This window comes from Nilaparvata lugens, chromosome X, assembly GCF_014356525.2.
Source record: "Nilaparvata lugens isolate BPH chromosome X, ASM1435652v1, whole genome shotgun sequence".
Lineage (NCBI taxonomy): Eukaryota > Metazoa > Arthropoda > Insecta > Hemiptera > Delphacidae > Nilaparvata > Nilaparvata lugens.
Window position 1 is genome coordinate 65,273,430 of NC_052518.1, and position 109,913 is coordinate 65,383,342.

At 35.9% G+C, this 109,913-nt stretch overlaps 4 protein-coding genes and 1 long non-coding RNA gene across 5 annotated transcripts; 4 read left to right on the forward strand and 1 right to left on the reverse strand.

Annotated features, from left to right (window-relative positions):
• Window positions 1-333: 333 nt before the first annotated feature.
• LOC120354639 lies at window positions 334-1,278 on the forward strand. The gene has a single exon (XM_039442008.1). It carries the CDS (start codon window positions 334-336, stop codon window positions 1,276-1,278), a length of 945 nt encoding a protein of 314 aa, XP_039297942.1.
• Window positions 1,279-3,235: 1,957 nt separating this feature from the next.
• LOC120354640 lies at window positions 3,236-5,791 on the forward strand. The gene has a single exon (XM_039442009.1). It carries the CDS (start codon window positions 3,236-3,238, stop codon window positions 5,789-5,791), a length of 2,556 nt encoding a protein of 851 aa, XP_039297943.1.
• An 812-nt stretch (window positions 5,792-6,603) lies between these two features.
• LOC120354641 lies at window positions 6,604-7,548 on the forward strand. Its single transcript, XM_039442010.1, has one exon. It carries the CDS (start codon window positions 6,604-6,606, stop codon window positions 7,546-7,548), a length of 945 nt encoding a protein of 314 aa, XP_039297944.1.
• A 13,851-nt stretch (window positions 7,549-21,399) lies between these two features.
• Window positions 21,400-69,831, forward strand: LOC120354349 (XK-related protein 6). The gene is made up of 6 exons (XM_039441376.1): window positions 21,400-21,969; window positions 23,630-23,731; window positions 41,014-41,228; window positions 43,548-43,703; window positions 47,885-48,143; window positions 65,077-69,831. The coding sequence occupies exons 1-6, from the start codon at window positions 21,650-21,652 to the stop codon at window positions 65,405-65,407; spliced, it is 1,383 nt and encodes a 460-aa protein (XP_039297310.1). The 5' UTR covers window positions 21,400-21,649; the 3' UTR covers window positions 65,408-69,831.
• Window positions 69,832-76,578: 6,747 nt separating this feature from the next.
• Window positions 76,579-79,860, reverse strand: LOC120354352. Its single transcript, XR_005572972.1, has 3 exons — window positions 79,320-79,860; window positions 78,138-78,237; window positions 76,579-76,744 (listed from the first exon to the last, which is right to left on the reverse strand). It is a non-coding gene; the product is annotated as an uncharacterized LOC120354352 (long non-coding RNA).
• Between the last annotated feature and the right edge of the window lie 30,053 nt (window positions 79,861-109,913).

The window sequence follows — 109,913 nt, forward strand, 5'->3', positions numbered from 1 at the left end:
ATAAATGAGTTAAACTCGGGAAAATGCCCCAAACATTTATTGACTCTGCAGCCTTATATTGATCATGAGAATTTGATCCGCCTATCTGGTCGTCTGGAGAATGCACCTATTTCCAGTGAAACTAAAAATCCGTTATTGTTACCAAAAAATGAACATGTTTCTACTCTCATTATTAGACAACAGCATCTCATGAGCTGTCATGCTGGTCCCCGCACCACCCAATCCGCAGTATGCCAACAATATTGGATATTATCAGCTTGTAATCAGGTACGTCGTGTCATACACCAATGCATCATCTGCAACCGATTTCGCCGCTCAAATTTGCAACAACGCATGGCCCCGCTACCTGCCGAACGGGTCACCATCAACAAACCATTCAATGTGACTGGCTTGGACTTTGCTGGACCCTTTATCTGCAAGACATCTCTGCTAAAACGTGCGCAAACTACAAAAGGATATTTGTGCATATTTGTGTGTTTTGCCACAAAAGCCACTCATCTCGAATTTCTGTCTTCTATGTCGGTCAACCACTTTATCGCCGCACTACAACGATTCATTGCCCGACGAGGTACGCCTCACACGCTATGCTCTGACAATGCCAAAACTTTTGTATCTGCCGCTAGAAAAATGCATGAATTGGCCAAGCTTTTGGAATCACTACCCTCTGCTGTCACTTGTTTTCTGTCCAACCATGGCATAAATTGGAAATTCATCCCTCCTTACGCACCCCACCATGGAGGCCTGTGGGAAGCTGCCGTCAAATCCGCTAAAACGCTGTTGTATCGCTGTATTGGAGACAAGGCTCTCACATATGAAGAATTTGACACAATATTCACCCGCATAGAAAGCATCTTGAACAGCCGACCGCTAACTGAACTGTCTTCACAGCCCGCAGAAGCCGCTTCTGTTCTAACACCTGGCCATTTCCTAGTAGGTGGACCCCTGACCGCACCACCGCAACCGATAGAGACTAAAGAAATACTATCAACTCGCCGTTGGAGACATTGCAACCAAATGATGCAATTCTTCTGGAGCCAATGGTCAAAAGAATATCTATGCACACTAATGAACCGCACAAAATGGAAGGTTACTGAAAGAAACTTACAGATTGACGATTTGGTTGTAGTCAAATCAATCAACACCTCGCCGCTAAGCTGGCCGCTAGGCAGAATTGTAGCGCTGCACCCTGGCAAAGATGGCCTTGTCAGGATAGCGACAATCAAATGCGCCTCTGGTAATATTGTGAGAGACCTAAGTAAAATTCACCGCCTCATTTAGAACAATCGCTAACTATGTTATTGTAAATAGTTTGGTTTTACCCGCACAACCTGTGATTGTCCGCGTCGCTTCGTTATCGCCGCCTTGTGTTATCCACTCTGCCGCAATGCAGATGCGCAGATGCGCTCTGCCGCAATGCACATCTGTGATGACCGCACCTCTGTTGACGCTTCGCTCCATTTCTATGACCGCACCACAGTTCATGTCTACGCGCATTCCACAACTTGTGCTGTGCCGCCCCGCTTGTCTTCACATCACGCTACCGTGTTCACACTACATCGCTCTGGACTTCTCCGCTCACTGTATTCAAGACCGCAGACCCACCGCCATCTAGTTATTGCCGACCGCCCTGCCGCAATGTACAGTGTTTGTTGCTGCTTCACCCGATTCAAAAACTGTTTGTTTTTGGGGGGGAGTATGTATGGGCCAAGCCATATCTTGCCATATTTGAATCGACCGCGCTCACCCATGGCCATCTAGCATGCTACTCCCATAGTTGGCACTGTTCTCCCTGTTTTCCCCCACCTTTCTTGCTCACAGTCCTCTTCCACTTTGTAACTGTTCGAGGAAGCTTGTGCTACGACGCTACACGATTGTTTCTCCCTTTAAAGAAGTTAATAAATGTGTTACCGCCTCGCTTGTTCGAATTTAAACTACTACCGCGACTAGTTAGGAAAAGTTATTGTTAGAGTACTCCGCTAAACATCTAGATTGGATCTTCTTTGTGTAATCTCTTCACCGCAACATGGGCCCATGTATTCCCCATGTATTAATCATCGCCAGTGCAAGTGAATTCCTGATTATCTGAACGTGTTACCGCCTACCAGAACGAGGAGACCGCTCTTACAGTCCACTGTGAACCCACCATACCCGAACGAGACGCTTTTAAAGGTAACAATTTTATTTTGGTCTGGATAAAAAATTTGATAAATTAATGAGTGAATATGAGGCAACAGATAAAGAGTCGCTATCTGAGGAAGTTATCTTGGAGTTTGCTGAACTGCAAATCCAATTCCAAACCAGATTTGATAGTATCAAGCTGGTTGATACCATTCCTAAACCTACTGTTACCGCTAATGAACTACCAATTAATAATTTTGTGAAACCTCAGTTGCAGATACCTACATTTTCAGGCGAACCTCATGAATGGAATATTTTCAAAAATGTTTTTGATGCTGCTGTTCACACCAGTAAAGACTATTCCAGTGAGGCCAAATACCATCTTCTAACTTCATATTTAAGTGGTGACGCTTTGACCTTGGTTCAAAATTACGCCAACACCGCTGAATGCTACAAAGCTGCCTATGACAGCTTGCACAAATGATACAACAATATCCGGTATCAAGCATATAGTTTATATAATAAATTCGATACCTTTGTTCCTTCTGCTACTCTAGCTGAAACTTTGAAAAAATTTTCTATCGAGCTCAACTCAGCCAAATGATCGCTATTTAACATGAACCTGAACCAAGCTGATTTTTTGATTACCATGATGTGCATCCGCAAATTACCGCTTTCTGTCCGCACGAAATTTGAAGAATCCATACCAGATGATCAAGTTCCCACCTTTGACCGTTTATTGAGTTTTGTGGCTAGTCAAGAAAAATCTCTGGAAGTGACCGCACTAACCCGCAAATACGAACAAGTAATTAGCGCCAGCATTGAATATGTAGATCCCATTTCTGTTAAAGCTGAACCTAGTACAAGTAATTATCAACAGAGAAAGCAGCCCTTTTCTTCAACTAAAACTGGGTATCCAATCAGTGGTGGCATTTGTGTTCTTTGTTCAGAACAACATCAATTGTATAGATGCGACATTTTCAAAAGAGAATCAGTATCCAAATGCAATCAAATTGTAAAGTAACACAAAAGGTGCTTTGTTTGCCTAGGATCTCACCTGAAAGCAAATTGCAACTCAACGATTTGCTGCAAGAACTGCCGCTCTAATCACCATCATATGCTTCTGTGCAACAACGCTAATAATCTTCAATCATTACTTTTTAAAGAACAATGCTCTGAACATCGGTTTGCTGAGCCGCACCAAGCACCAAATCAATATGGACGCCCGCATACCGGTACTAGCCGAAACGCTGCGCACCCTGCGCCTCCTCCTGGTTTCAGCCCGCTACCTGTGCCGACTTTTGCCGCTGCCCCACCGCAACCGCCAGTAAGCTCTTATCATGCACCTTCTAGCAGCGCACCAAACCTGGCTATCAGATCTAATCTGCCTACCAGTTCGCCGCCAGTCAACAGTTGTGCATCTCCGCCCGTAAGTTCAAGCCCTGCCTCCAGTGCACAATATGTAACAAACAGTTCTCTATCTTCTATACCACACACTTTTAGTGGCTGCACTCAGGTGAAGGCCGTACATGCTTCTGCTCTACTTGGAACCGCTGTCGTTACAGTTCTGAACCAATACAATCAACCCTTCTTGTTGCGTGCTGTGTTGGACTCTGGTTCCATGCGCTCCATTATCACCACCCGAGCTGCCACCGCAATGGGTTTAGTTGTTGTGCCCGCTCAAATCCAACTGAATGGAATCTCTGAAAAAAGGACATCTGTCAAAGGCATCGTGCAGTTAAGAATATTGTCCGAACCTCAATTTGATATTGCTCTTTCTACTGAAGCTCTTGTATTAGATCAAATTGCTGGCAATCTTCCTGTCTTTCCGCTTCACCCCGCACTAAAGAATTCGTTTGCGCATCTGGACCTCACTGATCCTAATTTTGATAAGCCTGCTGAAATCGACCTACTGATTGGTGCTGATTTATACTCCAACATCTTTATATCCGCAGAAAATTCCATTATTCCTGGTAACCCTGCCGCCTTTGCCACAATCTTTGGTTATGTTTTAAGTGGTAGATTGAATATTGAGGACTCGCCCGCACCGCTCAATGAAATGCAGCTCATTTGCACTATGTTTGCACAGGAAGCACAGCTCAACACCATCATGAACAAATTTTGGGAAACCGAAGAGGCCATCCCTGTTCGAAAAGAGTCATCACCTGAAGACGAGTTGTGTGAGAAACTGTACCGATCCACTACTTATCGCACCTCTGAAGGAAGGTATGTTGTGGCACTGCCTTTCAAACCTGGCGCTCCCGCTCTGTGCAATAACCGCAGCAAAGCATACCGCAATCAGTTAGGACTACTGAAAAAACTGAGTCAATCTGATGAACTCGAAACCAAATACTCTGACTTCATGCATGAGTATCGTGACTTAGGTCACTTGAAAATCGCTGATTCTGCTGTAGATTACATCATACCACATCACGCAATATTCAAGAAAAATGACAACACTCAAAAAATTCGAGTTGTTTTCAACGCATCTAGCAAAGACGCCAATGGGCTCTCACTTAACGATGTGCTGCTACCTGGAGCTAAACTTCAAACAAACATAGTCCAAGTGTTAACCCGCTTTCGTTCATACCGCTTTGTCATCCTTGCAGACTGCAAACAAATGTACAGACAAATCTTGCTGAGACCTGAAGACTGCCAGCATCAACATATATTTTGGAAACCCACCCACCAAGAAAAAATTCAAGAATTTGAACTGTTAACAGTGACTTATGGATTATTCTCTAGCGCGTATCTTGCTCAGCGTACTCTGCAACAATTAGTGGAGGACGAAGGTGAAGCTTTCCCACTCGCCAGTCAAGTACTGAAGTCGCAAACGTATGTCGACGACATACTTGGCGGAAGCAATGACCTGAATACCACACATTCACTTATCAAAGAACTCAATGAGTTATTGTCACTCGCCTCCTTCGAATTGAGGAAATGGAATTCCAACACACCTGAGTTGATTGAGCATATGTCGCCCGAATATTTGAGCAATCAGGAATGCCTGTTTGATGATACTGCAACCGCCAAAGTCCTTGGTATTGTGTATAGTCCGCTTGCCGATGATTTCCAATATTTCATCTCTGCCTTTTCTGAAAGAAGCACGAAAAGAACAATACTCGCCTTCATTGCACGAATTTATGACCCACTGGGTTGGCTATCACCGCTTATTCTACTGTTTAAGTTATTCATGCGCACTCTGTGGTCTGAACGCCTTGGATGGGATGATGAAATTTCTACACCACTATTAACTCATTGGAAATCCTTGGTTACCGCTATCAACCAGTTACACCAGATTCGCATACCAAGACTGTTAGCTTGCTCCCATTCCTCAATTAGACTGTTAGGATTCGCCGATGCCTCAGAGAAAGGATATGCCGCCTGCTTGTACCTTCATGAAGAAGTTGAAAACCGCTTTATTGATTGTCGTCTTATTGCCGCCAAGAGTCATGTTGCACCCCTCAAAACCCTAACAATCCCTCGATTGGAATTGAAAGGCTGTCTCTTGTTAGCACAACTTGTATCTGTCATTTACCAACTCTATCAGAATACAACCTGCTGGAAATTCGTCTCTACACTGATTCCAAAACCGCCTTGGACTGGATCAATACACCTACTTACAAACTGCAGATTTTTGTTGCTAATCGTGTACAGCAAATCACTCAATTAGTGAAACCCGAACTGTTCAATCATGTGTCCTCGCTCAACAACTGTGCTGATATTGCTTCTCGTGGACTACTGCCAACCGAACTTGTTTCCTGCCATACTTGGTGGCATGCTTCTGCCGCATTTCAATGCCTCGCTGTTGATTTTCCTGTGTCTAATCACGTTGTCAGTGAAACAATACCTGAGATGAAGTCAAACCCGCTGTATATTCTTGCAACTACCCAAGATGAACCGTTAGCAAACCCGCTATACGCCGCTTGTGAACGTGTATCCAAATTTGGAAAATTATGCCAAATTTTTGTGTATATACTACGCTTCATCAACAGAATCAAGATCACCCGCCATGACTATAGTAACAAATTAATTCAAAAATTTTGTGACTGTGAACCGCATCCTGCTACTATTGATGTTGTTGCCTCTGAAACAGAGATTGCTAGAAGGCTCATTATACAAGTCGTGCAAAAGGTCAAATTTCAGAAGGAAATAAATGAGTTAAACTCGGGAAAATGCCCCAAACATTTATTGACTCTGCAGCCTTATATTGATCATGAGAATTTGATCCGCCTATCTGGTCGTCTGGAGAATGCACCTATTTCCAGTGAAACTAAAAATCCGTTATTGTTACCAAAAAATGAACATGTTTCTACTCTCATTATTAGACAACAGCATCTCATGAGCTGTCATGCTGGTCCCCGCACCACCCAATCCGCAGTATGCCAACAATATTGGATATTATCAGCTTGTAATCAGGTACGTCGTGTCATACACCAATGCATCATCTGCAACCGATTTCGCCGCTCAAATTTGCAACAACGCATGGCCCCGCTACCTGCCGAACGGGTCACCATCAACAAACCATTCAATGTGACTGGCTTGGACTTTGCTGGACCCTTTATCTGCAAGACATCTCTGCTAAAACGTGCGCAAACTACAAAAGGATATTTGTGCATATTTGTGTGTTTTGCCACAAAAGCCACTCATCTCGAATTTCTGTCTTCTATGTCGGTCAACCACTTTATCGCCGCACTACAACGATTCATTGCCCGACGAGGTACGCCTCACACGCTATGCTCTGACAATGCCAAAACTTTTGTATCTGCCGCTAGAAAAATGCATGAATTGGCCAAGCTTTTGGAATCACTACCCTCTGCTGTCACTTGTTTTCTGTCCAACCATGGCATAAATTGGAAATTCATCCCTCCTTACGCACCCCACCATGGAGGCCTGTGGGAAGCTGCCGTCAAATCCGCTAAAACGCTGTTGTATCGCTGTATTGGAGACAAGGCTCTCACATATGAAGAATTTGACACAATATTCACCCGCATAGAAAGCATCTTGAACAGCCGACCGCTAACTGAACTGTCTTCACAGCCCGCAGAAGCCGCTTCTGTTCTAACACCTGGCCATTTCCTAGTAGGTGGACCCCTGACCGCACCACCGCAACCGATAGAGACTAAAGAAATACTATCAACTCGCCGTTGGAGACATTGCAACCAAATGATGCAATTCTTCTGGAGCCAATGGTCAAAAGAATATCTATGCACACTAATGAACCGCACAAAATGGAAGGTTACTGAAAGAAACTTACAGATTGACGATTTGGTTGTAGTCAAATCAATCAACACCTCGCCGCTAAGCTGGCCGCTAGGCAGAATTGTAGCGCTGCACCCTGGCAAAGATGGCCTTGTCAGGATAGCGACAATCAAATGCGCCTCTGGTAATATTGTGAGAGACCTAAGTAAAATTCACCGCCTCATTTAGAACAATCGCTAACTATGTTATTGTAAATAGTTTGGTTTTACCCGCACAACCTGTGATTGTCCGCGTCGCTTCGTTATCGCCGCCTTGTGTTATCCACTCTGCCGCAATGCAGATGCGCAGATGCGCTCTGCCGCAATGCACATCTGTGATGACCGCACCTCTGTTGACGCTTCGCTCCATTTCTATGACCGCACCACAGTTCATGTCTACGCGCATTCCACAACTTGTGCTGTGCCGCCCCGCTTGTCTTCACATCACGCTACCGTGTTCACACTACATCGCTCTGGACTTCTCCGCTCACTGTATTCAAGACCGCAGACCCACCGCCATCTAGTTATTGCCGACCGCCCTGCCGCAATGTACAGTGTTTGTTGCTGCTTCACCCGATTCAAAAACTGTTTGTTTTTGGGGGGGAGTATGTATGGGCCAAGCCATATCTTGCCATATTTGAATCGACCGCGCTCACCCATGGCCATCTAGCATGCTACTCCCATAGTTGGCACTGTTCTCCCTGTTTTCCCCCACCTTTCTTGCTCACAGTCCTCTTCCACTTTGTAACTGTTCGAGGAAGCTTGTGCTACGACGCTACACGATTGTTTCTCCCTTTAAAGAAGTTAATAAATGTGTTACCGCCTCGCTTGTTCGAATTTAAACTACTACCGCGACTAGTTAGGAAAAGTTATTGTTAGAGTACTCCGCTAAACATCTAGATTGGATCTTCTTTGTGTAATCTCTTCACCGCAACATGGGCCCATGTATTCCCCATGTATTAATCATCGCCAGTGCAAGTGAATTCCTGATTATCTGAACGTGTTACCGCCTACCAGAACGAGGAGACCGCTCTTACAGTCCACTGTGAACCCACCATACCCGAACGAGACGCTTTTAAAGGTAACAATTTTATTTTCTGAGCTACTAAGTAACGTGTTTAGAAGTCCACCTCATTGGCTCTAACAGTTGAGAAAGAAGCACAAGCCATTGTAGAAGCACTGCGAAAATGGCGTCACTACTTGGTTGGCAAACATTTCAAGCTAATTACTGATCAGAGGTCGGTAGCTTTTATGTTTGATAACAACCGTCATGGTAAAGTGGAAAATGAAAAGATAATGAGGTGGAAACTGGAACTGTCTTTTTTTCATTACAATATTGTATATAGACCTGGCAAAGATAATATGGCTGCTGATGCTCTGTCTAGAGTATGTTCTTCAATCCAAAATCAGGAAAATCTATTAGTTGATTTACATGAGTCTCTATGCCACCCAGGCATAACACGGTTGTACCACTGGGTTCGGAGTAAAAACTTACCCTACTCAATTGATGAAATCAGACGTATAACAAACTCCTGCAAAGTGTGTGCTGCTGTCAAGCCCAAATTCTTCAAACACAAAGGGACTCTGATTAAAGCCACTTCTGCATTTGAACGGCTAAATATCGATTTCAAAGGCCCTCTGCCTTCATAAAGTCGAAATCGTTATTTATTGGTAATAGTAGATGAGTTTTCACGGTTCCCTTTTGCTTTCCCATGTCCAGACATGTCATCATCTACAGTTAAATCAAAACTGAAACCCCTGTTTTCTACGTTTGGGGTTCCTAGTTACATACATTCAGACAGAGGAACATCATTCATGAGTCAAGACTTGAAAAATTACCTAAACTCGCATGGAATTGCAACTAGCAGAACCACTGCTTACAACCTAGCAGGTAATGGACAGGTTGAAAGATATAATGGTATTCTATGGAAAACGATCGAGCTAGCATTAAAATCACTTAATTTAGAAATAAATCAATGGGAGTCAGTTTTAGAGGATGCTCTTAGCTCAACAAGAACATTACTTTGCACAGCCACAAATCAAACTCCTCATGAGCGTATGTTCTTACACCCATGTAGATCTGGAAACAATGATGTTTCAGCTCCTTCTTGGCTTCTCAATTCCGGCCCTGTCTATTTAAAAAAAAATCAATTGAACATCTAAATATGTTGGACCACTTGTTGAAGAGGTCCAACTTCTACATGGAAATGCTGAGTATGCACATGTAAAGCTACCAGATGGAAGAGAAACCACAGTATCAACACGTCATCTTGCTCCAGTTGGAGAGTATGAAAACAGAGATCACGAAGAACAAACCAATTCTGAAAATGATGAAAATTCTCAATTACCAACTCCCAAACCTGAACTTGAATACTTCCATAATCCTCAACCCAAAACCAAGAAAACGAAACTAGTACTACTGCCGAGAGCTTACAACCTAGACAACAGACTACTGGACAAGAAAATCAAAATACATATCCAAGAAGAAGTTTTAGAAATAGAAGACCTCCTAATTATTTGAATGACTACATTCATTAACTCTTTGGGGAGGAAGAATGTAGTATAACAACATATGTTTTGAATTTGTTATTACTGTTACTAAGTCTCCAAACAAACTCATTCCAATTTGAAACCTGTATAGTTCAAGTTATTAAAAACCTTTCTTAAGGTATTAAATACTTATGTTGTGTTTACTCTCATTCCTATTACAGTGTGTTAACTATTTTTCCTACAGTTACCTTGAAAAGTGGCCATTGCTGCACTGATTACAGAACGCAAAGAATCACTTTTCTCCTCTAGTGCTGGAAAAATTTTTCTGCACTTCAGATTTGCAACATGGCAACGCAAAATACTTAGTAGGTTATATGGAGCAACAGTGCAGCAAAATCAAAATGAAGTTGGTAACAGTGACTGGGCTGCTATAGTGAGCAGAGGTGCACTGAGCACCTTATTAAGTATATATTATAACCAAGGACAACATTTTTATTCTATTTGACAAAAAAATTAAGGTTTTTATCAATAATAAAATTACACAGAAGAACATTTGATGCATTCCAGGCAATTTTACCCATAATTACCCACTTTTCATATTGAATGGTAACTGTGGGAAAAACTTAATGTGAAATATGTGCGCAAAGTTCCTCTGCTGCACTCAAGAAACCATTCCGCCCTCACCTACAGCTCGGGCGTAAACATTTCTTTCGGTGCAGCAAACTGTCACTTTGCACACTAGTTGCACAAATAACTATTGTGTTGCTATGTTGCAAATTTGGAGTGTGGCAAAGTACTTTGCCGCACTCAAATCTACATTCCTGCACTGGGTGTGGGAATAAGGTATTTTGCGTACTATAAATGATGCGGGAATGAGCACTTTTTCGGGTAACTGTAGGAAAAACAAATATACTGCTCTGCTACTCACATATTTCCAGTACCGTAGATAATCACCATAATAAAGAGAATTATAGTGAGGTCCACATTATAATGGCAGTGTATGATTGACAATACTGTTGCTGTCCTTTTCTATCATACAACAAAACAGATAGCACTATCTCTCTCTCGCTTTGCAATGTTGTCTATTTGCATCTGTTGTCTAATGTTGTTGTTGTTATTCCATCTGTTGTCTATTTGCCAGAATATTTTATAATTACTTTTGACAGTGACTGTACAAAACTAAAATAACCATATTCTCAGCCGCCATTTTCTTTCTTCATTCTATCAAAATACTTGAGTACAGAAGTTGTATAAAAATTGATTTAAAATGTATTTTCGAAACAATGAAATAATCTTTAAACATTACTGTATAAGAAACACAAATTAAAATACCTGAAATGACATTTTAAAAGTTAATAACTAACCAAACTAGACTTTATCCATGCTTTCAGTTAGCCTACCCATATAGGTTAGACCTACTCGTACCGGTATAAATAATATTAAAAAGTTATTTCAGAATTAATCCATTGAAATTACTTATTTTTAATCACGATTTCTATTTTTCTATCATTTTTAGAGGAGATTGGTATAGAATACCTACCAAATAACTCAATTTCTGTTCTTTTGAAATTCAGATTGTTGTATCACAGCTTTTTAAATTAGCCGCCATTTTAGGTTTTTATAAAAATAAAAATCTGATCTCAGTCATGAAAGCAAATTTTTTAATCAAATTATGAAAAATATATTTTCTTGATCAATTTGACATTAAATTGATTATTTTATCAAGGAATTGATAATACTATTATTAGATTAAATCTAATGGGATGAATTGGGTTACAGCTGTGTACAGTCAGTGGCAAAATAGAGAGAGTTGGCAACGTTTTTCTCCTATCTTTCTTCACTGTTATTATAACGTGGACCTCACTATAGTTTTGTATTATTAAATATTTGATAATAGTAAGTAACCTCTGATAAATACACAGTTATAGCTTGAAGCTTATAGGTTGCGTTATGATAATTAAACCGTACAACGTACATCTACATTCTACAAAAAAGGCATTGCAATCTGCAATAACAGTGACGTCACCGAAATATGTCATTTTCAAAGTGGTGGATTTAAGGAACTCTAAAGACTGGGTACACGCAGTCGCCATTTTGAGTCATAGCATAGCATTCGTTTCAACTGCTTGTATTGCTTTGTCAGTAAAGGGTACTATAATCCTATTTTATAAATACTCAGTTACTTTTTTTCACTAAAATGAGTCAAACCGTTTTCAAATTAGTTTACAACAAAGCTGCAACTTATACTATAGTAAATATTATCATAGTAATATTGAAGATTTACTCAAAGATAATGATATTTTTTTCAAACTTTGGGTTTCAATTTAGGAGAAGTGAGTGAGATAAATGTAGTTAACGCTTCCACCTTTCAAATATTTGAAGAATGATAGAAGTAGTGGTTCAGATGGTACACCCATTATTTCATCAAAGAATTGAAGAAATAACTAATTTTACCATTATTGTAAATATTTCATTTGTCAATTAGAAGCAATGAATTTCCTCTCATCTGGAAAGAAGCTAAAATCACTCTTATTTATAAATCAAGCAGAGAAAATGAGATAGTAATTCTAGGTCTCTAGCCATTGGTGGAGCTAAATTCATCAGTTTCAAACAACATTCAGTTCCAAGATTATTTGTTTTTTGAAAAGGTTCTTGAAAGTGTTTGAGCAATTAAAGTCTTGTACATGACAGTTTAATTATTTTTTTTAATAGAATATCACTGTTACTAGTACTAGGACTAACGATCAGTTTATTTCTATCCTAAATAGAAATCCAGTCGTCAAGAAATAGACGTCCAGTTGTCAGTTGGCTCTTGACAAAGTCAGACGTTTAGAGATTGTGCTCGTCTTATCATTTTTATTCAGCCTGTTTTATTTCGTCTATGAGTTGTAGAGTATAGTAGAACGAGTCATCTTCAGCCGTACTTAGAACTATTTCAAATTAATTTGCGGATTAATCAATACAGTTAATATCTATTTATTAATACAGTTAATATTTTCAAAATGAGTGCGTGCTCCGTATGTGATTTATTGGTGGAAAGGTCTGGGAAATCGAGTATTGCTTGTGCCGAATGCAAGTCTCTTTTCCACTCTAAATGCATTAGTGGTGAAGTGGGTAAAGATTTAAGTGATGCTGAAATCAGGATGTTGACTAGCAGCTCGTGGAAGTGCAAAACGTGCAAGGAAAACTTGCGTAAGCAACGATGCGATTCAACACCTGTGAAAAACACTGATCGGGTTTCCTCTGAGACTGTTACGGGTATGTCTATTGACTTGAAGACTTTCATTGATTTTAAAAATGAATTATTAGCCGGTCAAGCTGTTCTTCAAGAGTCACTCAATGCGTGTCGTGCTAAACTGGATGAAAATTCAGGTGTATTGGCCAAGCAGGAGGAACTGATCGCGAACCAGCAAACAATTATAGAACTTTTGCGTAGTGAAGTTGCAACACTCAAGAAGAGACTAAGTGATGTAGAAATGAGGAACGACAATTTAGAACAGTACGGTCGTAAGAATACGGTTGAGCTTCACGGTATTCCGTTGGTGAAGGGTGAGGTGACGAGTGAACTAGTGGTGAAAACATGCGAGGCCGTCGGCATGCATGTCACAGCTGAGGCGATTGACTGCTGTCACCGACTACCTGTGAGGGGAGACGCCTCCCATCATTGTCAAGTTCATAAGTCGTACACATACACACGCACTGTTGGATGGCCGAAAAAAGGTAAAGGACCTGTCTACTCGTCACATTGGACTGAAAGGTGAGCTGCGACAGATTTATATAAATTTGTCATTGACTGCAAAACGTAGAAAGCTTTTTGCTGAGGCTAGGAAACTGCAGAGACAATTTGGCTACAAATATGTTTGGGTGGACCGATCCGGAACAGTAAAAATAAGAGTGGTTCCTGAGGGCCAAATCTATGTGATCAATACTGAAGAAGACCTCAAAGCTGTTCCCGCTACGTCTAAATGTTAAATTATTTTGATCACCTTTTTCGTAGTTCAGGTTGACTTGTTTTTTTCTATCTATTATATAGTAGCTAACCGGTACTGATTTATTGCGTAGTTTAATTTTTCTCTTTAAAAAATTCTCATTAACTCTTTCAATTCTTTGTGAAGCTTGCAGATTGAATATTGACGAATACGGATTAACTAATGCTTATATAAAAATGTTTTTATAAATATTTTTTTTTTTATATTCAAACTTGTGGTCTAATGACTTAGGTAAATTAATTGTATTATTTTAAACGTGTTCTCTTTTGTGATCTATTGTGATTCTGAAGTTATGGGTTATTTTAATTTTTATCTTGAATTTTATTTTAATTTTGAAAGTAGTTTTATTTTTAATTTTGTTTTGATTTTGCTCGGCATATTGGGCTCTGTAATTAATTTGTGCCGTATGTTACATAATTGAATTTGAAATAGAACCTTTGAATTTTGAATTGATTATTTGAGTTCGATTGATCGATTTTTCGAGCTGAATTAACACGAAATATTTTTTTTATCTTTGTTTCTTAATTACTTACCACTGCTATAGATTTTTCAAATTCAATTTCAAGTTTTTTTTCTCTTTTGTTAACAACAGTAGTTTTTTCTAGTTTAAGACCAGTAATTGATAATCACATACGGAAGTATCGTTCAGCTGAAACCAGAATATTTCATTCAATATCATAACGGTACCAAACCTGTATCAGTTTGTGTGACAGATAAACCCATTTTATCGGTATCTTATCGTTAGGTATCCGTCTACCTGAAATACTTTTAATCCTTTTCATTTTTGTGCGGCTGAAGGTGACGCTAATATTTTTTTTTTTCTTTTTTCTTATCTCTTCACTTATTCATTTACTTTTTCTTTTTATCATAATATATGTCTTTCAATCACTCTTTGTCTGTATACTACCAAAATGTTCGGGGACTTCGTACAAAGGTCCTTAATTTCTATAATTCACTTTTAAATGCAGATTACGATTTGATAATATTGACTGAGACTTGGCTGCACAGTGGCATAATCAGCAGTGAAGTTTTCGACGATCGCTATGCTGTCTATCGGAGTGATAGGGGCGGGGGTGATGGCTGTCAGAGGGGAGGTGGAGTTCTTATTGCAGTAAGAAGGTCATTACAATCTGAGCTCTGTATTGAGCTTTGTCAGAATGATAATTTTTGTTTTGATACCGTAGGGATAAGACTAAAATTGAGCTCAACCTATTATCACATAAATGCTGTTTACATTCCACCGTCAACTCCATCGAATATTTTTCTTGGCTACTGTGAATATATTGAATCTTTAAATGGCATTCTCAGTGGGAATTTAATGATAGTTGGAGATTTCAATTTACCTGAAATTGACAATAATACTTATGATCTCTCTTCTGGTTCACCTAAAGTAAAATTTCTTTATCGTTTCATGTCATTCTATGATCTAGTATCATATAACACAGTGCAAAATGAGCTTGGTCGAACTCTGGATTTAGTGTTAAGTAACTTTCCAGTAAAAGTAATGAAGAGCGATGATCCACTTGTCCCTGAAGATGGTTATCACCCTGCGTTATGTGTGGATGCCTCATACTCAGTGACGACGTCAGGGCTAAATTCAAGCCACTCACCGGAATTTTATTATGAATATCATAAAGGAGATTTTCTCGGTCTCTATCTTAGTCTCCGTGATTGCAGTTGGGATTCCGTTTTTTGTAGTGGTGACGTTGACTCTGCAGTAGATAAATTTTATAAAATACTTTACCATCATTTCAATGAGTTCATTCCTAAGAAGAGGGTGATTTTTTCAAATAATAAGTATCCTCCCTGGTTCACACATGATATCATATCTGATTTGAAATTGAAGAATAAGTGTTCAAGAAAGAGAAGGACTTCACCCTATCATGATAATATATTTAAAACATTACGAGCATCTCTTAAAACTAGAATTTCAGCAGCCTATGAGGCATATTTAAGTAGAATTCAAAATAGTTTGCGAAATAATGTTAAAAATTTCTGGAAGTATGTGAATTCGAAAAGAAAAACTTCTTTTGTGGAGTCGACCATGACACTTGACGGAGAGTCCTACTGTGGGGCAAATATCGTCGATGGGTTTTCTAAATATTTTAAATCTGTTTATGAGGCTGATACACCTGATGCACAAGAGGGGGTTCCTGAGGTGTTTGAGTGCTGCTCATTGTTGAATGGGGGTGTTGGGTCAGTCTCTTTTGATGACATCCTGTCTGCGATTAATGAGCTTAAGTCTGGCTGCTCTGAGGGTCCTGATGCGATTCCAACTTTTATTGTTAAGGGCTGTGCCGCAGTCTTGATAAAGCCATTGAAATTTATTTTTAATTTATCTTTGAGGACGGGTAAATTTCCTTCAAAATGGAAGGTGGCAAGGGTTACTCCAGTTTTCAAATCTGGAAATAGAAATGATATAAAAAATTATAGGCCAATTTCTATTTTAAATTGTTTTTCTAAAGTTTTTGAAAAAGTTATTTATTCCATAATTTATGATCAGGGTCAGAGAATTATTTCACCCCAGCAGCATGGATTTTTACCTCGTCGCTCCACTGTTTCCAATCTTATGGTTTTTAGTAATGAAGTGTCACATGTTCTAGATGATGGAGGGCGTACTGATGTTATTTACACAGATTTATCAAAAGCCTTTGACACTATCAACCATAGACTTCTGATAAGAAAACTTAAAGTGTTGGGATTCTGCGAAACTCTGGTTCATCTTGTTCAGAGCTACCTTCAAGCAAGAAAACAATATGTAAAAATTCAACAATATAAATCAGAATTCTTTGAGTGCACATCGGGGGTACCTCAGGGCTCTAACCTTGGGCCACTCCTTTTTATTTTATTCATCAATGATCTCCCATCTGTTATCAATAAATCAAAATGTCTTTTGTATGCAGATGATGTCAAGTTGTTCAAAGAAGTCAATGATCTGAGAGATTGTTATGATTTACAGATTGACGTTGACAATTTGTCCAAGTGGTGTGTTACAAATGAACTAAAAATAAATGTAGGAAAATGTAAATTCATGAGTTTTACTCGACAGTCTTCTCCTTTCATACATGTTTACCATATAAATGGTATACCATTAGAAAAGGTGGAATCGTTCAAGGATCTTGGAGTGGTTTTCAGTTCTGATTTTTCTTTCAATGCACATGTAGATTACATATCTAACAGAGCTAATCAGCAGATGGGATTCATCTTGAGGACATGCTCACCCTTTGGAGACATAGTGCCTTTGGTACTGTTATACAAATCAATTGTAAGAAGCCTGATGGAATATGCTAGCGAAATTTGGAATCCATATTATAATGAACAGATTCAAATACTAGAACGAATGCAGAATAAATTCTTGAGATGTATTTATTATAAAAAGCACAATGTTTTCTGCCCGTTTGATTACCCTACCAATTCTTTAAGAAGTATGTTTGAAATTAAATCACTGAAAGTCAGACGTGACGTCAAATCTCTTCTTTTCCTTTATAATCTTTTAAATAACAAAATTGATTCTCCGTATCTGCTTTCCAAAATTAATATTTATATAAATACCATTGCTCGCCGTTCGACCTTTTCTTTTCATATCTCACGCTCCAGAACGGTGAGTCATTATAACTCTCCTCTGAATAGAGCACAGAGAATTTTCAATAGTTGTTCTCAGCACTTGGATATCTTTTGGTTCTCCCCGTACAAATTCCGTAGGATGGCGTGCGATCTAGTCGATAATATTATGTGATTTGTCATTTCGTGATTTGCATTTCTTTCTTTCATTAATTTTATGTGGTAGTGATTCACAGACATTCTATTTTTCTTTTCATTGTAGGCTAAACTTGAATCAACAGACTTTATTAAGTTTTAAAGTTCAGGGTTTAATTAATTACCTTTGCAATTTTCTCATTATAAATATTGATTTATTTGTTGTGATATATTGATAATTATTGATCAATTGAATAATTATTTTTCAGGCCTATTGATTAATTTATTGTAGTTTATTGATAATTGATTAATTGAATACAGTAATTATTGATTTCAAGTTTTCTAAAATTGTTAAAATCTTATATTTAATTTCATTCTCATTCATTTGACATACTTTTGTTAGTATTTTTGATTCATTCAATTTCCATTTCTTATTATTCCACTTACATTACATTTCTTGTTTTTCAACATTTCTTCATACTTAATTCTTAAAATACATTTTTGGATTGTATAGTGTATGATTGTAATGTGTGAAGGAGGCAAAATGGGTTTTTACCTGTTGCCTCCATGAATAAAATTATTTATTTATTTATTTAAATAATTACTTCAATTCATTTTACAAGAAGAGTTTTGTAATAGCTTCTTCTTGTTGTAAATTAGCTCATTCATAATAACTGCACTCAATAGATATGTTAATTTTTTCCACTTTCACTAAGCACTTCTGGTGGTTTACACCAGATCTGTTGGCTTCTTCCTTTTCAATCTCCTCATTAATGTTGAGTTGTCCAAAAGCTGGATTGCCTCAACATTTTGGTGGTCATTTAGAGCCTCTTCATAGGTCCTTGCTGTTTTTACAATCATCTCCTTGACTGTCTCCACCTGAAGGTCTCTATGAAGGTCGGCGTTCCTGATGAAATATGGAGCTTTGACAGCATTTCGAAGAAACTTGTTTTGGAATCGTTGGATGATGCCAATATTGCTCTCTGCTGTACAGCCCCACAGTTGTGCACCATACAACCAGACAGGCCTAGAATTTGTCTGTATTGTAGGGTGATAAGCTTGAATTCCTTCCTATGAGCCAATACATTCTATGATACTGTACTTGTAGTTGAGCTCATCCAACTTTTTCTTGACATGGTTTCTCCACCGAAGCTTGGCATCCAGAGTAATGACACATATTTTGCCTCGTTTGCATATGGTATCACGTGGTTGTTGATTCTGACTGGTATGCAATCATGCGGTCTGTTTGCAAAGGTCTTTTTTCTCATTTTTACTCTTACATGAGCTGTTTGTGAGCATTATTATATTGATTTGTTTTTCATGAGTCAAAGACACTGGGTACGGTACTGTCCAGGTACTTTCACAAAAATTTATTACTCGCTACGTTGAAAGCTTTTTCTATTTTACTAATTGATCATCTCAAAACAATATTACATGGATAATTGACAATATTGTAAAGTGAACTTACAAACTGTAGGCTACCATACCTATTATAGGGTACCTCATATAGGTAAGTGTTGAAGCTGAGCAGTAGCTTGGTTTACAATATTATCACTACCTACCTAGTTTATAGGCTTACTTACAAATTCTCCTTGATATCATGAACTCTCTATAATGAATATTGATATTGTCTTAAAAAAATACCGATCCTAGTGGCTTAGAAGACTCACTATTACAATACACTAGTAATGGCGAGTCTTCTAAGCTTGTGCAAGCTACAGTAGTATAGCCTAGGCCTATATCTTTTTCTAATCCAAAATCGGACTAATATGAATAATTTACTGGCCTACTCTGGTATTGATAATTTTCACATTCAATAATAATCCATGCAGTAGTGAGTAGACTATTAATTATGATTGATAGAAACTTTTTTCTGAAGACTGCACCTTTCCAAAACTAATAATGTCGAGGCACAGAGTTGAAGGACTGTAGCTGGACTAGTTTTGTACGGTACCAGGTTTTGTTTAATTTTATACAAATCATTTCATTTTGTTCTGAACAATACGTTCATTTTTTGAATTCATCCTTGTTAGAAAAATATTCTCATCAATTTTATAAGCCACTTCAGTCCTTCAGTGATGTCAATATAAATTCTGTCCAAAACCATAGAACATAGTGTACGGATGTAATTTGAATTTGGCTCCTTCTTCTGTGACTCAAAATGGCGACTGCGCGTACCTGGTATTTATAGTTCCCTAGTGGATTTCAGGGGGCCGCGGAATTGGAAATATCTGGAATGATAGACAAATAATATCTGTCGAATGATAGACAAGGATAGCAAAACCAAAGTTGATCTAATAGTCATTATAACGTAGACCTCACTATAGAACCCTTCATATTTGTTTTGCGATAAATTTGTTTCATCACACATTTACACAGTCTCGCTAATAACGATCGATACTGTGAGTTCGATATATTTCCAATTCCACATACTTTCAATTCCACCAGCTGACAAGATATTTTGAGTTCCGCCGGCCTGCACGATATTCGGAGTTCCGCCTGTCAACATATTCGGAGTTCCATATATTTCCAATTCCGGCCAGCTGCAAGATATTTTGAGTTCCAGATATTCCCAAATCAGGCGACCCGATTTCAGTCTGTTACTCCATGAACTAATCCACTAGAGTGCAACACAGTTTGGTCGATGAATTGGTCGTATAGGGCACAAAGTAGAAGAAATTCTTTCTTCTCTGTACATGGGGTGAGTTGGTGTTTGGGTATAAAGGCTATTAGATTAAGTGTTGGTTGGGTGAAGTGTTTTCACGTCTTTTTCACGATTCCAAAATATTGGGTGAAATTGTAGATTGGGTGAAAAATAAATTGGGTCTGTTGATTGGCCCCCAACCTTAGACCAGTATTCATACTGAAAGTCGATGAAGCCAACATCTACTGCCAAATCCACCCATTTCGACGTCACAACAGTGACGTCACGAATCTTATAGAAATTATAGAAAACTTTTTACTTTCCTTGCCCTACTACCATAGGTAAGGAAAGTATTGCTTTCCAAAAAAAAATTAAGGTACCCCAATTTCAAGTTTTCTATATGTTTCAAGGTCCCCTGAGTCCAAAAACATGATTTTTGGGTGTTGGTGTGTGTGTGTGTGTATGTGTGTATATGTGTCTGTGTGTGTGTATGTGTGTATGTCTGTGAACACGATAACTCCATTCCTAATTAACTGATTGACTTGAAATTTTAAACTTAAGGTCCTTATACCATGAGGACCCGACAATAAGGAATTCAATAAAATTCAATCCAAGATGGCGGAGAAAATGGTGGATAATTACTAAAAAACCATGTTTTTCACAGTTTTCTCGAAAACGGCTCCAACGATTTTCTTCAAATTTATACCATCACCATGGATAGCTATTCATAAGCCCTATCAACTGGCATGAGTCTCATTTCTGGGAAAATTTCAGAAGCTCCATAATATCCTTGAGAAAAATGGCAGATAATGACTAAAAAACCATGTTTTTCACGGTTTTCTCGAAAACGGCTCTAATGATTTTCTTCAAATTTATACCATGGATAGCTATTCATAAGCTCTATCAACTGACATAAGTTTCATTTCTGGGAAAATCTCAGGAGCTCCGTAATATTCTTGAGAAAAATGGCAGTTACTAAAAAACCGTGTTTTTCATGATTTTCTCAAAAACGGCACTAGAGATTTTTTTCAAATTCATACTCTGTATAGTTATTTATCAGCTCTATCAACTGGCATGATTCTTTTTCCTGGGAAACGTGATGCGTGGGATGCGTGACGTCACTGCTGTGACGTCAAGATGGGTGGAGTTGGCAGTAGATGTTGGCTTCAGAGGCTAGACTTCCCAGCGTGTCTATTCTATAACTGGTCTAAGCCCCCAACGATACAATCACCACGATCAGCTGTGATCGTGAATCGAACTGAACAGATTTGTAGTCTGCATTTGCAGAAATACGTTTTGTTTTAAGATTTAGTTTAGAATAGACTATTGTTAAAATTCTATTACGGAAAGTGCTGTGCTCTTTTTTAAGTATTTTAGGAGTATTCATAAGATATTAATAATGGATGCCGATAAATCTCTTCGTGTTTCGGCTTTCTTGAACAAGTTGAAATCGTGGGTGAAAATTTTCAGCAATGTTTGAAATGGACTCTGAATACAAGGATATGAAATCAGATTCGGGATGTGATCCAGAGAAAGAGAGTGTCATTCAGGAAGACATTGATGATTATGTGGATACTTCGGGAGATGAACCTGATAAACCTCCTGATTTGCGAGTTACCAACTGGGACGTTTGCGTTCTATTGGTCTCCATTTTCAGTTACATATTCGATGTAGCTCTTGACATTAACCTAGCTTACAGATATTTTATGCATCAACAACATGTTTACTTCTATCTGACTCTAGTGTTTATCTTGTTTCCCGCTTTTGTCAACACTGGTCTGAGCATAAAACTGTGAGTACAAGTTGCTATGCTGATGAATTGCCTTTAACGAAATGTATTCATTAGCTGTTTCATAAGTAGAATTAGAAAATTGTCTATAGGACAACTTGTTTTTCAATCAATTAACATTGATATTTAATTCATAATAAAGTTGTATTTGCAACAGCTGGTATGTTTTCAAAGTAGGCCCAAGTCCTGGTAGGCCCTATGTTTGGAATGTGTGAAATGGAAAAATGGTGGGGGCACTTCAGTATAGGTATCTATCAAAGTGCCCCGTAATATTATACTTGAGTGCCTCCAACATTTTTCCATTTTACACATTCTAAACATTCCATGACTTGGACCTACAATGCTGGATTCTGCGGCCCATATAGGCTACCAAGTTCAGCCAACATGTTTTTTCTACAACTACTGGTAAAACGCTTCTTTACGTACTGAAAAGTGAAAACTCATCATAGAATATCTTATTGTTGGGTAGGTAACCAAATATCCATTTTACGCTCGCTGCTCAAGGGCTCAATGGGTGGTCCAGTGCAGAATGTGACAATGGTGAGCCGAGACAAACAGTTGAGCACATAGCTTTCAACTGCAGCCGCCGAACTTATGCTGGTCAGACTCAGCATTTTATTTCTGCCTCACCAGAAATAGTGGATTGGCTGGATAAATTAGATTATAACCTTTGAATATACACAAATGTGTGTAATTTATATTTAATCTATGTACTTCTAACCGATTCTTAGAATAATTTTTTCAATATTTTCTATTACATACCGGTATTATATAAGAATATTTTTTTATAGCGTTGTTTTAGACTCCTCTTTGCTGAGATGCCATACACATAATGCTAATTGCTATTTCTAGCCATGATATAATCATCCAAGTTCTATTTTTTAAGATTACGTCTTCAAAAACCTATTATGACTAAGGTTCATAACCTACCAATGACAACAATATGTTATATATTATTGTATTTATTGTTTTGTAGTCCCTTACTGCAAGTGTAGAAAAATGTTGTATGTAATTCGAGCGTAAGATGTCTATTTTTTAGTAGAATTCACCGGTTTTATGAAATTAAGCTATAGTATTTATTACTTCCATTGACATCAATATTATTTTAAGAAATTTTGGATAGTATTCTCAATATTGGTGCCAAGAACATTTAAGTAGCAAATAGCCTCCTGAAAAACAATCTAGTTTCATCAAGTCAGTAGCATTGATACTGAGACCTGGTAGATTCTAAAATGCTCAAATAGCAATTATTAATATCATGGTTCACAACAGTCTCCATGTGTAGTACAGCCACAACACAGTTACATGAATTAGATAAAATTATACGAGTTGTTAAACTGGATCTAAAGATTTAAACTTTTTATGCCTTACAGGCATAAAACCTAGTCTGCAGGCCGGTCTTGACGCTGAAACTTATCTTTTTTATTTTATTGCCAGAAATAAATAATCATTCATCCATCGGCCCTTTACAACCTGAAATGAACTACTTTAGTCTTTGCATTTTAAATCCTTGTATTTCTTTCTTATAATTCCAAATTTTGAAATCACTCATAATATTCCATTCAAACAGTATTCAATACACCATTTTTATCAGCACCTTTTAAAACTAATTATGAAACATGCTGTGCAATATTGTAAACGTGAAAAATCGTTTTATTTCCAGAGCAATGCGAGATCCAGATGAAATTTCAAGTTCCAAGATGGCATTCAACAAATGGACATTCCGTGTGATTGTTCTGTGCTTTCAACTGGCACCAATCATGAGGTAAGTGTGCAATCATACGTGAAAAATAACTTTTCCACATTTTTTTACGTGTAAGGCCTTTTTTATCACAATAAGTTAGTAAATATCTAAAGGCTTGTTCTTCTAATTATTTTATTTTATTTTATTCATGGTCGTCAGATTTTTTTATGCATTTTACCTGACTAGTTATTTATTTGTGAAAACCTTCACCATATAACTCCGATTATTGAAATTTATACGGGACACACCTTGTTATAACCAAGCTTTTCACAAACCTCAGGAATCTGGTCAGCAAGCTCTCAAGGCGTAACACTTTGGTCCTTGAGGAGAAAGTAATCTACAACTCCGTCGAACACCAATTCCCAAGTTGTAGATTTAGTGCATTCTTCTCAAGGATCTAATAATAATAATAATATTCATCAAAGAGAATGCACTCAATACTTAATTTGGTCGAACAGCCATTGACAAGTTGTGGAACGAGTGTCTTCTTTAAGGAGAGGGAGAGTAACGCCTTGAGAGCTTGCTACTGCAGGCTCTTGAGGTTTGTGTAACAACAAGGTGTGTACCCAGTGGATCCAGTATAAAGTTCATTGGTGACATGTTGGCCGAGTTCTTTGCTGCACGTTTCCAGAAGTAAGTTTGATAACTTGTCAGGAAAAAAAGTGTTGGCGGCTATTCAGAAAAATAATTAAAAGCTCAAACTGTTAGATGTTATACTTGGTACACTAAGTATACGTGTGTTTCATTAAGTACAGGAGTAATTGATGACACCCCAGCTTGTAATAATAACCTTCTCAGCGAGTCTTCTTAGGTGACTCCATAAATGTTTGTTCGATAACTTCCGAGGTTAGCTTTTCTGGCATGCGAGTTGGCTTCTTACAATCTTGCACACTACAAATTTTTAGCCAGGTGTGGAACAGTACTTTGACTGCTCTTGACGAGGATAGTTGTGTCCCAATTATGACGAATGGTTGATGAACTATTTTATTTCATGCTGTTAGATAGAAATCTGTTATTAGAAATTAGTACAGCTTATTTCCTTTGTCCCCTAACTGAATTCGCTCACTCACTAACTCTATCAACATTCCTTCATCTTCCATTATGGCAAAAAGTTAAATACACAAACTCATGAACTGAATAGATAAGACCAGAGAAGAACTTAATAGACATGAACTTGATACACAAGATCTAGATGATAAATGATAGACGATAAACGTTGAATGTATAAATGATAGACTACACTGCACGGCCAATGTGGAAAGTGAAGAAATAGCCAGCCAATAAAGGCAAAAAACAGGGTTTCGCAAAAAAAAAGAGGGGAAAGCTGAATTTTTGCAGGTTAGCGATGACCCGCGGGGAAATCTAGTGCGAGGTAAACGTACATTGTGCAGATTAACTGTACAATCAAGATTATTGGAGATCGAAAACGTATGACTTATGATACATGATTTTAAAGGTCTTAAAACGAGACACATATTATTGAGAAACGGAAGCGTAAACTTTTATTAGACTTAATATAAAAATATGGAGTGGAAATTTTCTAATTTTTTGGCTTTGTATGGAAATAACGTATAACTATGAAGTGAAAATTTTATAATTTGTTGGCTTTGTATGGAAATAACGTTTAACTATGAAATGCTATGAGAAATTATTATAGATCTATTCATCAATGGAAGGATAAAATCAAATTCAGGGTCGATATCTTGATTTGAAACCGGGATATACTTGTTTTAAGAAACCATTGCAGTTTCGAACATCGAGGAGTCCTGGGGAGGAAGCAAGCGGGGGGAACTCTGTAGTTCCAGGCTATGTACTATGTATACCAACACCCTGCAGAAATTCAGCTTTTCCCCATTTGTTGCGAATCAATCATCAATTGACTGGCTAAAAAGCTTCCGTGCGACCTGAAAAAAACAAACCATTTCGAATGTCGTCAGCCCGGTTCAGTCCTCTCCAGGCCGAGCACTGGCTTTAGTGTAGGAGGGGCGTCTGTCTTTTTTCAATTTTCACAATAATAATGCAAGAAAAAATTGGAAATATTACATTCCATATTACCTGGTGATAGTAAAAGTGGCACACTTTACGAACTGAACGAGAGTGACACACTAATTAATGATAACAGGAGATTTGCAGACATATTCAATAAATACTTTGTTGACCTGCCTAAAAAACTCTCCCCAGTCTTGTCCAGAAATAACAAATAATTTTAATAAATACTCTAATAAATTCAAAACTGACCAAAATTACAGAACAATTTTTATTGAACGGATTAGTGATCAGAAACTTATTAAGATAGTTAAAAGACTTGATATAAATAAAAGCTCAGATAGTGATAAAATAATAGCAAGAATCTTGAAGCAAAATATCACACATTTATCTCAGGTAATAACCGACCATTTCAATTTGGCAATAGTTTAGGGGCAATTTCCGTCTTTTTTGAATACAGCAACATTTACTGTTATTCCAATTTCTAAAAAAGGGGATAGAAAGTCAATATCGTCTCATTTCACTACTACCCACATTATCACAAGTATTTAAGAAAATAATAAAAAAGAAAACTATGGATTTCTTAGATGGTGACAACTTCTCGGGTCATCAGTTTGGTTTCAGAGAAAACTTGAATACAGAGCTTGCACTGCAACATTTTCCGCAGAATATATACTTGGGTCTGAACAAAAAACATGGCAATAGCGCAGCAGGATTGTTTATAGATAGATAAATAAATATAATTTTACTGCCATAACATCCATAGAATAAAAGACAACGTCAATACCTCACCAAACATAACACACTAATAAAAATGTTACATACTGCTTACAGCATTAGTTGTGACTCGTGACCACAAAATAATAATATCTATTTGTTGCTTTTTGTATTCATGCACTTCTAGTTATTATTATTTTGTGGTCACGACTCATGCTGTAAGCAGTATGAGCTGTATGTAACATTTTTATTAGTGTGTTATGTTTTTGTTTTTAACATTTTTTGACAACTCACTGCTCGGTTGAGGAAGGGAACTCAGTTCCCGGAAATTTCCGTTTCCAATGTAAGTTTTTGAGTGTTTTCAATTTATTAATGTCTTGTGTCTCCTGTTTATATATATATATATATATATATATAATATATATATATTATATATATATATATATATAATAATATATATATATATTATATATATTATATATATATATATATATATATATAGCACATAACAGAAGACGCTTTAAAGTTTGTTATATAAATTAATACAGGAGACACGATATAAATAGATTGAAAACACTTAAAAACTTTCATTAGAAGTGGGGGAAATTTTCGGAGACTCCTTTCTCTCCTTTCTCAACCGGGCACAGACCGGTTGAGTCTGTGCCCGGTTGAGAAAGGAGACTCAGTCTGAAAATTTCCCCCATTTCTAATGTAAGTTTTTAAGTGTTTTCAATCTAGTTATGTCTTGTGTCTCCTGTTTTAATTTATATTACAAACTTTAAAGTGTCAATATATATATATAAATTAAAACAGGAGACACAAGATATAAATAGATTGAAAACACTTAAAAACTTACCACTTTGCTAGCCTACATTTAGATTTTTTCTCTGTCTCCAATATTAAGTCCGAAGGTAGGTTATTGTACATTTTGATACCGATAGTGCCATAACTGATGTTACTGTTTTGGTGCCGATGTTTGCTGTTTTGGGTAGTCGATGGTAGGGAGTGTCAATTCTATTACAATTCCTTGTGTTGTTAGAATGTCAATCAAGTCTTAATTTCAAATTTGCTCAATTTTTCTTTACATGTAATATGACTGTATATATATATATTATATTATATATATTATAAATATTATATATATATATATATATATATATACAGTCATATTACATGTAAAGAATGAAAAAAAATTTTCTTTACATGCAATATGACTGTATATATATATATATATATATAATATATATATATATATATATATATATATTGACACTTTAAAGTTTGTAATATAAATTAAAACAGGAGACACAAGACATAACTAGATTGAAAACACTTAAAAACTTACATTAGAAATGGGGGAAATTTTCGGAAACTGAGTTTCCTTCCTCAACCGAGCAGACTGCAGTTTGAAATCCAACGGTCGTGTGACCACAGAGTGCACACGGAGAGTCAATTGTAGCAGCAGAGACCACAGATTACGCGGTGCAGACGGATGGAGAGAAAAAGGGTACAGATTCAGGGGATATTATGGGGTATTTAGGGGGCGGTTACAAACGGGATATTTAAGATTTGAGTGGGTTATGAATAAGGAAAGGTGTAGCTTATGAATTGATAGAAAAGAGGAGATTTAAAATTAGAAATCAAAAAAAGAACTAAAATTGGAGAAAGGAATTGTAGAATTGAACTTGAATGAAATTTATTATTCATTTTTATTGAACATTCAATATATATTTGATAGCTGTGAAATTTATTATGATATGATGAAATTTATTTCAATTTAATTAAACAGTTGGTGTAGAGTTGACAGCTATGGTACTATTGCTGTCTGTTGAGACCAGGACAGGAAGCAGCTCCAAGCACCCAAATAAAAGCTAATTCTTTCGTCTTGACATCTATGGAGGGGGCTGTGGGAGGGAGGGTGGCAAGGACTTTGACTTTGAAGCATTGGTCAAAGTTCTTGTTGTGCTCAGAGCCATGGGTAGGGATGGGTAGGGAAGAATTATTTTTAAAGGAAGCCCTGTCATTGTTGATCCGGAGGTTTAGGGCATTGGTGGTTTCACCTATGTAGAAGGCAGGACAGAAGTTGCAGGAAAGGAGGTAGATCAGGGTGTCCACGCGGCGGGAAATCCGGGAATTGTACGTGAATTTCATTTGGGCGGGAAATGTACGGGTTATTGTACGGGAATTTTGTCAAGATACGGGAATTTTTTGAACTTCCGTCAACTAGCTAATTATTAATTAAGGACAGAGTTGAATTTTAGCCAGTGGATGAGTGGTGTATTTGTGATTGATGATGCTGGTTGGTGTATCGATTTGGCGTTTTATAAATATCATGTATCGATACGGCGTTTATCGGTGCCGTGTATCGATAGGTTCTATCAGAATGATTGGTTTTATTTCGATATACATTATTAAGGTATCTCCACACATACCGAACCAAACCAGGAACAGCGCAGCTACCGTGCAATTCGCTGCGCAGCGCGCCGTGCAGCGAACCACTCAGCGAATTCAAACAATAAAATTCTGTCAAGTGGTGAATCTTTTTCAATTTTAATAATGAAACATCTTTTCTGTTGATTCATTTTACTAATTTCGGCTTCAAATCATAAATTTTCGTAGTGTCAATGATATCTGAAATAATTTCAAGACTAATATGTTCCAATCACTGATTTATTTCTAAACATGATTAGAATACTATTCGATTTGGATTCTCTTATTGTTTTTTCTTGTGAATCAATAATTGATCATCCATTTTTAATCGATAGGTACTAAATAAATTAAAACCAATTGGAGAATTCAATCAATAGGCTTTAGGATATTATAATATATTTGGTAACAAAAGTAGTTAGAGTAGTTATAATAACCTATCACGAAAAATTAATATTATCCACCTTGTTTATCCTGTTTTGATCAGGGTCATTTCAAATAAGCAACATATTGGATAAACTTTTATCATCTGCTTAATGTTTTTGTTTTTAATTATGTACCCAGAATGCAAAAATGCATTCTTTGATGTGTTTATATTTACATCAATAAATTGTAAATCTCTATGATATTTTTATTCAATTATAATTTTTTCAGTCTCTTTCTCATTTAAATCATTAAGTCAAGTCACTGATAGACTGACTGACGGCCGTACAGTCGGCCGAAATCGCTGTGGAGTGTCGTGCTGAGTACAGTTCAGTACTGTTCTGGGTTAGTTGGTGAAATTAATTATTAGTTCAAAAATAACAAAATTATTATATTTTTTATTATATTAAATTAATTAAAAGGAAATAATTGTCATGATACTGAGTTCTTGGTCAACATTATTTTTATATTGAACTTTATCCTATCATTATTTTTCAGAAGTTATTTTACTTGCATTAAACATTATTTATCGATTCCTATAAATTTACTATTCAAACTATAGATTAAATAACATGAGAAGAGGCCTGTACTGTATTATAGCCGGGACACACATAACCGCACCGAGCCCGCGCCGACGTACGACCGAGTGTCGGACGTACTACGGCGAGTGAGAAGACAAAGGCTTTCAAACGTATTGGGACACATACTACCGCACAGCGCTGTGTTTGTTACCCGTGCTGTCATCGACTAGTTCAGTTTACTTTTTGACGGTGACGGTGCGGCCTCGTCTAACATAGAGAGGGAAAAAACTTATTGAAGAGATGCGAAATTTTCCAGTTTTGTACGATCAAAGTGATGAGAAATATGGTTGAACGGAAAATGAGTTAAACCAAAAGTAAAAGTAGAACCAAATAAGTTGAGCCAAAGGTATAATAGACATAATATAATAAATAAAATAAATAACAAAAAGAAGAAACCCGTGACTGTATCTTAAATTTTAAATTTATAACTAATAATTAAGTTCTTCTGCAGAAGGCAGAAGATATATAAATTTAAATAGGATGTAACAAGCTTTTAATAGTGTTATATTATAACAATAGTCAATACATTCAGTAATCAGACGACAGTAGCTCTACAGAAGTGAGACACTGCTGCCGCCCGGCTGTCGCACGGATATATGTGTTCTCCTACCACCATCACCGTGTCGCGGGCTTAGCTCGGCCGTAAGTCGGCGCAGGCTCGATGCGGTTATATGTGTTCCGGCCTTCAATGCTCGCGAAAGTATTCATATGTTTTCCACTTGTGATGGATAGCCAAAATTGTACCGCAAGCTGCACGGCGAATTTTAATCAAGGGCTCTGATTGGCTTAAAAGTTCAGCGTTCGGCGAACGGCGTAGTGAAGAACGGTTAAAAGAGCGGCTAGTAGGGACGTTATGAGAAAATATGGCTAATGTTCGCTGCAAGGCTCGATGCACGGCGGATTGTACGATTAGCTTCGCTGTTCGAGGTTCAGTTCGGCATGTGTGGAAATACCTTTATATCCATTTGATGTATAGTTCCATATCTGGTGTAGGTATTATCGGTGTTGTAATTATTGATAGTAAATCAAATCACACCTATGTTTTTCAGAACCTAAAATGTTCTGTTTTATATTACTCCAGTCAATATAGACATGAAAAAGGGGGTGTTCTTTCAATATAATATTGTAGTTCTGATTTTTCATTATGTTGTTTGGATACATAAGAGAAGTCCAGAATCAATTTTTGCATGCAAAATTTCCTTTTGCTAGATACAGAATGGCCCAAACACCTCGTATTTTCAGTTCATTTTCTAGTTTTCAGCTTATTTCCGCCAAATCCAGTCGTCGGAAAGTTAAATTTGCTCTCGCCTTTTTTCAGATTATAAACTTCTGAATAAAATGAAATCATCCGGAGCTTTCTATAACCCATCTAATGTGTTCTGAGTTACAAAAACGAGTAAAATTTCAACAAAATAATAAATTTTAGTTTTTAATCAACAATATCTTCTGATTGCCACAATTCAAATGTATAATTCAAAATCCCTCGGGGCGTAATTTTGTGTGCTCTTTGGTCTCAGGTTGAAAAGCACAAAATTACGCCCAGGGGGATTTTGTTATTTAAATTGTGGCAATCGGAAGATATTGGAAATTTTACATGCAAAATTGGTTCTAGTCTTATCTAATGTATCCAAACAATATATTGAAAAATCAGAACTACCTACAATATACAGGGTGTTTCAGAAGTAGTGTCGAGAATTTTAGGGTATTGTACCTGGATGCTAGGAGACTACAAATGTCATATTTGAAGTGTCCAAAACTCAGCGGTTATCCTTATAGCTGCCATTTTGTTTTTTTCACTTAAAAATTTTTATCTCAAGAACGAAATGTTGTATTGATCTGAAATTTGGCATGAATATTTATGCTATAAAGACTCAACTATAAAAAAATAAAAAAAAATTTTTCGTTGAAATTTTTCAAAATGGCGGCCATTTTAAATTTTTGATGGCGAATATCTCGAAAACCGTCCATTTTACAGAAACTTTAAAAGAGACAAAAAAGTTAGCAAATTTTTTCACGATTCCAATGATACCTAATTTATTAAGATTGGTCGAAGAATAACAGAGAAATTAATTTTTTTCGTACTGCATGCATGACCACTTTTCATTTAAAGATCAATATTAATTTTTTAATTCCAGATGTATTTAAGATGAAGCTTTGAAACTCGGTATGGCTCCATATGGGCAAACAGATGATTTTACAATGGTTTTCAGATGATAATGTTTGTCTTGTAAAAGTATTGTTGTTTCATTAAAAGTAAAGAACCAGATGTAGTGCTTCCTATTTCTTAGTCTCACGTTTCCTAGGTCTTATTTCTATCTTAAATTTCCAGTTTCAATATTTTCTTACGTTGCTTCTACACAAATATTTAATTATTGTAATGGAATTTAGTTCGATGGAGTCTTCAACTCTCGCAACAGTCACGTCTGGGCCTTAGACAATCCTCATGAGGTCAAATTGCGTGGTTATCAGCATAGATTTTCGCTGAATGTTTGGACGGGTATCTTAGGTAATCGCGTGATTGGACCATACATTCTTCCTAATCGTCTGAATTCTCCCACGTACATTACTTTTTTAAGAGACATACTACCAGAACTTTTGGAAGATGTGCCTCTTGCAAACAGATATAATATTTGGTTTCAACATGATGGTGCCCCTGCTCATTTCGGAAATGTTGTTACGGACTTTCTGAACATGACCTATCGTCAGCGGTGGATTGGGCGGGGTGGACCAGTACCGTGGCCCGCACGTTCACCTGACCTCAACCCTTTAGATTTTTTTTTCTGGGGCCATATGAAAGACCTTGTTTACAGCACGCCAGTAGAAAACGAAGAAGACCTTGTGGCAAGAGTGGTTGCTGCAGCAGGTGCCATTCAAGATGATGAAAATGCTTTTATAGCAGTTCGACGGTCCATGATTGAAAGGTGCAGACTGTGTAATCAAGTTGAAGGACGGCATTTTGAGCAATTGCTGCATTAGTATCAGTAAACCGATTTGAGTGAAATTAATATTTTTCAATGTAAAATAAAATTTGGAGGAAAGTTATTCTTGTATATTTCTGTAATAAGAACGGTTTTCATGAAATTATAAAAAAAATTAATATTGATCTTTAAATGGTGAAAAGTGGTCATGCATGCAGTACGAAAAAAATTAATTTCTCTGTTATTCTTTGACCAATCTTAATAAATTAGGTATCATTGGAATCGTGATAAAATTTGCTAACTTTTTTGTCTCTTGTAAATTTTCTGTAAAATGGACGGTTTTCGAGATATTCGCCATCAAAAATTTAAAATGGCCGCCATTTTGAAAAATTTCAACGAAAAATTTTTTTTTTATTTTTTATAGTTGAGTCTTTATAGCATAAATATTCATGCCAAATTTCAGATCAATACAACATTTCGTTCTTGAGATAAAAATTTTTAAGTGAAAAAAACAAAATGGCAGCTATAAGGATAACCGCTGAGTTTTGGACACTTCAAATATGACATTTGTAGTCTCCTAGCATCCAGGTACAATACCCTAAAATTCTCGACACTACTTCTGAAACACTCTGTATATTGCAAACACCAATGTATATGCCGGTAATAACTGGAATATAATGTTTTAAAGGGTAAAGGGTAGGTTTTGAGTTTCGATTTTTCTTCAAGGCAAAAAATTGCCTTTTTTATATTATTCGAAATACAGTTATAATCGTATAATGGTGCTACAATTTGATGAAAACCATACCTGTGCACTTTTGAAATTGTTATTTAAGAATATTATATTTTTCCAAATTGAACCCCCCCCCCTTCTGAGTAACCCCATAACCCCCCCCACCAACCTAAATTTTTACATATTACTCATGTGTTTTAACCAGCGAGGAAAACCGGGAAAAACGTGAAATATACGGGAAATGTACGGGAATTGTACGGGAATTTTCTGAGCCTGATTCAGTGGACACCCTGTATGCAATTTTTGGAGATGCATTACTGGATTGATGGATTTGGTAGGTGTAGTTGGTGATAGGACTGGTAAAGGAGATGGAAGAATCAGTGATAGGACAGGTTTTACAGCGGGGGCGTTTGCAAGGTAGGGTACCAGGTGGAGTTGGGATTTCATCAGAGGTGAGTGATTTGTTTTTACTGAAAAATTTCTTGAGGTTGGGAGGTTGCTTAAAAATGAGGATGGGTGGTTGCTGGAAAAGGTGTTTGGTAGAGGGATTGGAGGAGACAACATGGAACAGATCTTTAAGGACAGGTTTGTTGAGGCTTTCAATTCCAGGGAAGTAGGTGGTACAGAGCTTTGGAGTTTGTGGGATTTGGGAATTTTTTGTGGTTGGATTAGTGCCAGTTTTGGAGGAGATTTGTTTCTGTAACAACCTTTCAGGATAGTTACACTTTAGGAGGGATTGGTGGAGTTTTTTGAGGTACTGGTCAAGATGGTGGGGATCACTGAAAATTTTTGGCCTCGGATTGAGAGGGAACGTGGGAGGGATCTTTTGATGTGGTAGGGATGGCAACTCTCAAAGTGCAGGAACTGTTGAGTGTGGGTGGATTTGGTGAAAGAATTGGTGGATAAGGTATTACATTGAAAAGGATTACATTGACATCTAGGAAGTTGATGAAGGATTGAGAAATATTCCAGGTGAAGGAGACAGAGTAGTTGAAGTTGAGTTGATTGAGGAAGTGGGAGAGGGTATCATGTCCATAAGGCCATATGAGGAATAAGTCGTCAATGAAACGGAGCCATATCAGGGGTTTGTTTGGAAAGGAAATCTTGTTCAAGGAGGCCCATGAATAGGTTTGCATAGGATGGTGCCATCCTGGTGCCCATCGCTGTACCCTGGGTTTGAAGATAATATTCATCTGGGTTTGAAGATAATATTCATCTGGGTTTGAAGATAATATTCATCTTCAAACCTGAAGGCATTGCTTGTGAGCACCAGTTTGGCAAGGTTTACTAGGAAGGAGGTTGAAGGGGTGGAGGGTGTGGGTTTCCTAACGACCCACACCCTCAACCCCTTCAACCTCCTTCCTAGTAATGGGATTTCCTTTCCAAACAAACCTTCTTCCATCTCCTTTACCAGTCCTATCACCAACTACACTCACCAAATCCATCAATCCAGTAATTGCATCTCCAAAAGTTGCATCTACCTCCTTTCCTGCAACTTCTGTCCTGCCTTCTACATAAGTGAAACCACCACTGCCCTAAACCTCCGGATCAACAATTACAGGGCTTCCTTTAAAAATAATACTTCCCCACCCATCCCTACCCATGGCTCTGAGCACAACAAGAACTTTGACCAATGCTTCAAAGTCAAAGTCCTTGCCACCCTCCCTCCCACAGCCCCCTCCATAGATGTCAAGACGAAAGAATTAGGTTTTATTTGGGTGCTTGGAGCTGCTTCCAGTCCTGGTCTCAACAGACAGCAATAGTACCATAGCTGTCAACTCTACACCAACTGTTTAATTAAATTGAAATAAATTTCATCATATCATAATAAATTTCACAGCTATCAAATATACATTGAATGTTCAATAAAAATGAATAATAAATTTCATTCAAGTTCAATTCTACAATTCCTTTCTCCAATTTTGGTTCTTTTTTTGATTTCTAATTTTAAATCTCCTCTTTTCTATCAATTCATAAGCTACACCTTTCCTTATTCATAACCCACTCAAATCTTAAATATCCCGTTTGTAACCGCCCCCTAAATACCCCATAATGTCCCCTGAATCTGTACCCTTTTTCTCTCCATCCGTCTGCACCGCGTAATCTGTGGTCTCTGCTGCTACAATTGACTCTCCGTGCGCACTCTGTGGTCACACGACCGTTTGATTTCAAACTGTACCCACTCACTGCTTGTTTGAGGAAGGAAGCTCAGTTTCCGAAAATTTCCGTTTCTAATGTGAGTTTTTAAGTGTTTTCAATCTATTTATGTCTTGTATCTCCTGTTTTAATTTATATATACTATATACTATATATATATATATATATAATTATTGACTACTGTCATTATATTTAGATTAATAAACAAGAGCTTTGAATATGCTAATCTATCAGAACCCGTAATTACCCTGACCACCCTTTTTTGTAACAGTGAAATTCTTTCAGCATGACAACTATTACCCCACATTAGTTTGTCATATTTAGCAATACTTTGGAAGAAGGCAAAGTAAGATGACCTCAAATAATATCCGGAACATGAGATTTGAGTTGTTTGATCAAATAAATAACTCTTGACAGCTTACTTGAGATGTAATCAAAGTAAGCCTCCCAAGTCAGGTTTCTGTCAATAAATATACCCAACAATTTCATAGATTTTGTCACATTCGAATTCTCTAGACCATCTCGGAGTGTCAAATACATTGTTTGAGTCTTTTTTTTTCAGCACAAAACCATTAGCTTTAAACCATGTTGCCGCTTGCAATGGAGTGGAATCAGTGAGAGCTTTGAGCTCTTGCAAGTCATTACAATTATTGAAAAATGTTGTGTCGTCGGCGTACAAAATTGAGTTACATTTTAGAAAAGCAGGGAGATCATTATTTATCATGAACACAAAAAGCAGTGGTCCCAGAATTGATACCTGTTGAACTCCAAATTTTACAGAAGTTACATTCGACCTCCTGTGTTCCCCACAAATACCACTTCTTACGTCCCATCAGATATGTTTTAAATAAACTAATTTCTCCCCCACAAACACCATAGAATTGTAACTTATCAAGTAGCAAAGAGTGAACTACACAGTCACTTTGCTCAGGTCACAGAAGGTTGGTTGAGCAAATTCTCTATTTTCAAAAGTTCTCAAAATATTCTCGACAAGAGCATCCATAGCTCCTGTTGTTGATCTACCATTCACAAAGCCATGCTGAGCAATACTGATGATGTTGTGCGCAATAAGATATTTGTATAGTTGCTGATGTATTAATTATAATCTCAAGAACCTTTGAAAAGCATGGCACTAATGAGATGGGTCGATAGCTACCTGGATTGTCTTTAGGGCCCTTCTCATGAACAGGGACATCTCTAAGGCATCTTTTTATAGGCTTACAATGAGTGAAAAAAACAAGAATATTTCTCATAATTTAATTTAATATATTATTTGAGCAATTTTGTCGTGACCGTCTTGCACAGAATCCAAGAAAAAAGTGTTCAACTCATCAGGTGTTAATTGAATGGGTTTTTTTTATCGGCTTGCTCCTGAACTGATTTAATTATTTTCCAAGCGGATTTACACTTATTACCACTAGACTCAATTTCATTGATATTATATCTCTTTCTAGCCTCATTGAGTGACTGCTTATATGCCTTTCTAATGTTAATATAAATGCTGTCCTAGACTCCTCTGTTTCATCCCTTCTATAAATATTTAAATTCAATAGTACTCTATTTTTCATTTTTGCCAATTGCGGCGTGTACCAGCTTTTTGATTTTGCTCTTTTTGATTTAACTTTATGCTGACTGTTCAGAACAATCTTCCTCTCGGGGATGAACATATTAAAATAATATGAGATTATATTGAAAAAATTCTCAAATAACCAGTCAGAATTCAATGAATGGCTATCATGCATAAACTCGTTCCAGTCTACATTTGACAGTGAGTCAATCAACAGGTCGACATTTTCTTGAGTTACTGGCCTATAGTGAGGTCCACGTTATAATAGCAGTGTAGGAAGATAGGAGAAAAGGGTTGCCAGATCTCAGCCTTGCCACCCAAACAGCTGATACTGGTATATCTGACGAATTTAACTGTTCATTATTGTTGAAAATAGTTAATCATATTTTATTTGTCAAGAAAATATATTTTTTAAAGATGTAATAATAAATTTTCATGATTGAGATTAAATATATTGTCAATTAGTTGAATTTCTACATGTTGATGAACGATGTGGCAACATCGTAATGCGTGAAAGAGATAGCGCCATCTGCTTTGTTGAACAATTGACAAAGATAGCAGCATCATTGCAAATCACATACTGCCATTATAATCATATACTGCCGTGGACCTCACTATAGTAACTATCACTCTCTTGGGCATGAATTTGTCCACAACTGAACAATGAATATTCAAATCAGCCCAGACACAGTCATGATCTGAAAAGGGAAATATTTTATCAATATTTGTGAAAATATTATCTAAGCAAGCAACCCCTCTTGTAGCCTTTGCATTATGACACGCCAAGTTGAATTGCCTCAACATATTTTTAAATTCATGAACGGTAGCTTTATATCCTGCCCCACAAAGTCAGAGTTGAGGTCACCTCCATAGACAATGCTACAATTCCTCCACCTAGGTCTACTAAACAAATTCTAGACATTATCAAGTCCTTCCAAAAAAAGAGCAGGACTGCCCAGAGGTGATCTATATATAGAAACTAGTACCAATTTTAGTTTATCCATTAATATACCTATCACTTCAAAATGTTTTTGACCGCAAAAACCGCAAAAAATGTTTTTGAAGCAGCTAAGGTCGTGTCTATCCCTTTACTATCCAGTACCAGCTCCGGCCTCACATAAATTGATACACCTCCATGCTTATACTGTTCTCTACAAAAACTATCAACCAGCACATAGTCATCCATTTTATGAAAAGAAATATCATCCTTGTTACACCAATGCTCACATAGGCAAAGTGCATCAAACTTATTTTCATTTCCAAACTCATTCAATAGTAACTGCTTGTTATTAATACATAGAACATTCAAAAAGCCCACCTTGAATCCTGAGTACAATTTAGATTCCGCAGCTGACTTATCAGAATGAATTTTTGTTATGCCTAGAACAATTGAAATTTCTGTTGCGAAAAGCTTCATCACTATTAATATTGCAATAATTGTGAGAGTTTACATTGTTGTGTTCAAAAACAGCGATTGAAGAGAATTGTCTAAAAAAAATCTTCTCATTTAGTGACTTGTGGGCGTCTGATAGAGTTGTAGAATTCATTTCAGGGGAGGGAATGTGGGCAGGAGATATTGTTATAGTCACTGGACAATCTGAAGGCAGAGTTACCCGAGCGCGTGACTGGGAGGGGCAGGAAAAGGTTTTATAACCGGCGAAACTGCTGCTACGGGGCTATCAATGATAGCTTCACTCATATGAGCTCCCTTCATGTCAGTCACAGAATAATCATAATCAGGTCATCAGGTGATATCAGTAAAGCGTTTGAAACTGTTAATCACAGTTTTTTGTTGCATAAACTATGTCGAGCAGGTACAATCTTTAAAATTGATTATAACCTTCCTTCAAGGTAGAAGACAAGCTGTTAAAATCAATGACGAAATCAGCAATTCGTTGGATATTTGCCATGGTGTATCTTTGGAATCGGTATTGGGACCTACAATTATTTTTAATATTGTAATTTATGTAATATTATTCACTCCATGAAGAAATAATAATTGATGACGATGTTCAGATGTTTGAAAATCTAATGTCAATAATTATTTAAACATTTTAGAACATCTTGATATCTTGAACTCTCAAAATCCTATAAACTCTCATATACAGGGTGGGTGAAAAGTCCGAGAACGGCTTAATATCTCATGCACAAAGGTAATTTGACGGTGGGTGTGATTGGGGATCCTACTCAAATTGAAAATTACACTTTACTATGAGTTTAGAAATCTGGTCCGCCATCTTGAATCCGCCATATTGAATGCAACTTTATTTTTTTTTAATAGGAAGGTGGTCATGCAATACATGATTTCGATAGAAAATTTCAAGAAAAAAAGAATGGTGAAAACCGCATATCAATATATCAAACCGTTTCGAAGATATTCACATTATTAATCAGTACTATTCAACGCAGAAAGGAAAGAAAAAAGTCTGAGAACGGCTTAATATCTCATACACAAAGAAATCTGGTCCGCCATCTTGGATCCGCCATATTGAATGCAACTTTATTTTCTTAAATAGGAAGGTTGTTGTACAATACATGATTTCAATACAGAATTTCAAGTTAAAATGAATGGCGAAAACCGCTCATAGATATCTCAAACCGTTTAGAAGATATTCACATTATTAATCAATACCACTTATCTATTTTCATTTCTGATTTGCATGGTATTGATTAATAATGTGAATATCTTCTAAACGGTTTGAGATATCGATGTGCTGTTTTCGCCATTCATTTTCTCTTGTAATTCCGTATCGAAATCATGTATCGCATGACCACCTTCCTTTTTAAAAAATTAAGTTGCATTCAAAATGGCGGATACAAGATGGCGGACCAGATTTTTAAACTCATAGTAAAGTATAATTTTCAATTTGATTAGGATCCTCAATCACACCCACCGTCAAATTACCTTTGTGTATGAGATATTAAGCCGTTTTCGGCCTTTTCACCCACTCTGTATAATAAACAAAGTTGAAAAGTCTTTAGTAACGTTAAAACAACCTATTTTCTCTTAATCTTAATGAATATTTAAACGAATAAATTCCTTTACAAAATCTTCTAACCAGAATTTTGCACTTTGTTCACCTCTGCCAGAAAACTTTTCCAAAACAAACTTTTTATCTACATCAAATAATATTTCACTCTTACCTTTTTGGTACCACATTGAACAAACATTTGATTTGTAATATTATTCACTCCATGAAGAAATAATAATTGACGACGATGTTCAGATGTTTGAAAATCGAACTTTAATGTCAATTATTTATTCATTTTAAAACATCTTAACATCTTGAACTCTCATAATCCTCTTAACAACATAATATAATAAACAAAGTTAAAAAGTCTTTAGTAACGTATTAACGAAAAAAGAAACAGCATGGTAGCTTGATAAACAGCTGTTTACATTTATCAATGAGGAGTGACTCAAGAGGACAGATAATACCAAATACTTTTGCCGATGACACTGCCTTGTCATATAATCCAGATAATCAAAACCAACTTCTTCTTGACGAACAGCACGATTTGAATAAACTATCATTCTGGTTCACAGGCAATAAATTGTCAATGAATGTTCAAAAAACAAATTATATTCAGTTCAATTGGCAGGCAAAGTCTTGCAGCTACTCTTTTTCCCTATTCATTTGACTGTCGGCGTGACCAATGTGGTTGTCCCTTGGTGAAGATGGAATCCTCTAACTTTTAACTCTATTTGACCAATAATTGAAACTTGACGTTAGATTTTTGTATACTAGTCTACTACGCTTTACCTTATTTGACTGGTCTATTTAATTGTTTTGCAGGTATTGTGACTCTCTCGATTGCGCTTTGAAGTCTAGACGAGCCGAACAACTGAAGGATCGTACAAGTCAGCGAAAGTATTACGACCTAATGTTGAAAGAGGACTCTGATGTGGCTCTATTGCGGGTTTTCGAGTGCTTCCTTGAAGCAGCACCACAGCAGATACTTCAAGTGGCTATTGTATTAGTGGACCGTGGAAAAGGCTCCACTTTCCAATGTTAGATTTCATTTATATTGATTCGCCAATTTTTTAAAAATCAAATCATATTTTATTCATATAAAATCTACAAGAAAATTTACATTGAAGAAATGAAATATGAATAGACTCCCCGCTTGTATGACAGGTTCGTGTGCGGGAAGGAAATTTCAATTGGAACAGTCGAACATCAGTAAGAGAGCTTAATATAGATCTCGGCAATAAACCCTTCACATCAAATTAATCTATCATTCAATTCAACACAAGATACTCAAAAGAAATAAAAACAACGCAATCAAAAATTAAATTTCTAATAAAAAATAGGCTTCATGGTGGGGTGTGCTGAAAAGAAAGAAAGGATGGAAAATAACTAGCCAACTATGGTTTCCCATGTAATAGGCAGGTAATAAACTCGAATAAATTTCAATTTTAACAGTCGAACATCAGTAAGAGAGCATAATATAGAGCCCGGCAATAAAACATTCACCTAATTAAAAAAGTAGTTACAAAAATTTAAGATGCAAGTATATTTATTAAATATTATTCAAAACATATCATCATACTATATTATAAAATTAAGAATTTAAATTCAATTTGTAAGGGATAGAAAATAAATGTTTTACACATCATATCTGAACAACTAACTGTTTAATTTGAAATTTTGAATGAAGATTCCAAATTTACCGAGGATGGTTAGAGGCCTATTTCCATTTATTTATTAATTTCAATTCAGTAATTGAAATAAATTTATTCAATTTGTGATTCAGAGTTTGCTCAACGATAAAAGCTCTTTCAAACATACCCATAAACGGGTGCATTCGACTTTGGACTTATGAATGAAAGATTGCTGGATCTAATCCAATCCGAATATATATTTTATCCTGTGAATTTTCAACTTCATTGAAGATAATCCACATAATCGTAACAAAATAATAAATAATATTGCTCTATTTTTCAATATTTTTTCTGTTGTTGCGAAGTAATTTTGATAGGAACATACTTTAATTTTCAGCATGGAACTAAAACTATAATATTCAATCTATTTGTGTTTTTCTTAGACAATTTGCTAAGCGTGTGTTACACCTGCTGGTATTAACATAATAAAGCATTAGAAAGAATGTCATCAAGTATTTGTATATCTTTAACCAACTTGAGCATTCTTATACGGTCTTACATCATTGAGGATTGAAGCTTTATTTTTTGAACTCATAGAACGCTGTCATATTACGTCATTCATAACTTTATATGTTTGCCTGAATGCTCTGCTGATGTCATTACTATTTTTTATGATATGTAATCAAATGACATTAACTTATATAGCCTCTATTGTTCTCCCAAAAAATGTCCTTAGTTTTATGTGTAATTTCTCTAGGAATCTTTGCCGGTTCATGAGTGAAGGCCTTTTTGGGTTCTTGCAGATTTGTGAAGAGATGTTTTTGCAGAGTTGAAAGTTTTTTGAAAACAAAATCAGTAAATAAATCCGGTGACCCTTGGAACTTGATAAAGAAATAACTTTTGAAAATGGGTAGAACTTTTGGGATAGAATATCAATGTGTCAACAATGCAGAACAACATTCAATAGGTTTCAGTAGTTCTTGAAATAAAATTTGCAAATAGATTTTTTCTAAAAGATGGTGTAGGAAGTGAAAGAAATAAAGGAAACAAATGAGAAACAAGAAAGATAGTACGTCAGCTGATAATGTGGATAATTTACTATAAATGAGAACTATAAAGGTTGATTGATTGTACTTGAACTAAAACAAGTATGGATTTAACAAAACTCCATTAACCAGATATATGCTATTTTAAACCAATAGTACGATAATGGATTCGATATGAGTTAATCACAAAATTGATCAAAAAATGCCACAGCTGAAGAAAATTATCTATCCACATTATAAGTTTGTTATGTTGTGTGGTATTTGTCCATAACGAATAAAAACAGACTAAAAGTTTTCAACCACTGTTAAATTTGTTCAAGTTTTAGAAATTTTACTCAGCCATGTTTCTCTTTAGACAGCAGTGAAGAACACAACTGAAGATGTGGCTACACTACTGATTACGCCATAAAACATGGTTCTGTTTTGTAAAAATTAAGCAGTGGTTGGCAACCTTTGTTTTAATTAATTACGATTCAAGTGAGTAATTGGACTGCGATCTGTTTGTGTTTAACCCTTTTAAAATTAATCTGAATACAATCTAGATTAATCTTAACTACTTGAAATCGGGGAATACATTTAGGGAAACCTTGTATTTTGTGTCAACCACAAAATATTTTGTTTATTCTAACTTGAATTATTGTTGAATAATGCTTATTTTAGATTTGTTGTGTTTTGACAGTGGTGCATCAGTTTGGCTCGATTTGTTCGTCACTCCTGAGTATGGCCTGGTCAATGGCATCCTACCAGCGGTCTATTCGCTTTGCACAAGAAGAAAAACGTAATCTGACATGGCCGGGAACAGCCATGCAGTTTCTATGGCATTTCATGGTCACAGGTAATCAATTCCATCATAACTTAATATTCAATTTCTTTTTCCAATACAGTTTCATGTGTATGAAATTTGTATGAAGTCCAAAAAATGCAGATCTACTCATCTCTTATAATCTCGTTCATACTTTATTAATTCATTGCAAATATTCTATATTGTAGATTAGTGTATAAGCCAGCATATATATTGTAATCTGCATAGATAAGGATATCATCGTACCTTATCATCCATCCCATTGCCCATGCACAAACCTAAAAGGCTCATGTGGGCATTATCATTAGCGATAAGCAGGCTATTACATAACTAATCTGAAACAAATTTTCATCAAAATTGGTATAATAGTAATTTTGATTGTTTCTAGAACTAAGTCCTGCCTTCCAATGAAATTCTGCTCTACACATTCATTGGTTTACTCTAGTATACCGCAGACTCTTGGATTATCAAAGAATTGCTAATCTGCTGAGCAGACTATTGGTTTTTTGGAGTATTGGAACACGAGTTGTCTGCAAATCTGTGAACGGGAGAATATAAAAAAACTATTGGTATTCTTTTTCTGCTCAACGGAAAAAGCAGTGCCAAGTTGTTATCATTTTTGTCAATCGACAAAATCAAAAAACAATTATTATCGGGTTTTGTTGGGTTTAAGTCTGATTATAACGGGTGTTTTTCTAGAGGTATAGAACTTTAAATTGCAGTAAAACAACAATGGATTATTCGATTGACATAATTTTCTTTATCGAAAGATAATCTTGCGGTATTACATTTTGAATATGAGTTCTGGCATCAGACCGCCAATGCTGGCTCGGATGTAGTCCAATCTGGACGTCTAATTTACTATATTTTTTCCAACATTTGTGGTCGTTTATCGGCAATAACACGGCGAATGTTGTCTTCCAAATGGTCAACAGTTTTTGGCTTATCGGAATAGACCAATGACTTGACATAGCCCCACAGAAAGTAGTCTAGCGGTGTTAAACACATGATCTTGGAGGCTAATTCACAGATCCAAATGTGAAATTAGACGGTCACCAAACTTATTATTCAATAAAATTTTTCTGATTGAAAAAGTCCTAATTCTACACCTTTTAAAATGTACCCAATCAATAAATTTATTTCAATAGAATTGAATGTAACTGTAAATGCAACAGGTAGGAATAACAGTATCTATGATTTCAAGCTCACCTGGTTTGATAACAAGAAAGCGCATTTTAAATGTGCCTTGCAATCTAGGAATGTCCCGCAGATAACAAATCAATCAGCTGGTTTTCTGTTCCGTGAATTACAAACTGCTATCTACAATGGTGCTAAAGCGTCGGACATGATAATCAAGGATAGGAGAGATAGAGTGAATAATAATCAGCCGTGGTTTGACAGAGAATGTAAAAATGAGAAAAGATAAATTCGAAGACTGTTTAGAGTGGCGAAGCGTGGAATGTTCAATGAGCAAGACTTACCACTATACCTATCTAAAAAGAAGTGTTACACGATTTTTGGAAAGCAGTTAATTTGTTTAAAAATAAAGAATACAGAACTGATAACATTTCTTTGGAGGCTTGGGAGGTATTTTTGAAAGATAAATACGATTGCGCAGAAAATGACCGAATTCATATTGAGACTAGATTTGCAGATGCTCGCCACCCATACTAAATACTTGGATCAACAGTTCAGTTCAGATCAATTGTCACTCATGTACTTTCACTTATGAAAAAGAAAAAGGCACCGGGTATTGACGCAATTGGAAATTAGTTTTATAAAGCACTACCAGGAAGGTGGAAAGACTATTTACTGGGTATTTTCAATAAACTATTGCTTGGTTAATAACAAAGATGTTTTTCATATTCAAAAAAGGTGATAGATTGGATCCAAAAAACTATCGCGGAATCGCCCTGATCAATAATATTGTTAAAAATTTTACTCGACTACTCGAGATCAGACTCTCAAACTGGGCAGATCTCTGCAACCTACTCCCCGAGTGGTTTTAGAAGAGGACGCAGTTGTATTGATAACATTTTTGTTCTACAAACTTTGATCTTCAATCAGATCTCAGTAAGAAAACGCAAATTATTTGGTTTGTTCGTGGACTATGAATCCGCGTTCGACTCAGTGCCGCATGAACTTCTATGGCATGAGCTAGGTATGTGCGGAGTAAGCAGCAGAGTGATAAGGACGTTGAGAGCGCTGTATGGCTTTGCCACACTCATAGTCGATAAGGGTCGTCAGGATTTCACAGCCTATAAAGGTGTCAAAAGGCGTTTTACAGGGAGATTCGTTGAGTCCTTTACTTTTTACATGCTATTTAAGGGAAATAGAACATCATTTTAGAGAGAGAGGTCTACATGGTATCCCTTTAAATAGAAACGTGGACGTCATGATGCTAATGTTCGCGGATGACATTGTTATTCTGGCAGACAGTGACTCAGATCTAAGAAACAAGTTGAAGTGCCTAGCCGAGTATTGTGATAAATTGAAGTTGTCAGTAAACATAGATAAAACAAAGGTAGTTGCATTTCATAAAAAAGGCCTTAGACGTAATGCAGCTTTCTATTACAGAGATAAGAAACTGGATATTGTAAATAGTTATAAGTACCTTGGAGTTGAGTTCCGCTCATCGGGAAAATTCAATAAATTTGCGGAGTTTCAAGTTAGTAGATCTAAATACATTGGAGAGACAACCATAAATATTCTAAGAAAGGCGAAGTCGGATGTTTGGGCGAGCAAAATGTAGCTCTATGATTCAATTCTCATGCCCACAGTGCTATATGGATCGGAGATATGGGGTCTAAGCTGTATGAATATAGTGGAGAAGGCACAGCTATATATTTTCTAAAGCGTATATATTTTCTAAACTCCTGTTGAATAGAAGCACTCCCAGCTGGTCATTGAAATTGGAGACTGGAAGACTACGGTTGAGTAGTTTTATATTCGTCAAGTCAATTAAATACCTTTGTAGAGTTATGTCAATGGCTAACGGGAGATACCCCAGAGAATGCATTGATAGATTATACGAGTTGGCGCAGCAAGATCAAGATAACCAAGGTAACTGGGTGTGTCTGCTGAAGAATCAGTTGCATCTGGCGGGTTGCAATCTGGTTGGAGATTGGCAGGACATAGAAAAGTTTTCTAAAGTCTTAAAAGTTGAAAAAGGAAAACTAGTACAAAACTATTTTGACAGACTCTACGGACAGGACATGGAAGCAGCTCTGAACTCAACAAGCAGCCCACATTATAAAAGATTAAACCCTCTTTTCATGATTGGTGAACAGCTACTGTATAAAATGTCTTTCGCGAAAACGCGCTGCGTCGCCTAACTGCGCTTAGCCACTAGAATCTCTTTCTATTTATATAATAATAGAGACCTGGGAATATGGATTAACAGCTCATTAGAATGTCCTATTTGTAATATGAAAGAAAAGGAATATGTGGAGCATTTTCTGTTGAGGTGCCCGATGTATGGTGGAATAAGAAGACACTATTTAGAAAAATTCACTACAAATGTGGTTTCTGACGATGACAAACTCATGGTATTACTTTCGAACTTTACGGAGCAGAAAATCAACCGTTTTTATGTGTATACAATGAAAGCAATCGAAATCAGATCTATGATAATAAACACTTGAATAATGTCCGATAATTATAGTCAGGGAACAGAGGTTATCATTGAAAATATTAAAAGTACTCGATGCTCATTTTAGACGGTTAAGTGGGGAATGCATTGAGCTGAATAAAGTAAGTTTGATGGGGATAGATTGAGCTCTGAAAATAAGATAGTTGGAAGAGATTATTGCATGTGTGATGGATTATTATATAAAAATGTATTATTTGATATATTTGTCTGGAATTTATTATTGTTGAAGTTAATACTGTTGTTACTCGTTTCGTTTATAAAATACGAATAGGTAAATATTTAAAACTAGAATGTTATTATTGTTGATTACTATAAATTTTTTTTCTCGACAAGCCAAAACAGCTGGACGGTCGGCACTGGTGCCAACAAGCCTGCTATTGGCAGAACTGTAGTCTGGGATTTTGGCGCTACAGTTCGAATTCTCTGGCCGGACCAGACTCTTTGATACAGTTGGCATTAAAACTATATACGTCCTTCCTCAACGGGTTCTAACGCAATATTAAAATAAGTATGGTTGTTATTTTGTAAAACATGTTGTAATATATGTGTGATGTGTTGCCAGTATCACGTATCCTGTCTATCAGTGCCGTTGCGTCGGCGTTCCCCGTGTACACGGGTTGCGCATGCGCAGTGCACTGGATGCTGATGACCATGTGGCTGAGCATCTGGGATCGATCGCAAATCTCGCTGTTCACCACTTACTCCCCCTCAGACCGCATCTCGCTGTCACAGCGCCTAAGCCAGCTTACCCTCTGTGCGGTACTGGGACTCGTCTACATATTCACCTATCTCTGCATGAGTGATGGCAGCACCAGAAACAGGTTAGATCCATGGATAACACTTATCTGCACATCTACGAATAAAAGTAATACTTTTTCTCTGTGAGGGGAAAGTTTGTCGCCCAATGTTATTATAGCCCAGTTAATGAAGACTAAAAATAAAAACAGGATTTTGCACAACAAGGATAAACTGAATTTATGCAGGTTGTTGGTAAAAATAGTGCCATAGAGGAAGGATAGCATAACATGTTTCTTATGCAATATTTTATCTATGATATTACAAGGCCTGGCACCACAAAGTTCCACCACTTCTTCTTGCTTCCTTCTCTGAAAATTGCTTCCCAAAGTTTGAAACTGCAAGGATTTCGTAAATCAAATATATTTGGCTCCAAATCAAGTTAAGAAGCCGAATTTGATTTCACCCTTTCAAGGATGAATAGATTTACAATATATATTTTTCCAATCAATTCATTTATTTCACAAACAAACATAATACAAAATAACACAAACAATATAAAAATGTGAAATAAAAGTGGACAACCCTAGGCATAAGCGCGATTGGAGTGTACTACTCCTAATAAAATGTGATCTAGGAAGATCTTGCTGAGAGTGAATTTGATCTCTAATTGTGAACTAGGATTCCCTCCTCCACTTGAATTATACTAACTGTACAAACGCCACTCTACACAATGATTTAGTAGCTTCAACTGTCACGATTAGTACATTTTATAAAAACAGCTTACATTAAATAAGTCCAGTCAGTCGCAATCAGTCTCTCGAGGCGAACGGACGGTATAATATTTCAGATAACAAGTGTTTTTCAACTCCGCTACTTTCTGTTACTTGTTGAGTTTTCATTTTATTTCAGATAATTATATAATAGTTCAAGTATAATGGCGCGGTGTAATTACTGTGATAGCAATCTACCAGCATCAGGATTTGTGACATGTGATGGTTGCAAGAATAGCTACCACTTTGGATGCAGTTTGAAGGAAGCGGCCTACAATAGAATGTCTTCCGACGAAAAGAAGAAATGGCGTTGTATGCATGTGTGTAAGAGTGCAAAAACTGGACAGGGATCCGCAAGAAATAGAATAAACTCTTTATTTAATACAGAGGTATCATCTAATACTGAACTTTCCGAAATTAAATCAATTCTAGCTTTACTGAATGATAAAATAGCCAACATTGAATCTGTTTGTACCACGATACAAGGAAGTCAGGAGTTTATTTCCGAAAAGTATGATAGCCTACTTGAAGAAATTAAATCAATTAGGGAAGAAAATAACAAACTCTCCAAAGAGATTCATGAAGTTAAAAAGCAATTACGTTCCAAGGACTGTCTAATCGAAGATTTGAGGCTACAATTAAACGATCTCGATCAATATCCAGTTGCAGTCTAGATGTCGAAGTGAAAGGGTGTTGTTGAGGCTGGGTTATTTTGTTCAATTGTTTTACGAAGTATTAGTCAGTTTTCGTGAAGTGAAGTGTGTAATTGTGATCAATGAAGTAGCAAGCTGTCCATTTTTCATCTTCAGTAGGTCTGAAATAGTTTTATTATTGTAATATTCGTTGATATATTCAGACTGAAAAGATTTCTTCAACAAAATTTGCTGCCATGAATGATTATCGGTTACGGTCGAAGGCTGGGCCAGATGGTGGGGATGAGAAGGTTGTGGGTGGTGGGGAGCTGAGTGGTGGCGATAACAGTGAGAGTTCGATTGACAACGCAGGTGAACCGGTTGACCAAGTCACTTCTATTGATGAAAAGTTCAATATTCTTATCAGTAAAATGGATACAATGCAAACAGACATCACTGCGATTAAAAACGAGCAGAAAGACATTATCAAAAGCATTGAACATCTGTTCAAAATTAATGAGGAGAATAGTGCAAAGATTGAGGAACACTCAGCAGACATAGGTAAATGTTTTAGTGATATTGAATCAATTGTAAAAGACAACAAAAAAATGAATAATAACTTCGATAGACTTACAAGCGAAAACAATCACACTCAACAGTATTTGAGGAAAAATTGTATTGATATTCTTGGCGTTCCGTTTGTAAAAGGAGAAAACTTGGCCGAAATTTTGAACAAAATCTTTGTAGCTGTAGGTTTCAAACTTGAAAACTTTATGTTAGATAACTATCACAGGCTCCCCACAGGCACGAATTCAAGTGAACAGGATGGTAGATATCCCCCTATCATAGTGAAATTTTGCGGATACTCATACAAAAACATGCTTCTTAATTGCAAAAAAACTAAAGGTAGACTGACTCTTTCTGAGATAGGCTGGACAGGCAGGGACTCAGAGGTTTATATTAACGAAACAATGTCTCCCCTGAATCGCTCAATTTTTAAGACATCCAAATCCATGCAAAAGGACGGCAAATTCAAATTTGTGTGGTTCAAAAATGGTCGTATCTGGGTGAAAAGGGATGTGAACTTTAAAGCACAAATGATAAACTCAATTCAGGATTTGGTACATCAAATTTGAACTGTTTGACAAATTTCAGAGAATTACATAGTTGTTCGGGATAAGAGTCAAGAACAGCCGTATCATCTATTTCTTCCTACATCTATCTATGTAGATGTAACAAAAGTTTCATTTCATTTCAAGAACTATTATAAAGTTTTATTCAAAAACAGAACTCAATTTATCATAGTCTACCGGCTTATCTTTCTACGTTAACCACATTCAAGAGCTATTCGTATTACCAGTTATCTACATGGACTCTAAGCTTATCGTTTTATCGGCAGTACGGCTGTTTGCGTTACTTTTATCCTGATGGTATTTTACAAATATAAACAGAGATATATATTTTTTTCTCTTTCATGGAGGACTTTATTATTTCACGCTGTATTGTTTCTTTTCCGACAGACTATTTATTTTGTTTTATTTATAATCATGAAGGACTTTACCCGTAATTTTTTCCCTAACAAACTTTTCTACTGTTTTTGTTTTTATTCCGTGTGAAGGATTCTACACGTATTTTTTTTTTGTTCATTACAGACTATTTTCACTGTTCTTATTATTGTGAAGGACTCTACTCCGATATGATTTTATCTTTAAGGCCTCATGACACATTCACAGTTTTTGCATTATGACTTCATTGTTCTCATATTCACTTTCTATGAAATATGATTTCTTCTTTATTTGTTCTTGTTTCAATAATCTTCTATCATGTCATTCCAATCACCACATCTCATCTTCATCCTTTCCTTTTCGTGTAAATATAACTATAGAAATAATGTCAACGATAATGTTGGTCGCAGTCATGTTATCATTCCTGATAAATCGTTCAGTTTGTGAGTTGCATTAGCGTCCCAACTAGGGTTACCAGTACTTCAAAGAGTTGTATTGATCATATCTTTACTGACTATGGTGACACAGATATTGTTCGCTCTGGTGTCATTATGTCTGAACTCACTGATCATTATTTCATTGTAGCGGGCATAGATCCTCTGTCGCGTGTTGAAGTTTCTAATGGGATACCTCAGAATTTTACTATTATAGACAAGGCCAAAGTAAGTTCCCTTATTTCAGAGCATGACTGGACCTCAATTAAACAATTTAATAATGTCAATTCAGCTTCAGTTACATTTATAGAAACCTTAAAAAAATTCATAAACATATCCAAAAAAGAAAAAATTGTTTCTGCTAAAACTAGAAAACTAAAACCGTGGATTACTAGTGGTCTCATTAAATCAATCAGACACAGAGATAAGTTGAGTAAACAGTTGAAGAGGCATCCCCAGGATTATCATTTGAAAAACATTTTTAGGACTTATAGGAATACCTTGTCTAATGCTATTAGAGAAGCAAAGATAAGTTATTATCGTAATAAAATCATGGAGGTGAAAAACGATAGCAGGAGGCTATGGAGTAGTATAGCGGAAATGACAGGAACTAAAAAGAATAGAGAAAAATTCCCTATTAGTAATTTTATACATGATGGAGCTGCAATTGACAGACACAATATAATTGATGTTGCCAATGATTTTAATGCCTATTATGTTAATGTTGGTGCCAGCCTTGCCAGTGCATTTCCCCGGTCAGCGAAGTTGTTGTAGATGATCGAGATCACCAATTGGACTCCAGACTTGACTTGCAACATGTTACTGAGGAAGATGTGGTTAGGGTTGTAAATAGCATTAGAGGAGGTTCATCTCCAGGAATCGATGGCATCTCCACAGATATTATAAAGGAAAATATTGAAATTTTGAAATATCCAATAACTTACATAGTCAACTTAAGTATCACAGAGGGTGTCTTTCCGGAAATCCTTAAACTTGGCAAAGTTATTCCAATATACAAAAACGGCCCAAAAAACCGTCATGTAAGTTATAGACCTATTACATTAACTTGTGTTCTTGCCAAAATACTAGAGAAAATTATTAGACAGCAATTAGTTGATTATTTAGCCTCACATAACATTCTGTATAGTAATCAGTTTGGCTTCAGGAGCGACAAAAACTTTAATAATATATTCAACTTGACTAAAGATATACACACCCTAATAGGGAAAAACAGGAAAATTCTTTTGCTATTTATAGACCTTGCAAAAGCGTTTGACACAGTTGACCGGGATATCCTCATGAATAAACTGTATTATATTGGTGTAAGGGACATGTCATTAAACTGGTTCAGGAGCTATCTCTCGGACCGTCGCCAGATTGTCACTATTCTCAATGAAAATAGTATAAGTAGAGAGTTGAATTATGGCGTTCTGCAGGGAAGCACCCTAGGACCAATTTTATTTTTAATTTTTATTAATAACTTGGGAAAGCTTAATCTACAGAACGGTGATTGCTTTTTATATGCTGATGACACAGCTTTACTTTTTGATGGTCACTCTTGGAATGAGGTATACAAACATGCAGAGTGTGGACTGAATAAAGTGAAAAGATGGTTCGATCAGAATCGTCTAACTGTCAATGTGAGTAAAACTAAGTGCATGCCAATTTGTCTGAGAGAAGATGCCGAACCTGTGGATGTGGAATTAAAATTGCACTCATGTGGAGCATTGGATGAATGTATGGCATGTGACACAGTTGAAGCTGTCTCAGAATATAAGTATCTAGGAGTATTATTCGATAAACGTTTGAAATGGAGCTCTCATATCATTTTCACTAGGAATAAATTAAGGAAATTATTATACATTTTCAATTTTCTAAGTAAAATCATGAGTATTGAAATGCTTAAGCAAGTATATTATGCATATGCCCAATCTATCTTACAGTATGGTATCTTAGCTTGGGGAGGCGCCACAAAGACTGTCTTGAATCCTTTGGAAGTGACTCAAAAATCTATTATTAAAACTGCGTTACAGAAAAATAGTAGGTACCCTACTGAAACCCTATTTAACGAGTTTAAAGTATTTAATATTAATCAGCTGTATGTTCGATCCCTACTTATGCACATCTACAAGAACAAACAAGACATATTCGCTCAAGTGCAACATGGCTACACAACCAGGAGCTCGGTGAACGGTGGCATTGTTATTCCTAGAGTACTCAAATCAATAAACACAACAAATTCCTTCTATAAAGCAAGTATACTTTACTCAAAACTCCCCCAACACATTAAAGACATTGAAACTCGGTCCATAGGCGTATACAAACGCCACATTAATAGATGGCTTTTGGAGGTTGGTAAGATAAGAATTTTAGATTTCCTTAAATCAAATTATACTTTTTGATAAGACTAGCCTCAATGCATGCTGAGTCGGTTGGCCATTGTTCTGATCCGTTTCTCTTGTTCTTGGCTTGACAGTGAGTTTTCTGCCCCTCATTCATTTTTCTCTCTCTTCTTCTTCTTCACAACATACTTCATTTTTCCATCACTCATTTCAATCTTTTCCATCTTTCACATATATTGTCATGTATTTCATTATGTTAACTTATTATGAACTATTGTCATTATGAACTATTCAGATTGTTACTCTTTCCTGCACACAGGCATTTTGCCCATGCATGGAAAAAAATGTGTATTATTTTTTATTTGAAATGTATTTTGTTGGTAAAATGAAATAAATAAATAATAAAATAAATAAAAATATGGTAGAGGTTGGAACTTGGAAATTCATGGGTTGGAAGATTCCTCGAAAAAAAAGCCTAGGGAGCTGCTGAAGAAAATTGCAGATAAAATTGAAATAGATTTAAAGGACGACCGACATAAGTGCTGTTCACCCTCTATCAGTGCGTGAAAAAATCGTCCGCCAGCGTTAATCGTGCAGTTCGTTTCCAGAGACGTTAGAAAAACCTGGTTGAAGAAAGGAAAGGCCGCAAGACTAACTGATGAATCGCTTGGTGGCCAAAGTGATAAGAAAGTGTATTTCAATGAAAACTTGACCTCATACAATAAAAAACTATTGTCGCTAGCGAAAAGTAGAGCCAAAACAATGAACTATAAGTTTGTGTGGACCAACAATGGTAGGATCCTAGCACAAAAAGCAGAAAACACTCCTATAATTTATATTAGAACTTCCGAGGACTTGGATAAATTAATTTACAGTTGAACCTCTGTATAACCAAGTTGATTATCCCGAGAAAAAATTTGCTGCAGAGAGGTATTCGTTATTAAGAGGTTGCTCTGTCAAGAAAACTGCCACAATCTTATGGATCTTATAATATATCAAGGGCGGTGATTAAATGATTTGGGCGGTAGTTAGTGTCTTATTGGGCAACAATTTAAAGAATATACCATTCTCATCAACATTGAAATCGTCTTTCGGTTCATAATATTTTCTGATAACTTTTTCTGAATTTTTCTAAGAACATTTTCATTCCAGATTTCACAAGAGGGTACATATCAACACTAGCACTTATATATCACACCGATATCACTTTATGGACGATGTCATGCCGTTTTTTGAATTTTTCTAACCAGCCTTTACTTGCCTTAAAGCTACTGTATCCCGATGATACTGCAAATTCTAAAGCCTTTTCATTGATTAAATTCCCTAACAATGGAAGATTTTTCTCATGCATTACAGTCACCCATTTTATCACCGGTTATCAGTATCATCAAATTTATAAATTTACAATGTTGCAAATCATTAGCAACACTTAGTTTTAGAATCTGATCACGATTTTTTAGAAACTTAATGAAACTGAGTACAATAACTTAACCAGCAAAATTGAAATGTGTAACAAAAGCAAATGGTGGGAGGATGGAAAAATCCAGCATTCCCGTTCCTTTATCTATGAATGGCGAGTTCTAACAATTGAAATGTGTGGCAGAAGCAAGGATAAGAAAGTCCAGTCGTTTACCTGCCTGGTCTACGAATGACAAGTTCTTGGAAGTATATTTCCAGTAACTTGCTTTAAATTTTCGACACATGTTTCAACCTCTATTGACTGTCTTAACACCCTATCTTCTTCTTACTTGAATTGCAATTTCTTTTTAGTCCTTTAGTCCATTATTATCGACCTTTCTTCTGAAACTAAACTTTTTCTTTGAAAATTACTCTCTGCTTCCTATAAACACTACATTTTGTATGTTGAAGTCAAGAGAAAACTTTGTTGTTGAAAGGTCTGAAATTCGTTAAAAAGAGGTAAATAAGCAGCCAAAACTCTAAAATGTCATGGGACGAGGTAAAAATTCGTTGTGTAGAGGATCTCGTTAAGTGGAGGTTCGTTATAGAGAGGTTCGACTGTAATTCATATAATAAATAATACTATAATAGAATTAGTAGAATTGATGGTGATGTTGTCAAATCTCTCCATAATAAGAAAACAAAGATATTGTCAAATTTCACTAAAAATTTATTTCCTCAGTACAGCTAATGATGCGTTGGTTAACTACGTGAAACCATGGTTCTGTTTTAAAGTTTTTAATAAATTTTTAGTGAAATTTGACAATATCTTTGTTTTCTTATTATAAATAATACTAACTATTATTCTCTCTGCAACAAACTCTTCCAATGAATTTTGATAATGATGATGTGATTTCACAGAAAATCTTACCCTGTAAATCATATCTCTCTATAGATAGCTAGCTCAACGATAATCGCGTTATCAATCAAAACCTGACGAATTTCACTATAAACCAAACAATTCACTCACATAATTTTTCGCTCAATATAAAAAATGCATCAATAGATATAATAATTCTCTCTGAAATAAACATTGACAGTTCTATAAGCAGTACTTTTAGAATACAAGGCTATAAATCTATCTTCAAATTCCCTTCTAAAAGTAATCAACATGGATTGGCTATTTTCTTAAAAAAAGAAATCTCTTACAATATTTTCAACCCTCAAACTGTTATAACAAATTTCGAATATTTAAACCTTAACCTTTCCATAAGCGGATATAAATTTAATATAGACATAGCTTTATATAGACATTGTGGTAGAAAGATTGATTTTATTTCAGATCTGGAGAACTTGATTCTGGAATTTGATAATAGGTCTAATCTTGTTATAACGGGAGATACAAACCTGTATTAAAGGTATCTCCATTGTTACTCGTGAAGAGCCTAGATTAAACATAATAACCAAATCATGCATCGACTTTTTTGTCAGGACTTATGATGATGTTGATGTGGATACCAGCGTTATCAACGTAAAAATTTCAGACCACTACATTATCGCTTGTAATCTTCATCTAATAGTTCCACTCTGCAATGATACAGATAACTCTGACAAAATTCTAAATAAATATACAAGATAGTAAATCCAGCTGTTACATCAGCTTCACTATCCCTATCATTATAATTTGTTGATTTTACAGTTTTAGAACCAAAACGAACCATTTTACTTAACTGGTGTCGAAACCCTATTTGTTAAATTTGTTTGTTTTTGTTTAAATTAATTTCTTTTTGTTCAACTTTGTTTCCATTTGTTTAAATTTGTTCGGTTTTTGGCTTCGTTACTTCCTTTTACCATGGCTGATGATGAAACTCTTCAGTTAGTCTTTATGAATGTGCGATGTTTGATGGACATGGTCAATTCAATTCATCAATTCACAGGTGAGGTAAAAGAACTTTCTTTGTTCCTGGAACGGATGGATTCTGTACATTCACAAATAATACAAAATAATTTTGATGATTTGACAACGAATAATTTACACTCTTACTTTCTTTCGAGAATCGATACCTCAGTGTTCATAGAAATAGGAGTTTCATTCACGTCCACTTGGGAAGATGTAAAAAAGGCGTTGAAAGAGCGGTATGCTGGTGCTCGGACTCCAGTAGCAGCGAGTATGTTGAAACTGCTACAATTAAGTCCGGATTCAGGAGAATCAATTTTTGATTTCACCAAACGTATGGCACAATCATTAAAAAGACTCAAATCAAAGGTTTTAGACTCTTGTCCGAACAATGATGAAGGAATTTTGAGGAACAGGCCTTTTTTAAGTAAGAAAGAAAAATTCATGGACAGACCTAAATGCTGGGAGTACAGTGAAGAAGGGCATTTTGCCAGAAACTGTCCATATATTTATCGGCGAAAACATGAACAAATGACTCATCATGGAAAAAATGTTGGACCCAGAAGGATAAATGTAAACACTGTGCGAAGAGTAGAACACAGACCAAGACAACTTTTTGACCCCGAATCGGAAGGAGAACATTCCTCTCACTCATCAGAAAGTGGAAATAGTAGTACATACGAGGAGCAGTACAGAAAATATTCAAAAAAAGATTGGCCCAAACTAAGAGGAATTGATATAAAGCCAAAGAAAAATGAGAAACAAGAATGAGGATCTGGTTCAAGGAATATAGGCAGCAAGAATACAAGAGGGGGCTTGAAGGGTGAGTTGCCTATATTTTTTGTAAAGGACTGGGATGTTAATTGCTTGTTGGACATAGGATCAGATAGTACATTGATATCTGAAAGAGCATTGAGAAAAATAGACAGTAGCTTAATGATTGAAAGATGCTCCTGTCAAATGTTTACATTGAATGGAAATAGGGCTCTGAAAGGAGAAGTAGATATAGATCTATTTGGATTAGTAGGGATACACGAAATTATGAGAGTGCATGTGGCAGAAATTAATAATAAAAAGTATGACATCATAATTGGATGTAACGTGATGAAAGAAGTAAAGGGAGCTCCTAGAATTTATAAGGACCAATGGATTATCAAATTAAGGAATAAGATTTATAAAGCAAGAAGTTCAACAAGCAATCGTATTTATATGGGTTACATTACTAGACAGGATAATACAGATGAGATGCAGTTGACCAAGGAAAGAGCACAGCTAGCATCCTACATACTAGACAAGTACAACGACACTGTTTATAAAGAGGGAGAAATCTTAACTACTACTGGAAAAGTTCATCATTCAATTCAACTAAAATCATCAAAACCTATATTTGTGAGGTCTAGAAGATATTCACATTCAATGAAAAAGATTATCAAAGAACATATTGGAGACATGCTCAAACAGGGTATTATTAGAAAGTCAATATCTCAATTTTGTAGTCCATTATGAGTTGTTCCTAAAAAGACTGCCCCGGGAGAACCACCAAAGTACAGAGTTGTTGTAGATTTTAGATAACTGAATGATCAGACTGAGTCAGAAATGTATCCCCTTCCACGTTTGGAAGATATGGTTGACAGGATGAGGGGAGCGCAGGTTTTCAGCACTTTGGACCTAAAATCTGGTTACCATCAGATCAAAATGAACCCAAATGATATTGAGAAAACAGCATTCAGTTTTGAAAGAGGACATTACGAGTTCACAAGAATGCCATTTGGTTTAAAAAATGCTGCATCTACTTTTCAAAGACTTATGGATGAATTCTTGGAAAACATAGATGAGCAAGCAATCCAAATTTACATGGATGATATTGTGGTATTCAGTAACAACCTTCATGATCATAAACAACATCTTACGCAACTGTTTGAAAGAATGAGGGAATTTGGACTCAAGGTCTCAAGAGAAAAAACTAACTTATGTCAACCAGAAGTGAAGTTTATGGGACATGTAATTTCAGCTAGTGGAATTCGCCCAGATAATAATTAAATAAGTGCCATACTAGAAATTCCTATTCCCGAGAATATTAAGGAGATAAAAACATTTTTAGGAATGGTAGGCTACTACCGAAAATTCATTAATAATTTTGCACAGATGACAGAGCCACTGACAAATTTATTAAGGAAGGGAGTGCGGTTCAATATGTCGTCTGATGTTATACAAGCAGTAGAAAAATGTAAGAGAGCAATTTGCTCTACACCGGTACTCCAGTTTCCAAACCTTCAGCAACCGATGCAACGTTAACAACCGATGCTAGTGGGGAAGCAATAAGGGGGGGGTGAGGATGATGCACGTATTGCATTTGCAAGTAGTTGCACTGTCACCCGGCCACAGAGAGACGTTATAGCACCATTGAAAGAGAGCTGTTAGCAGTTGTATGGTGTAGAGACAACTTGAGGCCATACCTCTATTCAGCTTACAACCCCTAATATGCCGCCATTATTATGCAAATCAAGCAAATTGAACGAAACCTCTGCACAAATCACAAAATGCAAACAAAAATTAGCTGTCTACAATTTTAAAATCAGACACATAAAAGGAACCGACAATTCTGTTGCAGATTGCCTATCAAAAAATATTAATCCATTATCTGTCAATTCAGTGGAAGAGAGCAATGAATACTTGACAATTGAACCAAATAGTCCTGTTAAAGAAACAAGATGGAATAATTGAGACTAACATGCATAGGTATGGGCCTATCAGAATTACAACTATTATTATCCCTCCTCAATCTTCAGATGGTGACTTTATGAATAAAATTCGAGAAATAACAGTTAATAATTCTTGCAAAGAGCTGAGGCAGTCAAAGATTATAGCAATTTTGAAACCAGGAAAACCAGCAAACTCAGCAAAAAACTATAGACCAATTGCATTACTGTCGGTGGTGTATAAACTACTGGAGAGGCTAATCTATAATAGAGTATGCCAGAAAATATTTGAAATCATACCTGTTGAGCAGGCTGGGTTCAGACCAAACAGGAGCTGTGTTGATCAAGTTCTATCACTTACAACATGCATTGAAGCTGGTTTCCAGAAGAAATTGAAAACATCTGCTGCCTTTATCGATCTATCAGCAGCTTATGACACTGTTTGGAGAGAAGGTATGATCTATAAGCTCCTAAAAGTGATCAAGTGTAAAATAACAGCTCGTCTTGTGAATAATATGCTGAGTGATAGAACTTTCAAAGTCATCATTGGATCTGATATAAGCTCACAAAGGAAACTTAAGAATGGTCTGCCTCAGGGCTCAGTTCTTGCCCCTCTCTTGTTCAGTCTGTATATTGCTGACATGCCAGAAACCTTGACTAGAAAACATGGCTATGCTGATGACTGGGTATTATCAACACAGTGTAAATCATTTGAAGAGTCAGAGAAAATTCTTACAGATGACTTGAGAGAGATGGGTAGGTACTTTCGAAGATGGCGTCTCCAACCAAATGCCAGCAAAACAGAAGTTGCATGCTTCCACCTGAACAATAGAGAAGCTAACAGAGAGCTAAGAATTCAATTCGAGAATAGAAGCCTTAAACACAATAAGGCTCCAAAATATTTGAGCGTGATACTTGATAGGACACTTTCATTCAAAGAGCACCTAACAAAGACAGCAGAAAAACTAAAAACCCGAAACAATATTATGCAAAAACTTTGCGGAACATCATGGGGAGCTTCAGCATCTACATTACGCTCTACAGCCCTAAGCCTTGTCTTTTCAGCTGCTGAGTACTGTGCTCCAGTCTGGATGAATAGCTCTCATGTTCATAGGGTTGATGTTCAGCTAAATAACTCAATGAGAATGATAGGTGGTGTTCTGAAATCTACCCCTGTGGAATGGCTCCCGGTGTTGAGTCACATCCCACCCCCAAATCTTCGACGCATGAATGCCCTTACTAGAGAGTACAAGAAGATACAGGAAAATCGAAGCCTGCCAATACATGAGGATATACAAGATGCCAATCAGAGACGTCTGCAATCTCGTAAGCCACCGGTTAGGACGGCAATTACAGCCTTAGATTCAGGTTTCCGTATAACTGAGGCCTGGCAACAAGCGTGGTCAGCAAAGCAGAACATTGACATCCCATTTGTAACCAAAAGGCCACCAGGCTTCGATTTGCCTCGTAAAACATGGTCGGCATTGAATAGGGTACGAACTCATCATGGTAGATGTGCCTATCTGATGCATAAGTGGGGGAAGGCTGACTCCCCTTTCTGTGAGTGTGGAGCAGTCCAGACTGTGAGACACATAGTGGAGGAATGTCCCAGATCAGCATACACAGGTGCACATGAAGATTTCCTGGTGGCTAAACCAGCATCAATAGCCTACTTAAATACCCTGGAAGCATGCCTCTAATTTCCAGGTCAAAAGTGACTAAGATATTTTCATTCGATTTATATATGAATTTTCTATTGTTTTCTTTTTTTTTTCGAATTTTGTGATCATAAATGTGTTGTGTATACTGCCATACGCTAAATAATAAATAAATAACAGTCATGGGTAAAATCTATTATATTTATTCGGATGATCAACTATTAAAGGATAAGATTAAAAGACTATAAAAGTAAAGAATGGGATAAGAAAATAAAATTCTTCATGTGTAATAAAAAGGTAGAAACAATAGAAGATAGGATACAACAAGATAATATAATCAAACAGTATCATGCTGGGAGAACTAATCATCGAGGAGTTAAAGAGACTGTTCAACATCTCAAACGATAGTATTATTGGCTCAATATGTTCAAAACTGTGAATAATGCATGCGAAACTTGTGAAAAAGTTAAATATGATAGAGCCCCTTACAAGACACCTGAACGACCCTTCCATACAATGGAAGTCGATGTTTTCCATTACAACAAAGAAAAATATCCAACTTGAATTGATCGGTTCACTAAATTCGCCACCGCCTGGCCTCTTGAAAACAAGACAGCTAAATGACAGACAGTAATAAAACAAGACGGTATTACAAGAGTTTGCAATCGCAAGTCATTTTACAACAACAGGACATCCAAGATCCCACGCCATGATTGAGACATTACATAATACTGCAACAGAACACCTTCATCTATTAGAGGCTGATAAATCAATAACTGGAAAAGAAGCTATGGCGAGGGCAATATTTGCTTACAACAATAGCATTCATTCAACAACAGGCCTTACGCCTCTGCAATTAACTCATCAGCATGAGATGCACAAACCAATTTGGGAAAAGTTGTGTAAAGAGAAGAAGAATAGAATGGTACGGCATAATTTGGAAACCGAACAAGTGGACGAAAAGATTAAAGTTGGTGATATCGTCTTCAAAAAGAACCATTCTAAACGGACTAAAGCAGATCACCATTTTATAGGACCTTTTATTGTTCAGGAACTTCTCTCAAGGAATCGATTGAAGCTTGGAAAATTGCAAGGAATGACAAAACGTTCTGAGATAGCACATGTTCATGAGATAAGAAGAGTCAAGAGGCAATCGCCAGATTGCCAAACGAACTAACATAGGCTTGTTTTCATTGTTATTTTGGTTTTATGTTTGTTGCAGGGATAGTGAAAACTGGGGAGGGGCAGATAGTAAGCCCAGCTATTACATCAGCTTCACTATCCCTATCATTATAATTTGTTGATTTCACAAAAATAAACAGTTCAGTTTTAGAACCAAAACGTACCACATTACTTAACTTACAGATAGATTGCTATTATTTGAGCTACTAGATCATGTAGATTGGAATATAACAGTTCTTTTACACTCTCCTAATCTAATATATGATTTTATTACATCAAACTTTGCTAAAGCTTATCAATTAGCTACAACTAGTAAATATCAAAATAAACGTTCAAATGATGACCCTATTCTCAAGAATGAATGGATGACAACCGACTTATATAATCAGCTTAAAGAGAGGGATAGATTGTTTAGACGTTGGAAAAATAATAGAAATAATTTAACTTCCAAATACAATACTGTGCGTTCGGAAATAGAGTGAATAAATTAATAAGAAATAAAAAAGAGATTTCATCATAATGAACTTTCAAAATGCAAAGAACAACATCAAACTGAAATGGAAATGCATAAATGGGATTTTGGGGCGAAGGGCAAGAGATGACTCTGACCTGAGTTTGATGGTTTGTTTTCTAAGGAGGAACGTAAACAATATAGTACACAAATGATCCCATATAATGCATTTGTAATGCATTTTACTGAATAAAATGATTGATTGATTGACTTGACGTTTAACCAAACTGATTCTACGGGGAAGACCAATAATTGGTTACATTCGTGCCAGGCGCCTCTGAGGTACGTGTGCACGCAAACAACCCTATACAGGTCACTTAATAAAAATTTTATTCAAATCTTTCAAACTATCAATCGGTACATTAGTGGCTGACCTGTTTGGTAGTATACTACATAATTTCGACTGGCAAACTACATAGATTGCCGTAAAAAGCCAAAATAACTCTAAGGTTGGATACTCATCAACTGATGGAAGTTTTGTGTTGGAGTGATGACTTGTTATCGCTCATGATAGAAGTGGGTGCCATCTGTCATGACGTCTTCACGTCTTCATCAAACTACAATGATGAGTGTTTAACCTCTATTAAATTTGATAGGATATTTTGATAGACCACCATACAAAGCTACGCTACACTCATAAACATTCTATCTCTCGTGGTGCTTGTAAAAATGGCTATTGTCAAAATGCAAATTTATTGGATTTAGTTTGTGCATCTGTATCTGTTGTACTGTTTTGTTTTTGCAAATATAATCAAGTCAATACTACAATGCTGGAATGATTCTTCTTTTCTTAATTCAGTCCAATTAATTGTCCATGGAAGGGTTATGTTCAGATTTAGCATTATATCAACAGTTTTCAGTTCAAGACTAAATAAATAACTGGTACAAACTTCATAATTATGTAACCACCCTCAGATGGTAGAATTAAGATCTCTAAATTCTAAAGGGTGAGTCATGGTACTTTATTAACATCAAGCTTTTGCGTTCTATTTAACTTCTACATTTTATTGAGTTAATTAATCTAATTTAAATTTGGACAACAAATAATCTGTATCGTTTCATTGCACATTCTAAAAAAAATGCTTGTAAGATTTTGCTAACTGTTCGTCTGGAATTCTAACTGTTTACGATGGTAGCGTGAACTTTATCCATTTTTTCACTACAATGAATAATTTGACTTGGTCAATATAGGCATTTTAACATGAGCTAGAAAATATAATGGCACTCACAAAAGTTCAATTTATAAATCCATTACTATTACAATTTTCACTGCACATGTTCTCACTAATATTTTCAATAAAAATTACATATTCACTTCAAACAATTAAAATACTTCGATTTATCCCGCAATGAAAACTATTACATTTCAGAAAATTTAGACAACAAACACGTTAATTCTGGGCCCTCGAGGCCCGAGGCTACCTCTGGATTTTAATCTGTTTCCATTCGCGGCTTGATTGAGACTGATCTTTCCCACGCAAAATATATTTCCCTTCACCAACAAGACGACGGTCCACGTGGAGACAGAGCACAATTCCGTGGGAAAGGAAAATACAAGTTTGAAATATTCTCAAATACTCGTGTACTTTCCATCGCTAATGGAAATACAGTTACGTGAGAATACTTCAACCCTGCATAAAATTTAAGACTTCCCGGATGAAAGTTAGCAAAATCTATGTGAGAAAATTATTTCTCAACAGTAAAATAAATTTCTCACGATAAAAATTCACAAAAAAAATCAACTATAAGATTACCGAAGTCTCATCATTGTTAAAGTCCTAATTCTACTCTTTTTTAAAATGAAACCAATCAATAAATTTATTACAATATCATAACCATTACACTTATTTCAATTATAATATAGCCAATATAAAAATGTAAATTGAATTAGTTTGGCTTGTGCATTAGCAGATGTATGCTCTACTATTTGGTTGTTGCACGGTATCGTTAAAATCCAAATTGATTGAATATGGTTTGTTCATTTGCAGATACCTGGTGTACTACCCGGTGTGCTTCGTGGAGAACGCGGCAGCCATCTTGATCTGGTCGCTCACAGCAGACGAGCATCTTCGTTCCTCGTGGTACTTCATCCCTTTCATCATCAGCGGCATAGTTCCCTTCCTAGTAGGCATCGTCTTCATGATCATCTACTACAAGTACTTCCACCCGGAGACGAGTCGCAAAATCGGCACCACTGTATCGAGCAATTACATGACCACCTGCTCGAAGGCAGCCTCCAGTGATCCTCGTGCTACCACCACCTCCATAGCTGTGCAAACCGTCGCAGACCCCCTAGACTCCATCACGCCGGTTCTTTGATGCATAGCCGACCCCAACCAATTCATGTCGGACGACAGTAATTACGACGATATGTATGACAGTGATTATGTGAGGGAGTGCCATCCTCACAGCCAGGATGAGGACGATGAAGAGGATGACATTGATGACGACGAAAGCTATAGTGGTCCTATATCCTATGTATAATCACACTGTTCTTAGATATGTACAATTGTTCCATTAGGAATTAGTAACACGAACAGCCTACAACAACAGTCTATATTATTTTAAAATTTGTTGTTCCTACAACAACACCATGTAGTTCCTAGAACATCAGTCTTTTTTATTTCTCATTTATTTATGTAACAAACAACACTGATTTGAAAACATTGGTACCTAGATAAAATATTAAGGCAATCCTTGTGTCTTGCAATATTCGAAAAGATTTCCTGCAATTTTAACAACAAGGGCTTAGGTATATTGTTTTAAGAGATGTTCAATTTTTCCTTAATGAAGTAGTAATAAAACAGTTTTTTTTTAATCATTTGTGGACCAACCCTTCACATTTTGAAAATAAATAAATTTTGATTAGAACTTTGTTCTTTTATAAGGAGAAAAATTATTATATTCTGTTATTCACAATTTGCACACAATCAGTTCCTTTTATTTTTGAAACATCAGTTTTAATTGTTCTGATAACAAATCGAACACTTTTTTAAACGTTCTTTAAACGTGTTGCTCTTTATTCAATATTTAATTGGTCTATTTTTACTTATTCAATTTTAAAAAGTCTCTTATTGTAACTATTTCTATTTGTCAGAAAAAAAACAATTGAGCCTAATCCATTTGAGATTATGTCTGTCGATGGCCTATTGATAATGTTCATTTAATTCAAATTGGCAATATATTAATCTATTCCATTTTCTAGTAAAGGTGTTGATTTGGTACATATCAATATAGAATAAAAATACTTGAAACTGTCAAAACCACTAAATTATTAAAATAACAAGAATAAAGAGAAACTAGTTTCGCTTGTACACTATGATCATGGTAATTTCTAGTATTCAAGCAAGTGTTTGTGAGAATTTAAAGTATTTTTATTTCATATCAGTTGATTTCATTTATAAAGAGGCCCCACATGCTTTATCAGAGTAGAAAAGTTGAGTTTGTCTTGATTGCACTGCTTTATTTTTGAATGAAATTGACATTTTCAAATGTGTTATATTATTAGTGAGTACCTCTCAAATATCTACTAAAGTAGGCCTACATAATTATAGTTTTAGTTATAAACTGATAGGTTCAATTGATTATAATAATTTTCATTCTGAGAAATTACAAGTGCACTACTTTATACAATAAAGTTTATACATTTACTTAATTTTTAAAAAATTATGAGAGAAGAACTGTAGATAATGCTAATATGTGAATATTTTTGAAAACTTTATTGCTCACTCATTTTCTTTACAAAGTTATCCTTAGTTGAATGTACGTTGATAAACAACAGTTTAAAATGTTTAAAAGTTTTTTTTTAATAAATCTTATTCTACGTATAGTGATCCGCCAAAATACCACAGCTGAACATCACAACTACATTATTGATATTATTACTCATTGTTATCGGTCCATGTTCAATAAATAGTTGTATTTATTTTATTTTTGAAAATTGATCGATTTGTAAATTAAATTAGTCTTACTTTAAATTTCAGTAGCCTAACAAGACGTACTTGATATATTCTGTTTTATTAGCCGCATGACGAGATGGCCCCTGGCTGCCATTCAAATAATGACAACTGGGAAGGGTCAAATCATCTGCTACTTGTATGTTGAGTGTATAAGTTATGTATAAAAACACGATTATTGTATTGTATTTTCTACTGAGATAGTTTTATTCACACAAAACTTAAGTTTCAATGTTCACATCATCGTATCTGTAAGTTCATGATTTTATTTTTATTTCCCTGCATTACTATTATTATTCTGGTATTGCACTGTCATATAGGTTTTAAAAATTATCGATATATGTATACCATGTGAAATAACGAAAAGTATTAATAAATTGTTATCGAAAGTGCTTCTTAAATAATAATTCGAGGGTATGACAGAAATAATTTCTAAATGATGTTTTACATGAATTATTATGGACAGTGAGATTTTAATAGTGCAATGTGTTACTTCAATATGTGATTGGAGAGTTTAAGCAATATAATATACTGATCACCTTATTGGGACTTGAATAGCCCCGCATGCCTAGATTGCAATACTTTATACTGCGATATTTAATTATTCTCATTTATTAAGTACAAATTACGAATCACCAATTGAATTATATGTACACCAAAGACACTGCACATTCATTGTGATGTGTAATGTTTATATTATGTATTTTTAATAATAGATTTTAATACAGTTAGAAATCAATTTTATGATATTCAGGCATCGATTAGTGTTCTGTTTTTAAAATTGGAAGATGTTCTAAGACATGTGCTGTCTTAACTACAATATTCTATGATTTCAATATTGTTAAGAACTAGCAATATAAATTATTCTAATAATTGAAATGCCAGACTCCAATATATTTAGAATATTTATCGTCTTCTTTGATAATACATATTTTACAATGTTAATAAACTGTTTTGAAATTGTGTGTATTTTATCCTGAAGATAACAACCTGTCATTTAATTTTTAAACTGTCAATCTTATATTATGCTATTCATATTAGTCTTATCAGTTTGTAAATGTGCTCTCAAAACTCCTAGTATGTTTTTCAAATATTGTGAGCCAATTTGTAATTTTATTTTAACTCTTTGGCGAGTGTTCACAACCTTTTTTATTTTTACAATTATTGTTTGATCCAATCTTATTAATTTTTTACAATCTTTGAAATCTCCTAATCCAACTAAGAATTAGACCTACTAGCACTAGTTTATTTCTATAACTTCCTTCATTAAATTTCATATTTTTTCTTCTTCAATAGAGTGATTTTTCAAACTTGTTTTATTTTTCTATTTTCCTCTTACTTTTTTATTTGTGCAACGACAATATCCCATTTCAAGTCCATTTTTTCAATTTCAATGAAATTCTAATATTATTTTTTACAATTGTTTTATTGAACACCTTCAACCTTTTAATTCGGATTAATGTCTTTCAGACTTGATAATTAAACAACCGCTTCCTTTGAATATTCAGCCAGCTTTTCCACTTCATAATCTATATCTATAATAATTATTCTTTGAATGTATATCAATGCTGTCTCAATTCTTTAGTCGAAATAAGACAAGTTGAGAATTAGTCTCAACTTATTTTATTAAGAGTAAGTTATAGTTAGACTTTTTTTCATACACAACTATTATAATTCTACTGAACAAGTATGAAACAAGTCTACTTCCATTGAATAATATGAATTGAAATAAAATTTGCTACTATGAATTCTATGTAAAGTGTTGAACACAAATCAAATAACTTCAGATGATAATTTCATTTCACATGATTATTAGTTGAAACGTATTGTTGGAAACTCATTTTCATGATAGAATTTCGGTGATCAAATTCAAATTTCAGTACCTACTCATCTCAGATTATTCCGCTACTTTCTGTTTTTTCCAACAACTATTAAATGCTTATTTTATTGTTTATGTTTTGTATTTTACTGATTTGATGTTCTTGGTATAAAAATTGCGTCCCTTGTTCAGTAATCTTTTTGTTCTGTACGGTAATCTGTTCAGTAGAGTTTCTGATTAATTTATTTCTATTTTGCTCAGTTGTTTTTCATACCTTCCTCCCGTTTAGAAAGCTTTCTGTTTGCCAAAAATTATACTAACGGTGCTTCCAATATTATTGTATTGATGAAGAAGTATTATTATAACTTTTTATTGAAATTTCGACCCTCATTTCCTTATTCGTTCTACTTATTTTCTCTTATAGGATAGATAACGTTATTCTAAATTTCACAGTTTCGCAGACTACTATTGTAGCCGAAGCAACGCCAAAGTAGAGTTAGTAACACAGCAATTATAGTGAGAATAATTTATTCTGAGCTCTGCAATGTTAACTACTTGAAATATTTTTCCATGCTAATGTCCTTGATTATATACTTTTTGCTAAGCTCAATATATAAATTAGATGATTTGTGATGTAATTTGTAGATGACAATTACTTATTTGGTACCATTTGAAGTGCTTGAAATTACACTAAATTTTGTACTTAATTATTGAATAGTGTTACATGTAGTTGGAATGTAGTGAAGGTTTTTGAAGTTCAAGTAGAAAATTATTATTATTATTGGAGTGCAATATCACATATTCTAAATAATAATTGTAAACGCTTAGGCCCTGGGCTGAATCTGCTGCAAGTTATTGCAATAATTTATGAATGTCTTAGCATATAATAATAATAAATATTATTCTAAATATTTGAATTTGAACAAATTGTATTTGTTTTCAAATTAAAAAGTTATTATTTGCGTTCATAGATTTTATATATTTCGCATATTTGTTATCAATTAGTTCTATAGTAATCGATAATTTTATCGCTGTTATAACGTTGTTTTGTATATTTTAGAATGTTCTCGAAAAATGTAAATAGAATGTAATTGACTAGTAGTTTTATACAAAAGGTGAAAATGACAGCTTACACAATATAACACAGTAGTTAATCCAGTCCTTGGCTTCCAACATTAATTTACATCAAATAGAATACGGTTGAGGCTATATAGAGTATAGTTTCAACTTGTAATAGAATTTAATATCTTTATCAGATCCACTTGGATATATACGCTTAGAAAATGAAACTAGAACGAACTGAAATTGAATAATTTTTATAAGATATGCTCCGGAATTCCTATTGCACACAACCAAAAGAACACCATGCATTGTTTCCCGGTCAAATATATCAAATGCTTTCTTATAAAATTTGCAAGTACATCAACTTCTTATCTTTGTTACAAAGAGACAATGATACTAGCATCTCTAAGCCATTGTCTTTTTTGTTTCAATCTGTAACAGATCTAATTAATTGTACAATTATGTTTCAATCGATCATAAAAAACCGTTTAAAATGTTCTATCTGCATCTGTTTAAAATCCTACTTTCTTTGTTGACAATTGATTTTACTAATATCCAACCACAGTTTAAATTAACTTCGCTATCTCGTGAATCTCTAGCATTAATTCACCTTTTTACCCCCAATACTTGGAAAATCAATCAATCATTTATATATCAATACAATTGTAACAATGATCTATAATAACATATAAGTTTATCATAATCTGAGAGAAAAACTAAGCTTAGCTTGTATTCCTCTTTCAAATTTTAATGGTAAAGTCCAAAAGGTTTTGTGTCACACGCACTCCACATTTCTGGTCCGAGAATCCTCCTTGAGAATATTGACAAAGTGATAACGATTTTGAATTTAGTAATTTTGTTAGTCGAAAAAATCCTTAAAAGCTTAATATTATTTCAATAAAATTGAATTAAAAAGAAAATTTTGAAACTACAAGCTACACCATAACAGCTAGAGATTTACGAAATTAAGAGATTTATATTGATTTTAAATGAGATTGATTGGATGGAACGCTACTGTATTTATGATTGAAGAAGATTATTTCGAAGTTTTAGAAAAAAATGGTAATTATTTTTGTAATGTTATTGAATAACATCAATAGTTCTACCGGAGGCTATTGAAATTACATTTTATCAATATACCCAATCGATCAAATTGAATAATGCCTGATAATACTCATTACTGATTGTGAATTTAAAATCTCATGAATGTGCTGTGTATAGTATTAGTAGTTTTTAAATGTGATTTGTTTTTTATTAAAGAAAGTGAAGAAAATTATTTTGTTTTGAATAAATGGTTGCTAGGTGAATTTATCATTTCAAGTTAATGATTCAATAAGATTGAGGACATTCTTATTACACCATAGTTTTTCATTGTTTACTGATTGTTCCTACTGTTGGTGTAATGCAGATTAATTTTTATCTCAATAATAAGTTCTGTAATATTTTATTCATATTTGAATTTCTCTTCCAGCTGCTGGATTCTATGTGGTAATTCAAGATTCTGATAAATTGACGAATAAGATATTTTTTATGATTTATACTTGAATTATTTTGCTTGTTTTTGATTAAGAAAACGTTGAGGGCTATTTTTTCTCATTGAACTAATGAACAAATTGCTTCAAGTTACTAACCAATCAACGTATTCATTTTTCATGCCACAAAAACAAAATTAAAATATTTATCATTGACTCATTACCCAATTAACTGATGAATTTCATTGATGGGGGCTCTTCCAACAAGGAAATCTCATCAAGAATCTAAGTCCTCCTTACTAATATTTTACTGTGAGTTCCAAATTCATTAGCGTACCGGTACAAGTTACTATTTGAGCATTTATTTTGTGGCACCGTAAGTAACGGTAACCAAAAAGTCAAGATAAATTGATATCGAAATAATTTATAAATTGACATATTTGAGAATATCAGCTGCAAATATTATCTGGTTCCATTTCTGATTCTTCACCATTTATAAAATTGATTATGGAATTCTAAATATTCTTTTAAAGCTGGAAATGTTGGTAGCCGTCATCAGCTACCATTACAACAGTGAGAGAACGACCTCTGAATTTCCTGTTTGTTTATCGTATTGTTTGACCACTAGTCTTCTAAAGTTTAGAAAATGTATGCAGACAAGTTCAAAATCTCGTGTTACCATTCCAAATTTCACGAATAGGATAACTATTTGACTAGAATAAAACATTTAAAAAACTAGGATTGAAATCCAGAAATGTTTATAGAGATGCAATTTTCTCAACAATATCCAACTATATAAAATATTACTTCCTATCCCGCGGAAGTTGCTGGACTCCTAGCAGGCACCCTAGGTGATAGATAGGGGTATGCCTTCTAGAGTAAGAATAGCACGAGGAAATAAAATACCCAAAGCGGACCAATACCAGCAACAAAACTGCTGCCTTCTAGCAATATAGCTCAAAAAGGCCCTACATACACTAACAGAACAAAACCTAAACAGAAAATTTACTTCTTATCTGCTTTGTAGTTTGTTTAGGGAAGGAAACCCGAAATTACCTGGACCTCCAGGTTAGGGGGTTGGGCGATAGTGGGTGTATACATTCAGATGTTGCTTTAGCAACAGACAGAATGACCAAAGTTTGATGTCAATGAATTGCACGTCGTGGCTGAGGCAAAGAATCAGTATGAAGATACACTGAATGGAAAAATAAATTGAAGGAATAGAAGGGTCTGGAGGTGAAATGACAATAGAGGAACTATTGCAGAACGTGACAGAAGTTTTAACTGAAGTTTTTATCAGTGGAAACAGTACTTGGACGGGTCAGGAGAGGAGCAGAGAAGAATGGTTTTTGAAGAAGACTGTGTAGAATGGCAATTGATAGAAAAATGAAAATAGGAGAAACTATATTCAAAGACGTACTTGAGCAAAGAAGTACCTGTATGAAATAGAAAAAAATGCATCAAATAAGATTACCAGAAGAAAAGAAAAAAAGAGAAAATCATGATAAAATGTTTGAGATGAACTTCTTTGAGAATGAGACGCACCAAGCCTACAAATAAAAACGTTTTGAAGGGATATAAACCACATAGGCCTATAGTAGGGGATCCCAAAACGGGTGGGCGCCCCCTTGAGAACTCCCGGGTTGCGGGGGGTCTTGTGACACACAAATGAAATCAATAAAATATTAGAACAATTTTCTCCGATTTTTGAAAGAAAGTCTTTCTAAGTTTTCTTAGTGATTGTTTTTGTGAAGTTTCTATGAAGTTGTAAACTTTATCAAAGAAGGTGGATATTCGACAGAGGCTGGCTCAAACAGCACTCTGGTTTGTGGACTGTATCAATAATTACATCGAGAACTTTTGGGTTGTCTGGCGTCGGGTAGCAAGTTGAACAATTAAAATGGCTAAGTGCACAATAACATAGGCCTACCTTCATATCCAAATCCTCCTTGCTTCCAGGATCCCGGGTCCAGATCACGATACAAGACGAGACGACACTTGTAATAAATCACAATAAATAATCAATAGATCACTTCGCAAAAATCGACATTACGAGAAGTGAGCTGTTCGATTGGCTGTCAATCGGCAACTGGCGATTATGCTATGCGCATCACCGTATAATTGCCCCCTCCACCACACAACGCCAGACAATAAAGGGGAACATTCATAACGTCCGAACATTCCGCCCACCTTGGAAGAACTTCCAATAACAAAAAAAAAACACCTATAACGAACCCTACTAGGGAAACTAGGAAAAAAAGGAAAATGTCTTCACTCCTCAGGGGCCCTTGAGGAGACTTAAAAAAAAGGAGTAGGAGGCCCACGGAAAGGAGAGGATGGGACGAGAAATAATGACTATATACAACCAATATAGATAAAAACAAGAAACAAAGCAACTTGGGAACCTTTCCTACATGTGAAACAAGAAACAAAAAAAAAACTAACCACTAAACTTATTGAAGTTCCCTTCAATAAGGCCTAATCTTCATCAATAGGGAGGAGACATACCCTATTGAAAGCCCTAGTTAGACTTCCCTTTGCAGTCTGTACCTCCACCACTCTCACAACTCCATCCTGTCCAGGGAGTATCTTTGTTATTCGACCAAGCCTCCAGTGAAGAGGGAGTAGGTTAATTTCTTTTAGAGAGCCATACGTCCAATGTTAACATTACTATGTTTTCTGTACAATTTTTTTCGGGTTTGCAAGCTAGATACATACTCCAATTGCCAACGTTTCCAGAATGAGGATACAATTCTTTTGAGTAAACTCCATAGATTTCTCAAGTTCACCGATTGAATTGATTCCTCTGAGTCTTTACTCTGTGTTGCTAGAGTAATTTTTCTTGCTTCCAATTCAATCTGTTTGGAATTTTCATCATTACCGTGGGTTTGGTGTGGCCAGCACTCCAGTGGTTTGTCTAACCAATCAGAACCATTCCACCATGGAGAATTACCAATTAATTCATTGAGCAATAGTCCTCGACTAGCACAATCAGCTGGATTACATTCGGTTGACACATATCTGAATTGCTCTGTAGACAGGTGTTCCTGTACTTGACTTACACGATTTGCCACAAACCTAGCCCAACGATGAGGTGAAGACCGAATCCAACTCACTGCCACAGTTGAATAAGTCCAAGCTGCAATATAATCTATGTTTATAATTTTTGAAAGCACTTCTTGAACTTCATGTAATAATCTAGCTACTAGGACAACCATACAAAGCTCCCATTTCTTCACTACCTCCACGGATGCTATATCATCCCAGTCACATCCCGATTGCCATAGACATTGAATGATACTCTTGAAGGTAAGCATGAAAGGTGTCAAATATCCTAATGGATCAAAAATTTGTGCTAAAGTTGATAAAACATTTCGTTTTGTAGCTAGACTGGATGGAACCTTCCCCCTGTAGAAGAGGTAGTAACCAATTGGATTCAATTGGAAGCCAAGAATTTTAATGGTTTTATCAGACTCCAAGGTGAAATCTTTTGCATCAATAGCGCAATGCTCTGGAGGGAGATTTGATAGAATGGTAAAATGATTGCTTTAGCAATTCAAATTTCCCTTTGCTTAACAATTCAGTAAGCTGCAGTTGCTTGGTTGCTTCCATTGATGAGACTGATGTAACTATATCATCCATGTAAGTAGAAAACCGTAAGGCTTTAGAAGCCGCAGGGAACATTTTTTCTTCATCTTCATTAAACTGATGCGTAGTACAAATGGCAAGAAATGGCGATGATGATACACCATACAACATAGTTGTTAGAGTATACGCTCTTTCATTTCTTCTCCCTTTTCGGATTTTGTCCATTTTATTTCAACATTATCCTGTCTATCATCATCTAACTCTTCCAAATTTCGTTTCTCCCTTTCAAAAACATCTTCTCCAATTTCTTTTTTCGGTATGGGTCTTCCCATTGGTTTGATTTCATGTGGACTATGAATCACTTTTAACTCTTTCCTTAAATTACCGTTGATCGGTAAATAACTGTTGAAGGCTATACCTTGTTTACCCAAGTAGCAAAACAATATTGTCTTAATATTGGAAGGAATGTTTTCCCAATATTGTTAAATATATTGTAAATGTTGGTCAATGTTGTCAAAATACTCTGACAATATCTTTATGAAACATTTTATATTTTTTTGAAAATATTATAGCAATGTTGGTAAATATTGCTAAGATATTTTGAAAAAATATTGGAAAATATTGTCACAATATTGAGACAATATTTTTTAAAAAATGTTGTCTCAATATTGTGACAATATTTTCCAATATTTTTTCAAAATATCTTTCAAATATGTTGGTCAATGTTGTCAGAATACTCTGACAATATCTTTATGAAACCTTTAATATTTTTTGAAAATATTATAGCAATGTTGGTACATATTGCTAAGATATTTTGACAAAATATTGGAAAATATTGTCACAATATTGAGACAAGATTTTTTAAAAAATATTGTCTCAATATTGTGACAAAAATTATCACAACATTGTTCAATGTGTTGTAAATGTTGGTCAATGTTGTCAGAATACTCTGACAATATCTTTATGAAACCTTCAATATTTTTCCTACGATATTTGAAAATATTGGTTGATGTTGGGAAGATATTTTCCTGAAATATTGAAATATATTAACACAATATTGATATTGAACCGAATATTTCCACAAAACATTGTGGAAAAATTATCTCATAATATTGTGAGAAAATTATTCCACAATTTTGTACAAAAATTTTTGACACTATTTTACAATATTGTGAGAACATAAGGGTACAGTTATACTATGTGCAAGCTTGCTCAAATAAGCACTTTCAAGCTAGTACCTAGTGCCAACTTACAGGTGAAATTTTTTTTTCAAATGGATGAAACACGTTATGATGTGCTCGGAGAGAATGGTACTAACTCTGCATTATTCATGGATCATTTCTATTCTCTCTGTGCATGTCATGAGGTGTTTCTATGCATGTTACCAGATTCTGTTTTTACCTGTAAGTTTTCACTACCAGCTTGAAAGCGCTTATATGAGCAAACTTGCTCATAGTGTAACTGTACCCTCATTACACAATTTAAAATAAATATATTATAAATAGACTACATTTTTGCAATTTTGTAAATTTCAATTAATATTTTCAACAATATTGAGGTTTCAGGGATTGATTATTCAATTAAAAACCGTAATTATAATCAATTACTAATTTATTGTTTATGATATCAGTAAATTGAACATGTAGACACGTTTTATGATCTTTTCTGTCACTACTATTATATTCTTATCTATTCGAGAGGTTCATCTTCACAATCGATGTCGAATATTGTTATTGTAGCTGGTGTTGATGGCTGATTCCTGGAAAAAATGAAAATAATAAAAAAATCAGAAAGAAACTAATTCAAAGCAGAAAATATTTGATCAATTTGTTTTATTAATACTTAATGGTTATAATTGGATATGAAATCATAACTTGTATTTTTTATTGATAGAAGTTGTAGAGAATCAGATTCTGAAGAAAACGTTGAATAGCGGTGATTGTGTTAAAGTGGCTCAAATTTCAGAAATCCCGATCGGAAGAAGACAAAATAGTCAAACCATAGCACATCTGAATCAGTGTTTAGTCTCTCTATTTTGATCATTTGATAACAATTCCTGAGTCTTGGGTAAGTTTTACACAATCATGCCAATCAACATTCCCTCCAGAATGAAGTTATAGCTAGAGTACCCAATAAAAAAATTGTTGGTTCATGAAAGACAAGGTTATCAAAAACAAGGTTATTCCGATTTGAGGAAACTGAAAGTGATGGGGAACCCGAAAAATAGTACAGATCAGAGATCCCGACTACATTTGAGATCACGACTGGCGCATTAAAATATTAATCATATTGAGCTTTCATGGCTCATAACATCCACAAGGTTGCTTTAATAGAAAAATTATTGATCAATTGAGTTTTACATTTTTACCAATGTTTTATTAATAATATCATGTTTCTGTAATGTTGAAATCAGATCTATTTATTAGATTCAGTCCGAGTAGAAACCAAGTGAAGTGTTCTATTTTGAGAAGTGTAACAAGATTACAACATAAATGATATTATTGTCTTGCTGAAAAGACAAGTGCATGCGCACGGTACTAGAATTTCTGATCTGTAGCACTTTAAAAGGCCGGGACACATATAACCGCACCGAGCCCGTGCCGAGGTACGGCCGAGCTACGTCCGCGACACGGTGATGATAGTAGGAGAACACACATATCCGTGCGACAGCCGAGCGGCAGCAGTGTCTCAGTTCTGTAGTGCTACTGTGGTCTGATTTCTGAATGTGTTAAACTATTGTTAATAATATAACACTATTAAAGCTTGTTACTTGTGAACCTTTTGTCCCGGCCAAAAGTTTACTCTACCCACCCGATTTTCATTTCGTCCCAATATCAGGCAGTTATGGAGCAACCTTCTTTTTAATAACCTTGGGTGAAAGATGCTTATTCAGGAAACAGCTCAATACAGAGTGAGTAAAAAGTTTGAAAACGGCTTGATACTTTTCATAGAGGTGATTTGATGGTCGGACGTAGGGGATCGTGCTAATATAAAAGTTCCTATACTCAATCATGACATTACAAATTTGGTCTGCTATCTTGGCTCAGTGATATTGAATCCAAGCTCTTTTTTTCGAATGGGAAGATTGTCGTGTTATACATGATTCCAATGCTGTTTTTCAAGAAAAATTGAATTGTAAGATTAATGCTTACATTTTGTCCAACTTGGATTGGGCTTGTGCAAGCCACGTAGCCGCTTTCAACTAGACCTGCTTCAATTCTGCCTTCGGCCAGCACCGGTTTGTAGCAGCTGCTGTAACAATAAAATTTATGAGAACACTAATCCTATCACACATTACTCATTACAATGCGAAAGAAAAGTATAAAGGACAAACAATGTATGAACAAAACTACTTTTTCTAGGTGGGATCGGCTGGAAAGATAAGATGAGGAGGAAGAATGTTTTATAAATCATGGTTTATCATGTAATAGGCAGATTTTAGTAAAACATGAACAGGAAAGTGTTTAGAAAAACCGATAAGAAGTCTGGGTGAAATAATTTGAGAGGAAAAAGTGAATCTTCTGAGCATGTTATAAGAAAATTGTAATATTAATGTATTTCCAAAAAATATCCATTATTCAGTAATGGAATCATGCTTTTTATTATGTAGAATTAACGGTGCCCTACAATTAGTAGGCCTAACACCTTGATATTCTAGAAACTCGAAATAGAATGAAATATATTTGGATAAAAGTCCAAAGTTATCTCTAGTTTTCCATATAGTATTTCTTTATTGGAAATTGAAAGCTGGTCTTGTTATGCATGATAGGCCTATCACTTAACTTGCTACCGCAAAGCAAGTGGGCCCCGCCCTCGGAGGTTGAAATGAAGGTAACGATTCTATTCTATTCCAATACGGAATTTCAATATGAAGTGAATGGTGAGAACCTTAAATCAATAGGACAAACTGTTTCAAAGCTATGTGGAGTGTTAATCACAGACTTGTAGCTTACTACAAATCAATTGATATTTACAGGTACTAATTAATGATCAGCATTATAATGACCACCTCCCAAATTGAAAAAAATCAACTTAGAGATTCAATATTGCAAATCCTGGATGGAATGCCTTCTTTTTTTATTAAATAGAATAGAATGACTTTTTCATTTTAATGACGTGGCGAAGTTTGGACAGTAATGTCCACTCAACCACGGTGTTTGTGGATGTCATGTTTAATGGCGAAATAAAGTTTTTGAGTCATACAGTGAAGTAGAATTTTCTATTCAAGTGGGATTTTGTCCGACTGATATTGATATTGCAAAATTAGAGTTGTTTAAAAAATATAAAGCAAGCTACACAGTGAACTTCAAAAGAGAAATTAGCTGAAATCTTACCAATCATAACTTCAGTTATCAGAAGGTCCTTGAAAGGTTTTTCTCTCTCTTATGGTCGTCCTTGCTTTGGATGGTGAGGAAGGGTCACCAGCTTCCCCATGATACTCATGATTGTGCGCCCTTCCGAAGCTTTATCGGCGCATGACGCGACATACGTCTCCTTTGAACAATGAAAAAAATACTTCAGTTGAAGAATAAAATCAAAGTATTCTCAAAGGGATCAAGTATGTCTGATGAATTCATAATGTAACCTTTGATTTTTTGCAATTTCCCAAAAAACTCTATTAAATAAGAGATTATGTATGTGAATCATTTTTGTTCTAAGTGCTAAGTTCGGTTCCATTTAGTGGAATTTATAGGTACGGCAAAAAAAAATATTGTACTAGGTGTTTGGATTTAGGATTGAATTCGGAAAAAATAATTCTAAAGTTAGTGATTTGAAAAGATTTTGAAACGCTGAACATTTGAAAAAAAATTATAGGCTCTGATACTCTTATACCGATGGAAATAAGAGACTAAATAATTTAGTGTCTAATTATTTATTTTTAGCTTGAACCTATACTTATTATCCCCCAGTCATACAATAGCCCACAAATTTGGGTTGGGTTATAAATTATAATTTAGCCCACAAATTTGGGTTGGTTATTATAATTATTTATAATTATAAATTATTTATAACCCAACCCAAATTTGTGGGCTGTTTATGACTGGGGGATAATAAGTAGGTTCAAGCTAAAAATAAATAATTAGACACTAAATTATTTAGTCTCTTATTTCCATCGGTATAAGAGTATCAGAGCCTATAATTTTTTTTGGCTGTCAATCGGCAACTGGCGATTATGCTATGCACATCACCGTATAATTGCCCCCTCCACTACACAACGCCAGACAATAAAGGGGAACATTCATAACGTCCAAACAGAAGGCTAGATTTTAAAACTAAAAAATCTGGTGTGGTACACTCACACAACTTTCCTTGCTCATTGAACTTTAAGCCTCATTCTTGAATGAATGAATGAAAAAGTTCTTATTCTCAAAAAGCAATAGGTTACAAACATTTGAAATGTTCTACAATAATTTCAAAGAATAGTACTCCTCACCTAGAACGAGTCTGTATGTGAGGAAGGAGAATAATTCAGGGGAATAACATGATGATGATTGGTGGCTACATATTATATAAAACTACGATCATACTATTGTGTAATATTATAATTGTTTTCAGAATACATTTTCTTTTGTGTAAATCATTGTGAAATTCGATGATTTTCAAAAGTCATCTAAACAGCTATTCTACAGATGAAATATCTGAACTATGTGTTCTTTTGAATAAACTGTTCTATATACCAACCTACCTCATGTACGAGAAGGAGGTTACAAAGTCCATTTCTCAAGGATGGGGTAGACCCCCTGTTAATTTCCCAGGAAGGAGACTCGTACCAGTTGATAGAACTATGGAGAGTATGAATTTGAAAAAATCGGTGGAGTCATTTTTGAGAAAATCGTGATACAAATTAAACAAAATCCATTTTTCTCAAGAATATTACAGAGCTCCTGCAATTTTCCCAGAAATGCTCAGAAACTCATGTCAGTTTATAGGGCTTATAAATAGCTATCCAGGATATAAATTTGAAGAAGATCATTAGAGCCGTTTTCGAGAAAACCGTGAAAAACATGGTTTTTTAGTCATTACCCGCCATCATGAATTGAATTTCTTGTTGTAGGATCCGCATGGTATAAGGACCATGAGTTTGAAATTCCATGTCAATCGGTTAATTAGGAATGGAGTTATCATGTTCACAGGCATACACTTACACACATTGGTTGATAGAATTGATAAATAACTATAAATTGGTGAAGTCATTTTTGAGAAAATTGTGATAGAAATTAAAAAAATCCATATTTCTCAAGAATATTACAGAGCTCCTGCAATTTTCCCAGAAATGAGACTCATGTCAGTTGATAGGGCTTATAAATAGCTATCCAGGGTATAAATTTGAAGAAAATCGTTAGAGCTGTTTTCGAGAAAACCGTGAAAAACATGGTTTTTAGTCATTATCCACAATCTTGAATTGAATTTTATTGTATTTCTTGTTGTTGGATCCTCATGGTATAAGGACCATGAGTTTAAAATTCCATGTCAAATGGTTAGTTAGGAATGGAGTTATCGTGTTCACACACACACACACAAATTCATGTTTTTGGACTCAGGGGACCTTGAAACGTATGGCAAACTTGAAATTAGGGAACCTTAATTTTTTTTTGAAAGCAATACTTTCCTTACCTATGGTAATATGGCAAGGAAAGAAAAAATCAGCTGTTGTGTGGACTATTAATTGCATGCAATTTTTAAATGCACTAATAATTGCATGCAATTAATAACTAAAATATCATAGTATTTTCTCTCGACCTTTCTCTGATTTCAACTTGGGCTGACCTGTTGCCAGTATGTCGTGAAGGAGATGATTAGCTTTATTGATGTTAGCATTTTTGATACACCAACCCCAACAGTCATTAGCCATTTCTCGCCGACACATCTAGTTCGAGTGTTCTGGTATCTAGTATAGCAGCAGCAGCAGGCATATCATCAGAGTGATAAGCAGCTACCGGGTTGAGACGATATCATTCTTCATGAAATTTCTGGAATAGAAAGATTGTTTACTGGCCTAATTTACTACCAGTAATTAGCAGTATTGTCATCATGGATACACCCTTAGCATCAAGATCATCTGAATCATGCCATGTCACATTATTATTATTGTAATTCATGGCGCTTAGTTGTGTATATGTGAGCTTCCTCAAAACTCACACAACATGCCACCTGTCAATTACATATATTTTTACATACAAGATTGGTTTTATTTAATACATTTTCCAATATATTAATTTTCTTAAAACCTATACGTCTAAACTACCAGACAAGGACCTCATTCCCTCTTCAACACTATAGGGACAACTCTTTAATAGTATATCATTTATTTTATTTTTGAATACTTTCAAATTAGTCTCCGTTTTCAAAGAGTTATATATTTTTATGCCTGAATGTAATGCCATTACACAAAGTTTTCTTCTCATAGGCAGTAAGTCTGTGCTTGGGCAAATAAAGATTGTTGTTACGCTGAGGAAACCTGTGAATAGGATGGTTGTCAGCAATTATCTCACTATTTCTTTTCATGTACATTAAAATGTCAACCATATATAAAGCCGGAAGGGTTAAAAGGTTGAGTCTGCAAAATATGGGCCTGCAAGATTCTCTCCTCCCAGAGTGAGTTAAATTCCTGATCACTCTTTTTTGGATTCTAAAAATGTTTAATGCGCCAGTGGAGGAGCCCCAAAAAATTATGCCATACCTTATAATTGAAAGGAAGTATCCTTGGTATAATAAAAGCCCTGTCTTTAGATTTGTAATTGTTAAAACTGTACGAATGGCGTAAATAGCACAACAGAGTCTTTGCTGTAATTTCTGTAGGTAGCCTTCCCATTCCAAATTATGTTGCACAAGCAAGCCAAGAAACTTAGCTGAGTCTACATTTTCAACCCCATCACCCCCACCAGCGTGCACACCATCGCTATCATTCCTTCTTATCCTAAAGTGAACAATTTTTTTTTCACAGGGTTCAAAACCAAACCATTATTTCTGAACCAAATATTTAATTTCTCCCTAATGTGAGATGAGCAGTGGAACAATTCTTCTCTCTGACAATAACTGTGACATCATCTGTATAGAGGATAGATTTCTTCTGTTTGATTTTCGGTAGGTCATTAATAGATATATTGAACAGAAGTGGCTCAAGAACAGATCCCTGTGGCACTCCGCAATGAGGGGCTTTCTTCCAGTTCGAGAAATGCACACCAGTTTCCATATTCATGCACTTGCTGATATCTACACATCAGGTAGGATTCAAACCAACTTATTCCAGTGACCCCAAACCCATAAAAACGAAGCTTCTGCACTAACAATTGATGATTCACGCAGTCAAAGGCTCTTGACAAATCACAGAACATTCCGAATGCAGATTGAGAGCCATCAAGGCCCCTTAGAACCTCCTCAATACACTCAAATATGGCATTCTTTGTCGACCTACCTCTTCTAAAGCCATATTGTTCATTGCTGAATAACTTATTATTTTCAAAAATGCATTAACTTGTGTCAAACACTGGTTTTTCGAAAACTTTTGACACGATAGGGGGTATATATTAATAGGTCTGAAATTAGCCATATTTCTATTATCTCCACTCTTTAGTACCGGTGTGACATTTGTAAATTTGAGCCAATCAGGAAAAACACCAGATGATAAAGATAAATTTTATTATATAAGTTAGTACCGGAATAATTACAGATGCAAGCCCTTTTAGTACTGTACCACTCAACACATCCCACCCTGCAGACGAACCAGATTTAAGTGACATAATGGTCTTGAAAACAAAGTTTTCTGAAACTGAAGAGAATCTGAAATGTTTATGAATTAGGTTACAACAATTATTATTCATAGAGGCAATAGCAGAGCTCACTGAGACACCAGTGGACAAATTAAGGGGGACAGACTTGAAGAAATTGTTGAAACTTGAACCTATCAGTTTCAGATCAGTAATGCGATTACCCTGCAAAATAATTTCAGATGGTGAATTCTTTGGGTTTACCTGATTTGTTTCCCTCTTTATAATGTGCCAAATTGTTTTTATCTGGTTATTTGAGTCTCTAACCAGTTTACATGTGAACATACGCCTTGCTGCTCTTAATGTTTTACTGTAAACCGATAGGTAGGCTACTTTTTGACATATGCACGAAACTGGGGAGAATCTATTTCCTTGGCCATTATGATCAGTTTTCGCTTTCTAGCACAGGAAATACGAAGACCAGCGCTCATCCAAGATTTCTTACTTTTCAAATTACTCACCCTACTTGATAAAGGAACGGACTCCAAAAAAGCAGATCTCACATTGGAGATGAATTCTTTATAACTATCATTACAAGATGAGCTGGAAAAACAATTATTACATGATAATTTTGACAGGGAATTGACAAAAACGTTAACATTACTTTCACAGAAATTCCTACCAACTTCATGAGACTTGTTGCTTCCAAAAGCCAGAGCTTTATTCAAGGAAATGATCTGTGCAGTATGATCAGATATACCTAATTCCATAACCTTGCCTTTGAAGAGACCAACGTCCATGTTAGTAATTATATTGTCTATGGCCGTGGTTGTTGTTGCGGAAAAACGAGTAGGTTCTTGGAAAATTGGAGCAAAGCCTTTTATCACGAAAGAATCTAGAAATGTTCTAGTTCTTATGTTGTTTCTCAATTGGTCTATATTAAAATTCCCACTTATCAATATCCACTTTCTCTTTTCTTTTGATAACTTACTCAAGAGCTGATCAAATTTTCTAATAAACTCATCAGAGTCACTATTTGGCAATCTATATATACATATTATTAGGATGTCCTATTCCACCCTCTAGGTTTCCTAATAATTGCGAAGTATTGCTACAATGCAGACTAGCTGCAGCCAGGTATGGGTCGGGGTCAGTGACCATACTGACTGGTGGAGATACCGGACCTACACTTCTCGCCCTATCCTGATCTTTGTTGGGAGGTATTTAGCTTGAAGGGAAGAGTGTGTGCCTGTGCCGTTGTTGGCCGATTCGGCCCTCGGCTCTTGGAATTCAGGTTGGGTGTTAGGGAGGATTGAGGTAACCTTAACCAAGGATACGGATCCGGATATCTGCGGATAGACTGAACCTGCACACCCGGTATTAGATTAATATGATTGGAAAGGCGTAAGCGGTATAAGGTACAGGATATAGTATACCGAGTTTGAGGTATGGAGAATATTTTCTCGGGCCTGGGGAATGGGGATTTGTTAATAGAATTGTTCCTCCCTGTAACTAATGGGGTTTTGTTCAATAACTTGCAATCTGTGAATCGCGATATAGTTCTCAGCAAGCTGAACCTGCTAGCTAAACACAGTATATCTATTTCAATTTTACGATAATTAAAGTTTAGAGAGTAAGGTTACGGGTGTCGGATTTCTGAATCTGCAACTGCTTAGGATTTCCAGCAATTCTGAAACTGCTAAACAGGATTTCCGCGCGAATCTGGTGACTGTGCACCAGTTATTGAGGGCAATCTGTGACTGCCCTTAAGGGTATGGGAATCACTCTCAATCGTCCAATGCTTTTAAATTAATAGTCAGTATGTAGACTATTATGAGAGGATAGGGAAGGGTATACAAGGATTCTCCTAAGCTTCTCGCTGGTCTGAGGACCACTACTGGGTCGATCTCTAATCTGTGACTGAGATCCTGCTCTACACAAGGTTTCCTACACCTCTTGCTGGTCTGAGGACCGCGACAGGAACGATCTCTAGTCTGGAACTGAGATCTCGTGCTAAACAGGGTAGGAAAAATTAAGAGAAAGAAAGAGGGAGGATGCCACAGTCTAAGAACTTTGGCAAGGGAGTCCTCAAGCTGTACCTGAGAGCTAGAAGGATTTTAGAATAGAGAGGGTTGAGAGAAATAAAGAGAAAGGACGTCGCAGTCTGGGGACTTCGACAAGGACGTTCTCAAGCTGCACCTGAGAGCAGGAAGCGTCGCAGTCTGTGACTTCGACAAGGACGTTCTCAAGCTGCACCTGAGAGCAGGAAGCGTCACAGTCTGTGACTTCGACAAGGACGTTCTCAAGCTGTACCTGAGAGCAGGTAGCATCGTAGTATGTGACTTTGACAAGGACATTCTCATGCTGTACCTGAGAGCAGGAAGGATTTTAGAATAGGGAAAATGAAGAGAAAGAAAAAGGAAGGACGTCACAGTCTGGGAACTTCAACAAGGACGTTCTCTAGCTGCACCTGAGAGCAGGAAGCGTCGCAGTCTGTGACTTCGACAAGGACGTTCTCAAGCTGTACCTGAGAGCAGGTAGCATCGTAGTCTGTGACTTCGACAAGGACGTTCTCAAGCTGTACCTGAGAGCAGGAAGGATTTTAGAATAGGGAAAATGAAGAGAAAGAAAAAGAAAGGACGTCGCAAACTGGGGACTTCGACAAGGATGTTCTCAAGCTGCACCTGAGAGATAGAAGCGTCGCTGTCTGGGGACTTCGACAAGGACGTTCTCAAGTTGTACCTGAGACCAGGAAGCGTCACAGTCTGTGACTTTGACAAGGACGTTCTCAAGCTGTACCTGAGAGCTAGAAGGATTTTAGAATAGGGAAAGTTGAGAGAAAGAAAGAGAAAGGATGCTACAGTCTAGAAACTTTGGCGAGGAAGTCCTCAAGCTGTACCTGAGAGCTAGAAGGATTTTAGAATAGGGAAAGTGAAGAGAAAGAAACAGAAAGGATGCTGCAGTCTACCAACTTCGACAAGGACGAACTCAAGCTGCACCTGAGTTCTCTAGGAAAAGGATTGGGCTTTCCCTACTTGGAATTACAGCGAGTATGGATTTGCTAAATGAGTTAAAATACAGGGCCACAAGAAAGAAAATCCCCGAGGAAGTACTAACTTCGAGTTGTCCGGAACTTGTCCTACAATATTCTATATTAACACAAAAATAGAATAATTCCCCTAGAAATAACTAGTACCGGGAATGTTGTAAGGAGAGGAGATTCGCGACCCATTCACATGCTCAACCACCGAACAACTGACTCTCTCCCAGGTCTCCCTGAAGCAGCACTGGGTCGCTGAAAATTAGGAGGCTGGGGGAAAAGAGATTGCCGACCAATGGGAGTCTCAAGAGACAATCACGCCACTGGTCATGTGACAGGGTTTGACTCAGCTGCTCCTGATGTTAAGGGTGTAACTAATGATGACAATGCCACTAATTACTATAATAAATTAGGCTGGTAAACAATCTTTCTATTCCAGAAATTTCATGAAGAACGATACCGACCCGACTTGGTAGCCACTTATCATTTGATGATATGGGTGCTGCTGCTAATGCAATACTAGATACGAGAATTCTCAGAGTGGTAAACATGATCTGGAAATTTCTGGTTATGATGAATCTTTTGCTGATGATTTATAGGGGTAGACGGCGATGGTGATGATGTACACACAAAACTACAAGCCCAACAAAATATATCTGGCAGTCGATCCTATTCTTATTCTAAAATAGAATAAATTCGCTAAATTTTACCCTAGACGACGGCTCTCCGTTCAAACTAGTAAACAAGATCTGGAAATTTCTGGTTCAGATGAATCTGCTGCTGATAATTCCCAGGGGTTTTCAGTGATGATGATGTACACACTCGACTCTAAGCTCAACAGAATAAATACAACTGTCGACTCTATTCCTCTACTGAAATAAAGAAAATTCTCTAAATTATATGGTGAATGACAATTCTCCATTCATCACAAAATTCACTTTGTGACACCCCACTCCTACTAAGGAAGGGGGGGGATTGGCATTGAACGTGCGAAGCGATGTCAGAAATACCGGCTACAACCACGCCACATCCGTGTCGACCTGTGAAGTTCAACCAACAAAGAAATAAAAGTCAAGTCCAGGAGAATAATACATCATATCTGGGAGAAAAACAAATTGGGGAATAGAGAGTTGACGTCAACAGTATCTTACTCTAAAGAAATGGGCATGAGGTTTAAGATTATGGTGAGGACGGTATAGAGCTATAAAACTGAAATTCTTATGTATCTGGGAGCAGCAGCTGTAATAGAGAAAAATATTTAAAGGGAAATTTCGATGACTGTACTGAATACAAGAAGAACAGAGTAAAGAAAGAAAATAACAACAATAATCCTCTTCCCCCCCCCAAAAAAATTAACCTCCTAATTAATAGGTCTACCTCATTGAAAACGATATGAGATCAATGTCACACTCTCATCCACTTCCACTTGCTGTTGGGACCGAGCACTTTAAACCTAGGATGACTGGCCCATCGCTTACGAGCACCTGGCTTATTGTAAGGTTTGTACAAAATGCGGGATCTGTCGGAAGTTGGGGGATTGAGGTTCCTAGAAGTAGACAGCGTCTCTGACGAAAAAGCCGACGCAGATGCTGATGACCCTACATCCATCGTGGTAACCTCCACGGCTACTCCAGTGACCGATGATGCTGATTCTATGTCCTCTGCCAGAATAACTCTATAGATAGTCAACACCTCATGTATCAGCTGAAACGGTACAGGGGGAATAGCCTCTGGAACACGAGCTGCAAGTAGGGGGGAAGAAGAGAGGGGGTGTGACATGGATGGGGAAGGAGTGGTTGAAGATGAAGAGGATGACGATGTGGAGGAAGTACACTGCCGGTGACCATCCATCAGAACCACCTCATTGACCTCTGATGTTGCTGCATCGTCTTCCGGATCAGCCAGTAGCTCGTCCTTGTTCACGGTTGGGACAGGGGATACTGCTTCTGGATACGGAAATGACAGGGAAGAATCTGATGAAGCAACAGGTGTAAATACATTGACCGCGGAACAAAAGGAGGAAAATTCTGAAATATCTAATTCTGGAATACTCCGACCAATCTCCGACACTACTTCAAGCAACAGTGTTGACAATGCATATGGTAAGTTGCACAAGTGTATTCAAATGGAAAATAATATATAACACGAATAATATATAATGGAATAAGAGAGTGAATCACGATAAAATTGATGGAATCAAAAGTGAAATGCTGGAGCTGAAACCAAATTTTTCAACATAGAGTGATCATGTATAAGCCACAATATATGAGCCCTAAGTGTCATATCAGCTAGCCGACAAGGGTCAAAGAGTAACACGGATGAGTCAGACCAGTTCACAATAGCAACCACCACCCCACCCATAATTTCAATAGGAATCGCCCACTGCGCTTCAGAAGATATATGGCACAAAGCACTGCGCTGCTCCTCCACCGAAATGTTCCAATGTCGCACCTTCAAACTAAGGAACAACACACCATCCTCCCTATTTTTCACATTATGGGAACACACTTCGGAGATGGATAAAAACCGATCAATTGGAACAAGATGAGGCACCATACTGCTATGAGAATCGAAGCACTACTGAAGCAATAGAAACACAACTAGATGGGTTTACACAAAAATATTCAAGAAACGACAGTGTAGAAAGATAAGATTATCATTATTGGTAACGCAATTAAAAGCAACCCTACAATAAACAAATAACAAAAATATCCTGAAAGGAAAGGTTCGAACATCTTATACAATGCAAGTAGTTATAAACTGAGACTTTGGACCGGTTTTTTTGCTCGAAATCACCTCCCCCCTCTCCCCCCTCGCCCATCCCCTGTTCTAAAAATAGATTTCCCCTCCCTCACTCCCATCCTCACTCCTTCCCCTTATCAGTATTGATGAGGGGGATGAAAAAAGAGAAAGATATATCTCTCTCTCACTCTTTCTAAAAATAGATTTCCCCTTCCCCTTGCACAGTGATGATGAGGGGGATGAAAAGAGAGAAAGATATATCTCTCTCTCACTCTTTCTAAAAATAGGTTTCCCCTTCCCCTTGCTCAGTGGTGATGAGGGGGATGAAAAGAGAGAAAGATATATCTCTCTCTCAAATAGATTTTCCCTTCCCCTTGCCCAGTATAGATGAGGGGGATGAAGAAAGTGAGGGAAAAAATAATTTCCCTTTGAGGGGAAAAATTCCCTCTCTCTACATCTATACTGACAGATTAAAGTGAATCCTTCTCTCTACATCTAATGCTATACTGTCAGATTAAAGTGAATCCTTCTCTCTACATCTATTGCTATACTGACAGATTAAACTGAATCCAGAGAGAGGTCAATGATTTAAGTTCTTTTACATTTTTTATCTGCAATATCGTCTACATCTATTGCTATACTGACAGATTAAAGTGAATTGAGAAATTCCCTATCACTCTACATCTAATGCTATACTGACAGATTAAAGTGAATCGAGAAATTCCCTATCACTCTACATCTAATGCTATACTGTCATATTAAAGTGAATTGAGAAATTCCCTCTCTCTCTCTCTCTCTCACATCTAATGCTATACTGTCAGATTAAAGTGAATCCATATCTCTACAGAGAGGTCAATGATCTAAGTTCTTTTACATTTTTTATCTGCAATATCGTACAAGCATTTCCAAAGTTCATCGGAATTTTTAACAACAGATAATGACAAATCATTTGTACAATCATAATGTAGATGGCCGCTGTCTAGTATATCTAGCAATTCGAATATCTCAGATAAAATTGGAAAGTGTACATTTTCTGTTTTTGTTAACAGTAAATCAGCATCTTGACATCCTGTTGAAAATTTAATATTCTTCACAATTGAGTCAAATTTGTTAAATGAAATTCCCATCAAGAGACGAGTTAATTTTTTGAATTTTGAAAAACCATAACACTGCATGTTAACACTTCCCAGATGTTTGGCATGTGTCTCTGTTCTATAAATTAACAACGTGCACGTGTTGTACCTACAACTGTTGCTTGAAGGGGCTTGTGTCTCACTTGTATAAAGAAGATCACACCACACGCGTTGCTGTTGACAGGTCTAGATCTGACCGGGTACTAAACTAAAAAGTGAGTGGGATATTGGAATGAAAAATCATTTGAACACAGAAAAAGTTTATTTACACATTTCACCACAACTATTCATAATTTCATCTTCAATTTTAATTAACTTATCTATACACAAATTATGAGGACAATAATAACATAGATAGTCTCTTATGTCATTTAAATTAACCGTGCTTAGAAAAATGTCTTTTAATTGTTTCGCCAAACTATAATTTTCACAAGTTGATTCCCTAATTGCACTTTCACACTCATCATACCAATCAATACAGTTTTTTAACCTCACTTCCAACTCGTTGTCAGCAGCCAACCACTTTCTCGGATTCATGATAAGCGAATGAACAAAACTAAGTGTAGGCTGGCACTATTATAGAGTAATTGAGTGGTCTTTCTTCATTAATTGCAGACAGACAACATGTACGTGCTTTATGCAGTCTCAATGCATGCATGCAATAAACACACTGAATCTCTTTTCCGTTGTAGAAGAATCCATAACGAGCAAAGTTTCTTTTCTGCGAATTCGTGTACATCGTGGCCATTTTCATACTTTGCATTTTATTGTTTTCACACATGAAATTATTTGTTTGATACATATTTTTAAACAACAAAGAATTATAATGTTGAGCAGAGAACAAAGCACAGCATCCATCTGGTCTATTTTTATGAATGTTACACACACCATAACACCATGAACTAGTGAAAAAGCTGAAATCGGGTTTTGCAAAATCCTCTGGTATACATTGAACGTTAGTATGTAATCTTCTTAAAAACTTTGCTTTCTCAGTTCCTTTTGTGAAAATTTTCTCATAACCTACAAGGTAATCTCGTATTAACGAGGCAGTGTATTCTAAATCTCCATCCTCCCATTTTATTTTATGATAGTGACGTTCTAATCATGTTACATTGTTATACAATTTTGCACTCAATTCTGTCTTTGCAAATGGTGATTTGGAATGGAATACAATATAATTATTAAACTGATCAATTATGGCAAGTTCTTTCACAATAATTTGATTACTATCTTGTTTAAACCAGTGAAGATCAACTGTAGCAATTTTCGTACTCACTTGCTTGTCCACTTCTTTCTCTTCGGCGGGCTCGTCGAATCCTCCATCTTTCTCCTCCTCCTCTTCCCATTTCTGCTCCTCCCCCACCTCCTGTGGCTTCTGGATTGGTGTACTGCACCTTGGTTCATAATAGAAACTATCGGAATCAAGATCGCACTGGATACCAATAGACTGAGTTTGCGCTTTGTCCAAAATATCAGAACATAAAGAATAGGACATTTTAGATGTTACCTGTTCAAAGGTGAAACTGATAATGAACCAAATTGTCAGAGTGCACACCTTATATATAATATTGCAGCCGGTGCACTCTATCAATAAAATTACTGAACTTCTTTCACCATGCTCGTCAGAGGTGTGTACTCCATCACACGATCCCTAATTAAAATGCAATAGACGGAAGTATTTGCAGGTACTGCACTATTAAATTCCATTTCAATACGAACATCTGTCGATGATTTCAAATGAGTCACTTGGTGTGAACAGTCCACAACAACCAGCGGTGTTGAATCACAAAACATTTCAAAGTCAATTTCTGTTCCAAGTTCGCTATTGATTGAATGATTATAATACGAGGGCGCGAAATCCAAAAACATCCGGTATAATAGTTCCTTTTTACCTAGCAGATTTTCATATGGATAATACTTGCTGTTCAAATATACTTTAACATTGTAAATATCACAGCTATCGAAATTAGATATTGATTTTTTAATTTTATTCTTACGATCGGTTTGAAATGCAATTATAACATATTTTGGACTATCAAAAATCGATGTGGTGCAAACTGCCCAAGAATGGTTAAGTGAATTTTGTATTTTGATAATTCACAAATTTCCCAATGCCGGAAACCTAATTTCAGTGGAGTGTCAGCATCGAGCAGTTTCAAAAATTTCAGTCTTACGTGATCTTCTAAAGTTATGTAGGGCATTCTCCATTGCAGTTTTGTAATTTTCACACTAATGCTTGTTCCAGTTGTGGACTCAACACAATTTAGGTCTGTCGGTGACCTCAATAAGACGAGTTCCTGTTTCAAATTTAAAATTATTCTTTGAAAATCTTCAAAAAACGGGAGGATTAATTTCAGCGGAACACAGAAAGTGAATTTATTATCTGTTAGCTCATATCCTGCTCTGTCAAAACCAGCCAAGTGATATGTGTTCTTATCGAACGTATTCTTCACTAGTATAGCTTTAATTGTGGATGTTAATCCATTTAATCTTGATTTAGAAATTTGCTGACCTGCTAATTCATATCGTATTTCGTGAAAAAGGTTGCCGATTACGTTACTGCTTAATTTATAGTCTGCCGCAACTGGTGCATCAGCCGGGTCTGTTCCCGGTTTTGTACAGTTAACTGTTCCCTCAATAAATATAAATGATTTGCAAGGTAAAGAATAGACATCTAAAGAATTCATGCCAATATGTGCCTCGTCAGAGTTTTTTATTTCCTGTCCCGAATAAACTGTATGAGTGTGAAATTGGAATTTGGTTATATCATTATAAAACTGAAGGTCTGTCTCCACGTCCAGAATTTCACTAATTGCGGCCGCTCCTCCTAACATTCCGCCAATCAACTATAAAACCTAACTTTTCTAATATTCTTGCACTTTTAGCCGACAAAGCACGTTTGTTTTCAGGTGTTGATGCTCTCACGTTCGTCTCTCTAATGACATTGTGTGTACACATCTTATTTGAACATGGATTGAAAACAAGATAACCCATTATGTTTACTTTTGTTTTCCACATATGTGCAACCTAATTGTAATTGTATCTCCACGGAAATCAATAAATGATCCGTTCTGGTCTGTTACCTTTACATTAATAGTTTGAATTCGATGCGTATTCAAAGGTACATAAATAATCGGTGATGGTACTTCGTTTATTAAATAGCCGCTAGGAACCTTTGGCAAAAATTCGTAGATTATATGTTTTTGTTTTCCGTCAGAGTAACTACCACATGCTAAATTACACTCAAGTACAATAATACCAATGCTTGTTATGTTAACCAAATGCTGAGAATAATGCCATTTATTTGGTTGCAAAACAACATTATCAAAACCAAGTATCTTACCAATCGAATCAGTACGTGTTAAATCAATAGCTTTATTTGCGTTTGCTCATATAATGAGTTTATTCTTCTTCTTCTCATCAATATTCAATTTATTCTTTAAAGATTTTTTAATATCCTCAACTTCATATACACCCATATCCAGCTCAATTAATCTATCACCATATTTGAAGCTGGAATTTGTTCCTTTGTTAACGTTTGCAATACTATTGTAGCTACAAAAATTAATTAATCCAATTTCCCATTCACGATTTTTATCCAATTCTATAATTTCTTGTAAATGTTTGTAGAGGTTACTTGTGTTAGATCTTAATGTAATAACAACCATCTTGTAATGTGTGTTCAGCACAAACACTTAATTACAACTGATTTGCAAGAAACAATAATGTAAGATGACCACAAAAATCACTATTTAATGGTTGCATGTGCTCTACATTATAAAATATATTTACTCCAATTTCTTTTTTCCAATATTTGTCCAATTCGTATGGCGGTTGTAAATTTCCAATTGGATCAAAATACCAAACATTGGAGCCAACTTTTTTATATGCAACCAAATGTGTACCATCCTCGCTTTCACTTGCTAAATTCACAATGACATTCTCGTTTTTTAGAATTTTTTTGGGTAATGCATCTAGCATATATATATATACCTCTTAGCCGAATCTGTAATAATTTCGACCAATCAATCAAATCATAATTACTCAATTCTCCTTCAATATTCATGTCTTCTTCTTCTTCTTCTTCCTACTCTTCTTTGTTGTTCTATGTTTCTTAACTTGTTTTTGAGGGAATAAACTCACTCCATATGATGATGGTGGTGGTGGAGGGGGTGGAATTAAAACTCTCCCCCCACTAGTTATTTGAGGAAAAGGCTTCAAAAAATACCCTTTTCCTGCAATATGCTTTTTCAACTGAGCTATAGCTTTGCGTCTAATATCATTACTACTGGGTGCGGCAGGAAGGGTGGATGTTTTTAGAACAGATAGTATTCTGATTTGGGTAGTCGGATTTGGCCAGCTGAAGTGAACATGTGTTCCGTAGATCATACCATTTTTTCTAGTCATTGTTTAATCGGCATCATGGATTCGTGGAATGTGCAACATCGTGTGTTTACTTTTTGTAAACAGTTTTGTGCGTAATAATGAAAATATCATTACAGTTCAGCGCAAGTTTCGTCGTCATTTCAATCTTGTGAGAAATGAAAATGTACCCACTCGTAACACCATTTTACGTTGGGTAAAATCATTTCGTTCAGTAGGAACAGTAATGAATAAACGACCACCAGGGGCTCATCGCACTGTACGCACTCCACAAAATGTGGAAAGAGTTCGGCAAGCCATACTCCGTAGTCCTAATCGATCTGCTAGGAGACATTCTTCTGAACTGAACATCAGTGGTCAGTAAGGTGTATTTTACATGAAGATCTAGGATTTCATCCCTACAAAATGGCCATGGTTCAACAATTGAATCCTGGCGATTATGTAAAGCGGCTGAATTTTGCTCGAGAAATGGAGGCCATATTTGACCAAAATGAAAACATCATTTTGTTTACAACAGATGAAGCACATTTCCATTTGAATGGTACCGTTAATCAGCAGAACTATCGTTATTGGTCAGATGAAAATCCAAAATTAATGCATGAGAGACCATTACACAGTCCCAAGGTGACAGTTTGGTGTGCTGTGAGCAGTATATTTGTTATTGGTCCATACTTTTTGAAGACGACAACGGGACCACTGTAACTGTAACCTCAGAACGTTATAGACAGATGTTCACTGAATTCTTCCTTCCTGAATCAAGAAGGAAACGTATTCCTATCCGGCAAGTATGGTTTCAGCAGGACGGGGCGACAGCTCACACAGCAAGAAATTCAATGGAAGCAATTCGGGCTGTTTTTCATGGTCGCATCATTTCTCGGTTTGGTTACATTGATTGGCCTCCTCGTTCTCCAGACCTGTCCATGTGCGACTACTTCTTGTGGGGTTTCCTGAAGTCACGTGTTTACCAGCATAAACCACGTACACTTCAAGAACTAAAGGGAGCGATTCGTGAGGAAGTCGAACAAATTGGCAGGGCAATGTTAGAAAGAGTACAATCCAACTTCCCAGAGTGGCTTGTAAAGTGCATTGCTGAAAACGGCCGTCACCTGTCAGATATTGTTTTCAAACATTAATTTTCTAAAATTGTAAAATAATGTGAATATTGTTCTGTAAATAAATGTTTTTTTTATGCATAGGTAACGACATATTACTTTTTTGAAAACCGTTCATCCTTTCTGCCGCACCTTGTATAACTTCTCCTCTCATTCTTCTTCTTCTTCTTCTTTCTCAAAGACCCACCAAACGCTGCTTTAGCTTTCATGACGTTTGTAACAAGATAGCTAAGTGCTTTCTCGGCAGGAGGTGTTTGTGGATTTTTGAAAATGTCCCACGCAGCGTTTGCTAGAGCCCTGTCAGCTACAGCTCGAGTTTTATTATCACTATTTTGTGTATACGCTATATCATGTACCTTACAGGCTCTATCTAATGAATTTATACCTTGATCACCTCTCTTTAACATTCATTAACCTTGTGCCCGGGCCACACCACTGGTATCCGGGAATATGAATTTCATCTTGCAGATTGTGAATTACCTTATTTAGAATAGTTGATGTGACATTACCTGCCAAACCTGTCACACCCTTGAAAACTTTAGCTGCTGAACTCAAGATTCCTTTACCTCGTTTCCTCGAACTCTGCTTTCTCCTACATATCATTTTCTTATCTTTCAACTCAATGGTTGAACATTAACTGAGGTTAATTAATTAATTAATCATTACACCAACTTAATCAAAAGAAAATTGAATTTGTTTAATTTTCAATCGAGTTGGAAATGAATTCACACACTATTGCTATGATACATAGCTTGAATGATAAGAATATTATTTCAAATAACAAATCTGAAAAGGTGAAGGCAATTTGAAAAGGGGGAAATGACGCCATCGCGCCCACCCATATCTGCAGGAACACATGCCAAAACAGATGTGGGAGGGAGCAAGTCACCGAAGCCTGCGCTTGGCTGTATGCCTGTGTGTGTGTGTGTGTGGGTGTGTGTGTGTGTGTGTGTGTGTCTGTGTAGCAGTAAAGACTACTGAGCATGCTCACAACAAACTATAAAAGGGGTGCTCACCTTATTTAAATATCATTCACAACAGAGTGTAAGCAGGTGAACCATTCTTCTTCTGTGTTTCTACTATTCATTGTGAACTTATCAACAACAGGTAAGAATTGGAAACAATTTTTATAAAAACAATATTACAATTTATTCACCACTAATACTACTTCCACACATACATACATCTATACAATTCATATCACATAAGTCGACGAATTGTATAGATATAAAAATTGTTAATGCTTAACAATCTTTATATCGGTCCAATTCCCCGACTTATGTGTTACCATCATTACAAAATTTTTACAATTAGCATTAAATTGCTCTATTTTTTCCATGCTAATGCAGGAAGCAAATCGTTGCGGTAAATATACCTCACTCACAGATTTGCTTCCTGCATTGCTAATTTTTAAAATAACCCGCCGCCCATGCATATTTATTTGCTCCCTTGCTGCAATAATGGGGTAGAGAGTGTGCTCCTTTAATTCCCTCAGCAGGATCCAGGGTTTGGCTACAGGCTGGTTGATTAGTTGCACAAAGTCCAACTCATCCCCCGCTTGCCGCACCTCCTCTAGTAGTGGAACCATGGAAGAGTTGTCCTCCATTCCAGCATGTTTCTGTTGAAAAATATTTGATAAGTGTCTTATTTGTTTCAGATTATCATCAAATCAGATTCGGCAAATCATACTAGAGAACTTGATCAATAGATTCACTACACAATCTCTACATCAGATTATCAACAGATTATTGTCATAATCTCAACTTGACATCATCAGATTGACAAGACATTCTCTACATAAAGTGAGTAATATCAGTTCAAATGATATTTCCTTGCTATTGAATAATTGATGCATGATCGAATACTTTAAACAATAATTCAATTTCTAATCAGTTCAATTTCTAATATTTCCTTGCTATCAAATAATAATAATCAAAGGCTTGTATGTGTACAGATTTTTTTCTTTAACAATCAATCATGGAAAAAATCTGTACACATACAAGTTAATAATATTTGTTGAAACTAACCTTTGTTTGTGAGTAGATTGTCTCCTCGTCCTCTTCCCCGCTAACTTCAGCCTTCTCAAACGTCAACTTCCTCTTCCCCTGCTTCTGCTTGATCTTGTTTGACAGGGTAGCTAGCACCGCTCGCCGCGGTGCCCAGGTAGCAGCTGGAGCTAAACGTTGAAGAGGACTGTCCCCCAGCACGATCTCGCCACCCAGCGATGGTGGTTCCACGCTGAGTGGTGAGGGGACGGGTGCAGCAGCAGACGACTCGGCAGCGAGGGCAGCTTTCCGCTGCCAGTAGTTGAGGATGCGTTGGTGAGCTGGTGGGCTATCTGGTAAGATGAATGATGGAGAAGATGATGGAGAACTCATCTCGTACGATGTGTGAAGTATACTCAAATCTGGCTCTGATGTAAATGACAATTTTCCTCTCATTACTTCTGTTTATAAACCATGTGTTTCTCTCTCTGTTCCAGACTCATGCTAGTGAGAGCGAAGCGTGCTACAAGGCGAAAAAAATTCAAATTTCTCCCCTAGGCACAGAACAACACATGCTCCCACATCGTTATCAACATCATTCAGATTTGTAAGTATTCTCTCCTATTATAAAAAACTGTTACATTCACTCAAACATTCTATATTTTCGAATAGCATCCTTGCATGAGCGACATGTGTTAGGAGATGAAAAAAAAAATCTCCTCTAGAACTCAGCATGGGACGGTGTCTGCTGAGTGACACCCACACCTGCTAGAAGGTGAAAAAAATCTCCTCTACATCTCAACATAGGCCTCACTCGAACAATCTATATTTTGAATAGCATCACACCTCTCGTGATGCTTATTGATTTCTAATATTATCAGTTATTAAATATTTCATTGTTTTCACAGCATTTCCTCACCTCACAACTTGGCTTCCGACCTCATAACAAGTTGAGCACTCGTCGAGGCAACATACCTGAGAGGTTAACGAGCAATCTGAAAAGGAAGCATACTCGGTATCTACACCTGTACATCTACAGTCGAGGAGATACCTGTCATTCACGCAGCATCAAGCAGCACATGTAAGTACATTTTTACTTTGATTTTATCCTCTGATGAGGAGAGGAAAATTGTCCTCAGAGGACAATTTTTGTCCTCGGAGGGGAGGATTTTTGTCATCGGAGGACAGTTTTTGTCCTTGGAGGACAATTTTTGTCCTCGGAGGACAAAAAACCTTCTACAGTATACTGCATGCATGCGATTTTAGCTCATCTTTACGATGTGGTATATCTGGATAATCCTCTCCTTGTGCTTCTTTCTCACACTCTTCATATAAACAAAACAGTGGATGTATTACTTTTTCAAATGGATTTTCGATAATATATTTGCAATAGACACATTGCAGATAGTGATTTTTATGTAAGAAATAACCATTTCTCGCAAAATACTCTGCTTTATCAGATAATGATTACAATAGTCACAATGTAGATGATGCTTTTCAAAATACTCTCCTTGAACGGATGAATCTTCTACATGATTAAAAGTTAAATATCTTTCTTCATATTGGCTTAGAATATTATTATCAAAATTCTCCTCTTCAATTGTTATATTATCTTTCCTTCTCAATGCACAGTTCAGACTGTACCTTGCATGTTCTATTGCTGGTATGTCACTTTCTTCCCATTTTCCCAAACAAATTGAACAAAATACACAGCGCACAATGTCTGGCGCACATGCGAATATAAATCCCTCTTTCGCCATGTTTTCCGTGGACAAATGTGGAGAAGATTTCGTCCATCTTCTATCAAAAGATAATAATCTTAATCTTTCATGCAACATTATGTGATCTTGAGATATCATTTTCACACAGCCTTCTTCTACCAATGCCAATTCACAACTGATTTAAAAACATGCAGTTGTACTCTATCACTCCAATTCTATGTCATCCTGATTGTTATTCTTTCGTTTTTCAGAATCTAACATCACCATCATGCCGAGGGAAAGAAGAGTACATGGCGTCAATTCTGCGGCGGTCCGCCATCGCATAACCATCAACGATCCCGAGGAAATCAGTATCAAAAACGTGCTCGAGAGATTGAAACGGTGCGTTTTTGAGATAATTAGGGAGCATGCAGCGCGCCATGATGCAAATGTGAAATGGTTCATCGTGTTGAATGTTTTGTTGTATAAATTAGTGGTGATGGATGATGAGGTTAGCAAGACTGTCTCATCTCTAATAAATCTTCATAGTTACTCCAACATAGCGCTAAACGTGCTTGAGAATTATGACGATTTTAACGATCATTTCATGTTGGCCATGAGAAAAATCCTGTCATCTTTTGACAACTTAGTTCGACATGGCAGTGGTTGGGTTTTAAAGAAAATTGAGTCACTCGATGTGAATGTGATTAATTTAATCCAATATTCACATCCAGTTTCATTCAAACACCGCAGTTTCTTAAAAACAAAAATTATATTATAAATGTCAAAAATCTGTCTGACGAAAAATGCTTTTCATGGTCAGTCCTCACGTATTTCCATCAGAAACCAAGGAACTCAAACTTGACTGTAAAGTATTTGAGCAAGTTTGCTCACACACTTAATACGCGAGGTGTAAATTTTCCGGTGATGACACAGGATATTAAGAAATTTGAAATACTGAATCCGGATATTGCAATTCACGTCATCGCGTATGACAACAAAAAGTTTTTCCCCTACCGCGCAAGCATTTTCCGCACTTGTAAGCACCAAATTAATCTTTTAATGCTGAAAGCCGATGCAGGAAAAACTCATTTCTGTTTAATTAATACCGCGAACGGGAAAAACGGGTTATTGCGTCTCTTCTCCCACCTTTCAAAACACAAGGGTCAAGTACACATTTGCAATTTCTGTTTTCATAGATTTACATCGACCAAATCTAAAAATTATGATGGCAAAGCAAATTTGATGAAACATGAACAGCTTTGTTCCAAGTTTCAATCACAGCGTGTTCCATATCCTAAACGCGGAGAGACAATTAAATTCAAGAAACTAGGCGCTACCTTGAAGAAAAAGTACACCATTTATGCGGATTTAGAAACTTACGTTGTTAATATCGATAATAATGTTGATGATGATGATGAATCCGATTGGGATGAAATCACTCATAGCTATACAAAGAAAACAGCACGACATATTCCCTGCAGGTATTGTTTTGTTGTTATTGATGTGAATGGGGAAATCGCTTACGGACCTGTACTCCATAGATGGAGTAGTTTAGATGAAAAAATCATGGAGATATTTCTTCAGGAAATTACAGATCTCGGCGACATTTTGTATGAGGATATGAAACGTGAAACTCCGATGCAACATTTATCTGAAAGTCAAGAGCGCAAATTTCAAAATTTGGTAAACTGTGGGCTTTGCGCTGAACCGTTCTTAGACTCCGATATTGAATGTCGTCACCATGCGCATGAAACCGGAAATTACCTATGTGTGGCACACGTTTCTTGTAATTTATCAGCTCATACTCCAGAGTACATTTTGTGTTATTTTCACAATTTCTCCGGGTTTGATTCACATTTCATTCTGAAAGCGCTTGGTAAATGCAAGAAAGAAATTTCCTGCATCGCAAATACGTCAGAAAGATTTTTGTCACTTTCAGTAGGCAAAATTAAATTTTTAGATTCCTACAAGTTTATGAGCGAATCCTTGGAAGTATTGGTGCGTAATTTGGTAGAAAGTACAGACATGGAAAAGAAGTTTGAACGTTTATTTTCAGTGTTTCATCACCCGCCGTGCAAACACAGACAACTCTTGTTGAAAAAAGGAATATATCCTTACTCATACATGAGTTGTCCTGAAAAATTCGCGGAAACATCGCTTCCTCCCATCGAATGTTTTCATAATGATTTAACTGATACACCTCTGTCTCGCAAAGAATATGAGCATGCGCAAAGAGTGTTCTCGACATTCAAGCTGAAATCGCTCGGTGAATATAACGATTTCTATTTATGTTTGGACATGATGCTATTAGCAGAAGTTTTTGAATCTATGAGGTCTACGCTTTTTAGCTCATATGGCCTTGATGTCACTCATTTTGTTTCATTCCCGCACTTTACCTGGAATTGTATGTTGAAACACACTAAAGTTGAACTAGAGTTGATTACTCATCCTGACATGCATCTAATGTTTGAGGCAGGGATGAGGGGCGGGGTGTCATTTATCGGTAAGCGTTATTGTGAGGCAAATAACAAACATCTACCCGAGACATACAACCCTTCAAAACCGAGTAATTATCTCCTTTATATCGATGCAAACAGTTTATACTCAGAAGCTATGAGCCGAAACTTACCTGTTGGAAGTTTCAAATTCCTCTCAGAGGAAGAAATCTCCAAGCTTGATTTCGCGAATTTGGACAGCAATTCAGAAACTGGATATATAATAGAATGTGATCTCAAGTATCCGAAAGAGTTACATGATAAGCATGCCAGCTTCCCACTCGCGCCTCTTCACCAAACACCCCGCACGAATTGCTGTCAAACTATCAAACAAATGAGAACAGTCAAACTGGAACCAAAAAGCTCATGAACACACTTTTTGACCGTGAAAAGTACATTGTTCACTACCTCAATTTAAAGCTCTACCTTCAGCTCGGATTGCAATTATCGAAAGTACATTGCATCTATCTTTTCCCAATCTCCCTGGCTGAAAAGCTACATCGACTTCAATATCCAGAATAGACAGAACGCGAAAAATAAATTTGAAATATCCTTCTTTAAGGCCTGTTGCAATCTTATCTTTGGTAAGACTATTCAATCTGTTTGCAAGCATATCAATGTTAAAATTATCATGGATGAAAAACGGTTAGATAAGTACATTTCAAATCCGTTATGCAAACGCTGGCAAATAATTAGTCCGAACGTGATTGTGGTTTTCTCTCGCAAGTTGGAACTAAAAATGAACAAACCTGTCTATTCCGGGTTTTCCGTACTGGAGTTGAGTAAATTCCATATGTACGATTTTTTCTATTGCAAATTACAAAAAATTATACCGTGGGATCGCTTAGAACTCTGTATGACCGATACCAATAGTTTTCTTTTAAATGTAAAAGTGGAAGACGTGTATCAGTTGATTAAAGAAAATTTGAACCTTTTCGACACTAGTAACTACCCTCCTTACCACCCATGCTTTTCCATGGAGAGAAATAAAGTTGTAGGTAAGTTCAAGGATGAGACAGCCTCAAAACCCATCCATGAATTTGTAGGGCTTTGATCAAAACTTTACTCTTATTTAGTATGTAATGAGAATGAAGAACCTGTAAATAAATGTGTAGCAAAGGGTGTACAGACCGGAGTGAAATGTAGAAAACTTAATTTTAATTTATATAAGAAATCACTGATTGAACGTTGTGAACACATTGAAAAATTTAATATGATGAGGTCCTATAATCACACCATGTATCAGATTGAATGTGCAAAAATCTGTTTGAGTCCTTATGACGATAAGAGATATATTGCTGAGAACGGTGTGGACACTTCACCTTTTAGACATTATAGAGTGCCAACAATGCTCTGAACTGATTGCTCAGTATGTCCTGCAACAATCATCCATCACCACTAATTTTGATTTCGTGTTGTAAATATGAATATTATTAGATCTAAGATAGCGTTAGAACTACATAGCGTACCACGCGTTAACTATCCCACTCGCAAATATGAGTTGAAAAGTGAAAAAGACTTGCTTCAAGCCGATCTCATCGAGATGAACAGTTTATCACGTTTTAATAAAGGTTATAGGTATATCTTAGCAGTTATTAATTGTTTTTCAAAATTTGCATATTGTGTACCATTAAAAGACAAGTCAAGTCAATCTGTATTTGATGCACTTGAGCCAATTATTTCTAAAAATGAGGGAGTTAAGTTGTTTCAATCAGATCAGGGAACAGAATTCTTTAATTCAAAAGTTAAAGCATTATTAGATAGATACAGTATTAAACATTACCATGTTTTTAGTGATAAGAAAGCTTCTATAGTTGAAAGGTTTAATAGAACAATTAAAGCAAAAATTTATAGATATTTAACTGAATGTGGAACCAAAAACTGGATATCGCAACTAGACAGTTTGGTTTGTGATTATAATGCAACAATGCACACTTCAATTAGAATGAAACCTAAAGATGTGAGGAAAAAAGATTGTAATCATGTTTTAATGTCTTTGAATTCTGCATTCAATAGATGATATAAATTGAAAAATTCAAAACCAAAATTTAAGCTAGGAGATGTTGTACGAATCTCAAAAAAAAAGGTTTTTTTTCGATAAATCTTATAACATAAATTGGAGCACACAGTATTTTGTGATTCGTTCTATATTCCCTTCTCAACCTGTAATGTACAGCTTGCGAGATCTAAACAGAGAAGTAATTAGTGGTAGGTTTTATGGAGAAGAAATTAAAAAAACAGAATTACAGAATTAAGTGAATTGGAGAGACAGATATATCTGATTGAAAAAATATTAAAGCTCGACAAAAAGGATTGCTTGTTAAGTGGATTGGATTTTCAACACCTAGTTATATTAGTAGAAGTCAACTATTGGATGAAAAATAATCTATTGTAATATCTCATTGTAATACATTCCATTCAGTGTAATATCACATTGTAATACATTCCATTCAGTGTAAATATGACAAAGATTTGGTGTAAATATAATACGTCTTTATCAAAAAATGCTTCTCAGTTTCATTTCAATCTGAAGTTTCATTTTCGTAATTTGCTAAGGCTTAGATAAGGGCGAGCAACAGATGCATTCTCGTAAAGAGGGTGCGGGAGAGAGAGGTAACGATATATTGAAGTGAGAAACTTCTATCAGTGCATTGCTGTGAAAGGGGAGAGTGACAGCGAGCACATGTTGACTGCATTCCGATGTCATAAGCCATACAGACTCACACACCCATGTGGTGAGTGAGACAGGGCTCCTTTGATAACTTATGAAAAATGATTAGTTCCTTATCAGATCACATGCTGTACACGTGTCTAACATGAGTAATATCCCAATAGTTAATTTCGACAATGTTATAAGACAGAAAGAAATGCCAACATGGTGTAAAAATGGTAAGTTGTTACCTCATAATGCAAGGATCCTTATAATAGGCTCTTCAGGCTGTGGAGACCAATTTGCTATTAATTTAATTTTTTTAAAGAATGGGTTGAGATTTAAAACTATATACTTGCATACTAAAAGCGAGTATCAAGATAAGTACTTGTTTTTGAGAAAAGTCTTTTCAAAAATAAAGGATATTGAATTTCATATAAACAACAATTCTGAATCTATACCTCATCCAAACAAAATATCAGAATATTCTTTAGTTATATTTGACGACTTACAACTTAATCATGTACCTCAAATAAGAGAATATTTTACTATGGGCCAACATCGTAATATTGACACGGCATATTTAATTCAGAGTTATGGAGCTACACAGAAACATTTCACTAGGGACAATGCAAATATGATTATAATCTTCAAGATGGATTTATTGAGTCTCAAATTAATTCACAGAGATCATGTTGGAGGAGATATTTCTTATAAAGATTTCACTAAACTTTGTCATAAAGTTTGGAATCGTAAACCTCATAATTTGTAACTATTATGACCGAGTGTGGAATTAATAGCGGCAAGTACCGAGATTCGCTCGATACGTTTCTTACTGTTCAGTAGAGATTAATTCTTTGTGCAGTCATGTTGTCTAAAACACACAGCAGAAAACTGAATAGAAAAAATGTTGGTTTAATCAATAAGATTAAGAAATTGAGAAAAGTAATCAGCGACAAGCATAAAAGCTTAGTTAATTTTGAAAAATGATTGGAGGAATACAATAGGAAAACGCTCTCACCGTTGATAGAGCCCATAATTGAACTGGGAAAAAACAAATCTAGTTTTCACTCTAATCATGGTGTAAAACCAAAAAAGGAAGAAGTAAAAGAGGAAAGAGAGAGCATGGAGATTGATGATGAGGAGTCGAGTTATGATAAAAGCTATGGGAGTTCAACAGGCAATCTTTTAAGCTCAACTAAATTTGAAAACAGTTTACTTGGTTCTAGTAAAAACGATGAATGTGGGTCAATATCTAAAAACGTTTCATGCGGAAAAATTGAATAATTCAATTAGTTATGGAATTTCATACAATTCTAAAGATGTGTGTTATTGGAAATCACCAAGTAATATTCGATAACGGTTATATAGATATTTATAATGAAAGATTTCGTTTAACACATGGTCTACTTGAGTATTATTCAGTTCAAGACCGAATTTGAGATCTGGGATCTGAGATCGATCTGAGATCATCTTATGAATCAGAGAGATCTGGATAAGTATAAAAAAATCTTAACACTTAAAGCATACATTTAGATCGAAGAGGCTATGTTAAACGAAATCAGGGAATTAAATCGCAAATGATTCAGAAGTTATTTCCCAGTAAAAAATTAGTAAAAAGAAGGGATGGGGTTTATTGAATTTGCAAAAAAAAATTCTCATGATAGAATTTATCAATACTTTGATAATTTTGACGAATTAGTGGAAAGATTAAATTTACTCTATTTCTCAAAAGCTTCTGGCAACACTGGACATGATGTTGAGATCGCCTCTATAATTGAAGAGCTAAAAGAAGCAAAACTAATTGTTTAGTGTTACGATGACTCTGCATCGATTCGGTCGGATTGATACACCTAGTGGTGGTGGTGGTGGTGGTATCTTATGTACGATATTGACTCGATAACACAGAAAATAATTGAATCGATAAATCAACAAGGAATCAGCAAAGCTGTGAAATTTTATTTAGATTCGCAATAACCAAACTCGTTTCGGAAAATACTAAGAATATCGGTGTGAGCATAATGGAAGAGAACATATTCTAAGTTCATTACAAAATTTCAGCGCCAATATTGATAAAGCTATTGCAGAGAGAACTCTAACTTTAGAATCTGCTCTAGGAGAAGTGAAAACTTAAACAGACAGCTTTTCATCCCAGTTGGACAGTATTAACAACGATAAAGTTGATAAAGGTTATTTAGATGAGAAATTAAAAGCCATATCAGATAAAATTAAGAATTTGGAGGTGCTGGACAGAAACTACCTCAATACTAAATTAAAACAGCTTAGTACAGAAATTTTTACTAAAGTAAAAAAACACATCCATCGCCAATTGATAAGCAATATTTAGAATCTACTTTGCAGAAATTGACTAGTTCTTCATTAACAAAGGAAGAGTTTGAAAAACGATTATCTGAAATGGCGAGTGCAATAAAAGCTAATATTATGGATGGTATTGAAAAATTCATTACAAAAGATGCTATTGCTATTCTGATTAATCAAATTGCAGAAAAGTATGCAACTAAAAATGATATAGGAGATTTTATTAAGAAAAACGAGATGGAAGTCGCTGTGAAAAGCGTTCGTGATGAAATAGCTGAGGCAATTAAAAATTCGGAAGAGGGCTCTGTTATGAGACTGCAATGTTCAGCTGCATTCATAGATTATCTTAATTTATTCATCCATAGGGTAGCTTACGATATTGTGTCCAGATATGCACGCGTGAGCTTTAATATGAATTGGATAGAAGCTAAGCAACATAACCTTTCAGAAAATCAGGTAGCTGGAATTATCACAACCAAAATGGTTTAGCACAGTATAAAGGGGTTGTATTGTCTCTGAAACATAAAATCTTATGAAAAGATAACACTTGGCATGTGAGAGAGAGAGAGAGAAATTTGAAGCGTAGTGAACTTCAACGGTTTTCTTGCTAACACATGCCGCTTCAAGATGATAAATCAGTCTATACATTTTTCATGTGTCTATGATTGATGTAATGGTTTTTTCGATGCAGGAGTTATTATGAACTCGCTCTTATCTATAGAATTTGGGAAGGGGAAACATCGACCTCACAGGGAGCAGCAAAGCGTCGTGTCATTTGTCTGGAGGAACATTCAACAAGGGGGGAACACTCAACAGTTTAAACACTCGAGCCGACAAGTTCACACATGATGTCTAACTATTTTGATTGGAGAAGTTTCAATGAGTTCTCTGTAGAAGCAAATCCACTAGCCGATTGGGGTTTTGAATTTTATCCTTATGATTGGTTCATAGTAACAAAGGTAACATTCACCGATAATGGCGAAATTCACCTTAAAATTATCGATATTGATAGTGAAGGTGACTTTAAACACACTATTAAGTTGCCGAAAGAATATTCAGGGTTTTGAATGAGGATAACATCAGAAGTTTTAATTCTCGTTCATGGGAATGAATGTGAGTGGGAATCGTATATTCTTAAGACAGTTTCACGGTAACTATAGGCGTTGAGTATTATTTCCCCAGTGAAATAGGTCTGAGAATATGTAAGTATTTTTAGATATGCTAGCTCATTCCAATTATACTTACATATTGTTGGAGAAAACACTTTAACAATAACGACTGGGATGTTTGTACAGCAAAAGAGCTCAATTTTTTACTCATTCATAATCAGTTTGATTGAACTCTCACTGTCAGTTGGAAACCAAGCATAATATGGATATTATAGAACTTAGATTATAGTAGAGATAAGGATTCACTTAATCTGACAGTATAGCATAGATTATTAAGCAATAGATGTAGAGGGAGTCATTGACCTCTCTGTAGAGATATGGATTCACTTTAATCTGTCAGTTTAGTATTGGTGTAGAGATTGATTGATTGATTGATTGATGAGTACTTTATTTATGTAGATTACAAATATACTGGCTTATACATTATATACAATAGCTTACAATACAGCAAAATTATAGATGAATTTACATAATATAGACTAGGAAATAACTATAGAACTGTATATGATATGAAAAAGCAATTTGTAATATAATAACTATAGATATAATCATATTGTTATGCATCTACATAAATGGCAGAGCTTTGGACATATCAAGTCCATTCTTTGGGAAGAATAATAAAAATATCCTCCCCACTAACTCTCTACCAAAACGTTAATTTTGTTATTTAAACTAAGGATTTATTATTAATGGAAATATTGTAAAAGTTTTAATCAATATGAATATTGAAGAGAAAAAAAAAACGAAAATTGATAAAGTAAAATAATTATATAGGTAGATAAGATCAAATAATTGATTAATAAAATGAAGTAGGCTGAAAGTAGATCAGGGTTATCAAATTCAGTAATATACAGCAGTATGCAGTGGATAATTGAAATAACATGAGTTTATATATAATATATATATATATAATATATATATACAATTCGTTCTATAACATGGTTTAAAGGTTTATATTGGTGGAATGGGTGAGGGATGGTTGTCATGTGATCGTTCTAGGGCCGGACAGTTTCAGTCATTTGCTCCAAAATATGTTTTTTAAAGTCAGGTTGAAGCTCGCTCGGCTCTCGATAGACCTGATAGAAACAGGAAGTGTATTCCATGCACGACAGGCACTGACTAAGAAGGATTTTGTGAAAATAGTAGTTCGATGATTGGGTATCCTTAAAGTACTTTCTCCGGTTCTAGTATGTGAAGCATCTATTCTCCTACCTTCAGAGACAAATTTGAAATCATCTTTAAAATATTCGGATTACCGTATTTCAAGATATCTCTAACAAGCTTGACTATTCGAAAAAGCCTCTGATCGGGAGGCTTCAATGTGAACTAGCAATGTGGGTGGGGTGATATGATCATGGCGTTGGAGAGAGAGTTGGAGTTGAGACACGATAGTGAACAGACGTTGTTGTGAGAGCTCCGTTATCTCTAACGGATAGTAGTGATGAATCAACAATTATTTTCGAGGTTAATGCAGTGAATAATAGATTCA

Coding starts and splice junctions, on each gene's coding strand:
- LOC120354639 (XM_039442008.1), top strand. CDS start 334: ATGGCCCCGCTACCTGCCGAACGGGTCACCATCAACAAACCATTCAAT.
- LOC120354640 (XM_039442009.1), top strand. CDS start 3,236: ATGCTTCTGTGCAACAACGCTAATAATCTTCAATCATTACTTTTTAAA.
- LOC120354641 (XM_039442010.1), top strand. CDS start 6,604: ATGGCCCCGCTACCTGCCGAACGGGTCACCATCAACAAACCATTCAAT.
- LOC120354349 (XM_039441376.1), top strand. CDS start 21,650: ATGTTTGAAATGGACTCTGAATACAAGGATATGAAATCAGATTCGGGA. Junction 21,970..23,629: donor ACTGGTCTGAGCATAAAACT/GTGAGTACAAGT, acceptor TTTTATTTCCAG/AGCAATGCGAGATCCAGATG. Junction 48,144..65,076: donor GATGGCAGCACCAGAAACAG/GTTAGATCCATG, acceptor GTTCATTTGCAG/ATACCTGGTGTACTACCCGG.